The 117131-nt window shown below is 36.6% G+C and overlaps 8 protein-coding genes and 2 non-coding genes across 10 annotated transcripts; 6 read left to right on the forward strand and 4 right to left on the reverse strand.

Annotated features, from left to right (window-relative positions):
* Positions 1-4918: 4918 nt before the first annotated feature.
* Positions 4919-5994, reverse strand: LOC137744365 (peroxidase 21-like). Its single transcript, XM_068484196.1, has 2 exons — positions 5931-5994; positions 4919-5325 (listed from the first exon to the last, which is right to left on the reverse strand). Exons 1-2 carry the CDS (start codon positions 5992-5994, stop codon positions 4919-4921), a joined length of 471 nt encoding a protein of 156 aa, XP_068340297.1.
* A 17075-nt stretch (positions 5995-23069) lies between these two features.
* LOC137744070 (defensin-like protein CAL1) lies at positions 23070-23708 on the forward strand. The gene is made up of 2 exons (XM_068483932.1): positions 23070-23208; positions 23290-23708. The coding sequence occupies exons 1-2, from the start codon at positions 23145-23147 to the stop codon at positions 23493-23495; spliced, it is 270 nt and encodes an 89-aa protein (XP_068340033.1). The 5' UTR covers positions 23070-23144; the 3' UTR covers positions 23496-23708.
* Positions 23709-42480: 18772 nt separating this feature from the next.
* LOC137744366 (uncharacterized mitochondrial protein AtMg00810-like) lies at positions 42481-43644 on the reverse strand. Its single transcript, XM_068484197.1, has one exon. It carries the CDS (start codon positions 43642-43644, stop codon positions 42481-42483), a length of 1164 nt encoding a protein of 387 aa, XP_068340298.1.
* Positions 43645-49145: 5501 nt separating this feature from the next.
* Positions 49146-54313, reverse strand: LOC137745444 (MLO-like protein 3). Its single transcript, XM_068485408.1, has 14 exons — positions 54041-54313; positions 53881-53938; positions 53503-53780; positions 53305-53421; positions 53148-53208; positions 51958-52046; positions 51781-51855; positions 51559-51697; positions 51168-51208; positions 50909-51082; positions 50793-50828; positions 50549-50616; positions 50366-50426; positions 49146-50260 (listed from the first exon to the last, which is right to left on the reverse strand). Exons 1-14 carry the CDS (start codon positions 54161-54163, stop codon positions 49943-49945), a joined length of 1638 nt encoding a protein of 545 aa, XP_068341509.1. The 5' UTR covers positions 54164-54313; the 3' UTR covers positions 49146-49942.
* A 3664-nt stretch (positions 54314-57977) lies between these two features.
* Positions 57978-58457, forward strand: LOC137744367 (uncharacterized). Its single transcript, XM_068484198.1, has one exon. The coding sequence runs from the start codon at positions 57978-57980 to the stop codon at positions 58455-58457; it is 480 nt and encodes a 159-aa protein (XP_068340299.1).
* Positions 58458-67798: 9341 nt separating this feature from the next.
* Positions 67799-67870, forward strand: TRNAP-AGG (transfer RNA proline (anticodon AGG)). Its single transcript has one exon. It is a non-coding gene; the product is annotated as a tRNA-Pro (tRNA).
* A 9174-nt stretch (positions 67871-77044) lies between these two features.
* Positions 77045-79327, forward strand: LOC137744368 (uncharacterized). The gene is made up of 4 exons (XM_068484199.1): positions 77045-77227; positions 77350-78005; positions 78383-78803; positions 79289-79327. Exons 1-4 carry the CDS (start codon positions 77045-77047, stop codon positions 79325-79327), a joined length of 1299 nt encoding a protein of 432 aa, XP_068340300.1.
* A 22426-nt stretch (positions 79328-101753) lies between these two features.
* LOC137745150 (MLO-like protein 6) lies at positions 101754-106238 on the forward strand. Its single transcript, XM_068485049.1, has 14 exons — positions 101754-101974; positions 102078-102392; positions 102999-103115; positions 103206-103266; positions 103421-103509; positions 103741-103815; positions 103897-103991; positions 104358-104407; positions 104532-104572; positions 104679-104852; positions 105072-105107; positions 105188-105255; positions 105365-105425; positions 105516-106238. The coding sequence occupies exons 1-14, from the start codon at positions 101852-101854 to the stop codon at positions 105945-105947; spliced, it is 1737 nt and encodes a 578-aa protein (XP_068341150.1). The 5' UTR covers positions 101754-101851; the 3' UTR covers positions 105948-106238.
* A 937-nt stretch (positions 106239-107175) lies between these two features.
* LOC137744370 (uncharacterized) lies at positions 107176-108972 on the reverse strand. The gene has a single exon (XM_068484200.1). The coding sequence runs from the start codon at positions 108970-108972 to the stop codon at positions 107176-107178; it is 1797 nt and encodes a 598-aa protein (XP_068340301.1).
* LOC137746356 (small nucleolar RNA R71) lies at positions 108316-108420 on the forward strand. The gene has a single exon (XR_011069827.1). It is a non-coding gene; the product is annotated as a small nucleolar RNA R71 (small nucleolar RNA).
* Positions 108973-117131: the final 8159 nt, after the last annotated feature.

Below are 117131 nucleotides of genomic sequence, written 5' to 3' on the forward strand. Positions count from 1 at the left end.
ACAACTTCCTTAGCATCTTTCCAAAACAAACACATTCCTCCAGCAATTCCCCTAGGCTCAATAACATGCATACACTCCATATTAAGCCTTCATTTCAAATACCGATACCTCATACTATGGTTCTTTGTTTCAAGTAAGGCCACAACCCCAGGGGAGTGGAGCCTATTTTGCTCCAACAAATTGTCAACAGTCAAGTCTCCCCCGATCCCTTGACAGTTCTGTTATAACCAATCAAACGTCAAGTGTATATTATATAACAATTTGCACAGTTTTATTTCAAATGTAAAAACTCAACGACAAACACAATATATTAGAACATAAACACTTAATGAGATTATATATAAAAACACAAATCACTGACTTGTTTCTTGCAGATAGAGGCTTGCAGAAGCAATCTCCTAAGACAGAAATTCGTCCCTACACCAGTGCAGCAGTCCTTGGACGTCTATCTTGCAGGATACAACTATCTAATCCAAGTTCTTGCACTAGAACTCGGATTCTTGGCGAATTGGTTGTGTTGTTCTCAGCGAAATATGGAGGAATAATTATGTGAAATTGATTTCTGTTTCTGATTTTATTGCCATATATATAATGGCATAATTTGAACTTCCCCAACCGTTCATGCTTATCAGTTTTTGTTAAAAAGAAAACCGAATGCAACTGTTCATTCAATTTAAAAACTGAATGAAACTGTTCAATCAGTTTTATCCTTTCGGAAAAAACTGAATCCAAAAAATCAAAAACGTAACTTGTGTTTTTCGTCCATCCGAGCCCAAGGCTCATCTTTGACATTCAATATATACATCCAAACTCTCCAAGTCTAAGGCCCAAGGTCCATGACTTTAGCCCAATTCAATTCAAACTATAAGTGAGTAAACTCATTTATAAAGAGTTGTTGTAGATGGTGTATGGGCAATGTGGGACTGGCAGTCCCACATAACACAGGTAACACAGGTTTCCAACAAGTTCCAATATATGATTTTCATTGTGAAGGCGGAGACCCCACACAGGTAGTCTTTGCTGGGTCAATACCTGACCTATGCATTTTAAATTGCCGACACTCTACCCCATCAGTCACTTCTAACTCATCATCAGTCTGGCGACTTCATTTCACACCCCATCTCGAAACCTTAAAAGGATCGGAGTCCTGAGACAACCCCCCATCTCTATTCGAGTCACCAATAATCCCTGCTCATCGGTACCTTCATGAGAGTCTTGGTTCACCACCATCACCGAAACATTCAAGTTAATCGAGTAAGACGAATGCTGCACTTTAATACTATCCGTAATACCCTTCTCTTCTTTGGGATGATTCACCAAAGCTATCATTCCCGTTCCGGTGCAATCACACCCCCCGGATCAATGAAGCCTGCATCAAAAGCCCTTTCCCGTTCTATACGTTGATGCTCAATCTCTTCGGCTTCCCTTACATGATGTTCAGTTTATTCCATATCAACTACATTCTTGTTACGTCGCCAATTCGAGGACGAAGCATGACCCTTTAGTCTTCCATGCATAGCCTCCCACTATGACCAACCAAAGAATTTCGCCCACCCAACCAGTTCCCCCGCAGATCATGTTCTGCATCAAGCCCTTTGAAAGCAAATAAAGCCTCCGTATCATCCTCTGATGCCTCCTCCCCCAGAATATTTGACCTACAACATCTCGTCACACGTCCCATTTTACCATATATCAAACAATAATTAGGTAACCCTTCGTAACGAAAGTCAATCCACAACTCTCCATCATCTGGAAACTCAACATTCACTCCACGCATAAGCGATTCACGGACGTCAAAACAAATCTTAACGCGTAAGAAACGACCAATACAGTCCCGACCATCATCCTTATCCACCTTGAGCACTTGGCTGATCAACCCACCAATCGTTGATGCCACCGCCTCCTTCATACTTAGTGGATGAACATTATGCAGTTGAACCCACATAGAGACTAGATGAAGGGGTTCACCCCATCGACCATGATGCGCCCCATCAACCACCAACACCAAGTCATCCCGAAATAGCCAAGGTTTATCTGCTTCCAATACTCGGTACATATCTCTCTGACCAACAAACCGAGCATGAATCGAGCCCCACCTAGGGCTCTAATAGACACCCCTTCGCTCCCTCTCCACAAACTAGTAAACTGATCAATAAACCCATTATCATTGACGGCTTTGTTGGTAAACACTTCCGCCAGAACACTATAATGGAACCCCTCCCCTTTTCTCCTTCTCCATCAGAGAGAGACTCGTCCCAAACTTTTGTGTCAAAGACTGCAATTTTGTTCTTCCATACCTTGTCATTGTTGGAACCCGTACTGCTACTGATCCCAACAGCCAACTCCAACCAGTGCAAACCCTAATTCTGTCTCACCCACAAACTTCCACCACACCGAGAAAAACCTAATCGCAGTCTTAACTTCAATGCTAATTGTATGCCCTCAAGCTAGGAACCCCACCACAAAAATTGGATCGAGAAAACCAAACCCTAGCACTGTCAAAGTCAAGAAACCAAACTCTATGACTTGATGTGTTGACTAGTTTTTCTCTTTTTTATGTGGCCAATAACATTTTTAGTATTGTAATTTTCTAAATTATAAATGGATTCACCACACTTTGTACTCCTCTAATTCAAGTAAGGTAGTCACTTAGTACTACGATATAGTGATATTTCTCTTCGTTTGTAAGTGAAAGGTCTTATGTTCGATTCTCGCTAAAGGTGAATTTGAACCACATTATTATAAGTTCATTATGAGGCTAAGCCCACCATTCCCCCTTAATGTAGATAATATCGTTTGTTACAAAAAAAAATTCAAGTCAGATAACTTTTTGGTACATGTCATTGCAAAAAAAAAAAAAAAAAAGTTACAAAATCTTAGACCATCTCTAAAGAAAATGTCAAATTATAAGAGATAAATTACAATTGATGGGTGATGTGGCAATCTAAAGTCTTATGTCAAATTTTATGTTTCTCCAACCGAATTGTCAAATGTTATTTAATTATTTAAATAGAGCTTGAAATTGTTGTAATTATTAACAAAAATCTTGAAACAAAATTTTTATTGGTTGAAATGTTAGTGGAATAAGGGACCACCCATAAAATGAATTAAAAATAAATTTGATATTGATATTAAATTTGACTCTAAATCACAAATCCTTCAAATCCAGTCAGCAAAAAACTTATGTTGGAGAGACTTTTGATGTCAAATATCCACAATAACATTTCACCTAAAATTTTAACATCTACTTTGGAGATGCCCTTACACTTCTAGCCCCTATGTTAGAATAATTGTTTAGTTAATTTTGTTTTTAATGCATCACTCAGGTGACCCGCCTAATTTTGCTTGCATGGATTCATGTCAATGACCAATTGATTAACTAATATTACATGTGGTAACAAAAGGAAATTTTATTTAAAAAATAAAAATAACAACCTTAATCGTCTAGCTCTCACTAAAGATGAATAGCGACCTATCAATTTGGCGTTCCGTTAAAATTTTCTTTAGTGTGTTAATGTGTCATGCTTGTGATCCACACATCCAATAAAATAGCGATACATGGATATAATAAAAGGCAAATTTAGAATTTTTTTTTAACAAACAATATTATTTACATTAAGAAAGATGGAGTGGACTCAGCTTCACAATATGACAAATTTATAAAAATTATTAAAAAAAACTAAAAAAAATAATAAATACATAAAAGTTGAACAAAAAACAAACAAGTATCAAATTAGAAACAAAAAACGACCATGAAATTAAAAGAGAAATGCAAGCCCCCAACCTCTCCCCAAAATCCCAGCACCATTCCCTTCCCCCATCCCGGACCCTCAAGGGCAGCCCCACCTCTACAGCCACCATCCTAACCAAACACAGACCCAACCTAATCCCTCCCAAGTCCCAACTATACCCGAAGGCATCCTTGCCCACCTCAATTTGAAAATTTCATTTTAGTTTGAGAGAGAGAGAAGAGGTCGGATGCGTGGAAGGATGTACTGGTTGAGCGCTAATTGTGGCGTTTTTTTTTTAATTTTTTAAAATTTTTTTACATTTGATATTATTTACACTAAAGGGTTGAGGGAATGAGCTTAGCCTTATAATGTATTTCAGATTCGTTTTTGGCGAGAATCGAATCTAAAATTTCTCACTTACAAGTGAAGAGGAATACCACTAAAGTGTAGTACTAAGTGACTCCTCTTTTTTTCTCATTAATTATTTCCTTTTCGCTTGTGTGTTATCCACGTGATAGTATGTATTTGGTTGTATGCACCTCACATAAATGCCATGTCAGTACACTAGCGGATATTTTAAACTTAATGGCATGGGGCAATTAGTGAGACACATAATTAATATTTAGGGAATTAAGTAAGAGCTTTTGAGTTTTATGAGGTAAAGTGAGAGAAATGTTGAGTAGTTTTAGAAAGCGTTTAAGTAATGGTTCACTTTGAAAGGATTAATAGTGAAATAATTTGTAAAGGATTAATAGTGAAATAATTTGTAAATTCAAGATTGTAAAGCGTTTAAATGACAATGACTAAAATGTTACATATCCCAAACCACAAGGATGCAATGTAATTTAGTCTAGTAGGGTAAATTCGTTCATCCCTATTTATAAATCACGCAAAATCAAGATCATCATCAATGGGCCAAGTAGTCCTTCAACCGGATTAATTTAGTTTTGGATACTTTCTTTACTTTATATATAGACCAAACTTGCATGTATCAAGCCCATATATTGTTTCCACAAACTCTGTCTTATGGTTCATGTTAGCAATTTCTTTTGTAATAAAGTTTGAATTTCACAAAACGAAGAACGAAGTTGGTGATTCCATTACCATATAACAAAGACAGAAAATTTAAGGTTGATAATTTATTTTACATATGTTGAGAGACATGCAACCATGCAATAAAGTCTCGATTAACTTGCATTCACAGATTGACATGCCTTCCTCACTTCTCCTTGGTCCCCAGTAAGAGGGTTGTTCTCAGACAAAAGAAGGGCAGCCCTAGAAAGCTGCTCCCTGAAGTAGCCGTTGTCAGCGGCCATATTTTCCACAAAGGGCATTGTCGATGGGTCAGAGCCCAGTTCTTGGTCCACCGTGAGCAGACACTTGTGGCTCAGCTGGTTCTTGTAATAATAGTTGTTGAGAAGCATGGGTGTTTCACGGTCGTTCCTTGCGTAGAGGACTTCTTTTGGGTCTAGGGTCGGACTCGGGCACCGACCTGTGAGGTATTTGGCATGGTCACGGTCTAGGATTGGATCGATGGTTGGGTAGAGCCTGTGTACCAGGTTCACACAGTGGACTCGACCCCCAGAGTGAGCTCCTGCATGATTACAGAAAATAAAAATTTTCATTCTTAAATAAAGTGTGTGTTTTAATTTAAGGTTAATCTCAGCTTACTATCTTGAAATTTCTTAATTTTCATCATTTCATACATTAATTTTTTTTTTGTCCCAGTCTGGTACCAAAAGTGATAATTCTAGGACACTGTCATACATCCCCTAACTGATGACGTAGCCCTTATGTGGATAATGACTAGTGGATATTAAAAAATACAAGCCATGTTCATGATATTAAAAAAATTAAAAAATAGAAAACTGAAAAAAAGTTTAAAAAATTAAAGAAAATTATTTTCTCATAAGACCCAAAAAGAAAAAAAATTAACTCCGGAAAGAGGGCTTGCTTCGTATGAAGAGCTTGGAAGAGGAGAGTTTGGAGTTTAAGGTGGTGGCAGGGGTGGCAAGGAGGCGGATCAAACACTTGGGCTGTGATGTTTTGGGGCTGAAGGTGGAAGACAAGAAGGAAGCAGGGTGGGATTGGAGGCCATCCCTCCTACACCGTCACATGCACACACGTACACACAATGTTGCTCCTATGCCGTCACACCGTGTTGGGTTCATCCTTCCCCACCAAGGTCACATACCTCACCTCCGTTCGCCGCCTGTTTTTCAAATGGATCTGGGTCTTGGCTTGCAACTTTGTTTGCAAGCATGGCGGATCCCTTTGTTTTGCTTTCTTGCTTCTTCGAGAACTGAGAGAAGATGAGAGAGGGTTGATGGAAGAAGGGCTATTTGGCTGGGCGAGATTTAGTGCTTTAGTAAGGACTTGGACAAGGGAGTTGGGAGGGAAGAAGGGGTGTTTGGGAAGGGATAATGTGTAGGGAAGGAGGGTAAGACAAAAGAATTTTTCTTTTAATTTTTTTAAAATTTTTAATATTCACGTGGCCTACATTGACATGTTGCACCTAGTCATTATTCATATGGGGGCCACGTCATATGTTAATGGAGGTTCTAACGAAAAAACTTAACGGATGTATGAAAATGTCCCAGAATTATGACTTCAGGTACTAGACTAGGACGAAAAAAATATGATGTAGGAAATGTTTAAAACTAAGAAACTTCATGATAGTAAACTAACATTCACCCCTTCTTTCACTAGTAGGAAAACCATTTGCGTGATAGATGTTTTGGCGAAAGAAAAATTTGTCGTGCAAGTGTGTTTTGCGCAACGAAACAATAGCTTCATCAAGCAAGAATGGTGCTACTTTGTGTGAGGCACACCTTTGTCATGCAATACTATATGCACGACAAAAAAAAATACTCATCGCGCAAAGTCTGTAAGAAAACAGCGGGTAATTTTTTTTGGCCCAAAAAAAAATGCGCGACAAAGTTTTTCCTGCGGAAACCTTGCGTGACATAGGCTTCGTCTCGGAAAGTTAATTTAGTGTTTAGGTCAAAGCATTCAGTTTATGCGAATAAGCGGAATGACAAAGTTTTTCTTGTGGAATCCTTGTGTGGCACAGGCTTCGTCACACAAAGTCCATTCAGTTTTTAAGTCAGAGCATTCAGTGCATGTGAATCAGAGGAGTCAATACCGTTTTTAGTGCAGATGTTTGCGGGACAAAGGTTTCATCACGCAAAGTCCCTAACCTTCCTATAAATATGCGCTTTTGCTATCCTTATTCTTCACAATTCGTTTTGGAAACACTTTACTATTTTGCATATTATAATCAATTTACTTTTATTGTTGGTACGATAGCCGACTGTGGTGCGCATTCGTCGAAGACAATGGATGACGAATGTTCTGGAAAAGGTTTGGATTGTAAATTTTGCATTTTGTATAAAGTTTTTATTTACCTTTAGTATTATGAATATATATTTTGTTTATAGATGACAAGAAGAAAAAAGTTGTGGTACGAGTCTGACACACTTGTGATAGGACCCGCTACCGAATCACTTTTGACGAATTAATAAGGGTTGTGAAGTTAGATATGTGCGCTAGGTTTTGGTTCAACATTGGAGTACTAGTGCGTGACAAATGTGGTGTGGATTGGGAGTCTTGGAGAGCCATGACTGAGGAGCTGAAGATGCACTTGATCGATGAGTTAGCTTTATGTGTTAAGTTATTAGTTAAATAATAATTATGCTTGTGAAACTTAATATAATAGTGAGATTTTAATTTAATAATTTTCACATGACAGCCTAATGGGGACATTGACAAAAGTAACCCAAATCTGATGAAGTCTATCGACAACATCTTCAAGTCTCGTTTCCGAGAGTGTTAGTATGATAATCAACATGCGGCAGAACTACAGTGAAAACCAGAACTACTAACGGAAGAGTGGAAAGTGGGTTTTATTTTATTTTATTTTTTTAAATAATTTTATTGCTTATTTAATCATGAGATCTGATTTTTTTTTATTATGAACAGTTTAATTAAATATGTACTTAATGTTTATTTTGGAATAAAATTAATGCACTTAAATAAATATTTATATTAATTAATTATGCATGAATGGTTTAATGAAATAAGTTCTTGATTTTTTTTAAAAAAAATGTGCGATGAACTATGGTTTGTCACAAAGTGTTCTAAAAACAGCATCCTCATTTTTTGCAATAGTAGGAGAGCAGGTGAATTCGCCTTGGTGAACTTAAAACAAAAAATGCATCTCGCTGAAAATAGTTTAGTTCCATCTTAGGTTGTACCTTATACGGGCTAGTATGTCATTACCAAAGTTATAGTCAAGATTGGGTGGAGGATCAAAGATCCCCGGGTTCAAACATTGTCTTTTTCATCTTAGGTGGGTATAGAAGCTGCTGATGATGAAGAAAAACTCTCAATCCTAGTTCGAGGCTATGCTGCTTCTAAGCTCTTACTTTCTTCGGGTGCATCGAAGAATATTACTAGTGATTCTTCACTTCTTTCTTCTCTTTGTTCTCCATCTTAGTTCCTTTTTGTTTAAATTGAAAACTCCAAACAATTCCCTCTAGCCAATCTTGGTACTCTCTCTCGTTATCATCAAATATGTTTTGCTATTTTTCATTTTCCCGCTTTCTCAGCAAATCTTCTTTCCGGCTTGGAAAAAAAAAAGGGCAGAGCTCTTAAATTCGGAGTTGTATACTTCTTTTTGGAACAAACATAAAGCGAAGGAAGAAGTTGAATCTCGTAGATAGTGCCAAGAGTGGAAGCACCAAGTTTTGCACAATGATGCTTTCGTCGCGCAAAGTCTCATCGTCGCGCAAAGTCTTTTCACTTTATTGAATTTAACCAGAATGCAGGAAGGTAAAAGTTGCAAAACAATTGCAGCATCTGCCTTCCTCCTGAAATTTCCAGGAATTCTATTGATGTTGCCGTTAATCTTAGAGGTATATTTTCCTAAATAACTTATTTAATTTCCATTCATTTAAATTTTTTTGTTTGTAGTTTATAATTGTTGTGAGTTTATGTATTTGTATGCAAACATTTTTGTATGGATGTACAAAAAATGGTTTGTAATGTTCATATAGCTTAGTTTCTCGTTTGAGAATTAGTTGGATTTTATGAACGGATGCGAAAGCATGATAGCGGTCCAATTAATTATTGAATTGTCCCAAAATTTTGGACAGTTTAAGAATGCACAGTTACATGTTGTATTTTGTGGTTCACGCATTAGAGTTTGAATGTGAAAAATTTGGTAGTATATCTTTGCGTTCTTCGGGTGCATCGTAGTTTTTTTGTATATACGTCATGCACTTGAAAATTGCAGGGAGATGCTACGTAATTTTTCTCACAATCGAACTTTAATGTGTTGGAACCATAAATTACAACATGTAATTGTGCATTCTGGAATGAGATAAGACCCATATCAGAGGCATAAGGAGGCATGTCATAATTGAAGTTGTTGTAACCCTTGTAAATTTTTTATGTTTTTAGGTGATATGGATAAACAGTGGATACATAATCCTAACAGATATGCTGATGATTATTTGGATGGAATAAATCACTTCATTGATTTTGCAATTGCAAACAACCGGGGTTCAACTCAAATTCGGTGTCCTTGTGGAAAGTATAATAGCTTAATGATTGAATATTTTGAAACTGTTTGATACCATTTAGTCAAAAATGGGATAAAGGAGGCCTATACTACGTGGAATCATCATGGAGAACAAATACAACATGCTTCATCCTTACACATAACTTGAGCAGTAGAGACAGTTGAATCTGTTGTTGACCTAAATGAACAAATTATAAACATTATCAATGATGCTTTTCCGAAGCTAGTTCGAATACGAATGTGGAAGTAAAAGATGACGTCCCTCCCACCATGGACAATGAAGCATTTGAAAAACATGAAAAACTATTAAAAAGTGCCAAGCAAGAATTATATCTCGATTGCAAAGGATTTTCGGCGCTCACAACCATTGTTGAGTCGATGCATGGCAAAATAAAGTTTCGTATGTTGAACCAGTGTTTTGATTACTTGTTGCGGGTTTTCAAGAGGATACTTTGCCTGCCTAAAGATCATAAAGTACAAAGAAGGTGCTGAACGGTCTTGGATTAGGATATAAAAAAAATTCATGTGTGTAAAAATAATTGCATTTTGTTCTACAAAGAGAATAAAGTTTTAGATAAATGTCCTGCATGTAATGAGTCGCAGTTTAAAATGACCACTCATAATAGAACATAGAAGATTCCAAAAAAAATTATGCGCTATCTCCCATTAAAACTCAGGTTGCAGCGATTATATATGTTGACGCACATTGCAAGCGACATGATATGACATAAGGACAGATGAGTAGAAGACGATGTTATGAGACATTCTATAGATGGAGAGGCATGGAAAGAGTTTGATTGGCTGTACCCCAATTTTGCACGTGAGCCCTGGAACATTAGATTGAGACTTACGACAGACGAGTTTAATTCATTCGAGGTTCTAAACCAAAACCACAATATTTGGCCAATCATCATAATTCTGTATAATTTCCCACCTTGGAAGTGCATGTAAAAAGAATATATGATGATGACATAATTGATAACTGAAGATCTAGGCACGTCTATTGATGTTTGTTTACAACCGTTGGTCAATAAACTAAAAGAATTATAGGAAAATGGTGTTCCCACGTACGATAAATATATAAGAAAGATGTTCACTTTGCGAGCAACAGTGATGTGGACAATAAAAAATTTTCTTACGTATGCTATGATGTTTGGGTGGAGCACTAAGGGTTATTACGCATGCCCAGTTTGTAAAGAGAACATAAAGTCTGGTTGGCACGCGGGAAAAGTTTGTTACCTAGGAAATCATAGATGGTTGCCGTGGGACCACGAGTGGCGTCAGAACGAGACAGTTTTCTTCAACGGCACAGAGATTAGGCCAAGACCCAGAGAATGGTCTGGAGATGAAATTTTGGCTCTGGTGAATCGTTTGGATTTTGCTTCGTTGGGAAAATCAGTAAGTAGGACAAGACCAAACACATATCTGAATTGGACACACAAGATGAGGTTGTTCGAGCTCTCGTATTGGTCAAAATTAAAATTGAGGCACAACATCAATGTAATGCATGTTGAGAAAAATGTGTTTGATACACTGTTCGGAACTATACTAGACATCGAGGGAAAAACAAATGACATAATAAAAGCTCAATTCGATCTGGACAAAATGGGCATTAGGCCAGGTTTATGGATGACAAGGGATGGAGACATAGCCATAAAGAAGCTTGCATAATTTTCGGTGAAAACGGATAACAGGAAAAAGTTTTTGCAATTTCTATCATCTGTACAATTTCTAGATGGGTATACTTCAAACATCGGCTGTTGCGCAATGTGAATGGAGGCAAATTTTTAAGCGTCAAGAGTCATGATTGTCATGTGATACTTCAAAGCCTTCTCTTAGTGGGAATTCGACATCTTTCGCCCAAAAGATGTGGTGAAGGCGATTATGTTGTTGGCGAGATATTTTTCTCAATTAACTACAAGATCTTTGAGCAAGTCTAATGTTAAACAATTGTGCAACAATATTATTGAAGTGCTATGTAAGTTTGAACAAATATTTGCTCTAGCTTTCTTCATGATGCGAGATTTATACGCACACAAATTAAACCCTCTTTTTATCAATTGTAGTATAGGTGCAAGTAGGGATCGTTCTGGACCGGGGATTAGGAGGGATTGTTAATCACTTGGATTTGACTCAAAAACGTAAAAACACAATATAAAACACTAAACTAGACTCAAAGAATGCAAAACTAAACTTTAAAACACTAAAACAAACCAAAAGACTCAAACATCACCCAAAACACTCAAAACTGCCTTAAAATCACTTTCTGGGCAGTTTTGAGCACTTTGGTGAATTTGGACGAAATTGGGAAATAAAATGAATCAAAACACTTAAAAGCACAATATAAAACACTAAACTAACTCAAAGAATGTAAAACTAAACACTTAAAACATTAAAACAAACCAAAAGACTCAAACATCACCCAAAACACTCAAAACTGCCTTAAAATCACTTTCTGGGCAGTTTTGAGCACTTTGGTGAATTTGGACGAAATTATGTAATAAATTGAATCAAAACACTTAAAAGCACAATATAAAACACTAAACTAACTCAAAGAATGTAAAACTAAACACTTAAAACATTAAAACAAACCAAAAGACTCAAACATCACCCAAAACACTCAAAACTGCCTTAAAATCACTTTCTGGGCAGTTTTGAGCACTTTGGTGAATTTGGACGAAATTGGGAAATAAAATGAATCAAAACACTTAAAAGCACAAACTAAATTGATTTCTAACTAAATTGGACATTAAAGTAAAGGGGGATTTAGATTTATACGAAAATTGAAATAACAAAACAAGTTAATAAACGAAACAGATTGTAAAACGAATTTGATGGAATGGAATGAATGGATGATAGAATGGCTAAGGGGTTCATCTCCATACATGTTATACTTGCATAATAAAATGATTTCCAATTGCATTTCAATAAACCATGAAACTCAACACCCCGGGTTAACCGTGATGCACTAATTAACCTTCAAATCTTCCTAACGTTATTGAATTGGATGATGCATGCGACAATTCAAAACATTCCCCACAAGTCCTCAACATGAATGCATAGAAGAGGTACAAGCAAGAATCATTACGCTCTATGAAAATTATAAGTGTTGACGAGGCATTCGTTACTATGGATTGCATGAAACTTATGCCAAGAATTCATTTAACGCGATTGTTTATAAGCAACCTCCACTACTTATGAATATAAGTTCATAACGATTAGGTGAAACTCACTTATATTCTAGCGTCATATTCATGCATGAAAATTAAGTGTGCACTCTCAATGAACATACATAAATAAGTTATCAATCAAACAGTTAAACGAATTGAATCCATAACTTATGAAACGCAATTAGAAGTAATCAAATCAAAACGCAAGCATAAACATATATTTCAAATTACCCCCTAGCAAAGGGGGGTTTAGTTCCTTATGATACAAAACAAAGAGAATCAAAGAAACACCTAAACATTCCAACAACTCAAACTTGAATTGTATGAACGTTTAGGCACTCTTCTCTTCCATGCCTCATTCGTACAAAACATAGAGTATTGAAATTAAACATAGAAATCAAAGAAACACCTAAACATTCCAACAACTCAAACTTGAATTGTATGAACGTTTAGGCACTCTTATCTTCCTCTTCGTTGTAGCACAAGGTCTAAGGATAGTTTGATGGTGTGAATGGTTTGGGTAGTGGTGGAGGAATGGAACGATGGTGTTTGGATTTGTAGGGAAGGGCACGGCACAAGGATGGTTTTATGGTCTACATTTCTGCAATGGATGAGTGTATATGAATTGAGGTGTGTATGGAAGAGTGTATTTCTGGAATGGATGAGTGAATTGTGTTGTGAATGGAATGTGTATGAATGAGTATGAATGAATTGTGGCTACAATGCATGCTTATTTATAGGTGAAATGGGGGGAACATGACAGCTAGGAGGGAATGTGGCTGCATGTTTGAATGATTAAAGGATGCATGTGGGTTGGAATTGCATGTGCAATGAATATGTGGCTGCATGTGCAAGGGGACAATCTGAAAATGCATGTGAAAGCATGTGTTGGCTGCAATGATGAAATGGATGGGAGTGCATGTGGCTTAATTAATTAAAGGGAGTGCATGTGCAATGTTTTAAAGGATGGAATGCATGTGAATATGATGGAAATCTGATTTATTTGAAGATGCATGTGCAATGAAGTGGAATGACAGCTAGGTTATGATGATGAATGCATGTGGCTGATTTATGAATGATTATGGTTGCATGTGGGTGGAAATGCATGTGGGAATTAAAACTAGAGTGAATGATGATGAATGCATGTGGATTAAAGAGAGAGAATGTGGTGTAATGATGAAGTGGAATAAGTGCATGTGGATGTGGCTGATTTGATTTATGGAAGATGCATGTGGATTAAAGATGAGTGAATGATTATGGGTGCATGTGGATGAATGTGCATGTGCAAGGTTGATGTTGTGATAAGTGATAAGTGTATGGTTATGATAAGTGTATGATATGATAAGTGAATGATATGATAAGTGAATGATATGATAAGTGAATGATAAGATAAGTGAATGATATGATAAGTGGATGATAAGATAAGTAAATGATATGATAAGTGGATGATATGATAAGTGATAAGTGATAAGTGATAAGTGATATGATATGTAATGATATGTGGGAGTGTGGCTGAAATGAAGGAGTGGAATGTTGGAATGTTATGCACGGCTAAGGAAATTGGAAAGGTTTAAATGTCCTAAAACTAAAGGGAACAAGGTTCCAACACTTTGGTCTTCAATTAGGTCTTCAATTTCGTCCAACACTTTGGCGCCAAGCATAAGCTATCCATCCTTAGCCCAAAAGTGCTCCAAAAGTCTCCAAAATGCATCTTTTTGCTCCTCTAGCCCTTTGGACCTACAAACACACGAAAATAGCTTAAAGGACTAAAATAACTAAAGAAACATAACGTAAATGCACGAGAACAAGCCATTTAAGTCGCATGAATATGCTCCTATCACTTCACAAGCACGATTCACGTCATAATTCACTTGTCGGAAGAGGCACTTCGCACTTCTAGCCAGACTCATCAACTATCGATGGATGTATCCGATATAAAGGTATTTATTCGCCATAAATGCTTTAGTTCGTGATGTATGTACAATTTGACTAATTTTACACACTTGTTTACTGATGCAGACCACTGGGTGAATTAATAAAAAGTACGGAATAAGGCAAAGCCTGAATGATCAATTGTGGAGGCATGGGTTGCATTTGAGTCGCTTACATTTTGTGCAATGTACCTAAGATGTTGAGACTATGTTCATTCGACACAACACAATAATGACAATGTTGTGGGAAGTGAAAAACTTTCTGTTTTTGCCCAAATTGCATGACCTTTTGGCTAACTAATCAGAGGGGAGTCGTTTAACAAAATGGAGATGGAGGTAACACATTGGTTTGTACTTAACAATTGTGATGAGACAATTACCTACCTAGATGAGCATGAAGAGTTGATGAAGCGGGAACATCCTTCACATTTATATGTCAAAAAACACCGTGAATTGTTTCGTTGTTGGTTTCGTGACAATGTAAGTTGTTCATGTTTTGGGTTATTTGCATAATTATAAATGGTAAACTAACACGTCAACTTTTTATCATTAATTTAGGTGAAGAAATTGAAGGACATGAATTCGCCCGCTTACACTGAAGAATTGTACAACTTGGCTATTTGGGCCCCTAAGCGCGGAATTGTACTTCGGTTGTCATGTAAACAGCATCAAGATTTTGGGAGTTGATCACGATGACAAGCTGTGTACACAAAATAGTGGGATACATGCGAAACCCCGCCCCTAAAACTAAGTGTAATTTCACAAATTTTAAATAAAAATGAAATTACCTTTATGTCCTTAACTTTGCCCAATCCGGATCTCTTATTTTGGATTCCCTCTCTAGTTCTCGTCATCTCTTTGCCTACCACATGGTAGACCCCCTTATTTCTCATTCTCTCTTCTCCCCGATCACTCTTTCTTTCTCTCTCACTCGGATCTCTCTCACTCTCACAAAACCCTTTCTCCTTCTCCCCAATTACACTCAACCACCCACACACCCAATTTGACAAATGAATGGTGACGACGCTCTTCCTCCTTTGTCTTTGTGAAGCACGAGACACCCAAAGTCTACCCAAAACTCCTCCGGTGAGCCGTGGTGTTCGAGCTTGAAGTCCGACGAAAGTGATAAACCTTCATTCTTGTCTCTATTGTCATTTTAAAGGGTAGATTGTAGGTTATTTTGGCATGTCGGTGTCAACCGGAGCTTGGGAGGCTTCGACCTTCGTTCTCGAAGGAACCAGGTCGAAATGACCTATACCTGTGGACTCGAAACCCAAACCCATATAACCCAAGCTCGTGGGTCATACTAACTCGGGCCATTGGCCTGCTAAATCTTTAGCCCAAAACTTAAGGGCTTTGGCCCTCTGAGCTTTAAACCCAAAACCCTATAACCCTATGCCAGGCTTTCAAGCCTAGGCCTGTTGAACCCTTAAAACCCTTTGAACCCTAGGCCTTCAAGCTGAGATGACACGGGCCTTTGGCCCATTAAAACAAGGCCTCTGGGCTATAGAACCCGACCCAGTTTTGAGGCCTAGCCCACTGAACCCAAGCCTAAACCCAGAACCGGCCCAAAGCCTAAGCCCAGCCGTGTGTGGATGACACGTGGGTGACTTCCAGTGCCGGCGCATGGAGTACACGCACCACCGTTCACGGCAACGTGTGGCCGCCACCTTGCTGCAGCGCATGCGGCGCGTGCAGCAATGCATAGGGTTACCTGCGGTCCCTTTCTATGTTTTTTGACGTCCTAAATCTGTTTTTGACATCCGTTTTCCCAAATTCAGTTGTTTAGTAAGGTTTTATTCATTGGACCTTTTATATGCTTAGGTGCGTTTATTAGCGGCGTTCCCGTCATTCCTATTTCATACGGCTCTTTGACAACGGAGTATCTGTGATTAGACCCTTTCTAAAATGCATGTTTTAATAGTAGAAATACATACATGAAAAGCATGATTTAATGGTTATGTTTTACGAAACATTTTATGAGTAAATTAGATTTACACTTTATGATTATCATGCTTTACTAAGAATATTTTGGAATACCATACTTTATCTAATTTGTGTTCTTTAAGTATATATGAGGGATGACTATATATTATTTATGAAGTTTTTACACTTCTTTGTAGTATATATGATGGATGACTATATGTTATGAAGATGCTTTTGAGATATATGGATTTATGTTGGAAAGACTTTATTCAATGTTTTTGTGCCTATATAATGGTCACTGTTCTGCCTACGGGCGAAGATACTTGTTTATTGGTTTCGGGCTGGGAGATATAGTTATTGGCTTTGGGCTGGGAGATATAGTGATTGGCTTCGGGCCGGGAGATATAGTTGTTGGCTTCGGGCCTAGAAATGTAGTACCACGAGCCACTATGATACCACTACGTACACATTATACGATATATGTTTTATGAAGGTTTTATGGCATGCTAAGGTTTTCAGAAAACCTATTACACATTATGCTATTGATTTTCATAAAACTTTGGGGGTTAGTATGTTGATAACTGTTTCAGTGTTATATATATATATATATCAACTTCGTCCACTCATGTTTGTTTTGCGCCTTCTCAGGACATAGGAATAAGGCTTACGATCCGAGCTACAAGGTATTCCCCTACCAGTGATATCGTGGCATTATCTCTATTTTTCCATCATTGTAATAGCACATTCCGTTGTATTCTAAATTAGATGTATGCTCCGAACATGTCATGCACTATCACTATCTTTATCATTGTTGGCAGTTGAATATTATTATATTATTTTATGTAGTTCGAACGAAATTTATATGCATGTTTTACACGTTCTTAGCATATACATTCATCAAATGGCTTGTGTCACCCTCGGGTGTCGGCCAGCACGTGGTCATCTCGATGTCCCCTGGACATCAGGATCGGGGCATGTCAGTACATGTCCCGAGTGTGGGCGACATTGCAAACATTGATTTCTATGGAAAACTTACAAGTGTTGTGCAATTGCTTTACAAAGACTGCTGTTAAGTTATCCTGTTTAAATGTTGCAGGTTTGATACAAACCCACGTAGGGTTAAACGTGTTAAGCAAGACGATGGTTTGCAGTTAACACAAACAAATGTTGGTATAACGACAACCCCTACATTTTGGCAATGATGACCAAACAAATTTTCTATATAGATGACCCTAAAGGCGGGAGGGGATGGAAAGTAGTCCAGAAGATTGAGCACATAGGGTTGTATGATATTCCAGACCGAGATATTGCTAACAATGATGATTATGGTGACGTTGCTGGCCAACAACTGGAGACTTCAACTGAACTTGGTGCAGATACACTATGAGATATGATTATTGTACAAGAAATCGAAATACCGATCGACTCTATTATGATTGACCTCGGGGATCTATCGCGATACAGTGCACCTGATTGTGCAAACGACGATGTTGACATACCTACAGACAAGGAGGAATGGGAGTCTGAATTTGATGAAAATGACGATATTTATTCTAGTGCAGACGAGGATTAATGAAAACTTGTGATGTAAATGTAATGATATTTATTGAATGGTATTTATTTTGTGTACAAACAAAAGTTTCCTTTAAAATTTGTAAAAAATTAATTAAACAAACAAAATTATTTATTTATTTAAACAAAAAAATAAATTAAATTTACAAATATGCGTGACGACATTTTGGAAATTTTTGTCCCGTAAATATTTAAAAATTAAAAATTGGACGCGCGATGAAAATTAGAACACCCTCGTTGTGCAAACATATAAAAATTTGATTTTTTTGGCGAAAATTAGGCGTGTTTTTATTTTGGTGAAGCTCACAGACTCTATCTCTCTCATTCTTTGCGAAGCTCACTCTTCTCTCTCTCTTGCTCGATTCTCTCTGAATCTCACTCTCCTCTCTCTCTCTCTAGATTCTTTCCATCTCTTGCTCTCATCACTCACTATCTCATTCTCTGCCTCTCTCCCTCTCTTGCTCTCTCTTTTTTTCAATCTCTCTGTCACTTTCTCCTTCGCACTTGATATCTATCATTGCACTCTGACGCCACGCCATCTCACCACCGCCGCAACATTACTAAGTAAGCACCTAATATCTCTTAATTCACTCTCCCTTAATTCAATTATTTATTAGTGCAATTTTTCATTTGTTCTATTGAATTTTTTAATTAGAACAAATAGGGATTTATGGTTTCGAATTAGGAATCCTGGGTTTGGGTTTTCGAATTGAGAATATTGGGTTAGGACTTTTGAATTGGGAATCCGGAGTTTGTATTTTATTTTTCATTTTTTTTTGGCTATAAACAAAACTGGGTATCGAATTGGGAATCAAATAGGGGTTTCAAACTGGGATTAGCAACTAGGAAGGAGAGGCAGTCCCAAAGGAGAAAAGCGCACTATGGAGTTTTTGGGAAATTGGTAGATTCTGATCAAATAAGGGTTTTGAATTGGGGTTAGTTATCTGTGTAAGAATTATTAATTTCTTTCTTCATATTAAATTGCAGTTTTTGATTTGTGCAAGTACGATTTCATTGTATTTTTACAACTACCTTCTTTTTAATTTGGTTGTTGAGTAATCCAAACACACAAATTGAGAGCATTACTAATATATATAGGCCTGGCCCAGGCCTACTACGGGCAGGGCGACTGTCTGGGGTCCAAAAAAATTGGGGACACCAAAATCATTAGGGTGGTATATTTATATATGTTTTTATAAGAGTATAAATTTATAAAATTTGGTTTAGTGATAAAGAAATTTAACTAGAACTGATGGTTTTGTTGTTTAAAATGAATGAGGAGGTCTTAAGTTCAAAACACCTTGTGTGCTTATTTACATTTCAACTTTTACAAATTTCTTTTCATAACATTATAAATTTATAAAATTTAGCTAAATGATCAAGAAGTTTAATTAGAAGCAATGGTTTTTGTTGTTTAAAATTAACGACAGGTCCTAAGTTCGAAATGCTATGTGCATGTTTATTTTTTTCAATTTTTTCAAATTTTTGTTTGGTTGTTTATTTATTTACTAGCTAGTAGCTATGTGGGTTGCTATTTTTAAATATCCGTTCCAATTCAAGTCTAATCTTCAGTAAAGAGTAATGCGTATACTAAATTTTTAGACCAAATTTGCAAATAATATTACGTGTCATCAAAAGGTTTAATTTGGTGTTCATTCATTATTTATACATATCCTTAAAGACTCAAAAACATTAATATTTTTTTAGTCTTATATTGACGAGGTTAGTAAATAAGAAAAAATGACTTACGATTTATACAAAAACACTTTAAAAGTTCAAATGGAAAACAAAACTCATAATCTATCTACTTGAAAGACCGAAATTTTTTAGTTTCCTTCTCTTGATACAAAATAAATTAATTATTCCGTGTTTCTAAATTATTGAGTTTGAAGTGTTTTTCTAAATATAATTTTATTGATGTCTTATGTGTAAAAACAAATATATTTTTTTATATGAAATGACGGCACATTTTTTTTTATTTGAAACTTTGAAACTTTATTTCGTGTTAATACTTTGAAACTTGAGAGTGGGTTAGAAGTTTTAAAATGAGTTAACGGAAGAAAGAATGTTCTACAGGTTGAGTTTCTGATATTTCAGGATCTTGCTCAATTGTCAGCACCATTTGGAATCTTATACTAAACACAGATATTTTAGGTTCCGGTAGCAAAGTTTAGTAGCATTGTGTTAATCAATAGAGTTTACATTGTTTGCAGTTTAATTAACTGTCTTTGGCCGATAGATTAACTTCGTTTCCCTTAACAGAGTCATAGGTATGTCTCATACTAAAATCTAAGATCTAGAATTTAAATTTTAATGCTTAATGAGCAAACGTTTATCTATTGAATGAGCTAGTAGGAAGTCCTAAACGGTTGTACATATGGGAAGGTGTTGGAGGAAATTGTTGAAGGTAGTTCATCAATCTTACAATTTCTGCACTTTTGAGTTCATCTATGCATGTTCTTTACGGTGATCAACTTTAACAACATATATACTGCGTGGAGAAATATGATGCAAGTAAGGCCCTTTATGTCACAAACTATGAATTCCAGAATTCAGATAATTATTTCTTACATGCACTAAAAACACAGAGTCTAATTTATATGTTAACTGGTAGTCAATGCAAGAGAGCTTTCTAAGTAGTTTGGATGTTCGGAAAGCCTTTATTAAAATGTCTCATTAAAGAGGAATAGGTAGTAAAGAATAAGAAATAGGGTTTGCTTGATAACTGTTTTGTTTTTAATTAGAAAAATGAAGGGGAAAAGAAAGAGACAAAGGAAACTGAGTAGCCAGATGATAGTTGTGACTGGTGAAACAATCAGAGAAGATAATTTCAACACTATTTTTCGTTTGGGAATGAGTACTATATATGTTTGTGTGTGTGTGAGTGTGTGTGTGTACGTGGATAGATAATATTGATTTGAATTGATTTATATGCTATTTTGCTATTTGTTTCCCTACACCAACCAACCCTTTCCATTCACACATTGTCCCTCCATATATGTTATTGTCTCGAATGCTTTGCCGTAGCTGTATATTCATATAAGTTCACTAGATTTGGTGTTTTGGATCTTTTTCCCAAAAATAGATAAACTTAATTTATCTCTCTCTCTCTCTCTCTCTCTCTGTATGTATGTGCATATATATAGATATCAAGGAAAATGTTATATATTTGACTATTCTTTGTCCATTACTGATCTATTAGCGGATCAGCTACTTAGGATTCATTGCTTATGTTTTTTTTTATAAACATTTGATAGCTTTTAAATGCAAAACATAAACAAAAACATGTTGGTGTTGGTGGATTATGTATATTATGTGCCATGTAATATACTCTAATAAATTGACTAAAACTAGTGGAATGTGACTTTTTTATTTATTATTTTTGTAGATGTCAAACTTAATTTCAAACTGCTAGGCAGCTAGTAGGGTCAGTTAGACACCTTCTTTAGCAAATATTGCTGCTACCACTTCCTCACCTGATATGGGCATGACGGGTGTGTCTCTGGTCACGCTTTTCGGTCCAACTGTGTCTCCATGTCACATCCCGGCCCGAGGCGAAATCATTTCCCGGGCCTGCTCCACCACCGTAGCACGATATTGTCCGCTTTGGGCTTACCATTCCCTCACGGTTTTGTTTTTGGAAACTCATGAGCAACTTCCCAGTGGGTCACCCATCATGGGATTGCTCTCGTGCGCTACTCGCTTAACTTCAGAGTTCCAACGGAACCCGAAGCCAGTGAGCTCCCAAAAGGCCTCGTGCTAGGTAGGGATGGGAATATACATATAAGGAAATATGTCGGTCTCGTAGGCAAGGGCATGTTCACCGGGGGCTTGGGAAAGTTCTCATTCGGGACCCATCTGCCTCCTCCTCCAGGTAGAGAATAAAAGAGATCAAATCACTAACATCTGAAGTGGTGGACCTAAAGAAGCAGATTGCCGCCTAGCAGTCTCAACTTGAGGCCTAAAGCAATTTGATGAACCAAATTCGTCTCGCCTTTCAAATCTCTGGCATTCAGTTCCCCGACGTTGAACTAACTCCAACAATGACCACCCAGTCCCTCGTAGCAACAGATACGACCTCCTAGCCCCTCAACGCAGCAGCAACACCACCAACAGGCGATTATGACGTGGACGACTACATATTGTAGTTTTTTTTAATTATTGCAAATTTTAGAATATTTTTTTCCGTTGTACATACATTTTCAATAATTTTTTAATTCAATACTCTTCTTTACATTTTATGTTTTTAATTTCATTAAATTAATTTAAATTACATAAAACAATATTATCAACATTCCAAAGGAAAAAAAAAATAAATAATAGTTTCGTCGCTCGGAGGTTCACTCACAACGAACACTCATTCATTGCTCTTTGTTTCATGCAACAACCACCAATTCCATCGCGCAACATTCATTTCGTGCAATGAAGAACTTTCCTCCGTCGTGCAATGTCTGACCTCACGAGCTTTGCGCGACAGAATTTGTGCGACGTCCTCTTAGCCACCCAATTGTTTCGGTGACCGTATTTGCCTTTGCGCGACAACTGTCACTTCGTCGCCCAAGAAGTTATGCTTAGTAGTGTTTATCTGTCAACAAATTTAAGTCTTTGTAATGCCCTACGTTTGGAATACAAGTCATTATCTTTTCCTCAACGATTCTACTTTAACATTCATTTTATTAGGATTAGCCAAATTACCTAAAGCAACGTAATATTCCTCTCCACCTAATGTGCAAACCCTAATCTATATAATTTAGATTAATTTGGTACAGATAGACTAAAATTTGTGTAAAAAACAATTATATTGTTATAAGAACTATGGCCTTTTATGTGAATATATATATATACACGCCGCCTCATTTACATAAAAAAATGTGAATAATAAGTCAAATATGCTTAAAACCCAAATATTCTTTTTAAAGCAAAAGTTAAATGTGCTCGAAAACGAAACCCTAATGTGCATAGAAAAATGTATGGCGGAGAACTTAGTCAACAAAAATAGGAATTTGGTTTATGGTGACTCTTAAGTTGGAAATTTAAATTGTGTATTTTGGGTATGGAGTTACCTCACTTTATGGAGATCGATCTTCTTTAATATGGACTAAAACCCTATATAATAAGCCTTGCATGGTTATTGTTCTTTGCATCAGCGTCTGAGATCTCTCGTATCATACATAAGCACACACATAAAAACAAGTGGATCAAGCACACACTCACATACACACAGATTCAAATGGAGTGTTCAATGCGTCTTGTTTCAGCTGCCTTCATTCTTGTCCTGCTTTTGGCCGCTACCGGTAATTATACCTCTTTTTAATAATTAATTTTTTATGATGTTTCGAATAAAGCATCTTATTCAACAAAAAATTGATCTTTAGAGATGGGGCCAATGGGTATTGAGGCAAAGACTGAGTCGATCAAGGCAGTTGAGGGAAAGATCTGCGAGGTTCCGAGCACCCTGTTCAAGGGGTTGTGCGTTTCATCTAACAATTGTAAACACACCTGCAGAAAGGAGCAATTCACCAGAGGCAAATGTATTGGCGATGGCCTCACTCGTAAATGCGTGTGCACCAAAAAGTGCTAATTATTTTGTTAAAAAAAAAAATATAATATGTGTAGAGACCGTGCTTGTCTAATGCGATGGACAGATATGGTCATGTATCCACATGGTTTCTTTTGCTAATAAATTGAATGACCCTGCATGGATCATTAGTCATATGTCTAGTGTAGTATTTTCACAGCTCCTTACTTACTTTTAATTGCCTATTGTCCTGAAATGCTAATAACAATATGTTTTTTTTCCGTTTTGACAAGGCATTTTGTTGAAAAATTTCACTTAGTGTACTTGGATTCAACACATTACTTTAATTTGTGTCACAAAGATTTATTTAAGTCACATTGTCGATTTTAGATATACTTTTTTATCCGCTGCTTCTGTTGTATTAAGTTCTTTTGACTTTTAAACCAGTAGTAATATATGTAAGACAAGGTGAGGTTGACGCACAAGAAAAAAGTTAGGAAAAGGTTCAAAATTGCCAAATCAACTTTTAAGCAAAGACTTAATTGTTTATTTATTTTATTTTAGAAGAAATAGTCCTTAAAGATTAATATTTTCTTGATAACATTTTAAAAGACTCTTCCACATTTTTTTTCTTAAAACACTCTCAAAATTTTCTCTCACTTTTTTGCATAGTATACGTGGTATTACCAAGGACGGAGCCATCTTGGGCCAAAGGGGTGGATGCCCTAACTTAGTTTTTTTGTGAAAAAACTGTACATATTGCATATAATAATTTCACGTGATAGAGCATTTTCAGCTATGAAATTTCTAAAAGATTAATTGAGAAATTGTAAGAAAATTAATGGATGAATGATAATATGGTTATTTTTATAGAAAGAGATATTTGATGGTATTGATAATGAAATTATTATGCAACACCTTTTCAAAACTTGAAAATGCATCGTGAGAAGATAATGTAGTATGTTTTATGAAATATTTTATGGATATTTGCTTCTTCTTGCAGCTTTTGGTGGTCACCAGTAGTATTTCTTCTTGCTCAATCTTGTTGCTATATATATATACATATATATATAGATATATATATATATATATATATTATTACGATTATAAGCATGCATAGTAACCATATTTTGTTTGGAATAATTGTTTAAAGAGACGAGAATTGCCGAGTGTAGGACCTGCGAGTCGGAGGGTAACCGCTTCAATGGAACTTGCGTGAGTAAAAGTAATTGTGCAGTTGTTTGCCAAACCAAGGGCTTTTCCCGGTGGCTGGTGCTGGGATTTACGCCGCAGATGCTTTTGCACAGAAACTGTTAATTAGCTAATTAAGCTAGTGATAAGTTGATCACTTATCACTTAATTATTTATTAGTGGGTGCACGGACGCACGTACTTTGGTACTAGTGTGGAACTAGCTGGAATAATTCACAGTTGGGTTGCTAATTAATATCGTCTCTGTTATGTTTTTAATGTTCTTGTTCGTTTAGTATCACCATTATGAGTTACTTTGTACAATATGTCGTACTGTGTAAATTCTTTATGAGTTAATCTCAGTTTGCTATTCTGAAGGTTTTTTGTTTTCAACATTTCATACATCAATTTTTTTTTTTTTTTTTTTGTGTCCCAGTCTGGTACCTAAAGTGATAAATTCTGAGACACTGTCATATATTCATTAAGTTTTCCATTAAAATCTCTGCTAACTGATGGCATGGCGCCCACGTGAATAATGACTAGGTGCCATATGTCAATATAGGCCACGTGGATTTTTTTTAAAAAAAGAAAAACTAACAAAATTAAAAAGGGTTAATCGCAGTTTACTATTTTAAAGTTTCCTGTTTTTAACATTTGGTACATCAAGTTTTTTTCGTCCCAGTCTGGTATCTAAAGTCATAATTGTAGGACAATTTCACACATCTATTAAGTTTCAATCAAAACCTCTATTAACTGATAATGTTTTGGAGTAAAAATGTCCTTAACGTGAACAATATCATGTGTTTTGTTAAGACTCCAATTTAAAATTAGGGTTAATCTTATAGTTTACTACTATCAAGTTTCTTGGTTTTTAATATTTGGTACTTCAAGTTTTTGTCATCCTAGAGTGGTACCTAAAGTCAAAATTTTGGAACAATTTCATACGTCTGTTAAGGTTGCTCTTAAGTCAGCCGTTAACTGATGACGTGACACTCACTTGAACACTAACTAGGCACTACGTGTCAATCTAGCCCCACTTCAACATTAAAAAAATTTAAAAAAATTAAAAAATACTTTTTTGTTATCACATACAAAAATTACTCTTTTTCCTCAACATGTACCATTAATCTCCACCTTCTCTCCCTAAACCTCATCTCTCTCCTCCACTTCTCAGCCTTATTCACTTCCTCCAACAACTACCTTATCAGCTACGGCTCATCCTCCAATGCCTCCGTCTTCAACCGTGTCTTTTCGATGGACCCATACAGATCAGAGATGTGCTTCATTTTGATCGCGGACAAAACCCCATCTCTCAATTCGCCCCACCTCTACTGCACCGCCAAAACCCATCTTCTCTTCCCTCTTCTCCCTCTTCCACGCCGTCACCAAGCTCACCCTCAAAGTGACCGCATATCCATCAGTGTTGGCAACGAGGAAATGTGGGTTCGGCTGATTGGACGCTCACGACGGTGATTTGATGAGGGGGAAGGCTCAACTGCAATGATGTTTTTATGCAATTCGAGCTCGATGAACACTTGGGCTGCAGCGTTCTAGGGCTGAAGATGGAGGACAAAGAGGAAGATGGGTGGGATTGAAGAGCTTGGAAATTAAAGCTACCGTTGTTGGATTACAGAGAATGGGGAGAGATCGAGGTTGGTGAAGACGCGAAGACTGGTTGATTATGCCATGGCACACATGCCATCGAACCTTGCTAGGTTTTCCCTTCCCTCACTGAGGCCATGGACCTCACCTTCGTACGTTGTCTGCCGCCCATTTTTCAAATGGATCTGGGTCTTGGTCTATAACTTTGTTTGCAGGTATGGCAAATCCCTTTCTTTTGCTTTCTCGCTTCTTCGAGAACTGAGAGAAAACGAGAGACGGTTGATGGAAGAATGGGTGTTTGGGTGGGGGAGATTTAGCGCTCTGGTGAGGAATTGGGTGGAGGGAGTCGGGAGGGATGAATAGACATTTGGGAAGAGAGGATATGCGGGGAAAGATGGAGGGGAAGACATACGAAAGAATTTTTAATTTTTAATTTTTAATATCGACATGGCTGACATATGAAACCTAGTCATTGTCCGCGTAGGCGCCTTGTCATCAGTTAACAGATGTTTTGACGGAAAACTAAACGGATATATGAAAGTGTGCTAGACTTATGATTTTTGGTACCAGACTGGGATGAAAAAAACTTGATGTATCAAATGTTGAAAACCAAGAAACTTCAATGTAATAAACTAATATTAACCCTAAAACAAATTATTTTCTTATCAGATCCAAAAGAAAAACAATTAAATTCGGAGAGAGAGGGGAAGATAGAGAGACTGTTTGCTTCGTACAGAGAGCTTTGAAGAGGAGAGTTTGGAGTTGAAGGTGGCGGCGAGGGTGGCGAGGAGGTAGATCAAACACTTGGGCTGTGGCGTTCTGGGGTTGAAAGTGGAGAATAAGGAGGAAGCTGGGTGGAATTATACGTAATCGCTCCTACACCGTCACACGCATGCACGTTGTTGCTCCTACACTGTCGCACCTTGTTGGGTTCATCCTTCCTCCATCTAGGCCATGCACCTCACCTCTATCTGCCGTCCCCTGCCCGTTTTTCAAATGGATTTGGGTCTTGGCCTGCAACTTTGTTTGCAGGCATGGTATATCATTTGCTTTACTTTCCCGCTTCTTCGAGAACTGACAAAAGACGAGAGAGGGTTGATGGAAGAATGGTGTTTAGGTGGGGGAGATTTAGTGCTTTAGTGAGGAATTGGGTGGGGAAGTTGGGAAACAAGAATAGGTGTTTGGGAAGGGAGGATGTGCAGTGAAGAAGGAGAGTAAGACGAGATTTTATTTTATTTTTTTAATTTTTAATTTTTTAATATCACGTGGCCTATATTAACATGTGGCACCTAGTCATTATCCATGTGAGCACCATATCATCAATTAACGACGGTTCTGACGGAAAACTTAACGGATGTATGAAAGTGTCCCAGAATTATGACTTTAGGTATCGTTTGGTATGCAGACGGAACATGACAGAACGGAATGAGATGGGACGGGACGGGACAAGACGGAACGGAACGGAGCGGGAGCAAAGATGCCCTCGGATGGAAACAAGGAGGAAGAAGAAGGAGACGGAGATGTTATAATTTTGTGTTCCACGGATGTGGAACGAGTCGTTCCAGGGGGTGAGATGGAACGAAAATTCACCCAAAACTTGTCCCGTGGAACAGCTCGTTCGACATGTTTTAGGGGCACCAAATATGGAACGGAACGCCTTGTCCCACTCTGTTCCGTCCCGTCCCACTACCAAACGGTACCAGACTGGAACGAAAAAAAAACTTGATGTATGAAATGTTGAAAGCCAATAAACTTTAGGGCAGTAAATTGATATTAACCCTTTTATTTAATTAAAGTTGAGTGTTGCAATCTTTATTTACTATTTGGGCTAATCTCAGTTTATTATTCTGAAGTTTCTTGGTTTTCAACATTTCAGTTTGGTACCTAAAGTCATAATTCTGGGACACTTTCATACATCTGTTAAATTTTCCATTAGAACCTCCATTAATTGATGATGTGGTGCCCACATGGTCACTGAATGGGAACCACGTGAACATTGAAAAATTAAGAAATTTTTTTTTTTGATAGCGGATGGGTTTACTTCTAGTGTTCTTTCCAACCCAAAGCCAAAGAAATTATCAAACCTTTTCCCTCAGAGGGGCTTTTCAATTTCTTTCTTCCCGACCTTGACGAATTGAGCCTCGTCTTCAACCACTACCTCCATGTTATATCAGTCCCCAACTCCAGCCACCGATTCAACTTCCTCCTCATACCAAATACCAAAACCCTAACCCAAATTTTGGCTTAAATCCCCAAAAGGGGCCTGTTGAGTTGGGCTTCGTTCGGTCCCTACAACCAAGAAACCATCTACACCTATTTCTCATCTTAGTTCAGATCCGCCCAAGATGTTGTTTTCCAACTACAAAATTAAAAGGACATCAATGATTTGCATGTAACCCTTTAGATTATTGGCTACTACGATGGATGATGGCGACGAGGATGCATTGTAGCTCCGCGATGTGACTGGGGAAGGGAAGGGAGGAACAGAGGAAGAGAGGGTTGGTTGCCCATGTGGAGAACGAAGTGATGAATCAAGTCCAACGCCGATGCTGTGCACATCCCCAGTTCCAGTTGGTTCTTGCCCGAGGGACATAGTGAGGATGTTGAAAAGGCGGCGACGATAGGAAGGAAAATGAAGAAATGGAGTTTTGGAGAACATGGTAGCTCAGGTAGAGGGGGGAAGAGAAAGGAAATAGGGTTTTTAGTTTTATTATTTTGTAATTTTTAAAAAAATTTTAATATCCACATTTGCTCATATTGACACATGGTGATCAGTCATGTCATCTGTTAACAAAGGTTTTGACAGAAAATTTAACGGATGTATGAAAGTGTCCCAGAATTATAACTTTAGGCACCAGACTGAGACAAAAAAACCTTCATATATAACATGTTGAAAAACAAAAAAAATTTTGGTAGTAAACTTTTTACCTATTTTCTTTTGTCTGATTTCGATCAGTATTTGGTTGTTAATTTGTGCATGGACTCATTTCGTTTGGGGAATATAATGTTAGGACCTAACTTTTTAAATTTCAGTTGATGTGATTGTACCTATTTCGTTGTTTATATTAAAGTTTACATTGAACCTCATTAGCTAACAAGTAAATTAAACGATAGACATGTTATGTTATCACATCAGTTGATATTAAAACCTTGAAATAGTTTGGTGCTATTTTGATATCTAACCAAATAAATAGTGATTACCATTTAAGATTCGTTTTGTACAATTTGTGTTATGGACCTACAACATGGGGGGGGGGGGATACATATAGCTGATTTGTAATGTAATACGTGGATGGCCCACTTGAATAGTTTGTGACTATTCATCCAAATTAAAATCAGATAGGTTATCATTCATATGAACAAAGTTTGTAAAGCAAATACTGTTGCTACATTAACATTTTTCCTATCAAATGAGAACATACAAAGGAAGGAAAGAGGTGTCAAAGAAAAGAAGAGAGAGGAGAGGAAGAAGATAAAGAAGAGAGATACATAATAAAACACCAGTTAGTTAGACTAGAGAGAAGAGAGAAAATAATGAGGGTCATATTTGTACTCCTATTATTTCACGTAATAAAAGAAAGTACTACTGCTGGCCTGAGGGCGTAGGCACACTTGCTAAACCTTATAATATTGTGTCTCATTTACTTATGTTCCACTACAGACATACCGTTGATTTTACGACACGTTATCAGCACGAGAAGTTTTCATGTCGGTGCAAAGCACAACGCCATAATCCGGTGAAGCATTACCTACCTTTCACCTCTGTCAGCTGGAATCTCACAGATAAAAAAATCTTTTCATTTCATCATCATATCTTTATATGACTAATTTTCTTAAAGTAGATATACATTTGGTTATATAATTATCATTATTATTGGCAGAAAATCTGACAACTATGTAAATAGCCTCTAAACTCCAACTTGCTAACCTCAGATTGAGATACTCGCCGTACCTATAACTTGTTGACCTCGGACTGAGATACTTGGATTTGACAACTTGCTGACAACTATGTAAACAACCTCTTCTTGAAAGTTGTTCGTCTGCCCAATACCTATAACATATCAAAGTTTTAGAAAATTCCAACGGTACGATCGTCGTAAATGTCTGAAACGCCAACCCAGTTTCTAATTCCGCAAAAAAATTGGACAACCATCTTATGAGTATGGAAACTCCTTTTTCAATAGCTCAGATCAAAATAGTTTCTTCACAAAAGTTGTTCGGTATCCTCTTATCCATATCATACTAAATTTGAGCCAAATCTAGCGGTTTGATTTTCTCATAAGTTGCAGACACTACTCCTGACTCCAAAACCTATGGGAACCATTTCGATTTTTTTGAAACTCACCGGAGGAGGAACATCAATTGGGACTTATTGTTACTATTACTTCCTGGGTAACTAAAAGGACTTAAAACTATGAAATTAAAATAAAATAAAAAGGATGAAATAAAAGAAAGTGGCAGACAAAGAAAAAGAAAAAGAAGGAAAAAAAAGAAGAAAAGGGATGGATACTTAATCATTGCCTTTTTTGTTATGGCATATTTATGTGAATATTGTTGGTTTAAAGCCCTATGACAAGTTCTATTGATTTACAGTGGGTGGAATTATTACCCTTTACTTTAAGTTTTGATATTTATGTGAATGATGATGGTTCAAAGCCCTTGTCACAAGCTTTATTTATTAAAAGCAATTTATTTATCATGGCTGGAATTACCACCTATTGCTTTAATTTACTTATTATGCTATATTTTGTTATGATGAGTATAACAAGGACCCGAAGTTCCTTGATCAGATTAGACCTAAAGTTTCTTGATCCTTGTCATCTGAAAAGATTGGACCAGAAATTCCTTGATCAAAATCAAAACATGAAGTTTTTGAATCAACCGAGAGAACGACATTTCCTCAACTAATGACGGCCCTAAGTGCCTTAGTCCACAAACTATTAAATGAGGGCCAGAAGTTCCTTGATTCATGTAAATGAGGACCACAAGTTCCTTAATCCATGTACCAATTACACACGAATAATGTTTTGACTTGAAGTTCAAAATATGAATAATGTTAAGAACTTGAAGTTCTAACATTTTGTGTAGACATATGTTATATGTGGTTTGAGTTAATTATCGTATTTCTATCGTACCTGAATTTCTTCCTTTTGGGAATTGGAAAATGGTGAACTTAGCAAAACTTGATTTTGTGACCATCGACATCTTACACAAGAGATACTTTCATGAATTCATAATGCCCGAGAATTCATGTGGAAGCATATGATATTAGAAAACATCTATACTTAAATGTTCATTGAATCATGTTCATGAAACTAGAAGTTTCCGTGGGTTACCATATATAACAAGCTAAAGTAGAAGCTTTTAGACATGTATAAAATTAAATGGGAGAAATTTTTTTTATACATACACGTGAGTTACAACTACAAAAAGAAACAAATAGAGGGACCTTCACAAAGGTTGCTCATGTGAAGTCTCAGTACTTAGCAGTATCCCAGAAGGATGAAGCATTGGAGATTGGCCATGTGACGACCTAACACTTGCAAAACACCAAGAGGGGAAGGCACCAGTTGCCCTCGGAATCTAGCCACGAAGCTTTGGTAATCACTTTGAATTCGACTTTCGGATTCTAGCAGCTGGTCGAACTTTCTTTTCATGCTCGTCAAGTAAATATTTGCAAGTTTGTGCAACTCTTTATTCTCGTGCTTGAGCCCTCTAATTTCTTGTCTAAGACTTGCCACCTCAGCCATTAATGCTTTGACTTGGTGAGTTTGAGCAAGTAGGCGTTGGCTCATATTGGATACAGGACCCACACACTAAACATTGAAAGCCAAAGAGTCTTGAACATCCAATTCATCAAACCTATTTGAAAGTATTCTATTATCTCTGGGAGTGAGGAGGTTTCTAGCTACTACTATAGCCGTTGTATCATCCCTCATCACAGAGTCTCTAACTGTAAGAGGACCATTAGGAGATAAAAATGACGGGATATTATCTTGACACAGCTCGTGTGTATCTCCTCTGAGACTCGAATCTAAACAAAGGTTGGATAGACAAGCCACTTTTAAAAATGATGAAAGAAAAAGGTTGGATAGAGTGAAATGTCAGAAATACAACAAAGATAATTTTTATAGACGAGCAATCTTCAAAGTGTGCATTTTGGATACAATTGATACCTCTATAAAAGGAGAAGCAACAGAGCCACTTGTTCAAAAATCAAGACACTGCTCCCTGAATTTCAAAAGCCAAATTTTTCTGCATAAAGTTCGTCAACATTTTCTCAGACGCAATCTCAGTTTTCTAGATATCAAAGACAACTCTGTTAAAATATCTTTGGCAAAGTGAAAACGCGTAAAGTTCACTATTCTAACTACACCATTATTACCGATAAGCGTGGGTGACAAGGCCACATCCGCACCACTACTTGCTATTAGGAAATTCCTATATATGTCGATCTTCGTCCTCCATAGCAAGGCACACCTCCAAAATGCCTAACTCGTCTTCCTTGCTGAGAATGCATCTGCATCAAAATCTCTCAACATATTCAGTCTTCATTCTCTCTGAGAATACCTCTTCAACCAAGTCCCTCAAAATGCCAAACTCATTTCCTCAGCAAGAAACCCTTTTCGATCGAAAAGGTTTACACCAGTATCAAAATCTTTTACTTTTTCCTTCAAAAGTAAAAGTATCCCATATCATCAGGGTCGAGAGCAAAAATATCTCATATCATTCTTTCCCTGTCTTTTCCTTTACCCTTGTTCTTGCCTACAAGACAAGGATAAAGAAAGAAATCAGTCGAAACCTGAAATCAAACTTCCAGTCAGGAACCTTTGCCTGGTTGCTTACCTTGCATTGCTCTCAAGTAGTCATCTTCAACTGTTGTTAGAGCAGGGTTTCAAGTCACCAAAACTGCAGAATAATTGGCACGTTGTTGGCTCTTTACACTGAAGCTGCCAAGCATGGATGAGTCACCAAGAAATAATGGACCATCCAAGCGCAAAGATTGCACACCACCTCTATTGGGCAACAGACTGAAGCAGAATGATCAATGATGAGTCCATGGAAGTCCAAAGAGAGAAAATTAGTGGCTGACTGAGTCATTAGAAGACCTAAGTTCAATAATGGGAATCCTACTCATAGCCTCATCAAACTCTACCAATTTATATCATTCACATGAGGAATAAAAAAGTAATGAAAATTACTAATTGATTACAAGTTACAGAGATGCCAAACAGATTGAAGTCTCAGTCAGACTATCCATAGACTTGGCATTACTAAACTATTGCATGCCCGAAGCATAATAGTCACCACATGGATTCAAGTTCCAAAAGGGATAATCCATAGACACTACAATTTTAATATATCTCATGCCTAAAGCATAATCGATGTGTAAGTTCCAATGATTCAACTCCCCAGAAGTGGAGATTAAAAATCCAAGCTCTATAACGCTCTAGAGAAGGTTATGATCCAAATGCTCAAACAATTCATCTAATAAGAGATGACTATCCTATAAGAGACAATGTAAAGCCCCTGAAGAGGCAAGGATATCCAAAGTAATGAAATACTTATCAATACGCATGCGCATGCACATAAGAATTATAGGATCATGAATTGATGATTACCAATGTTAATTTTGGTTTTACAGTAGCTACTAAATTCATCAATGAGCTGTGTTGATATTGAGCCACGTTCTTTTGTTCGTCGACAAAAAAACAAAATTGTTGGCCAAAATGGAGAAAGGCAATCCCATTACAATTTATTAAGAACGTGAAAAAAAATTGACCTATAGTACAAACCACCAAATGATGTTAAACCCAAAAGGTTACATATGGGAATTTGTAATACAGTAAAATACACTCACATGATATGACAAAAGGTTTCCAGTTGAAACTTGAAATTGTAATACACTATTGGAAACATGATTTTTCATTGTAAAGCTTGTTCATTTCAGTGGAGAATTATATATATGCCCGAAGCATATATCCACAAGTAAATCCCTCAAGTATACATGGAAGCAAGTTGTTCTGTATAAATTCCAAAGGAGAATGTGTTATGAAGTGTAGAAAATCCCTGAATGATTCAGACTGCTTGATGGAAACCCTAGAAAGGTAAAGCATAAATTATGTACTCAATAACAATGAATGGTATAAATTGCCTTAGTGAGTAACATATTTATGATGTTGTTGCAACATACTAAATCTCTTGCAAAAGCTAATAATATTAGAATGGGACTCCTAAAGAGTCTAGAAAGAATATAAAGTGTTGAAATGAATATTGTCTCGAGCTGCAGATCGAACAATATGCCAACACAAGTCTTATCCATGATGTTTATGGTATTAAAGAACCATATGGATTGAAGATCATGAGTTTAACACTCAAGTGGTTAATAATTATTTAGACATTAAGAAAAATCATTCATCCTTGTGAGGGAAATGATGAATTGATATTTGGTCCAAGAGGACCATATCTTGTGAGGTATATGTCTTACTATATTTAGTATAATACACTAAGTCTGATGTTACATTTCCTGTGAAGCACAATACCAACATATGGTATTAGAATGAAGTAAAGTTTACCTTTTGATAACTCCAGGAAATTATAGACATTTACTTGTTCTATTCCAAAGAACTCATTAATAGCTATGGTCTTATTGGGCAAGCAAAATTTGAATACCTCTCTAGCCTGCATACAAATCGCTCTCAAAAAGGATTTGTATTTACATATGGAAATAGATCGATCCTACAACGATCAAGGAAGCAACATTCATTGCCACATCTTCATATCTCTCAGAAAATCATGAGTTTGGTTAAAACCTGTGCCATTAAAATTTGGAGCGCATGTGAACCACCTTCAGATGCAAACACTCCAACTATCATGAATGGTATTAGATTGCATCAACTTAGAATTCAGCCAGATTGAAGAATTCAAAATCAGGGGGAGATACTCATCAGGGGGATTATCCAAAACATATCAAGTTTTAAATGAGGCAACCGAAATTGACATATGACCATCCAAGGGGGAGTGTTGTAATGTAATATGTGGATGGCCCACATGAATATTTTGTTACTATTCATCCAAAGAAAAATCAGATAGGTTATCATTCATATGAAGAAAGTTTGTAAAGCAAATATTGTTGCTACAGTAACTGTTTTCCTATAAAATGAGAACATACGAAGGAAGGAAAGATGTGTAAAAGAAAAGAAGAGAGAGGAGAGGAAGAAGGAAAAAAAGAGAGATACATAATAAAATACCGGTGAGCTGGGCTACAGAGAAGAGAGAAAATAGTAATGGTTATCTTTGTACTCCTATTATTTCACGTAATGAAAGAAAGTACTACTGCTGCCCCGAGGACGTAGGCACACTTACCGAACCTCGTAAATATTGTGTCTCATTTACTTGATATTCCACTGCACATATACCGTCGATTTTACAACACTAATCTATTCTTTGGTTGATTTATGGAGGTCTAGTCTGTCTTATATAATGACATCGAAAATTAGCTGACCCATTAAGCTATTAGAATCAGATTCATAGTGAATTTTGTGTTTTTCAATTTCTTGGGTGAATTGTTATACAATTAGAAGATAAATATTCAAATACTTGATATTCTCCTTTTTTTTTTATTTAGTGAATGATATTCAAGAGTTGATGTCAAAGATAGTGGAAATTTAACCAAAATTTCCTCTGTTCCTTCAGCATGGATGCCGATGGAATGAAAGCGAGAGAGCACTAAAGTTATTGAATCATTGTGATTAGGAATAAACTCTTCCAACACACTTGCATAGATCTCCTCACTGTCCTTCCTTCCCGTCTTCGTCTCAATGCGTGGCCCTTCTAACTGCAACTAAATCTTCTTGAGTAATGAATCTCAACGAGACAAGGAGCCTAACCTCTCAAAGAAAAACTAATTAATCAAACACGAAGAAAGTCAACTGAAACGATAATTTAATTTATTAACATACCTTTTTTTATTGCAAAGATCGTAAAGAGATTTAAAGAGTGGAAATAGATGAGGAAAATTAAACGGAAAGTAATATTGAAGTTTTCTCGAACACCATGTGATAAAAAAATGCATGATTATTACTCTTTTTTGGATTTCAGATCAAAGTTTGAGGTTAAAGCTTTAAAAGTGTATCTATTTATTCTCTAATCCGATATCAAATCCAAAAGGCGGGTGACCATGAGTCTTTGATCACTTGACTCACTACAATATGTACATGACAGCCATCTCTTGCCGAAAGAGCAAAAACATCAGCACAAGAAACTGTGTGGAAGGGCATTCGTTCTCAAGGGCCTTTTTTTTGTTGTGTTCACGTACTTGAAATTTCTCATCCCGAAGCTCCTCCCCGATGCCTTCTCCGACTTTATTCCATTCACACTCTCTAACAATGGAGACGCATCACATCCCTGCATGCCACAAATTAATTAATGTTAATTAACTAATGAAAATTATGAATTTGATGTCTCTAACTTAATTAACTAATACTCAAAAGTCAAGGGCAGACAACTCATACCTGAACGATGCTATCGTGAAAGAGATTTCTTAACCAAGAAATTGATATTTCCATGTTTATAAAATGGATTACTGACCTCTTGCTTGATGATTTCTTCAGCTTTTAGCAACTATTGGAGTAATAGTGAAGTCGGAGCTCACTTTTACCTATGTCAACCAGTCAAAATACACAACATTGTCAACTTAACACACTAAGTTATGGTTCCTCGTTTTATATAAATTTCTACGTACATAAGTACGTAATAGTTAAGATAATTTTGACATTCCGGAGTACTGTACTTAATCAATAGTTCAGATTGACGAACTCTGTTTGACAAGGTATGCATAGATTGATTAAAATGACATCTGGTATAGGATAGTTTTCGGAGAGGATAGTTAAAATCCACAAATAAATGTAAAAAATATGGTGAAGCAAAGGTCTAAAGACAAACAAGTACAGGCAAAATTGGACTAGCAGAATTAAACAAAAAGGAGCCCAAATAAGAATTCAGGCCCAAACCAGAAACTAGCAAAAAAAACCGTAGATGTCTACATCCATCGCCTTTGCTACAGTGCACCAACAAGATCTGCAAGATCCCACGCCTCCAACGGACGAACGCCTCACCAATCGCATCAATTAGCCGCAAGCAACTTATCGAACACAGCCACAAAGGAAAAAACCAGTCACTAAGTGGAAGAAGCCCGTGGCAGTACACAAGCAACGCTGTCGACAAAGGCAACAACTAGAGAGAAAGTGGTGGTGTTATGAAAACCCTAGGCGGTGGGAACACCGGAGCTCTACACACTCTCTCTACGAACCGCAACAAATCGCGATAAATAGTGATTGCAGATCAAAGTAGAGATGGTCGAAGATGACGGATATTGTTGTGGTGTGAGGGACAATCCAAATTGGGGTGGGGAGCGGGGAGAAAAGGCAGCATCAGGGAAGAAAAGAGGAGACAAAGGGCAGGAGGAAGGAACTGCCAGCAACCCCAACCATAGCTAGGGTCGGTAGCTTCGGAATTTATCAAAATTGGATACACTCACAACCTTTGAGACGAGACTCCCAAATAGAGAGAAAGTTTCTCATGAGAGAAGGAAAGTATAAATTGGAGGGAATTTTTTTTTTTTTCTTTGATCGGTTCTTTGAGGGAAGCTTCTACTACATTTCTAAAAGAGTGGGTCTTCCTTTTTTTTTTCTTTTTTTTTTTTTTTTTTTTTTTCCTTTTTCTATTGTTGGCTTTTATATTGGAGTTGTGGGATGTGCTAATTATTAGGAGGATTGGATCAAAATAGAAACCCTAGAATTAATTCCTCTCTCCACCGAGCCACTTTCTTTGATGTTATCACAAATTTGCCTCACGCATGAAAGATCCACTCAAAGCAAATAATATAATATGAAATTGATATATATATATATATATATATATATTTATATATAATATCAAATAATTAAATTTTGTGAATAATACCAGCTTATTATTTTTCTACAAAGCTATAATTATATATGGACTCTGTTGACCTTAAAAACTATATTGATGCCATGAATAAAATATAAAATTATGTAATCAAATAGGATAAGGAATTTACGTGATTCATGTTTTACCTTCACGGGCGAAGAGTCAAAGGAGATTTCGCAACACAAATGTGTTGAATTACAAAGAAGCAAAAAACAAGAAAAGTATTATATATTGAGGTGTGTAATCTCAACTCTAAATAATGATTTACAAATTAAGGATTTCAATACAAAGCCATACACTGAAACGGAAAACTAAATTCAGTTACAAGGAGAAAAAAAGAAAAAAAAAAGCAATTAGGTTTTGCAAATCAATCTTGGACTCCAAAACCGGTTGTGTTGCTGTCGTGGCATGTCACATCCCAGTCTGAGCCCCCACCATATCTCGAGCTCGACTTTACCGTAGCACGATATTGTCCGTTGGGCCCCAACCACGCCCTCACAGTTTTGTTTCTGAGAACTCACACAATAACTTCCCAATGGGTCACCCATCCTGAAATTACTCTCGTGCGAACTCACTTAACTTCGGAGTTCCGATGGAACCCGAAGCCAATGAGCTCCCAAAAGACCTCGTGCTAGGTAGAGATGAGAATATACATATAAGGCTTACAGGATCCACTCTCCTAGGCGATGTGGGATGTTACATGGCAGGTGCCATGTGTTCAAGAATTAGGCACTAGCAAAGCCACATTAAGGGCTACCCTGGGTTGTAGCCAATATAGCTTTTGGTAGAAAATAAAATTTTACATGTAATTTTTATAGATTTTCGAATGTAGCTCACCATATATTTAGTCACTGATTCAAATTCTCTTGGTTTAATTATATAATACAATTTACAAACCATCTCTTTTTTTCACATTATTTTTCTCATCGCTTCGTGTACATGTACAAGTTTGAATTTGTTTGAATAATAAAAGTTCTTGGCTCACCTTGTGAAAATTTTCTTAAGCTAGCTAATACTGTAAAAAATATAGTATCAAGTTTCTTTATTTATAAAGATATAAATCTTTAAGCTAGCCCACCTGATGAAAATTTTCTAGCTCTGCCATTAGAACTAGGTTTATCAGGTTTATCCTTTTGCCTTTTAGGTAAAAGAGGGAGAAAGTTCATACCATTGTAGGAATAAGTTCTAAGTATAAAGCTTATAATAAAAATTGAAGGGATATAAAAGTATTGATGGAGATTCTTTTTTTCTTTTTTTTTTTCTTTTATTTATATAATGATATTCTACTGTGCCACATTTTGTGAGTTGAATATGAGACTTCTGACTTCAACTAAATAGAAATACAATTGTGCTATAGTATTTGTTGATACTTAAAATATTCTAATTATGCAATAAGGGTTGGCTTGGGTAATCTTAATTTTATCTTTTATACAAGCAATGGTGTGGGAAGGAGAAAATGAACGTTGGACCTTGAGTGCAAGAGTAAATGTTGAGTTTGATTTGAATTTCTTAATAACTCTAAAATGTCTAGTCCTAAACATTATTGAATGGAGATACATAGGAAGTCTATATGCAACAATGTTTCATAATAAAATCCCTTTCCAAGTTGTAAATCCGACCCCAAAATATATATTACACGGTCTGTCTTGAGTGTGATTTCTGTCGTTGTTGAATCACATGATGGTGCCCTGTGAAAGGCTAAAATGTTTCTGTAAGTCATCTCGACCCCTCAAAAAAATGAATTGTGATGGCAAAACCACCAACTAGTCATTTTTTTTTTATAAGAAAATAAATTAATGAAATACTGTGCATACGGACATAGAGAGAGAGAGAGAGAGAGAGAGAGAGAGAGAGAGAGAGAGAGAGAGAGAGAGAGAGAGAGAGAGAACAAATGAGTTAATAAGTCACAAACTGCCGTTCAAAGACTCCAAACTAATTATTAAATAGATAATGGAAGAAATGGGATCATGGCAGATCTGATCATGTAGCTTCTAAGATTCATAGACATGTATGTCAAACACTTGAAGGCGTAGAGATAATTTTGTTTATTCATTTAAATTTCTTAAATGTATATATCATTAGTCTCGTAAGATGAGAATTTCGCTGTGGAAGCGTTTACAATAAAATATATTATTGGGCCTTCGTTTAGTCTAATAAGGTGACTCATAAGGAAATAAAACTTGGGCCTTTAATTTACTATACATGAATCGTACATGCTCAGATTGTTTTTGATTTGTCAAAGGTATCAAAATTTAAGTTTTCTTTCTCGACTGCAGAGAGCATTATGCACAATACTTTGGTTGTTTTTTTATTTTTTTGGAACTTTAACGAAAAATTTCTGGTATTATTCATTTTAATGAAAAATCATATTTTTATACTAAAAAGTTAATCATAATACTATTCACTTTACCCTTTATTTTGTTCTCATCGTTAAAACTTAAAATTTCCAAACTCTTTTCATTAAATTTTTTTTTTTTTTTTTTTTGTTTTTTTTTTCATGGAAGGTCATCATGGATTTAGGCAAAATTACCGTTTTGGTTATGCTACTCTTCATTCACCACCCAAATATTTTGGATTACTTTCCTATTGGTATATTACTTAAATGAAAGTAATCCTAGATCGGCTTCAAATGAAAACATAGGAAGCATTGATTTAAGATGTGAAAGGTGAAGGGTCTATAATACAAGTGAAAGACTCGTAGTAAAGGACACTCAAATCAGTTAACAAAACTTTCAAACCAAAAGCTCTCTGCTTTCTACCCGTTTCATTCCTTTTGCCTTACCAAAAGACCACTCGAAACCAAGACCTTGGAACTTTAGGAAACCTTCCTTTAGACTCTTAAGATTATTTAGAATTTGCTTTGCTACCATCTTTCTTGCGTAGTATGAATTTACCAACCTTAAGACAATTAGTCTCCTTAGTTGTAACCCTTTACAAGGAAGCATCTTTAACCCAATCCAATTGTCCCACATCCACTCAGATAAGAGTCTAAACGATTGTTCTAAGTTCATATATGTATATGCTTTGTTTGTTTTGTGATATTCAGAAATATTAAATTAATATCAATTTCAGTTACTTACTGTCTTTACTTTCTGTAGTGAATGACTAAAATGATGCGCTTGAAATAACCAGTTATGTGTAACTCCGTCTAATTTCTTGTTTAATATCGAGAAACAGTTGAAGTCCCTAACATGTAAGGCGTTAAAAAGAAACTAACTCGAGGTAAACACTGCCACAATCCTTTGTAAAAGAAGTTTTATTACTTGTGCGCAAATATTGATTATAAATACATTATATTCTACTTAAATATAACATATCTTTCTGTTGGCAAAAGTCAGCTGTGACGCACCTGATAATCTACGAACTAAAGGACTCATTAAGCCTGTTCAAAGGACAAAGTGTGAAGCCTATACCAACTGAGAAAGAAAACTACTCGGCAAACCAACAATGTTTGTTTTCACGCGAATAGAAAGAAACGAGAAAATTGAGCTCATAAGCTGTGAATTTAAAAGTCCCCACAATAATCAGGTTGAAGATTAATATTAGTTGAAAATCATAGCACTACAGACAAACGAAGGATAAACTGTGAGTACTATTTTATTAAACGGAAACTCTACAACAAGTAGATGCGAATGCTAGCTTTATTGTGCTAACTTCCGATGCCAATCCAAATACAAAATTTCATCGGTGCCAGTGCAAGATTTCAATGCTCGTGTAAGGTTACAATGTCAGTGCCAATGCAATTGACATTGTGCCTCTTCCCAAGGTTTAGCTACTGTGTACCTATTGTTGGAAAAATCTCCATTTCATTAAGCTAAATCGAGCCTACTCGCTAAGCGATGGGCCAGTCTCCCCGGTTGGTACATTTACATTCAATCCCTATTTTTATCATTTTCCCCCTCTTTCTTTCCTTCCTCCTAGTCCGAAGGCCCCTTCAAATCACGCAAAACAAGCGCAACAGCAACAGAGGTGTGGCAACAAATGGTGGGTGTGGTGGTGAGTTTGATGCCGGTATGTCAGGCGCGGCGGTGCAGTTTGTCAAATTGTGAGCAGGCTGTGGTAGTGAGATGTAGACGGTGATAACACCCAAGAATTTTGAGAAAGAAAGAAAGAAATATTGCTAGAGAGAGAAAGAAGATAGCAGCGGAAAATGTAGAAAACACTTCTATTGAACAACCGAAGAGTAATCGTTTTTACAGTAGCTTTTATAACACTCCTCTAACTGATTTGCCTATATGGCACTCCTCTACATTATATCCTAACCAATCAACACTTAACACTTGTACATCCGTTATTATCCCCCCTCAATCGCAGCCAGGAACCCCAAGGCTGAGATTGATGCAGTGCTTAACAAACACAGGACTGTGAAGGCCCTTAGTAAGAACATCTGCAACTTGATTGTCTGTAGAGATATAGTGCACCACGATATCCTTCTTCTGCACCCGTTCACGAACAAAATGGTAATCAATATCAAGATGTTTAATCCTGGAATGGAAGACAGGGTTGGTGCTAAGAGATAAGGCTGAAATACTATCACAATGTAAATCAGGAGGAGCAGGTAAAAACTGATGGAGATCTTTCATAAGGGACCGTATCCAACACACATCAGCTGCACAATTAGCTAGAGCTTTATACTCCGCTTCTGTGGAGCTGCGAGACACAGAAGATTGTTTCTTGGACTGCCAAGAAACAGGATTTGAACCAAGGAAAACAACATAACCTGTAACTGACCTCCTGGTGTTAATATCAGAACCCCAATCAGCATCAGAGTAGGCAGAAATGTGAATATCAGGAGCTGAGCGATAAGTAAGTCCACACAGTAGAGTCCCTTGAAGATATCTGAGTATCCGTTTGACAAGGAACATGTGTGCATCAGTTGGAGCTGTCATATATTGACACACAACATTGACAGAATGAGCAATATCAGGCCTGGTGAAGGTCAAATACTGAAGTGCTCCAACAATACTGCGATAGAGACTTGGATCAGACAAATGATGCCCTGCAGATAGAAGTAACTGAGTATGAGGCTTGGAAGGTGTGGGTGCAGGCCTACAATTCTCCATCCCTGCTCTTTTGATAAGCTCTTGGGCATATTTAGTCTGACTAAGAAACATGTCTCCATTGTCTTTATACTGAATATGCAGCCCTAAGAAATATGTGAGCCTTCCCATGTCCTTTAAATCAAATATTTCACTTAGAGCAGTAATCACATCCTGAACGTTGGTAACATTCGAACCTGTAAGTATTATATCATCTACATACAGAAGTAACACAATAATATCCTTACTATCTGTCTTAACAAAAAGACTTGTGTCAGACTGTGAAACATTGAACCCCATCGAAGGTAATACTCCTGTGAACTTAGCATTCCATGCTCGCGGAGCCTGTTTAAGGTCATACAAGGATTTAACAAGTTTGCAGACATGGTTAGGCACTCTGGAATCAACAAACCCCTGCGGTTGCTGCATGTATATTTCTTCCTGCAACTCACCATGCAGAAATGCATTTTTGATGTCAAGTTGGCGAAGTTCCCATTTGTGATTGGTAGCAAGTGCAAGAATTAAACGCACTGTAGTATGTCACACCACTGGACTAAATGTCTCAGAATAATCCAGTCCATGTTCCTGAGTATAACCTTGAGCCACCAAACGTGCCTTGTATCGAGATACACTGCCATCAGGGTTTCGTTTCAATTTGTACACCCATTTGCTCCCAATAACAGTTCTGTTGGGAGGATGAGGTACAAGAACCCAAGTCCCTTGCCCTTTAAGAGCATCAAACTCATCTTGCATAGCATGCTGCCAATTAGAATTCGTAGCTGCAATTTTAAAAGTCTTTGGTTCCTCACATTCAACACTCTCAGCCAGAAACGAGAATCCATCAGAACACAGAGATCCATGACCAACTCCCAATGACTGCAACTCAGGGAAGCTAGCACAAAAAGCAGTATAATCTCTTCTCTGAATAGCCCCAGTTTGAAGTCTTGTTGTCATAGAATGTGTGTTAGTTGTATTAGTAGGGATGGAATCCCAATCACTCACAGAGATAGGAAGTGATACCTGAGGATGTGCTGGACTTAGGACAGGTGACAAAGGTTGCTGGAGATCTTGTACAGGAGATGAGCTTAAAGAGCCAGAGTCCTGTGTGCCAGATCCCTGCCCAGATTCCTGTGTTCCAGATCCCTGCCCAGATTCCTGTGTTCCAGAGGCCTGCCTTTGTAACTGAACTGGTTCTGGAGACATACTGTCAGGATCACTTGAAGCTCTAAAGGGAACCAGAATTGGAGTAGAGGTGACCAAGCTTGGAACAGAGTGACTACTCAACATCTCAGATGGTTTACATTTTGCAGGAAACACAGACTCATCATGTATAACATGCCTAGATAAAACCAACTTCTGTGTCTGCAAATTGTAACAGATAGCCCCTTTGTAACCTGAAGCATATCCTAAGAAAATACACATGACAGATCTAGGTTGAAGTTTACTGTCATTATAATGTCTCAAGTATGGAAACACAACTGAACCATATATTTTCAAATCCTTTACTGATGGATGCCTAGCATACAACCCAAAATATGGTGAATTCATTTGTAATGACTTAGAAGCCATTCTGTTTATTAAGTACACAGCATGTGCACAAGACAGATACCAAAACTCCTGTGACAACCCTGCAGCATTCATCAAAGTTATTGCTGTTTCAACTACATGTCTATGCCTCCTTTCAACCAAGCCATTTTGTTGGGGAGTGTATGGACAGGAAATTCTATGAATCATGTCTTTAGACTGCATAAATTCTTTAAACAAATGACTAACAAACTCACCACCTCCATCAGATTGGAAGGACTTTATTTGAACTCCAAATTGAACCTCAATATACTTATAAAACTTGACAAATATCAAAAACACCTCTGATTTATTATATAAGGGAAAAATCCACATGTATCTCGTACAATCATCAACAAATACAACATAGAATCTATACCCTTCTATAGACTTAACCGAGGAGGGTCCCCAAACATCAGAATGGATTCTATAAAAAGGTAAGATACATCTAGATGACTCATTATCAAAAGGTTTTCGAGTAATCTTCCCATGAATACAAGCTGTGCACATAGTATGCTTATTATCCACAGAGACTGGAATCTGAGACTTAGCTAACATAACTGCCATGACCTCATTTGTAGGGTGCCCTAACCGTTGATGCCAGAGAGAAGACTTGATCAACTGTCCAATAAAAGCCTTTGGAACTATCCACGAAGACACAGGAATCTGGAACAACTCGTGAGGGCTACTCCTTCCTTTGTACAAGATCTCCCTTGTCACCTTGTCCTGCACAAAGAAATTCATGTCATCACAGATAAACCAGCATCTGTTATCTTTACACAGCTGCTTTACAGATATTAGATTCACAGCAAGAGATGGAACATGCAGCACATTTTTCATAATAATAGAATGAGAAGGTGTTTTAATAATTGCAGAACCAGTATTCTTAACCGGCAAACCTTGACCATTGCCAATTTTAATGTTCTCTGAACCTTCAAAAGAAGACACTTGATGGAGGCTTGCAAGATCAGATGTCATGTGGTGTGAGGCTCCTGTATCCACAATCCAATTTGCAGCATTGGAATATGATGGTGAACTCTGAACATTCATTGCTTGCACTGCAGATGGAACTTGATATGGAAGATCAGATACATGTATGTTCTGTGAACCATTCATCCCTTGCATAGAAGGTGCATGCCCCTGATAGGAATAATGAGCAGCAAAATTCGGAGGCTGTGGAACAGGACCCTGTGATGGAGGGAGCATTGAGGAATGACCAGGAAATATAGGTCCAAGAGAAGCAGGAGGACCAGAAGGTTGATAGGAATAATTTCCCCTGTGATAACATTCCAGAGCACTATGGCCCTCTTTCCACAAATCTGACATTCAGTAGTGAAATGTGGTGAAGTACTCTGTACAGTTCTATAAAAACAATTCGGAGCAGTATGCCCTCTTCTCTGACAGATTTGACACTCTGGATGTAAAGTAGTCCTCGACTCAACATTTCCATTCCACCCACTGGTATTCCTGTAATTCGACCCTCTACCTTTAAAGCCTGAGCGATAAGTGTTATTACCCCTTGACTATCCTCCATTAGAAAACCGTTGCTGAGAACCAGGAAACTGTACTGAAGTTTGGTGTGACCTTGAATGATCTTGTGGATGCTGCTCCAAGGAACCAACACACCCACCACCTGAGCCATAAGAATTTTGATGAGAACCACACGCAGATTGCATCATTTGAGACTGTGGAAATAATGGCATTTGTTGTGGCAGTGGAGCAGCAGTAAGAACACCTCTAGTACTAGACGGTTCATTTGCAGATGAATTGGAACTGGATGCACCATTAGTATACAAACCAGCCATATTATGAGGCAATGAATTCATAACCACATCATTTTCCCTTTCAGCACCAATTAACAGTGCCTTAAACTCCTTCATAGTAACATTAGAGTCCCTCGCAAGTATAATCGTCCGAATAGTTGCAAACTCTCGAGGTAGCCCAGCAAGAGCAGCAATCATCACATCATTATCTGATACATATTCCCCTGCAGCCATCAATTGATCCCTGATTGTCTTGATTCGTAACAGATATTTATCCATTGAATCCCCACCTTTTTGAACAGTATGTAATTCTGTTTTCAAGTGATTAACACATGTCCTAGACACTGATGCAAACCTTTCTTCAAGATTTGTCCAAGCTTCAGCAGCAGTCTTACATCCGATAACATACTCTATCGCATCATCAGTCAACGTTGCAATCAACAGACTCAACAAAGATAAATCCGTGGTTTCCCAATCTTGAAAAGCATCTGTCAATTCTTTGGTAACCCCACTTTCTGCATTAACCACAAACTTCGACGGACAAGAAACTGAACCATCGAAATGATCAAACAGTTTGTACCCCTTTAACACAGACCTGAATTAAAATGACCATTTGGTGTAATTATGCTCACCAAGACGAATAGTGAGCATGCCTAACAATCCCTCAATTTTCACAGAGGGAGCCATACCCAATATAGTTCAAAACTCAACAATTTAACAATTCTTGAATAAATCTCAGACAAACACAACAATTTTCTTGACCTAAACCGTGACAAACTCAACTTTCTTGAATCAATGGCATTGGCCTTTAGACTCCTTCTTAGCGCAAAGTAATGGCATTGGCCTTTTCAACTACCCAGCGCTCAATCAACTAATATAACAATGGCATTGGCCTCTACAACTTCATCTTCTCAAATCAAACAACACAAACTACTAAAAGAAAAATTACCAGAATCAACCACAGGAGAACGAAAAACAACAAAGAAACACTACACAGCACCTGAAATTCCTGCTTCGCCCTGATTGCTCGCCCTGATTGCAACCCCAAATCGCAAAGAAAAATACTCCACACAAACCGATTCGCAAATCATCACACTTCCATTACTGACGACAAGCACACACCCACGCACGATCACAGGCTCTTGATACCATGATAACACCCAAGAAGTTTGAGAAAGAAAGAAAGAAATATTGCTAGAGAGAGAAAGAAGATAGCAGCGGAAAATGTAGAAAACACTTCTATTGAACAACCGAAGAGTAATCGTTTTTACAGTAGCTTTTATAACACTCCTCTAACTGATTTGCCTATGTGGCACTCCTCTACATTATATCCTAACCAATCAACACTTAACACTTGTACATCCGTTATTAGACGGTACGATGCGGAGAGTCGCGGATGCAGACTTGGGTGAGGGTGCATATGGTGGTTCGTTAGGCAGATGCTTTAGCGGATTCGATCTCTAGAACTTTTTTTTTTTTTTTTTTTTACAAACCGAAAGTGACGACTCCTTACCGAAATAAAAAAAAAGGGACAATTCGTACGGTTCAACCAAGTCAAAACAAACAATGGAAAAGACGATGATAGATGTCACACAACTCATGCACACCCAATGCGGGTTAAACCCAAATCCAAAAAAAAAGAAAAAGAAAAGTGGAAGACACAAATAAACGACAGACATATACCGAACATAAACCGATTAAATCCAGAAGGACTAAACTTGTTCTGATACCAAGTTGAAAATTAGAGTATTACAAACAAATGAAGGATAAACTATGAAAATTATTTTATTAAATGGAAAAAAAAACCCTACAACTTTGCCGAGAGGGTTACACAACTCGATCGACTACATTGTGATTAACTTGTTTCACATAATAAACTACAAGCTATATTTATAAAGAACAAAACTTAAGAAATTGTAACTCAAATGGGCTAGGTCAAACCCAAACAACAAAATAAATAACTAGTATTAGCGTCTAGAATTGGATTTGTTAGTTGATGCATGACATCATATATATATATATATAGGGCGCGTTTACTAATCCGTAATCAAATTGAGATGAATTGAATTGAGGACGAATAAAAATAAGGTGGAATTAGAATCAAATTAATTTTGAAGTTGTTTACTAAAACTGTCTGGAATCGAAGTAGGAAACATTGATCTATATAACTGCTTACTAATTCACATGAATCAGAACAAAAACTATTGTGATTACTAAAATACCCCTAGTTTAATTAATCTATTTATAAGCTAATTATTTTTAGTAAATCTTTTATTGTTTCATTTTATTTTTAGAAGAGAGAACAATTATTATTTTTAAGTAAAACTTTTATTATTTTATTTTTGGATTTTTTTAGTGGAATTCTCGTGCTTATCTACTAACCCAGAACCCACTGTCCTCATTGGCATTATCTAGAACCCACGGCTCATAGCCTCACCTCGACGGAGAGATCACTGTTCCTACCACTTCTTCTTCGATGATGTGCAGGCATTGGAGCCTGCGCCTCAGCGTGGGACTCCGCAAACTCGAGCTCCAATTTGGGTCTTTCTCGGGTCTTTCTCACCTGAACCCTCCCCTCTCCCTTGGCCTCTCTGGTACCACTTTTCTTCTCTGTCACTTCCGTTTCCTTTTGTTGCTGAATTTTCTGTTATTATCAATGGTGGCAACTGGGTTTGGATTTTCTGAAGATTTGATTTTTGCTTTGGGTGTGCTTGCCATTTTTGGGTTGATTTTGATGTGTTGAATCCTATGGAGGAGGACGTGGAGGATTTTGAGGTGGTGGAGCGAGAGGAGGCAGCGGAGGAGCAGAGAGCTGCTGGAGAGGATGGCGGAGGGCAACGAGAAGATGGAAAGGAGTACTAAAGGTGCAGGGCATTTTGGAAAGGAAATTTTGATTCTGGATGGAGCCTTCTTCCCGGAATCCAAATACTACCTTCTTCTACGCAATCCAATTCCGACAATATCAGGAATTGAATTCCTAATTTTATGTGGGATCCGCAAAACTATTCATTCCAAGTTGGTAAACGATCCGTCGTTGCACTAGTTGACAGGATTTGTTTATTAAGGCCATTCTCTCGATGCGCATCCGTATTTCTTTTTAAACTGAAACGGTAGCGGAATTTTATTTAAGTTCCTAAACTACTTTGTATAGAGATACAGTGCAAATTAAAGTTAGACGAAGTTTGATCCCTATGATTGGTTCGCATTGGATAACTCACTAGATTTGACAACATACCTTGTTGCCAATGAGTCATCCTATCCAATTCAATATTAGAAACCAAACATGGTAATGGTTTTTCAATTTACAAGCAATAGGATAAGTCTCTTCCCTATACTATGATGATTGACGTGTATTTCCCTGTAATTTTCTGTATATACTAAATATAGCTTTCTGATTCTACTCAAGCCCCATAATCCCCATTTCTTCTATAACCCCTTGAGCTTCCCTCTTGTTCTACTATCTCGTCTTGTACATTCCCTCTGTTAGACAACTGGACACTGCTTTCAGCTGGTTCATCTGGTTTGAAAACCCTTCTTATATAAGAAGGCATTTCTGAAAGGCTATTCCTCACGGAGCTCCAATCTGTGGAGAAAGATGTTCTTCCTGATTGCGGAGTTTGTTGTTCCCTTCTCCTTCTATTCCTCACCTCAGCATGCCATTGCTTTAAAATGTCTGCCATGTTGTCTTCCATAATCTTACCCTTGAACTGTGAACCCATCTGTGTTCATATATATAAACAGAAGTACTTCAGATATGAACAAATTAGGTTTTTGGATCCTTAAAGATATAGCTAAGAACAGTACTTCAGACCAATATACTTCACCTGTATGACAAGTGCATAGAGAGGAAGAGTGATGTAGCTGCAGAGGACTTGAGTAGCCACCCTGAAAAATCAAAGGAATTAATATGCAATCACTACTGCAAACAAGGCATATGTGATTATTAATTCATAAACAATTTTAAAATTATGATCTGATCAAAATGAAAATAATTTCGGTAGTCTTACGCTAAGGAAATCCTCGTAATTATGACCACAGTGTGCTCGTGGTAGCACGATGTGAACCCGAATTGGATCTAATAGCAAGGAGAGAATTAAAGCACGTATATATTAGTTTTGTCATAAATTTAAAATTTCAAATGTTGAACTTCTGTAGAGCGAGGAGCCAACTTTGCCTAATCCTCTTCTATTTATATAAAGAACGCAGAATTTCTGTAGACTATGGAGGATATATATGGGAAAGAAAACTCACTGTAACCCAAATGAAGAAGGCCAGCTCAAATGCATTCTACAAGGTCCAAAGAAAGTAAAATCAGTTCAATTAATGTTTACACAATGAAATCTTAGGAAAGTTGTGAGGGCATTTACCAAAAATAGAGTATAATGTAGCAGCACCAAGACAAATCTAGGTTTCCTGAACCAGAAGAGATCGTCGTTTACTCGCACAAGTGGTGTTCCGACGATCACACTGTTCTGGTCTTTAATTTGAAGAGCCATTTTTGCAACGATATACTGAAGTTTGGTTCCTAGAACCAGAACGACCTACAAAAAATCCAATTATTATTGTATTTGGAACACATAAGAACTTATGTACTACATACATATATACACACAGCACTGCACTTACCAAGAGTGGAACATAGGAAAGCCAGAGATATATATACCAACCTGGTAAGGGTTCAAACAAATGCCATGAGGATAACACTTCTCAATAATCTCATTCACAACACGAATAGTTCAGAATTAAGAGTCAATTACACTTTGAAAATTGACATAAACAACTAAGTGATGAATCCTCTTGGCCCCTCCTACAGTCTAACCATCAAGTTAATTTTTTTTTTTCCTTTCTTTTTTTTTTTTTTTCCTAACATAGCACTCAGTTGACCCACTTTTTGTTTGCATGGATGCTTGATTGATAACATGTGAATTAACAGATGTCATATGAGCAACAATTGAAAAAAATGCATAAGAAAACCTTAACATTCTTGACATGGAGTAGATAGATGAAGAATTGTTACCATACACGTCGAGGAGCATGAGAATTGCTACTGCAAACCACATTAAGGGGCTGATTGCAACCATGATCTTGAAATCTTCCTCCAAAGATCGCTGTATGTATTTTTGGAAATCAAAGCTTTGCCTGCTTGGCAAATGAGCCTGGAGAAAGTTGTTCATTAGCAACAAATCAATTAATTCCATCAAAACAGTTAGTAAATTGGACTTGATCTTCATTAAGTTACCGCTATGAAGCCATGTCTCATGGTGATGTAGTCAACTTTTGCCACTGAGTTATGGAATTGCCTCAAAAAACATCTCTGCGCCATATTCACAATTATCATCCAAAACCAAATAATTAGAAGTGTACTTATTCTTTGTTGTGTTGTTATACATAAGATTAAACTAGTAAAAGCACTCACCATCCACAGATGAAATGACGTTTCTGAACTAGAATTCATGTGCCTTCTTCCAAATGTTGTTTGCCTGGTAATCCTGAACCGGTTGGGATCTGCATACATGCTAACCATGTCAGCAAGGAGCAACTCAAACGTGTAACTAAAAATATAGGCCGATGAAACTATAAAATATTCAATTTGGAGAGCAATGCTAGTGACTAAACGAAAAGTAGCAGTGCTTAGCCACCGTAAACCTTAAACCCTAAAAATAAGAAAGAAAACAAAAAATAAAGCTAGGTTTCTTTTGTTACCTTCTTTTACTTGTGGTAAATCCCATAGGATTAAACAGCAAAACACAAAAGCGTAAATTGGTTTCACTGCATACGGTCTATTTTGGCTGCATAGTTCGTTGGAATATTTTCAGTCATATTCTGACTTTTTATGTTTGAAAACCTTCATGAAAGAGCAAAATTCCCTTTCAACGTCTTCGAAAGCGCACGAAGGTTAAATTAATGATTTTTTTCGGAACCAGCAAAGTCAGAGATCTACTGCCATACGGATATACACATATAATAACGCTCTAATACAAAAGAAAACGCAACAAATTTGGAAGAACTTTCCTTTTACAGGCGGCTTAGCGTAAGAAAAAGTCTAAAAAAAATAAAATAAATCAACGTGCTAAAGACCAAAAGCACTAACATATGTGAGATATTTTTAAAGGATTTAAATGTAAAAATAGCAGTCTTTGGAAGACGCCAATGTCTTAGAGTCAAGTCGGCACACTAGCAGACAAAAAGAAAAAAAAATAATACATACAAAATTCAATAAAAGCATGTTTAGAATCTATGATCAAATTCCCTTTTTCTCCTTTTTGGTCAAACTTTTCTCCTTCTAGTTATGAATAAGGTCATGGACAGTTTTTTTTATTTTTTTTTTATTTTTATTAAATAAACAATATTATCTACATTAAGAAGTAGAGATGTAAGTTTAGCCTGACATTCATCATGAATAGTTCTTTGATAAACTATAATGTGCCTTTTGAGGAATTGAACTCATCTTTCGTCGACAATTTTTTCTTATTAAACTATGCATATTTAGTGATCGCATTATATGGTCATATCTCTACGAGACATGCTATTCTCATTTCCAGTTGAAAGACTACATTATCAATCACCTTAACCGCGTTATTAGTTAATATCTTAGATGAGACTTACCATTCTCAACTTGGTACTCCATTGTTCGAGTTTCTTGCTCCCAAGCTTCCCAGCGCGTCATCTATACAAATTCAAAATTAAAGTATTTAGGATAATTCTTGCTTAATCATAATTAATCGCATTGATAAAGCTTAGAACAATCTTGAAACAAACGTACCTTGGCCCTCCCCAAAGCCATGGTAAGAACACTATACACAATATGCATAACCGCCAGCGCAAAAATAAGTAAGTGAAGCTGATGAAGAGCATCTTTCGTCATGAAAGGTAATTTTCCCTGCAAAATTTCGTCCAAATTAATAACAAAGCACCCAAATTAACCCGATTAACTACATGTTCAGAACTATTAATGCATTACCTCACCGCAAGAACCTGTAGCATCTGCATCCTCCTCTGCAAGTCGCCTATGCACTGATATTTGCCTTAGTATTTCATCATACAAACTATTTGCGCCGGTCGAAAAGTTTGTCACAATCTTATTCACAATCACAAATTTCTCGACATCTTCTTTTTTGGTTGTCTCATTTCTGCGACATGGAAGCATGATGTTTCCCACCTTTGCAGATATACAGATTTTAGATATCGAATTTTGGGTTATTGCCAGCAAAAGTGACACAAATCCCATAAGCATCAACTCTGCACAACAACAAACCAACCAACTAAACTTTAAGCCAATAAGCCAATACAATCAGAATCAAATAGTTAAAGAATAATTCATTTGGCTTGACTATTGCACCTGATTTGAGCTTCTCAACCGCGTCCATCAAGGCGGTTTTCCTGTGCCTTTTGAGAAACTGCACCAAATTAGATGTGTCCTAACGTCAGAATTCATTTTAAAAAATTTCTCGTGACATCTTAGGCTTTAGACTGTGAATTCAAAAGAAAGAAAAGCTTACGTTGACAAGGAGATGGATGGAGTGCTCGATGAAAAGGGAGGTGAAGATGAAGACGAAGCAAATGGTGGCGAGTGCCCATGTCGGAGTGTATTCCAGAGAGGCGCCTTTGGAGTCTCCTGCCATGACTGCCTTGAATATCTCTTCTTCTTCTTCTCCGTTTTGGTCTTTTATGTGATATTTGTTCTTCTTGTGTCCTATTTTCTTCAAAAAATGTGACGGGAAGAACGCAGACTTTTTGGAACGAAGTTTTGAGAATTGGAAAATGTTTTCTTTCCACACTAGGATTCATTCCCATAACATGTTATGCAAATTTCAGCTATATAATGATAAACATTGATTATTAAGAAAAAGTCTACATAATTTGGGTTAACGTCAAACGTCAAATATATGTAAATGAAGAGAGAAATTTCAAAGAATTTGATTAACTTTATACATTTGTATGCTGCAATTGTCATCATCACATTCCTTTCCCATGACCACCATTTGACAATTTGAGTTTATGACTTTATAAACAACAGTCAATTCTTACCGTAGTATTAGACAATTATTACTTTAATAAAAATTGTGACGCCCATAAAAACTTTTCAAACCCCTGATTAATGATTACACATCTATTTTCTTTTAAAACTTCTTCTATGGTAGATTTGACTTTTGAGAGGTACAAAAGTACACTTACATCTCATTTTACATAATTGGTAATATTGTCCCAACTTAACCATTTATTATTAGGTGTTAAGTTTTACCACAAGGGCCTGTGTAATATTAGGAGCGAGAACTCCCACATACAACCTGCATATGATTTTGTTATATGCTCAGTGTTAGACTTCATTCTCTAACACGTCCCCTCACGAGTGGTTTGGATCACACGTGAAACCAATTCGCACAACATGAACTAGTTAATTCATGATGCCAAAGCTAACACAACTTTTCGAGAGCTCTATCATCATTCATTCATTGAAATCAACACAACTTAATCCACCACCAACATCATTGATATTGTCCAAACTTAAACCAATATTACTAAGTGTTGGATTTTATCACAAAAAATCTCGGTGATATTTTGAGCAAAACTCCCACATATAAGCTGAATATTGTTTTGTTATATGACTGATTTAGAACTTTATTCCTTAAGATATGGGAGATGTAAATATGAGTTCTACTCTAATGTGAAAAATGCATATTTAAGGTCAAATTTATTTTTCTCTCTTTGACTAGTGGTCACCCCAGTTCTATTCCCGGAGTTTCCGTGGATGCAAATCAACGGGTCTCCTCCATTATTCAGTCAGAATCTCATGACTGGAAGTGGGACTCCATTGGCGGAATTATCCCTGAGGTGGAATGTGCAGCCATCTCCTTGACTTAGGTGGGAAATCCCAAGCGTAATGATAGGTTGATTTGGTCGGCTGATAAACGGGGTGAGTACTCCATGAAGTCCGGGCCTCCAAAGCAACTGATCTTTCAGTGTGGAAGTGCATATGGGGCATTAACGCTCCTCCCAAAATTAGATATTTCTTATGGAGAGGGTTAAGGGGTGCTCTGGCGATGCAATTGAATCTATTGAAGAGAAGATGTTCCCCCTCCCTCATCTGTCCTTTATGCAACGAACATGAGGAATCAGTTGAGCATGTTCTTCTTTTTTGCCCGTGGATTATTTGGGTTTGGTTTGGAGGATCGCTAAACTATAGGGTGGATCGAATGGTTGTGACAACTCTTGATGCCTGGATCCTCTTGGTTTCTAAGGAGTGCCCTGACAACTTGGATGACAAGAAGTTTCTCCTTACAATTGTGGCATTTAAATGCTGGAATATCTGGAAGGATCGGTGCAAGACAATTTTCAACAGAAAGCCTTTGTCCCCTATCCAGACAATTAATGCCATAGTCTGTGATGTGGAGTTGTTCTTGAAGGTCGGCTTTGGTCCATTCCCCTTCGGTCCCAGGCTTTCATCCTCAGGTGCATCGGTGCTCATGGACCCCTCCACCCCTGCATATGATAAAAATTAACTTGGATGCTAGCTAATAGGCTGGTAGTTGTAGTGGTGTTGTTGGGGTGGTGATGAAGGATTCTTTGGGCAAATGCCTAGCGTCATACGAAGAAAGGTGATAGTTGCACAAAGTGCTCATGCAGCCGAGGCAATTGCGATTTTGGAGGGATGCTTGCTTGCCCAACAGGAAAATTTGTCTCAGGTTGTTGTGAAATCTGACTACAAACATATAATTTCTTGTTTATTGGATAGTATGGACAACGCATACTGGGAGGTGTACCCCATATTGTCTCGAGCAATGGATGTTGGTGATTCATTACCCTCATGTACCTAGTCTTGGGTCCCAAGATTGGGGGAAGCGACGAACTTCGTGGCGTCCTTCCAAGCGACTATGTCTAGGTCGAAAGACCCACATCTTCATTTGTAAGAATTTTGAAAAAGGACAGGTTACCATGTCCTCCGTAGTTTTTTTGGCATCGTGGGGTAGGGTCGACGTTTGTGCCATGCTTGGCAACGTCTATTTATGCCCTGACCTCATTTCTCTTTTGCTATGTTTGTCGGTTTTTCGGCTTTCTTGGTTCCCCTGGTTATAATATTTCCAGTTTCTTTGGATAAAAAAAAATGTAAAAAAAAATATTTTTTTTTTATCTTTCCCCAAACGAGAATTAACCTTCTGCCATTAGAAAGCTTTCCAGCTAATTAGAAAATGTGTTGCATCTTCTATTGAAGATGTTCTTATAAATAAGGAAAATAAAAGGCATATTCATGGTTTTTCTTTTTATGGTACAAAAACAAGTAAAAGTCAACATGCACGTTTGAAAAGAACGAGATTATTTCAATCTCTAAGGCAAAATAACTTATCTACCTTAGTAAGTAGCATAAGTTTGTTTATCGTTTTGTGATTGGCCATGATTTATTGTAATTCTTTAGATTTAGTTTGCAAGGATCTTTTTAGGGCAAAATTCTTGGTTAGTATAAATTTGCAATACCCTTTCGTTAATGAATGAAACATCATTCTTCTTAAAACAATTACCTGGAATTGTCTTACGTTTGACAAGAGCAAATGCTAGAGGATGTTAAAAAAGTTCCCACATTAGTGCTGACAAAGATTTTGAATCTCTATGGGCCAAAAATTTCTTCTTGTGATGGCAACTTTATATTACAATGACCACATTTTTCTATTAACGATCACATCAAGTAGAAGCTAGAACCACCTTTTTCGTGTAGTCCACAAATCTTATAATTCGAATATAGCTTGTTAAGACACATCACTACAAGAAATACCTTGATTATTTGTAGGAATAATGTAGTCACAATTTGTACATTTGTTTGTTCGGTTGAAAGATGCATCATGTATAATGTGGTAACAAAAATATGATGATTCCAGTATCGTTATTTTGAGTAATATGTACATACATTGAAAACCATAACCTAGAAAAACATTTTATTTATATTTGATAAGTAGAAATATGTACATAAATAACTTCGTTGGCGCGTATTAACATACAAGGCATAGCTGTTTTCTTTTTGTTGAACCAAAAACAACTATGGCTTGGGGGGGGGGGGGGGGGGGGTGGTTGTTGTTGGGTGGGGAGCAACTGCCTCTAGTGGGCTTAAGCTCCATAGGTAACAGTTTGACATGATCAAGAGTTAAATTAAAAAGACCCGCCTCAATTGGATGTGACCGTGGTGGTGGGTGAAGATTTTATAGAGTGTTGGAAGTGGCTAAGTAAGAAATATGGTGAGGAGAAGGAGGCTACGGATTTAATGCGCTGGGTGGTTTGTGGAGGATATGGAAGTGTCGAAATACCGTGGTGTTTGACAAAGCCGAGGTTGATCCTATTGTTGCGGGCAGCTACTCTGACAGCATTGGAGTGAGATAGTGGGGGAGTGATGGGGAATTGGGGCAGCAGCTAACTCGGGGGAATACTATGAGTAGGATGTGTGTAGGCCGGATGAAACCCCCATTCGGTACCTTCAAAGTGAATTGTGATGGTGCTTGGTGTAGCAGTACAGGGGTGGGTGGGTTTGGATGGGTTGTGAGGGATTTTGCGAGGATCTTTCAAGATGATGGAGGTGTGAGGAATGTTCGATGTGTATCCAGTGTCATGGCGGAAACTAAGGCACTAAGAGCGGCGTTGGTGGCTTGTGTGGAAAGAGGATTTGGGGTGGTTCAGGTTGAAACTGATTCTAAGGTCCTGCTTGATATGATCAATGGGATCTTGCAACCGGAGGCTGTCTTGGAGGGTATTTTATGGGATGTTAATCACATTAAGCAACAATTTTATTCTGTTCAATTTCTGTATGCTCCTCGTGCCTGTAATGAGGCTTCTTATGTCATGCGTATGGGGGATAGTCATTTATGGGATGGATTAGAACCAGAGAGGTTGTTTAACACTTTGGCTACTGATGTAAACATTTCGATTCGTATTTAATATTACCTTCATTTCGACAAAAAATAAATAAATTAATTAAAAAGAAAAATATACACATTGGGGTACTTGGACAAGATTCCTGTTTTGCATTCGTTTTTATTTTTTATTTTTTTTTCCTTACAATTAAAGAAGTAATGACAGATAAGCTAGGGTTGGCACAATTCGTTTATTCTCCAAAGGAAGACCCAAGACCGTTATGTGATCACAAACACATCTAGAACTATTGGTCTTAGACTTTATTAGGATCTCGACATCTCACCTTCAAAATTGCAGTATCTTGGACTAATATATAAGCTATTGAGCAACATTATTATTATTATTATTTTAAAGTCGGTTTTGAAACGTTTTCAGTTTTAAAAATTCGTTGAAAAATTCAAATAGGCCGTCTATGTATTCTAATAATCCCTTTCATTAACATACATGATGAATGTGCAAAAAGAAAAAAAAAATGAAACAGAGAATTTCGAGAGTAAGAAAAAAAAAATTTGAACAAATGATATTATTTACAGGATTAATTACACCATCACTTCCTCAGGTTTATTATATTTTCACAAAACCCCTTACGTTTGAAACATAACACTAACATCACTTGAGGTTTTAGTTCACTTTCACATAACCCTTTTAGGACAAATTTTCTCTCATTATAATTTAAAAAATAAAAAGAAAATTAAATAAATATCATTATCTTTCTTCCTCTACTATGAACCCGGATCTTCTCCTGAATTTGACAAAAAAAGTTCAAGGTTTCCAATGACAACTTGCATTTCGTGAGGAAGATTATTGGGAATTTGGCGTTTTCAATTTTTTTATTTTTTTTATTTTTATGGGGGAGGGTGAAGCCAAGCTTGTGAGAGGCTGATTGATCGAAAAACTGAGATGAAGGAGTAGCTTCTTGTGAGTATGGCTAGGGAGAAGGTGAAACATGTTAAGAATTTCCATTACGTTGTGGTGAATGTGGGAGAGAGACCCTAAACCATGTATTGTTTTTTTAAAAAGGTTTTTTCTTTCAAGTAATTAAAAACTGACACACCCAGACCTGGAATGTCCCCTGGGACCCCGAATCAAGCCGTGTTAGCCGACACCTGGAAGGTGACGAAGCCATGAGTGTGATAATGTAATAAATGTGAATAAATTAAAATCTAAAAGTGGTTAAGTACACGAGTGCGCGGTGAGCTGGTTTAGACCCATTTCACGCGTGCTACAGAGCATAAGTATAGTACAGTAAGGTAAGATAATTATTATACCATCATAAGAAGACATCTGTACTGAAAAGTGCCACGAATCCTCGTCGATACGGAACTTTGCTATTAGAACCTAGAGGGGTACGAAAATAGAAAATGTGAGTGAGTGAAACAAAACTTTTCAAACCAATTTCAATTACCAAAGGCAGTAGCCCCTCGCCGTGACACTTGTATAATTTCTCAGAAAATAGAATACATATCTATCTCAATCCCATACACGGCATAATAAAGTCCACATGAATATCATGCCACAGATCTCAATAAACATATATATCTCATCGACATGTTAGCCAGATCACCTCACGTGACTTGTACGGCTAAATCAATATCTCATCAATCAATGCTAGCATATAAGTCGGAGTCACCTATAGTGACCTGTATGACTTATTCATATCTTATCACATATCTCATCAATCATTGCTAGCCCATATAAGTCAGAGTCATCTATAGTGACCTGTACGACTTATCCATATCTCATCACATATCTCATCAATCATTGCTAGCATGGTCTTAAATATCGACATTATCGGCGATATTTCACCGATAATATCGTTTTTTTGAGAGGGGGATATTTTCACACGTATCCACCTTATTTTCGTCAATATATCGGGATAATATCGATAATATCGGTAATATCGGGATAATATCGATAAAATAAACATAATAATTGTGTGTGTGTGTGTGTGTGTGTGTGTGTGTGTGTGTGTGTGTGTGTGTGTGTGTGTGTGTGTGTTATGATAAGTTACATAATATAATATATATATATATATATATATAATATATATATAATAGAAATCCCCCAAACGGGCCAACTTTTGAAACTTTTGACAATTTTTGACAACTTTTGACAAGATAAAAACTAGTGGTGGTTGGTTTCATACTCAAAACCGCGTGCCACTTCCAACTCTTTCATATTCGGAGTATCAGATCATCACACCTCTATTACACCTTTTTGTTTCTTCTTCTTCCCTTAGCCCTTTCAGAGCCTTTCCAGAGCCCTTTCAGAGCTTCAACACAAAGGGTTCCATATTTAAGGTAAGTTTACAAACTTATATTTATATTATTGTAATTTATACAACAACAAAAAAATTTGTGTGGACCCGTACATGTGATCTAAGAACCAAATAATACTTGCATGTTAATTTTTTGAAGTAATTAAGTAATGTTGTATAATTATTCCCTAGGATAATTTTAATATGTTTAATGTTATTTATTATTTTATTAATATTAGGTTTTATTATCAAATTGGATTATTATTCATTAAATTGGATTATTATCAAATTGGATTATTATTCATTAATATGTTTAATATTAGGATTATTTTATTATCAAATTGGATTATTATTCATTAATATTAGGTTTTATTATTCCATATTATTTTTATAATTACTTAAATTCTTACAATCATTTTCTTTACTTCGTATTTAATTCTTCTGTAGAATAACTTTATTATTTAGGTTCTCTTATATAACCGTCATCACTACTATATTTTTTGGCCAAAAAATAATTGCCTAATTTTCATGAAAAATAAATATAGGTACGTTTAAGATGTCTAGTGGAGTTACTAAACGTGATTCAGCTTGGGAACATGGAAACCCAATAAATGGAAACAAACATGGCACAATTTGCAAATATTGTGGTCGGGTAATGAAGAGTGGCGGAGTGACACGACTTAAGTACCATCTTAGTGGATTAGATCCAGGAAATAGTGCCTAACGATGCGATAATGTCTCCCCTGAAGTGAAGGCATTCATCACCACGTTATTAAAAAATAAAAAACACTAGAAGGAAAAGAAAACACATGGAATGGAAAATATTCGAGCTGGGCTACGAGGAGAAGTCATTGGCTACGTGGTTGATGATGATGATGATGATGATGATGATGATGATGACGATAAGGACGAATGTGATGATGACATAGGACCTGAAGAACGATGCAATTTCAAACAAGCATTACGTGCCTCCAAACAGTTAGCATGGGAAAGAGAACACCTTCATAAAATTCCTAATAGAGCACAAGGTTCCAGGACAAGTGGTGGTGCACAAATGAGATGGTGAGCAAGTGTTAGAGAATCACAACCAACACCACCAATAGCCCCAAGTTTATATAAGTCGTCCAAAGCACGTCAAAAGAGTGTTTGGAGTTATTTCACCGGAGGTAATGTGAAGGAGGGAATGGGGCGTCTAATTAGCAAGTTCTTTATCTATGAAAATGTCTCTGCTGAGAAGGAATCATCACATTATTTCAAAAATATGGTATTAGGATGTCAACAGGCCGGTGTTGGAGTACAACCTCCCACTCCCTATGAGGTAAGAAACAAATATTTGGAAATGGAGTATAAAGACATTGGCGAGTATGTTAACAAGTTGAGGTCAAAGTGGGAAACTAATGGTTGCACAATCATGTGTGACAGATGGACTGGCCCGACCAGATTGTCTATCATAAACTTCATGGTACACTCCAAGGGAAAGACAATTTTTTTGAAGTCCGTTGATACTTTAGACCATATAAAGAACTACAAGTATATTTACAAATTATTGAGGGATGTAATCATGGAGGTGGGAGTGCATAATGTTGTCTAAGTCGTGACCGACAACAGTTCTGCATTTGTCAAAGCTGGAAAAAAGTTAATGAAGCATCATAATGTGTTTTGGACATCATGTGCAGCACATTGTATTGATCTCATGTTTGAGGCAATGGGGAAGAAAGAGAATCTTGCTAATGTCGTAAAAAGAGCTAGAACGATCATAAATTATATTTACAATCACGGTTGGTTGTTGGCAAATATGCGTGAATTTTGCAAAGGAGAAATTATTCGTCTAGCTATCACTCGATTCGCCACCAACTATATTGCATTAGACAGCCTACTTAAGAAGAAAGCAGGGTTGAAGCAACTATTCGCTAGTGACGATTGGGCCAACCACAATTTCAGCCGCTCAAATGCAAGTCGTATGGTGGAAAGTATAGTGCTTGATCATGCTTTTTGGACTCAATCAGAACATGTGTGCCAAGTGTTTGAACCTCTTTACAAAGTTTTACGGATCATTGACACAAAAGTGTATCCTACTACAGGGGCAATATATGAGTTGATGCGTGTAGTGAAGGAAGACTTGGAAAGAAAACATGGTGCAAGGTAGGTCATAAAGATAATTGATGATCGATGGTATAAAACATTATACCACGATTTGCATGCAGCAGGTATAAATTATGTCATAATTTGCAATTCATTTCTTTAGTTGCATAAGTATTATTTCTCTTATTAGAGTATGTGTTCCTTTGAATAGCATATTATTTGAATCCTCGCTACCAATACAGACCCGGTGTTGGAGATGATGGTACCCTTATACGTGCTGTACATAATGTATACTCTAAATTAGACCCTACATCACCATCAGTCAGCGAATTTGGAAATGAGGTACACAATTACTTAAATTATAATAATTACATTGTTGGATTAAACTAACACGATTTATTGAATTCAGCTAACATGGTTTAAAGATGCAAGAAGAACTTTTGGAGAACCAACATCAGTTGCTACTCGAACAAAAATGTCTCCTAGTGAGTGTAAACATATTTCACTATCAGTTTATAATAAAATTTGTTGGAGTTATTAGGCTTATCAACATTGTTTTTCATTATAGCTAAATGGTGGATCATGTATAGGACTGATGCACCAACTGTGAGAAAGTTAGCAATCAAAGTATTATCACAAACAGCTTCCTCATCTGCTTGTGAAAGAAATTGGAGTACATTTGCACTCATACACACAAAGCAAAGAAATAGGTTGGCTCATACTAGGTTGAAAAAATTAGTTTATTGCTACTACAACATGAAGCTTCAAATTCGAGATAAGGAAGCAGAAATAGATCATGTCGACCGTGGTGACCCACTAGATGTGTTTGATATTGTTGTTGAAAATGATGATACAGAAGGTAACCAACTTTATCGATGGATTAGACTTCTTCATTTAGATGATGATGAAGACAACCCAGCTCTAAGAGTTGCTGAAGAAGCACGTAATGAAGGGATAAATGTAGAAAGAGTATTAGAGAAGGAGGTGGGATCTAGCAGCGCTGACTCTTTCGAAGAACTTTTGCACACAAGACCAAGAAACACTGGAATTCCACCTTCTTCCAATCCTACACAACCACAATATCTTGCTGATACTAATGATAGCTCTAGTACAAGATCAGGAGACTCACCTACCATCGGAGGTAGGAATGATGAAGGATATAGTGGAACTGGAGGTAGTGGTGGATATGGAAACTATGTTGGACAACCTCCTGGATTTATGAGCCCCTTCACTGGTGAGGCAAACTTCACGCATGCAACACAGGATGAGGACCATGGCAGTAGGTGGGTAGGACTAGGAATTGGTGCCATAGGGAAGGACTATACTCGTAGAGAAAAGGGCAAGGGGACTTTGTCAAGTCAAGAAGATGACTCGTTATCTATAACTTCGGACTCTGTTGGAGTGAGAAGTAGTAACTATGGTTATACTCATAGCCAACCATTTCCTTACCCTTCATATCTCATTCTTGTTGGGATGGAATCGAGCGACTCATGGAAAGAATCCGAGACTCAATCTTCAAATGATTTTGCTTATGGACAACGTCAACCAATCTCGGATCCATATGGATGGCATGCTAACAATTACATGCAAAACTATTTTGGGGATTTATCATTTGATGACTACTCTTCACAATACACTTACTCTACACATAGAGATGATGAAGATAGTGAAAATTTTAAACCTCATAGGAACTCCATGTGGTACTAAGTCACTTATGTATCTTACCATGCAATGTATAAAGTGTAAATTATTATACTAATTCATTATGTATAAATGATTATGGTGTGTTTAAACTTCTTTCATTAATTACTACATATTTTCTACACTCACAATGTTTGCCAACTCGTTATATAATCAACTTAAATCAGTTAAATCCATCATGCAATGCATTTCCTTCCAATTTTTTATGATAAACTAATAGATAATTGACTAAATAAACATCCTGCAAAGTTTCAATAAAAATTTCCAAGTTTTTCTTACAATTTCCGTGGTTTTTATTCAATTTTTATCGATATCGATAATATCCCGATATTTCCATCGAAATTTCAGTGTTTTGGGACTACCGATATTTCCGATATCAGCAATATTTTAGACCTTGATTGCTAGCACATATAAGTCAGAGTCACCTATAGTGACCTGTACGACTTATTCATATCTCATCACATATCTCATCAATCATTGCTAGCATATATAGCTCGTCAATCAATTCCTACACACAAGTCGGAACCACCTAAAATGGTCTGTATGATAGGCTAGGTGTAAATAAATACGCTCAAGTGCTACGATCACGTGAAGGCTGTGCGAAGTATCGCAAGTCACCTACGAGTCGGAATCACCTAAAGTGGTATGTACGACAGGCTGGAGGTACCTTGGATCTAAGGTAAGCGTGTGGTGCATGAGGTGAACGATCACATGAAGGCTAAGCCCTGGCCATGGGTCGGAGCACTAACACCGGGGTGCAGGTTTATGAGCTCTAACATATCTCAACACAATCGTACTCACTACCATCATTATCATCAAAGTGTACTTACCTGAATCTTACCTGAGCGTCCGCAGCGTCATTTGGCACTTCAAAGCATTCACAATAATTAGATTCAGGTAATATACATATGAATATGCCATGATACAATCTAAACCCAAACATTTCATAGTGCTTCCAAATATATATAATATAACATAGAGTGAAATGCTTAATCTGTAACGCTTCACTTCTAAACTACTTAGTTTTGGGAATAATTATCGGTGATAAGCTCAACTAGACACTAGTTTAATTAACTATCATTACTTATGTTTCCTTACTTCAATTTCTTGATTCTTCATACATTGATTTATAACCAACATTTCACCACCAAAACATAAGGTTAAATCTCACATTTTTCACCAATCTCCCTCACATTGCTCAATTCCCCAACAAGGCTATTTTCCCAATTATTTAGTCTCATTTATTATATGGCTGCATCCAACGTCTCGTTAGACTGCCTACGTACCCTAAACAGGGATCAAGCCATTCGTAGTTCACATTAATTATTTGCATGCGACATGCATAAATCAATTTAGAAACATTTGTGGAACTATCAATTATATACATATGATAAGAAGGAAAAGATCCACTCACATGAAGTCCACGCTATGATTCACTAGCACGCACATCGAAGCGTCCCGAACGATTGGCGCCTATATCAATTTTCGAATCACATCTCATAACTCTTATCAATAGAATACATAATTCGCATAAGGCACACCCTCAAGGATATTCTAAAATAGTTTAAGGTCCACAACCCTGTATAACTCGATTCGGAAGATCTGCATATCAGATTTCCAATCCGCAACTCCCAAAGATCCACAATGTGCTTCTAGAATAACATATTAAAAATTTCATTACGATCCAATGGTCGAATCTCCGCCAATTGCCCAAAACCAAGTGGCGGTTAACATTTATTTTACTAACTTACAAATCCAATTCGGGAAGATCCGTACGCTAGATTCCCGATCCATAAATTCCTATGATCTTTAAATATTACATATTATAATGTATCCAAGTTTGGTGACGATCCAACGGTCGGATCGTTGATTCACATTTTTATCAAGTAACGTGTCGTAACGAATTTAGGTTCCAATAATCAACCTACGTCATTCAAATATCAAAACTGAAATCAAGACATTCGACATAGCCTAAAAATAGCATTGGCGGCCCACTGGCCACGCACCACCACACGCGCCACCATGGGTGTCGGTCGGCCGCCCTGACTCGTCGGAAAATCCAACTATTTCCAAAAATTCTCAAACTTCACAAAAATGAAGCTCTCAGTGAGTGGAGCAACTTTCATACCTGCTATGAAGTCCAAAAGTGGACAGAAGATGGTCAATTTTGCCCACAAAGACGGTGGTGACTAAAACTTCTCGGCGTCGATTCATCGTCTACGGTGGACCAACGAGGTCAAGGTTGGTTGGAATTTTCTCCTGGGATGATGGGATACAAAGCCCAAGTGGTGGCATTGGTCATCGTTTTGCCATTTTGCCGGAAAAAAATCAAAAAGGGTGGCCGAGGCACCGTGAGAACCATCAATTTTCGTGGCCTCAAACCGCCACATACAGAGGTTAATCAAAGTGGTTCTTGGGTGGATTTTGTAGAGGGGAATGAGAGCTTCAAGATGGTGGTGGTGGCGTCAAAAAACTCCATTGGAGTTGACCGGAATCGGCCTTGGAAGATGGGTGGTCGTGGAGGTGTACGGAAGGAAAACCCACGGGAAAAGCTCCCAGCTTCCCTCCCCCCCCCCCCCCCCCCCCACCCCCCTTTTTTTTTTCTTTCTGATTTCTGATTAGGCTGCTGCCCTTTTCTTCTTTTTCATCTAATTGGTCCTTCTTAATCTTTTAACTAACTCTCAATAACCAACTTCAAACGTCCATAACTATACCGTTATAATCCAGACTCGCAAACGACTTTCGCCTATGCGTTCGCACCAACGAGTACTACAAGGATATGCTAAAAGAATAATTCATACGTCTCTCTAGATGATGGTCAATGTTAGTCAAAATCTTTGCATTTAGGGCATTTTTGTAAATTCACGCTTTTAAAAATTAATAAAAACGTAAAATTTGGAAGGGGTTGTCACAAAAACAAGGACAAATTTGTCTTTAAGAAAATATTTTAAGGTGATGTCAGCACTAAAGGGATTATGTGAAAGAAAATTAGAACCTCAAAGGAGGCTAGTGTTATATTTTAAACGTGAGGGGATTTTATAAAAACATATTAAACCTAAGTAGACATTAGTATAATTAACCCATTATATACACTAAGGGAGATCAGGTAGGCTCAGCCTCATAATGAGCTATCAATATTATGGTTTAAATTGGTCATAGTTGCTTTTGTAGTGATTTTTTTTTATTTTTTTGGGTGAACTCGTAGTGAGTTTCTTTTGCTTAACAATAACGCATTATTTCCACATTTCAGGATAGAGAGCGAAGAATATGCGTGGTATGATTCACCAAGTATAAAATTTAATTTAGTAGAACATTTCGTGAAATAGGGCATTTGGTCTAGTGGTATGATTCTCGCTTAGGGTGCGAGAGGTCCCGAGTTCAATTCTCGGAATGCCCCTCTTTTCCAGGTATTCTTTTTCACTTTTTTTGTTCTTCCGGATTGGGCCACTTATAATGAATAACCCTAGTCCACACATCTTAAGCATTCTGTTGGGCTTTTGCGATTTTGGGCTGATTTAGTTTTTGACATCTAATTGTTGATTTTCAAACTACTTAAAAAAAGTGCTATTATGTTTACCTTATTGTCTTATTATCGAACCCACTTTTTTTATGAAAGTTATAATGACAAGCTTACACGATTGAAAAATTACATAGAAGGACATAGGTAAAATGTAAAGAAAGTGTTTTTGTCTCTCTCCGGCACCGCACCACTTCTCACAACCCAACCCAACTCATAACCAAGTGAAAGACTCAAGGTTTAAGTTATTGTTTCCTTCCACCTCAGATCGCGTCTAATATTGATCTTTGATTGAGCAAAGATTATATTCAATTCTTTGAATTTAAGAAAACATTCGTGATATAGACACAAATAGTAAGAACAATAGAACAAATTAAAAATTAGGGTTTGTCTGTAGTAGGACAAGTAACAGTTTAGATACTCTTCAGATGGGTTCTGTGATTTGGTCGACAAATGACGAAAGAGACAAAGAGATGAGAGTTTAATAAACCATAAAAAGCTTATGAAAGTGGGTCTTCATAGAGCAAAAGATTATTTGTATCTGGTTTTATTTGTTTGTTTTAATTAGATACCTGAAGGCAATTTACATATCTAAAAGGATGGGAAATTGAGGAACGATCAACTTACCAATAAATTCATCAATATTGAGTTTTTAATGAAGGGAATAATGGGTGGATTCAAGGAAAAAAACAATACTGGACCGTTTAGGCTATCTTAGGAATGTTTGGTGTGGAAATAGCTTTGTTCTTTTCCTCCCTTTAGTTACAGGTGGGAAAATAGGGTGGTGGGAAATAAGACAATGGGGTGGACATAGTAGCATTAAAAAAAATGGTAATTTTAAACAGTCCAAAATGAAATGAACTTTTCTCTGACCATTTCCTTCCCTCATCAGCTCAATTTTGTTACTTGCGAACTAACTTTACAGGAAATTTGCAACCACATAGTCTTAGAGATCATTTTGCCTTGAATCACTATTGCTACTTATCAATATTGAACTGGTAAGTACCATCCAGTAAGGGTTAATGAGCATATTCTACTCAAAACTGTTTTGCTTATTAATTCTTGTGTTGTTGTTCAAGAAATTGAGCTTATGGTTTATATCTTATTTATGGATAATTAATCTGCTCAAGTTATGTTTTTTTTTTTCTTAATTCAGTCCAACTATAATCAATGTATAGTGAAGCATGAAATTGACAAGATTGTATATACTTCATCTGCTCAAAAGTAGTGTTGAAGCTATATACGTTTGCTCATATATTTCATGTTTTGGCTATGCAAACCTAATATAATTAGTTTCTATCCAAAGATAATTATGGAATTATATGTTATTGTTGCAATCATAAAACGTTCAATTAAAGTTTTATTTCTATTAAATGCCTGATGAGCAAAATTTACTAACTCTTTTGTGCAGTTTTTAGTCACAATAACCACTTCTCTATAGTTATTTGGAATAAAGTTGAGGCTCAAAATTTTTTAAATGTGTTTTGAGCTCACAAATTCTATAATTGTATATCCCAACTAATGCTTTACTAGTGGGAGTATTCAAAAGGTATTTGTTCCATGGTATAGGCATTTACAAAATTTTGACTCTTTTAATCAGTGGAGTAAAAGCTTGCCTTTTGTTTAAAAAAAAAAAAAAAAAAAAATTGAAGTGTTTGACCCTTTTATAGCCAGTGAGAGTAAAGCTAGCCTTTTGTTTGGAAAAATTGAAGTGTTAATGGCTGATAGTTTAAGAGTAAATTTTGTTTAAACTTTTGTTCATAAGTTCTAATGAGAGATCCTAATTTTGTAAACAGTATTTTGTATTTTACTTGTTCTCTTATTCTTATATTAGATTGTTTAAGTTGATAGAAATTCATGCAAGGAACCATGCTAGAGTTCATTTTGGTTAGTGGAACTGTATGCTTGGATTGAATGCGCATGTGATTATATAGCACAAATGTAGAAAGATATGCATTTCGATTTGTATAGTTCTGCATTCAGTTTGAGTAATGGTTGTCTTTTGAGAGATAGCTGCAGTAACATTGGTTCAGTGATCACCATGATTCTTGCTGTAATCAAAATGTTGTTATTGACACTCAAAGTGGGAGAATGTAAGACTGATCTTGAGTTGTCAATTATTATGAGAAAAAAAATTACTTGAAGATACTTTAGTCGACCATTTGGAACCTTAATTAAGACATACTATATATACATGCCTTGGTGGGACAACATTTTGATTTAATAATGATTTGGTATATCTCTCTATTAACTATAATAGGCGGTTTTAGAGTAACCCTAATCACTATATTAAGGATGTCCCTACTTTCCTAATACACATGTTCTACAACCCTATTATTACTGGAACACCACCGTTTGAAGACTCTCATTTGTCATCCACAACAGCCATGTCTTCCGTATTCTAAAGATAAGTTAACTACAATTGATTTATTGCAATTTAGTTTATTAAATCCGTAATCCTAATGTCTTGTTGTTGTTCTTATGATTTAAGAAATATCTTACATGATCCAGGCAGAGACCTGGTAGAAGTTGGGATTGCAAATCAGACAACAACGCTTTAGGGGGAAACCGAAGAGATTGGTCCATCTGCAGTGAACAGATTATTAGAGGAAATTATTGATTGCATCTGCAATCTAACAGGAATATTAGTAGAGAAGACCATGAGGCATAAGCATGGAGTAGAAAATGTCAATGACCACTTTGTGAGCTTCAACACAATATGTGATGCTACTCAGGTAAGTTCTTTCCCTAGTCATGGTTTTTTCTGGTTAGGTTTAGATTTTTATGAAGTTGGTGTGCCACGGAATAACTTGTAACCATGCTTTGCGTTTTATCTTCTTGTAAGATTGTGTTTATTATTCTAATACCCCACAGCAACAGCAACGTGCATACCCTTTGTGAAGCTAGTTTATAGTTTGCGTACATTTTTTGAAAATTTATGTGTTCCTTTTACAGGAGCGACAAGAGATGCAATGTACCAGCTCGTTGAGGAACAGCTAGATCTTTTGTTAATCATTGGCGGGTGGAACTCAAGTAACACCTCTCACCTACAAGAGATTGCAGAAGAACGTGGAATTCCCTCTACTGGATTGACAGAAGAGAATAGGCCCCGGAAACAGAATAGCTTATAACCTCAATGTGAGTCTCTGAAGCCATAGAACTGCAATTTAGTTTGTTTTGGTTTACAAAATTAAGTTATTGTTCTTTCGAAAACAATAACCGAAACAAAAGTGGATTATATATACAATTACTTCTTGTCTTTTCTCTATGGCTTTGTTCCTATCATAACTTCTGTTGTGTCTCTATGGCCAAGTGTACCGTACAGTCAAACCTCAGTATGGGTTTGCAATTGAACCAAGAGGAAGATTTTTTTTTTTTAACCTCGGATGAGAATTATGAAGACTCTCAAGAGTGAAGGTCCGCTAATTTAATCTATGGAAGCCTCACATTCTGCTTCCAACAGCCCGATAACATCTTTTCTTCTTTTATTTTCTCCTAATTTCTTTATTACAGTTTAATTTCTTAATGCCATTTAGTGATTAATAAACTTGTACACCACTCTTAACGAGGACTTTACGATGTTAGGTAATATAATGGATCACAAATAGTGTAAACATTAATTGTCAAAATGTTTGTCCCTGAATACGAACCCTCTATACACACATAGAATGAATACTTTGACATAACTAACCATGTCCAGAAAATTCATCCTTATATTTAGAAGAATGCAACCAATGATATATTTTGTACAAAATTACAATAAAACGAAGTATCAATTAAAACAGCTAACTAGAATAGCTTAAACCCTAATGTCGCCTTCGTTTTGTGATCCACGTTCAATAAAAATCTCGAAGCGGCAGATAGGGCAATTACGGTGACTCCGTTCGAACCATCTCCATATGCAGTTTTCATGAAACACATGCGTGCAAGGCATGGACCTCAAATCCTCTAATCCTACAACAAACTCTTCCAAACAAATAGAGCAAACCTCACTTTCACGCACTACGCGTCGTCTTTTTCTTCCTCGGCCTCTCTCTACCTCATTAACATCATCAGCATCAGCCACCACTCTAACCCTCTTTAGCGTCTTCTTGATCAGCGCATCCCTGTTTGAGTTGTTTTTCTTTAGAACAATACTCACAACGAATCCAGTGATGGTATTTTTTTATACCAACCCTCATACGCAGGACTTTAGGACCTTTCTTGGAATCCAAGTTTCTGATTTGGATACCCCTGTCTACAATCGTCTCCACTATATCACTGTGCATGTCCTCATGAATTTTAAGAAAGGACAACACCTGAGAAAGATAGGGTCTGACGTATTCGTTTCGGGTATCAAACCAGTACGCATCAATTCTTTTGCCTTCGTAACTTCTGACTTGCACTTCAGATTGGTGCACCAGGGTTAGGGTTCCGTCTTGTGAGAGATCGCGGTCGAAGAAGCTGTAGTTTCTGGAGACTTCGAAGTAGATTTCAAGTGGAACCCAAGGAGAATATTGCTCGTGATGGCCGAGGGGGTCTAGTACTTGTGTGTCAAGTGGATTAACGTGACAGTAAAAATTCTGGCTCATCTGGTGATGGACGACTTCCATATAAAAATTCTGGCTCATCTGGTGATGGACGACTTCCATATCGCAAGTCACCAGACGATCAAAAGGAAAATATAGAAGGTTAGCAGCAATAGTGAATAATAGATGCAAAAGCACGCACAGATATTTATATATTTTAAATTCTTAAGAATTTTGGAAGCTGAATCCAATTCTAAAACTGTTTCCTTTTGGTCATAGGCGTCCCAACTTTTCCTTTTTCTATTTAGTTAAGAAGAATGTTGGAAAAATTTATGTGAAACGAATGGAGAGATGAGGGAAAATCATGAATAATTGGATTTTTAATCATCAATTATTTCATGCCGATATGTTTGCATACATGTCCAAAATTATTCATCCCAATAGTTTCGATCACGACATTATCCCAACATTCTTTTTAGGGTTTCTGAACCTCCACATGTGAGTCAACAGAATCATCGCCAATCGAATCTTCAGCCATTTTCCTAATATCTTTTTCCAAGTGATTGGCTACAACAACTCTGCCTCACAGCTCCCAGCCACAAGAGGAGGAACTACATCATCAGGTTGATCCTGGAAACCAACGACGTGTAATATCAGCAAGCAAATGCATGTAAGGTACATGGAAATTGGGAGTAGTAAGGCAAAGGAGAGAAGGGAATTAGGCACCCTAACTGAACAATCAACACTGGTGAATTAGATGCAAAATGCATTCAGATGTTGGCCAAATCAAGTTTGCTTGCTTGCATTCATTTTTTTTTTTTTTAACTATATAAGCTACAGTGCTATTAATCTGAATTGTCTGCTTCTGAAAATTACCATATTTTGACCCAAAAAAATGAAAATTACCAAAGGATTTACCAAATATTTTAACATCAACATAATAATTAGTTATCGGCTCAGAGGGGTAATTTTACTAACAGTTCTATCACAATCAATTTGATTTTGTTCAGCAGGAATCGTAGAGCAAGAAGAAGAAAATGATGTCAGTCTTATGAATGAGACGTGTATAATGTGGAGTGGGCTCTAAAACTAGTTTCCATTTTTTTAAAAAGAAAATGAGATCTCTTACACACACACATATCACCCAAAAAACACAAACACATATATAATATGTGTGTTTCTAACTAGATATTTCTTTGGTACTTATATAAAAAAATATATATATATATATATATATATATATATGTATGTATATGTATATGTATACTCTCTGTTTGATAATACAAAGGACACATTGCAATGTTACTTACTTGAAAAAAAATAAAATATATATATATATATATATATATATATGTATGTATATATATATATATGTGGTATGTATATGTATATGTATACTCTCTGTTTGATAATACAAAGGACACATTGCAATGTTACTTACTTGAAAAAAAAATATATATATATATATATATATATATATGTATGTATATATATGTGGTTACTGGAATTACATGATTGGACTCTAATGAATGACAAAAAAAAAAAAAAAAAAAAAAAAAAAAAAATTGGATTTCATTGGTTTGATTCTATATAAAAAGTCTGTAGTTTTCAGTTGGAATTTACTGTAGCATGTATAGTTTAGTTCTCGAATTGGTCCTGGCTATGTTTGCTTTTAGGTTTACATATCTTAATCTGATACTCAAGTAACATATATTGTAAGTTGTTAAAAAAAAAAATTAAAGTGGAGAAATGATTTCTTGTTTAATCATCTCAACTTAGTTCTAATCTTTTTCTTTTAAAGCTTAATGCTGTTGTGATTTGACTTCGTATATCAGCTTATTCTATAAGTAAAGTCAATCTCTGTTTTATTTTATTTTTTTTAAATTTCTTACAGATCTTTACGTTCATTATTACATTTTCTACCGTGTACTAAATAATTTTCCATACTCATACGCTCTAAATAAGTACAAAGATCTTCTTAGTAGATCATTGCTCATGCAAGATGTTTATAAGTAGGTCTGGCAATTCCTCATGGTTCTACCATTTAACGGGTTGTTCGGGTATATACGTGGGTAACACGATACACAATAAAAAAAGTATTAATTTTATAATTTTATAACCCTAAAAAAAAATACTATAATAATTATATATGTTAATTTAACAATTTTATACCCCTAAAAATTATAAGAATTATATATATATATATATATATATTAAATTAAATATTAAAAATTGGTGACCATTGGATTGGTTTAAATATACATACCATTCAATTTCTTAAGTTTATATGTACAAAATAAATAAATTTAAATCTACTTAATAAACATACATATATATATATATATATATATACACACACACACCATTGAATTTGATGGAATACGAAATTACGAATTCTACGAAACTAATTTCCACGATCCAACCATCAAACTTGTTTGTATATGCTTCAAGATAGCATCAGCAAAAAATCACAAAAAACAAACATTCAGAGATCAAGTAATGGGACAAAACTTTTCGACAGTTATCAACGAAAAATCACGATTTAACGGTTATTTTAACTCCAATTTTGATGATTTTTTTACAGCTACACTCCTTGACCCAATATGAATACAATGAATGAACTTGATCTTCAATTTAAAATATTTACACTTGTGGATACCACAAAATCTTATGTTATACTTAATGAAAGTATGAATAAACTTTTACATGTTAGTGAATCTATTGTTTTGATGGGATACGCATTCTACGAAACCAGTTTCAACGATCCAACAGTCAAACATGTTTGTATATACTTCGAGATCACATATGCCAAAAATTGCAAAAAAAAAACATAAGAGATTAAGTAACGTGACAAAACTTTTCGACGGTTATCAACAAAAAATCATGATTTAACGGTTATTTTAACTTTAATTTTGATGATTTTCTACAGCTACACTCCTTGACCTTATATGAATTCGATTTTCAATTTAAAATATTTACACTAGTGGATATCACAAAATTTTATGTTATACTTAATGAAAGTATAAATAAACTCTAAGTGTTAGTGAATCTATCATTTTGATGGGCTACTCATTCTACGAAACTAATTTCAACGATCCAATCGTCAAACTTGTTTCTATATGCTTCAAGATCGCATACGTCAAAAATCGCAAAAACAAACATTCAGAGATTAAATAACGGGACAAAACTTTTCGACGGTTATCAACAAAAAATTACGATGGTTATTTTAACTTTGATTTTGATGATTTTTTACAACTAAAGTCCTTGACCCTATACGAATACAATGAATGAACTCGATCTTCAATTTGAAATATTTACACTAGTAGATACCACAAAATCTGACATTATACTTAATGAAAGTATGAATAAACTCTGAAGTGTTAGTGTATCTATTGTTTTGATGGGATACACATTCTACGAAACTGGTTTCAATGATCCAACTGTCAAACATGTTTGTATATACTTTGAGATCGCATACACCAAAAATTGCAAAAAACAAACATTCAGAGATCAAGTAACGGGACAAAACTTTTCGACAGTTATCAACGAAAAATCACGATTTAACAGTTATTTTAACTCCGAGTTTGATAATTTTTTACAGCTACACTTCTTGACCCTATATGAATACAATGAATGAACTCGATCTTTAATTTAAAATATTTACACTAGTGGATACCACAAAATCTTATGTCATGATGATTGATGAAAATTGAGGATTTTGTAAAAGGAATAACATGCAAGCTTTGAGTTCCATTGGCAAGGTTTAAACTTTTGAGAAAGGCTTCACAACCTTGAAAACAAAAACTCTTTCATTTTGCATATCCTTGCAAATTTAATATTTTGTAATAGACTAGTAGTGTATGGATGTTTGTTTATTAGACTCTTATGTTCGAGTGTAGATGTAGTACTTAAACGACAAATGTATTTTAATGTTTTGAAGTAATATTTATGTGACAATGTATGATATGTGCAAATTTAAGAAAAAATATATATTTTTCTTAACAGGTCATAACGGGTCGGGTTGGGTAAAGTGACCCAACCTGTTAAGGACCCGTTAAGATAAAGGGTGTGACACGACATGACCCGTTAAAATAATAGGTGTTATATGAAAACGACACGAACACGACAAACACGACCCGTTTGCCAGACCTATTTATAAGCTTCAATTTTTATTAGGAATATCTAAGATTTTACTCCATGACTATCTATTGAATGACAAACACTACATGATAGCTTTAGTCCAGTTTAGGCTAAAGCTTATTATTTGTACATGATATTGCTTTAGTGTACACCACGGAATCCATATGGATAATTTCTTTTGACACCGTGAGCAATGAATTTACCTATATTACACTAATTACACATTGTATCTAAGTATTGGGTTTCCATTGAGTGTGTTACTGGTGGGAATCCAAAGGTTTTATCATTTTATTAGTTATGTATAGATGGATATATATTTTAATTTTGTGTTCAGTTGTGTAGAAATAAATGACAAAAACTATTTTACTAAATAATAATGTGGTTTTTTTCATTTTCTTATGTTAAGATGGCCGGATTAGATGAACAACATGACAATGATTTTGATGGGAATGCTGGGATCATTTTTGCTATTCAAGAAGTGGCAAATGCTAAAAGGGAAACTACTCAGAATAATCATGGACCTGATCATGAAACTGAAGATAATCGAGTGATGAGGATTCAAGGAGAATTTCGCAAGACGCGACCACCGGTATTCAAGGCGAACTGAACCCTATGGCAGCCGAAGAATGGCTACGCCAAATCAAGCGGAAAATGAATAACCAATGTGTTCCAGAAAATCTAAGGGTGATTATTGCTTGTACTTACTCGGAGGGACAAGCATATCATTGGTGGGAATCAGTCTTGGTTATGCCTGACAATGAGATAACTACTTGGATTGAGTTTGAGAAAAATTTTCTTGAGAAATATTTTCCTAGTCCTAAAAAGGCAATAAAGGGCAGAGAATTTACGAATCTTATTCAACGAGACTTGACAGTGGCCGAATACCAAGCAAGGTTCGAGGAGCTAATGTGTTTTGCACCTGAGATGATTCCTAATGAGGCCAATAAAGTACAACGATTTGAGGAAGGTCTGAAACCAGCAATCAAGGAAAATGTGGATATTTTGAGGCTAACTAAATATGTTGATGTCGTTGAAAGAGCCCTTGTAGTTGAACAAAGTACTCCTGAAGGCAAGAGAGCTTGGGAGGTGAGGAATTCTAGTGGAGGACAAAGTAATAAGCGTTCCAAATTCAGTCCTCATAGATATATCAGCAACCACAAGGATCATACAAGATGGCTCAGAATGCACGACAACTTTATTATTGTAAGCAAACTGGACATTATCAAAGGGATTGTCCACAACTGCGGCCATATCCAACACCTCGAGCACCACCATTACAATATCGTGCTTCAAAACCACAGTTCAATGCTCCACTGCCTCAGTATCGTCCTCCTTATCAGCCCCAACAAAATCAGCCAAGAGGTCCAGTTAATCAACTACCACAATGTACAATAGGACCATGTGCACAAACTAGACCAAGGGCACTCGAATGATCTAGAAAGTCAGGGCAATTAGCTTAAGGCCAAGTATATGCTGTTGGACAAGTGATAGACCGAAATGACCCTGCACCAGACCAAAATGATCATGCCGTGGTGGAAGGTATATTCTTAGTTTACAACTCATGGGCTAGAATACTATTTGACTCTCGTGCTACACAATCTTTCATTTCCACATCATTTACATCCATTCTTGGATTGGAGTCTGAAATGATGTCATCTCCTTTAGTTATTGGATCTCTAATGGGAAATAGTGTGGAAGTTAATACATTGTGTAAATCTTGTTTCATAGAGATATTAAATCATAGACTTGTCTTTGATCTTATCATATTAGAGATGCTGGAGTATGATGTCATCTTAGGGATGGATTGGCTTACGCATTTCAATGCCATAATTGATTGCGGTAAGAAAAGAGTGACTATTAAGATTCCTGATGGCGAAACATTTAGTTTCCATGGAATTGGAAATAAAGTTAAGCCCAAATTTATTTTGGATATAAGAGAATGCAGTTACTTGAATTTAATAACAAGTATTGCAATGGAGGTTACAAACAACTTGCAAATGGAATTCATTGCTATAGTGAAGGACTTCAATGATGTATTTCTAGAAGAACTGTTAGAACTACCACCGGAAAGAGAAGTGGAGTTTGCCATTGAAGTATATCTTAGCACAACACCAATTTCTATTCCTCCATACCGTATGACCCCTTCAGAACTCAAAGAGCTTAAGGTATAACTACAGGAGCTACAAGAGACATGATTCATTCGTCCTAGTACATCATCATGGGGTGCACCAGATCTATTTGTGAAGAAGAAAAAAGGAACTCTTCGTATGTGTATAGATTATCGACAACTCAATAAAGTTACTGTGAAGAATAAGTACTCTTTACCAAGAATTGATGATTTATTTGATCAATTAAGGGATGCTTGTTTCTTCTTAAAGATTGATCTTCGCTCTGGCTATCACCAACTTCGAGTGAAGGCGGAAGATGTACCAAAGACAGCTTTCAGAACTTGTTATGGTCATTATGAATTTTTGGTCATGCCTTTTGAATTAACGAATGCCCTAGCAGCATTCATGGACTTAATGAATAGATTTTTTCGATCTCATCTAGATCAATTTGTGATGAAAAAAAACCTTATCGATCGGTAAGTACACAAGTATTTTGTTTAATAAATTCTTGAGCTTTTCAATTTTTGACTTTGTTGTTTTAGGATGCCCCCATCCATATAGATATCTGGCCTCATCCCTGAACGTAATAATTCGAGGCTAAGTTTAGCCCCTCCATGACTGGAGATTTATCATCTGTTACCTACACCATTATTTACAATAGACAACATTAACATAATAAGCTAAGAATGTGTGGGATTGCTAATCTTTTACTTTGGTGTTGGCTAAGCCTATGTGCACTCAACTGAAAAATTAGATCGGTAGATAAGTTCAGCCCAGTCAGGTTTGAAATTTTGCCTTCGTCCCTGGCTGTACGTACTTGACATGATACACACATACACACACATCATATACATGTACATACGGAAAGAGGGATCTAACCAGTGCGACATTTTCATCGATGATATTCTCATCTACTTTAAGTCCAAGAAGGAACATAAAGAACACTTGAAGATCATTTTGCAGCCTTTGAGGGAACACCAATTATTTGCTAAATTTACCAAATGTGAATTTTGGTTAGTTGAAGTAAAGTTTTTGGGACATGTAATTTCTAACAAAGGAATTGCAGTAAATTCTTCCAAAGTTGAAGCGGTGTTTAATTGGGATCAACCGAAAATTGTTCATGAGATACGAAGCTTTATGGGATTAGCTGGATATTATAGACGGTTCATACAAGATTTCTCTCTGATAGCTGCACCAATAACAAAATTGACAAAGAAAGGAGTTACGTTATGTGGGACAACCAATGTGAAGAATCATTTCAGGAATTAAAGACGCGGTTTACTACCTCTCCAGTTTTAATTATTCCTGAACGAGATGTAGGTTATGTGGTATACATTGATGCCTCACTACATGGATTAGGTTGTGTTTTAATGTAGTCGAATAGAGTTGTTGCCTTTGCATCTCGACAACTGAAGTCGCACGAGAGAAATTATCCAACATATGATTTGGAGCTAGCAACTATTGTTCATGCATTGAAACATGGAGACATTATCTTTATGGTGAGCAATTCGAACTTTTTTCAGATCACAAGAGTTTGAGTATTTATTCACACAGAATAAGTTGAATTTAATGCAAGGCGTTGGATGGAATACCTTGAAGATTATGACTTCAGTTTACATTATCATCCAGGAAAAGAAAATGTTGTGGCAAATGCTTTGAGCAGAAAATCAAGAGGAACTGTAGCAACTTTGCATCTTCAAAAATGGAAAATGATAGAAACTCTTTGTCAGTTTAAATTGCATGTAGACATAAAGAAGGATTGTGTTTATCTATGCAATTTGGTTACTCAACCATTTTTGGGGGAAAGATTATTGAAGCGCAAAAAGATGATTCCTTGTCGAAGTCAATCCAAGCTGAGATTGCAAGCAGAGAAGCAGATGAGATTGCATACGGTGGACTAAGATACTCAGGAAGGTTATTTGCACCTGAAATTCTTGAATTAAGGAATGAAGTTCTTCGGGAAAGCCATTGTTCTTCTTACATGATTCATCTTGGAGGTACAAAAATGTATTATGATCTTCGACGTCAATTTTGGTGGAATGGTACGAAGAAAGATGTAACAATATTTGTAGCATAGTGTCTCATTTGTCAACAAGTGAAAGTGAACATAAAAATCTATCAGCTTTACTTCAACCACTAGCCGTAACTAAGTGGAAATGGGATTATATCACAATGGACTTTATGATAGGACTACCAAAATCACAAATAAGCCGAGATGCAATATGGGCTATTGTAGACCATTTGACCAAGTCTGCACATTTCTTACCAATTAAGACAACGAATTCCATTGAAACACTTGCAAAGCTTTACATTCGAGAAATAGTAAGATTACATGGAATTCCCATTTCAATTGTGTTTGATTGGGATTCCAAGTTTACTTCTAAGTTTTGTGAAACCTTGCAACAAGCTTTAGGATCTCAACTACATTTTAGAACTACTTTTCATCCACAGACAGATGGGCAGTCCGACAGAACCATCCAAATCTTAGAAGACATGATGAGGGCATGTATTTTAGATTTTGGAAGAAGTTGGGAAGATCATTTATCACTCGCTGAATTTGCCTACAACAATAGTTACCAGTCAAGCGTTGAAATGGCACCATATGAAGCAATATATGGAAGACCATGTAGATCACCTAATTGTTGGGTAGAAATAGGTGACAAGGTGATATTAAGACCTAACCTTGTACAAGAGACTACTGAAAAGATCAAGACAGTTAAGCAATGTCTTATAATAGCTCAAAGTTGACAGAAAAACTATGCAGATCGAAGAATGAAACCAATGAAGTTCGAGGTCGGTGATTTGTGTTTTTGAAAGTATCACCTCGCAAAGGAGTCAAAAGATTTGGAGAGTCAGGAAAATTATCTCCAAGATTTATTGGACCTTTTGAAATTCTGCAACGAATTGGCGAAGTGGCATATAGATCAGCGTTGCCCCCTCAACTTTCAGGTATTCACAACGTATTTCATGTCTCTATGCTACGGAAGTATGAACCTGATCCATCTCATGTCATTGATGTTGAAGTTTATGGATGGAGTGTTTAATTTCTAGGTTTAGTTTTGAAGTATGAAGAAGAGGAAAGAAAACTTGAAATTCTCTGGAAAAGGAAAGCTTTCTGTTTTTTTTTTTTTTTTTTTTCTTAATGGAATGCGACTGCTCTATTTCTTTTCAGAGCATAAAACCAACTTTTCCCTTTTCATTCTTTTAAGCACTAAATCCAATCTTAGCCGTACATAGTAGGTCATCAATATGATGATGACACATGGCTATTACAAGGACATATGAGACCTTCAAAAGTAAATGGATCCATAACCTAAACTTGTCATATAAGACAATACAAAGACAATTAAGGAAATCTGAAAACAACTTAACTATCAACATTCCCTCTTAAGTTGTTCACTGATTTCACACTAAGGAGATCTCTGAGAAAACAAAAACGAGCTTTAGGAAGAGCCTTAGTGAAAATATCAGCAAGCTGGTCTTCACTCTTGCAGTACATGATGTCAATCACATTTTGCTGCAGTGCTTTTCTGATAAAATGGTACCTTCTATTTATGTGTTTCGATTTTTTATGGAAGACAGGATTTTTAGTCATGGCTATTGCTGATGTGTTGTCACACATAAGTGGAGTAGCTTCTGCCTGCATTTCTCCAAAATCTTCTAACACAAATCTTAGCCAAATGGCTTGAGTTGTTGCTTCAGCTACACTGACGTATTCGGCTTCTGCAGTTGAGAGAGCAACACTGTGTTGCTTCACAGAGGCCCAAGAAAACACACCACTTCCAAATGTGAATGTATATCCGGAAGTGCTCTTCATGTCATCCTCACACCCACTCCAGTCACTATCACAATATCCTATAAGTACAGCTTTCTTTCCCTTCTCAAACTCAATTTCAAAATCAATGGTCCCTTGTATATATCTTAGGACCCTTTTGGCAGTTCTAAGATGTTTCTTGGAGGGAGAGTGCATAAATCTTGCCAACAGTGATGCAGCAAACATAATGTCAGGCCTAGTGGCAGTTAAATATAGCAAGCTGCCCACAATCTGCCTGTAAACTCCTTCATCAGTGGATTCACTTCCATCATTCCTGCAAAGTTTTTCATTTGTAGCCAGTGGTGTGCTCACTGGTTTACAGTTCTGCAAGCCAAACTTGTCTAGCAGAGATAGAGCATATTTCTTTTGCCCAATGAAGATCCCTTTTTCACTTTGCAGAATCCCCATGCCAAGAAAATGGTGCAGCAGTCCCAAGTCTGTCATTTCATACATGTTCATCATATCAAACTTGAATTCTGACATCAATTCTTCATTGCTGCCAGTGTAAACTATATCATCCACATAGATTGAGATGATTATAGTTTCAGTACCATTTCTTACCTTAACATAAAGTGTAGGTTCACTGGGGCTCCTCTCAAATCCACATAAGATGAAATATGCATCAATTTCTTCGTACCAGGCCCTTGGTGCTTGTTTCAGGCCATATAATGCCTTCCTTAACTTATAAACCTTTTCTTCTGCATTCTGAATTACAAAACCTTTAGGTTGGTCTACATAGACCTCTTCATGTAGAGTTCCATTTAAGAAGGTAGATTTGACATCAAGTTGGAACAATCTCCAACCTTTCTGGGCTGCAAGAGCTATTAGTGTCCTAATAGTATCCATCCTTGCTACCAAAGCAAAGGTCTCATTGAAATCCACTCCGGGCTTTTGAGAATATCCCTTAGCAACTAGTCTTGCCTTGTGTTTTTGTATAGAACCATCAAGATTGAGTTTGATCTTATATACCCATTTAACTCCAATGACCCACTTGGATGTAGATCTGTCCACCAACTCCCAAGTTTCATTTTTTTCTATCATGGAGATCTCATTATCCATAGCTGCCTGCCATGCTTTATCTTTTGCAGCTTCTTGATAATTTTCTGGTTCTATGATACACATGTTGCACCTTGCATATATAGCAGTTAATCTTCTTAACCTAACCGGTGTAGAGGTAGAAGTTGCTGAATTTTGGACCCTTACGCTTGAATCTTGTGTTCCAATAGTGTCCTCGCTTTGTATTTGATCTGAAGCAGGTGCTGATTCCACTTGCTCAGTGATTCTATCATTGATCTCAACATTCAGTGGAACTGAAATAGGCATTTCCCTTTGTGTTTCCCAATTCCAAGCTAAGTTCTCATAAAAAATGACATTCCTAGACAATATTACTTTCTTGGAATGCAGGTCATACACTTTATACCTCTTCTCACATTTTCCATACCCAATGAAAATTCCCTTCGTTGCAGATTCCTCCAATTTGTGCCTCAGTTGACTAGGCACGTGATAGTAGCATATAGAACCAAAGACCCTCAAGTGCTTGACTCCTGGCTTCCTGCCACTAAAAGCTTCAAAAGGTGTTACTTCATGAAGTGATCTGGTAGGACATCGATTAAGAATGTAGACTGCAGTTGTTACTGCTTCACCCCAGAAATTATATGGTAAATGCTTCTCATGTATCATAGCCTTTGCCATCTCAACAATTATCCTATTCTTCCTCTCAGCCACTCCATTTTGCTGAGGGGAATAGGCAATTGTGAGTTGTCTTTCCAAACCAACATCTTCACAAAATTTCAAAAACTCAGTGGAGGTGTATTCTCCCCCTTTATCACTCCTCAACTTCTTGATTTTGAATCCACTTTGTAGTTCTACCATGGCCTTAAACTTCTTGAAGATATTGAAAACTTCAGATTTCAGATTCATCAGGTATACCCAGCACATCCTGGTGTAATCATCAATAAAGGTTAGGAAGTATTTGTTACCTCTTATGGTAGAGACTTGCATTGGTCCACATACATCAGTATGGATCAATTCTAGAGGTACAGTGGCTCTCCATGCTTTCTCTTTGTCAAATACCTCTCTGTGAGCTTTACCCATAGCACACCCTTGACAAACTTTAGATGTATCTTTTATCTCAGGTAGCCCATAAACCATTTCCTTTTGTTGTAGAGATTTTAGACTTTGGAAATTCAGATGCCCATATCTCTTATGCCAGTTCTAGGTGGTCTCTTCAACAATTGCTCTTCTAGCTACTTCATTTCCATATTCAAGTGTCATAGGGAAACACCTATTGTTGGTCATTTGCACCCTTGCCAAGAGGTTCTCAAAGGTTTTGTCATCAAAGATATCCACTAGATAATCCCCAAATACCAAGAAGTACCCATGTTCAACCATTTGGCCTACACTCAAGAGGTTTTCATCTAGTCCTGGCACTAACATGACCTCATTTATGTATCTTTTTCCGTGTATGGTGTCAATAACCAATGTTCCCTGTCTAACAGCTTGAACTAAGTCACCAGTACCCATCTTAACTTTGGCTGTCACATTTCTGTTCACTTCAATCAAGAGGGATTCATGGCCAGTCATATGATTGCTACATGCACTATCCACATACCATACACTAGAATTTTTCACCACAGAGGCTGAGTGATAAGCATAAAACATAGTTCCCTCTTCCTCTACTTCATTTGCATAATTTGCTGCAAGTACAATTTTGTTTCTGCAGTCATTTGCCAAGTGACCAAATCTGTCACATTTATGGCACTTGGGTTTTCCCTTAAACCAACAAGTCCCATAATGTAGTTTGTTGCAGTGAACACAGGAAATCTTTGTTCCTTCACCTTGATTCTCCTTCTTTGGGACATTTGCATATTTTACATCCATTTTCTTGCCTTTGTTCTTCCAATTGTTCTTGAATTTTGAGCTACCCCCATATGAGGAACTTGGTCCTTCTCTGGGATTGATACTCAAGGATGAAAAAGCCTTCTCTGAACCATAGTCAGCATGCCTTTGTAGTCTTTGTTCATGTGACTTCAAGGAACCCACAACTTCTTGCACACTAATTGTATCTGTGTCTTTGGTTTCCTCTATAAGTTCTGCAATCGAATCATAGCTCCTAGGTAGACTAATCAAAAGCTTTTGTACAATTCTTTGATCAAAAAGTTCTTCCCCGCATGACCTCATTTGATTCACAAGCTCAAACAGTTTAGATACATACCTAGATAAAGAATCATCATCCTTCATTCTAAGATGTTCAAATTCCCTCCTAAGCCCTTGCAATTTCACAGATCTTACTTTCTTATCACCAACAAATTCTGATTTTAGAATATCCCAAGCAGCTTTGGAGGTTACCTATTGAGTTATGCGAGGAAAGATATCATTTGAGACTGCATTTTGAATCAATCCTAGTGCTTTTGCATCTTTAGTGACGTTGTCTTTCAGTGCTAGTTTTTCAGCTGTTGTAAGCTCTTTCTCATCTTTCTTAGGTTCTTCATATCCTTTTTCAACTAGTCTCCAAAGATCCTACGAGATGAAGATCGTACGCAGCTTGATCATCCAGAAATCATAGTTACTTCCATTGAAAATGGGAGCTCATAGCTCACCACCTCCGGCTCCGGCCATCTGAGACTAAACCGTCAGAGATTAGGGTATTTCGTTGATTTCCCCTTTTCTGCTTCGCGATTTCACAACGCCCAGATTCAAATTCGAACCTGTGCTCTGATACCATGTTGAAGTTTATGGATGGAGTGTTTAATTTCTGGGTTTAGTTTTGAAGTATGAAGAAGAGGAAAGAAAACTTGAAACTCTCTGGAAAAGGAAAGCTTTCTGTTTTTTTTTCTTTTCTTTTTCTTAATGGAATGCGACTGCTCTGTTTCTTTTCAGAGCATAAAACCAACTTTTCCCTTTTCATTCTTTTAAGCACTAAATCCAATCTTAGCCGTACATAGTAGGTCATCAATATGATGATGATACATGGCTATTACAAGGACATATGAGACCTTCAAAAGTAAATGGATCCAGAACCTAAACTTGTCATATAAGACAATACAAAGACAATTAAGGAAATCTGAAAACAACTTAACTATCAACAATTGATTGGGAGAGCTAAGCATGGATGAACAATTGTCATATGAAGAAAGAACAATTCGTATTCTAGATCGCAAAGAACAGATATTACGAACGAAGACTATTATGTTGGTCAAAGTTCTGTGGCAACGTGGTGATGTAGAAGAAACCACATGGGAGTTGGAGACTGAGATGCATACAAAATACACAGAACTTTTCCTTCACTCCGGTAAGTTTTTAAATTTTGAGGACTAAATTTTCTTAAGGGAGTAGATTGTGAGAACTCAAATTTTTTTTTTAATTAGTTAGTACTGCAAGTGTATGATATAACTTTCTAATTTATATAGTTAGATTAATATGTAAATTGGTCCATATGTTTGAGATTCATTATATATAATAATACCATATACTTTTGACAAAAATGACAAATACAATATTTTGTTATTAATTTAGTTTTTTTATTTGTTTCTTTCTTCTGGACGATAACTCCAATAAGGAGTCCACAATCTCCTTTTTCTCAAATCTACCGTAGTTTGAAAAGGGAAAAAAAGCCCTAGCTTTTTCTCTCTTCGAATTTCAGAAGCAAGAAATAAGTTTTGTCTTTGGATCTTCAATTCCATACTTATCTAGAGTCAAATTGGAGTAGCCAACAAGTAATTCATGAGGTAAGCTTGTTTTTATTTCCTTACGACTGTACAATTGACCTTGTGATTTCCATGCCTCTTTCTCTCTTACCACCACGTAAGAATTTAAAATCAGAAGGTGTGTTATTATCATTTGCTAAGATTTTCGTCTCAATCTCGTTAACATGTGGTAGTCAAGTGAATCCTCCTCTTACTACTAGAAAGCAGGAGGTGTTCAATTTATGTGGCTTGGTGTCTTGTGTCACCTTAGTTTTAGTTCCAGGAGAACTTGTGGAGTCTATGGAAGTAGGAGGTGAAGGTCTAAGAAGCAGGTGGTGAAGAGTCTAGAGTTAGGCATCATGATTGTTAGGATAAGAGTTTTTTTTTAGCCAGTTAAAAAGAAACAAAAACCTGTATAAATAGGGAGTCAGTAGTTCTCTTGAGAATCAACAGTAATAGAAATACCAGACAAAAAGCTTTATAGTTTCAGAAAGCTAGAGAAGGAGAAAGGGTGCTAAGAGTTGAAGTAATTTTCTTTTTGTTAGACTTCTCATTCCTTTTATTTTATTCATCTTTCTATTTTAGTGGGCTTTGAAGAGGTTGGTTAATCAATAGTCAATCTCTTTTACCCAAAAACCCCATATTTTTATATTATAAAATGTTCAATTTTCTTTTTTATTTCAAAATATACTTATGTTCTGTTACTGTTTAAAATAGAGAGCTTTCATAAACTCAAAAAAAAAAAAAAAAAAAAAAAAAAAAAAAAAAAAACCAGTCTTTTATGTTGAGGTTTTAGTTATGGATTGGTAGGAAGGAAGGGATTTCAAGGTGAAATTTTGAAACATGAAACTTTTGAACTAGTCATCTAAGTCAATAAACAAACTTTGGTGTTGAAAACGAGTTCTGATTGTAATAATATATTTGGATATTATTGGTGGGTTCGTACAGATATCCAATATTAATTTTGCATAACAAATTTACACCATACAAAAATTTTTAGTTTTAAAACTATTTTACTAGAAATCTGAAGTATGTTTTGTTTGGGTTATTATTATATATACTTATTAAAGTATGTATTCTACAAAGTCTATCTATAATACGAGTTATATTTTAAAGTGAGTGCTTAAATAGTGATAGTTTATACTTTGAATAGGAACTCACGAGCTGGACCAAGATACTTGATTAGTTTGGTTGTTACGTGGACTTACATTGTAGCTTTGGAACCAAGTAGGGGGTGCTTGGGAAACCTTATAATTATTTATTCATTTATTATCTAATTAATACATATTGATTGATATTTATCTATTTGGTTGGGTTCATAAACTCATTGCCTATATGATTACTTGGATGGATTGATATACATGTTTTTCATTCATTTGTTAAACAATGAACTGGTTACCTTGAGTTGAGATTCTTGTGAAGGAGATAGGGAAATGGGCAATGAGGAAGGTTTTTGTGTAGTTGAGCCTAATTCTTGACAGATAACAGGTCTCAGGCTAGCCCCAAAGTGCACAATAATTTAAGGGTAATACGGGACTGGTGAAAGGGAATTAGGCAAGAGCACTAACAAAAGGGAAATATGGTGTTTGGGTTCAGGTTAAAGGGTCTGAAAAGAGAAACTTTGTGCATTCATACATATCATTTTTCTAATGTGTTTTAACTAAAAAATAAAATAAAATAATATACTCATGGTTATAAATATATATATATATATATATATAATTACTTTAATGTAGGGGGATTCATCATTCGAAGGGAAGTAGACTACTCAAGAACTTCACATTTCATTTATTTTCTGTCAAAATTGAATAAAGAATTCAAAAAATCTAATAAAACGAGGAATGAATCAATGAAATGTTGCTTGATCTTCTTTGGGAACTTAAGTAAGGAGTAGTTGTTGTTTTATAGAATTTTAAAGTGAGAACCCCTCTCTTTATCTTTATTTGGTGTAACTACTTGAGCCGGATGAGAGGAAACTTTTATTTGCTTACGATATTGTTCATTATCACCATCGAAGCCAAATTCATTCTCTAGCTTGAAAGTAACAAATTTTGCAATAGTTAATTTCATCAAGTACAGTATAAAAAGAGATGAACCAATTAGAATCCTTGTTCTCATGCTTTTTTTAGATCATTAGGCTTAATCATAATCAGCCTCGCCGATTTCAATGTTTTGGCCCTTTCCTTGTAAATCTAACAGAGAAAGCTGAGGCACATTCTATATTATCAATTTCGTCTTGCGACAATTGAATTCTATATTTAAATTAACGAAAATAAACTTAAATTTCAACAAAAATAAAAAATAAAATAAAAAAAATTTAAAAGGGGTAAAATTGGTAAAATAACAAAGAAAAAAGTAGGGAGAAAAGGAAAAGAAAGTGATATGGTCAAATGTGAGAGTAGTGGTCAAGCATTACCATTAGATGGTCAGTTAGACAAACGAATACGCCTTTGAAATCGACTAGTACTATTACTATGGTTAAATGAAGGGTAATGACAAAGGAAATATTTATAGGTCAGATCACGGAATAAGCATGTTGGAAATGTATAAATGAAGAGTTATTAAGAAACCGTGAGTGCAAATACAAATTTCATGCGCAAAATCTCTCACGTTAATTAGTGTTTGCATGATAATTAGTTAACAATCAAACTATTTAGACACGCAGAAATAATCTACGTAGTCTACTTTCTAACGAAAATGGTTTATATATTTGATGGTACTTGATGGTACATGCAGACAAGAGTTTGTATTTAGACACTCTGAAAAGGGTTTGTCTAAATGGAGAAATTTTTCCAAGTACCTGGAACATTAGTTGACTTGGTGTTCCCAACGAATAGGGTGTAGACAGCTGTCTATCTCATTTTTAAAAATGTGCCACGTTTGTTAACTTTGGGCAATAGAATTCCTAATTTAACCCTAACATAAGCAATCAGAAAACTCATTGCACCCCTTCCACGCCAAGCACCCACCACACCAGCAACTACCCACCTCCGTCGGCGACATGCCGTCTCTTCTCTATTTTCCTCTTTTTCTTTCTCCTATTCTCTCTCTTCCCCACTCTTATTTGGGCATGGAACCCGATGATGGTCGGTGGCACCCTCAAGTCTGCCTTCGTCGATCTCCGAATTAAGAGTTTATGAGGTTGTCAGCGTCCGTTGTGTCCTTCTCCGGTGCGGGTCTCCTGGGAATCTGGGTATTTTGTTTTTCTTATTTAAAATTTTTGTGTTTTATTTTATTTTATTGATCTAGAAAGAGTATTCTGCGAAAATTTTCACTAAATATTATATAGTACACTGATGGGTTTTAAAACAAAGAGGGTACTTGATGGTACACGATGATTAGAAAATATTCAGATGCTGCCCGAGGCTGTGTTGAAAGTTGTGTAGAAAACTATGATTATTAATAATAAAAAATGGTAGATTATATATCATAAGGTGACCAAATTAAATTAGTAATAAAAGGAGAATAGTTTCAAACCTCTCTATTATCATAAGATATTAATACTCATTGAAATTGTGGCCTTTCTTAAAAATTTAAAATTTAGGGTTTAGTAGACTTGGTGATGGGCTAAGGGCATGAGACAGCAGCTCGTCAACTTCACGATCACAATTATAAATTAATTTAGAAGGGTCGCAAAGTCAGCCATAACGCCACTTTTTGGAGGTCTTGTTCCCACTCTTGACGGCTTGCTTCCCCAAGGAAACGTTTTGTAGCTAATAATTTACTTCATTATCTCCAATTTTCTCATTTTCCAAATTTGGCCCTTTACTTACATTGTGTTTGTTGATGCATATATCTTTCCGATCGGATCTACCCAATAGAAAGAAGCCACGTGGAAGCAAGCTGATACGAGTGGCGGAGCTACTTCTTACATACATAAGTAATTTAAACAAAAAACGTGAAAGATTGGATTGTAAATTGGATAAAAAAAATTAAAGACCTTAATTTCAATCAAGTGAACTAAAAACATTGTACAAATCCAGAAATCCAAACATGAGGTAAAGAGTAAGCAAGAAAATTTTAAAATATAATTAAAGCTAATGAAAATTTGATAGAATAAGAAGGGAAGCGAAGTCTGCACCACAATAAGAGAGGAGAAGAGAAAATAAGGTCTATCCTGGAACGGAAAAGAGTTTGCATTAAGAACACACTTTAATTTAAGAGTATTAAACTAATATGCAACATAAGCATTTATTAAAATAGCAAGAAGAAAAAAAAAGGTAGGATAGGCCAGGGACCATTATGGTCTCTTAGTGGCTCCACCCATGTTTGACAAAATAGTCCAGCTGAGAAGAGGCAGTGGGGTCAGCGAGGACACATTGGCAAATGAGACCAGCATATTCCAACAAGAATGGCCTCCTGGAGCAATAAAGAGGTCGGCACCTATAAAGTGACTGACCCGGTTGAGATGGCTCAGAACACCAACACAAGGTCATTAAAAGGAAGAACTTTGAAGGTTCTCAGCTCGGTACCTTGGTTAGATGACCAACTTGATGCTTCTCGGAGAGTACTACACCGACGACTGAAGATACGAAGTGTAGAGATCAGGTCAGCTCGGAAGGCTATCATCATGACTCAGGCATTTATGAAGGTTGGTTAGAAGATTTGGGAATAGTTATTAGATCCCAGGATTCCTGAAGTCATTGATGGTTGTCAGAGACACGTGTCATAATTGTTGAGAATGAATCTCACATTGATGGGATGAGGGACCTTGCATGGGCTTACAAGTAAGTTGGGCAACTCCCCATATTGTCAACTGATTTTATGATGGAACCTCAACTTCTTTTATGGTATGAGAGCAGGTTGTCGTACATGTGAATCCCTACATGTGAATCCAAATGGGCATACGTGCTCCACGTCACCTTATTGTGTTGTCCAAATGGAGGCTTGAAAATTCGCCACAAGTGAGAGGGCATGTTGAGAATGAATCCAACATTGATGGGAGAATGGACCTTGCATGGGCTTATAAGTATGTTGAGCTACTCCCTATATTGCTAATTTATTTTATGGTGTAACCTCAACTTCCTTCAATAACCCTATAGTGCAACTGAGCTTTTACCATGGAAGAGCCTTCTGGGAAATAGGAGATTTGTTCCCCCTTAATTATTGGAAGTACTCTTGGTTTTTCACCAGAGCACCAATGGCAGCCACCACACCGGTATGACTCCAATAACCTTTCTGTTTATTCTTTGCAGATGATTCCACGTAGACAAGTTTGATTGTCTCGAACTTGGATCGAAAGACTTTACCACATGCCTTGGAGGTCCTTTTGTTGACTCTCAGTTCTGGCGACAATAGTGTTTATGATCATAGGAACAACGAGCAATGGTGTTAAGATATGAACATATTGTATCAATGGTGATGAAGAATCAAGAACTAGAGAGAGAAAGTAAAGAGATACCTAAATATTCTTTATATTAATGTTTTCTTAGTAGTAGAGTTATTACATTGAGGATATATGTATACAATCATTAACTACCAAATCCTAACTAACTCTTTAATCATTTGACCAAGTGTCGTAATCTAAGCTTACATAATCCTAAGCTTATAATATCTCTAACACCCCCCCCCCTCAATCTTATGATTGGTAGAACCTAACGTAAGGTTGAAACAATGTATTCGAAAAAAAAGTAGAACTCAAGCCCTTAGTTAAGACGTCTGTGCAAAATGTTTTCTTAGTGAAACAAATTGCACTGTGAGCTTATTCTTGGCAACCTTTTCTCGGACTAAATGCACATCAATCTTGATGTGTTTGGTCTTTTGGTGGTGAATAAGATTGAAAGAAAAAGTTATGGCAGAAAAATTGTTACAAAAAAAAAAAAAAAAAAAAAAAAAAAAAAGAAAGCACCTAGAGGCATGGAGATGGAAACATGCAGAAAAAGGAAAAAGTCAATAACTGTTGAATCTAATCAAGTTCAACAGTAGTGGTAGACATAGCTCCGTACTCAGCTTCTGTGAATGATCGAGACAAGAAATTGGATTGGATCCCAAGAAAACAACCAAACATGTTGTAGATTATCTGTAATTGGGATTTCCTGCTCAATTAGCATGACTAAATGCTTTGAGAGACAAATCCCTTTTGGAATATGTAATTCCACAATGCTGAGTACTTTTCAAATACCTATGAATCTTTTTAACTACTATGAAATGAGCAATCATTGGATTCTGCATAAATTGACAGGACTTGATGCATAGATAAGGCAATATCAGGCCTTGTAAAAGTCAAATAGTGTAAAGCAACTATAATGCTTCTCTATGCAGTGAGATTATTGTATAGAACACCATCATCCTTGGCAAGTCTATTGTAGGGAAGACAGTGAGTATCAAAATGCTTAGAATTAAATAGGGCTGGGCACGGGCCGAGCCGGGCCCAATTTTGAAGGGACCAAACCAGACCTAGGTTTAAAGGAAACAGGCCAGGCCTGGCCGGGGATTATATTTTCTAATATAGGAAACAAACATTACCCGACCCAGTTGAAACAGGCCGGTTCGGGCTGGGTCCACAGGTCCTTTTTTTTTTTTTTTTTTTGTTTGAAAAAAATAATAAAAAAATTTGCACAGATTGCAAACTGCATTGCACAAATTGCAAACTGCACAGATTTGCACAGATTGCAACTACAAAGAGTCACATACTACATTTATGCAGATTTTGCACAAATTCACTATTATTCACATCCAATCTAAATACAAAGTCCAACATCCAAGTTCATAGATTAACAATACATCCAAAATAACAATATTACATCGTCCAACATCTAAAAATCAAATCAACATACAAAATATCCGAAAAATGAATGATTTATCAGATATAGGAATAACTATTGTCCACATTCTCATTCTCCTTATGTGTATGGGATCAAGTGAATGAAATTTTCCCTGATGCTGCAATAATTAGCCAACAGAGGACATCCGGCAAAATTATAGAAAAATTGTCTCAATGCTGCCCCTTATTTCTTTTTCTTCCTCCTCAAAAGTTCCAGATCAAGTAATGTTAAAAAACTTCATCAACATTGAAATCAAAACTTTAACATTGGTATTAAGAGTATGTTGTTATACAAAAGTAAGAACACAAGAATTAAAGTGGCTCGATGTATAGCCTACAAGAAATTAACCTAATTCCAGACTCAAATACGTTGAAAGCCAAATTTCAAGCCCAATATCTCCTTCGCGCACTTTCCTTCTGTCCCTCTTCTTTCTTTCCCTTTTTTTTCTTTTCTCCTTAGTGCGACAACAATCAAAGCGGAATTTGATATACAGATGAGGGGCCGAGGGTAAAGCCAAATACTAATGCATATGCAGAACACGACTCCGTGCTCTAACAAACCAACTAAATGGTTCGAGACTACATATTGTAAAACTCAAAGTGGGGCTCGAAAGCTCCATGAAAAATGATTGTGATGCTGATGCAGACCAAGATTTTGACCACTTTTTGCATCCAACTCAACTCAAAAGGAAGAAGAAATGTATAGACTCACACTATCTACTAATCTAGTATCTAATTTCCTTGAGAAATTAGAAGCTAGAAGGCATCAAAGCTTGCCAAATTACTGCAAAATTATCAATTCAATCATCAATCTACTGCAAAATTAACTCTAGTAACCTAGTTCGAAAACCCTAAAATCCCAAATTCCAATTTAAAACCCCTAAAATCACTACACCCAAAATTCAAAATTTCAAATTAATAACAAAACCCTAATTCAAAATTATCTAAACTTTAGAGGGATGATGGCTGGTACCAGTGTCCTTGACGACAGTGATGGGGTTGCTATCGAAGAGGAGAGAATCGACGGCAAGGGTGATGGCCTGGCCCCTAGGTTCTCTGGGATGTTGTCGAGGAAGATGATGGGTGGTGTCGTTGTGTTCGCTGAGGAGAATCGACGGTTGGTGAGGGGGAGGACGATTGAAGTTGAAGGAACTGTCGAGGAGGGACTGAGACTGAGAGTTTGAGAGAGAGAGAGAGAGAGAGAGACTGAGAGTCTGAGTGAGAGTGAGAGTTGAGATGAGAGAGAGATTGAGGACTTAGGGTAAAACTAAAACTAATGGTTCATATTAGATATGGTAGCTTATTCATCAATCTGGTATGTCCCTTTTAATTACAAATGGGCTGGTCCGGGTACCCGCGGTTCCTCTACTCCAAGAACCGACCTGAACCGAAAATCACAAAGGCCCGCCCCGACCCGCCTCGTTTCTCTATTTTAAAAGTAGAAATCGGACCGTACCTGTCCCGAACAGCCATTACCCGCTCCGACCCTTGGTTCCTGTACCCGTTTACCCATCCTTAGAATCAAACATTTCTATTTTCTGTAGCAAATCATGAACTTACTTAGATTGTGACAGAACCAAACCAGTTAATGACTTAGTGATTTGAATCCCCAAAAAATAATGCAAAGTCCCCAAATCCTTAATATCAAACTCATGAGTCAAAGAATCAATCACTTGTTAAATTGTAGCTTATGCACTGCCAATGATAATAATGTCATCCAGATAACGAAGCATTACCACAATATATTTGCCAAGCTATTTAACAAACAAAGTAGAATTTGAGTATGTACTTTGACACCCAAGAGAATGGAGAAGGGCTATAAATATCTCATTCCAAGCTCGAGAAGCTTATTTTAAACCATAGAGAGACTTCTGCAATTTACAAACTAGATGAGGATGTGTTGTCTTCAAATCTTAGAGGTTGAGCCATGTAAACCTCTTCTTGCAAAATTCCATGTAAAAAAAGCATTATTAACATCTAGTTGTCTCAATGGCCAATCAAATTAACCTGCAAGTGCCAAAACCAACTTAATTGTAGTAGGCTTCACAACAAGACTAAAGGTTTCTTCATAGTCTAAACCAGGTTCTTGAATAAACCCATTTGCAACATGCCTATCTTTATGTCTAACTATGGACCCGTCTGAATTTTTCTTAATTTTAAACACCCATTTACATCCAACTAATTCTTTTGAAAGGGCAGAGAAACCAAGTTCCAAGTAACTTGAGCATGCAAGGCATCAATTTCCCCTTGCATAGTTTTAACCCAAACTGGACATTTCAATGCTAACTTATAAGAAATTGGCTTAATGGAAGACAAATAAAAAATACCAGAATCACCAAGAGCTCCTAGAAAAGCTTTTGGCTTAACTATACCGCTTTTTGCTTCTGGTTTGCATGGGATGCAAATTCACAGGTTCTATACGGAGCACAACATGAAGAAATTCTGGTGCAAACTCAATAATTGAACTAACCTCAGGTACCATATGGAAGAAGGATGAAGAACTTGCGGCTGCAATAATGGACTAAGGTGTATCTGGTGTAGATAATGTATCTGATGCAAATAATGTTTCTGGTGTCTGTTGCATTAAAGAAGTGACATATATATAGGTATGCATAGATGAAGATAAACTTGGTAATGAATAATGTGAGTGGTTTAGGCTAGGTAGAGATGATGAAGATGAAGTATGATTTGGTAGAACCATAACATTTTGTAAATTATGAACTGGTATAACTTATGGTGCAAAAGACTGAAGAACAGTTGAAATAAGTTGTTTTGGTTTTAAACCCAAGGTTGTATAAGGAAATTCAGTTTCATTAAACACTACATGTCTAGAGATAAAAAGTTTACTCTTAGACACATCATAGCACATGTAACCCTTATACTTTGATGCATATCCCGAAAATATACATTTGGTAGTTTTGACTTGGAGCTTAAAGCTATTATATGGTCTGAGTAATGGATGGCATGAGCAAGCAAATATTCTAAGATGAGTGATGACTGGAATAAAACCATACAAAAGCTCAAAAGGTGACTTATGTTGTAAACAGGCATTCTATTGATAAGATGTATTGCAGTTTGACATGCAAATGACCAAAATTAAGATGGTAGTTTTGCATTCTGCAATAAAGTCACAGTGGTCCCAACAATATGCATTGTTCCAAAAATCCCCACCTAGATGCTAAAAAGCTGGCCACCGTCCTGATTAATGCCTAGGCATTTGAAAATTAAGAAAGGGCGCCTAGACCTGCTGAGGTGCCTGTTTAGACCCCATAGGCACCCACTTAGGTTGCAACTCACTTAGACAGAAAATAGATAACTTTCATTTTGCATTTTATTTTTTACAATAAATTATTAGGGAATTGTTGTATACTTAAATGAACACACATGATATGCTTGTTCCCCATGTTTTCATTATGTTCCAATACTTCATTATATATATATATATATATATATATATTAAGTATAAACACACTTATATACACGAAATATAATAGATTTACTTAAATTTGCCTAGTCCACCTAGCTGCCTAGGTGCTAGGCTCCAGCATGCCGCCCGACTAGCACCTAACGTCTTTTAGAACCTTGACACTATGTCTATGTTTCCTCTCTGCTAAACCATTTTGTTCAAGGGTATAGGGACAAAACTTATGGTGAGAAATACTCTTAGTTTGAAAAAAAATATTCTGGAGATGCTTACTAATGTATTCACCCCCTCTCGTCACTCTGCAGGATTTTAATATTTGCAGAGAAATGGCAATTTGGTGAATTTTCCTTCCAAACAACTTTGACACATACTAGGTACACTAGCCTACGAGTTGGTAGGGTGACCTAGCCTACGATGCTAAACATTAAAGTTTATAAGGTAACCAAGTTAGGCAACAGAAGAAGCATGTTTGAATAAAGAAGCTAGATGATAGTTGGCAAGTGAAGGGATAGGGTAAAGTCCATTACTGCACAATCCAAAAACAATAGGCATAAAAAATCAGCCAGCAATTGTTATGAAGACACACTTCATGTATTAATAACAAATTTTGAGTTAGTTTGAGACATAGAGTTTGGAGTTCAATTTAATTGGATGAGCATGAGTTTGAATAACATAACTGCCAACTGTAGACACTTTCAAACTTTAGCCATTAGCTTGCTAAACTGTTTCATTGATTGGATAAGGAGAAGCTAATGACAAATTACCGAGATCAGCAGTCATGTGACTGGTAGCTCCAGAATCAGTGATGCAAACTGTGGATAAGTCTGAGAATTAACCTGCTGAGAAGATTGAGTCATGAAAATGCGTATAGCTTGCATAAAAGGTTGAGAATTTCCTAATAGCTAAGGAGAATAACCAAATATTGATGAAGAAACACCATAAGTATACCCTAATGCAGACTGAGATTCATGTCCAATATAATTTGGTCCTTTGTCATTGTAGAAACAAAACCAAATGGTGTGATTGGTTTTGCCATAAATATGACAGCCAGTTATGAGATTGGATTTGTTGAGACAATATGGTGCAGTGTGACCCTCAGCACCACACAGTTGACAAGTTTGTATAAGAATAGCAAAATGACTACCAAAGTAAGTACTTAGAGATTGACCAAGCACTCCAGGAGTCAGTATAGGCAACACATGAGTTTGAGTTGGATAAGACTGTCTAGGATTATATAATCTATGTCTAGAATTGAATCTTTCTTTCCCTTTGTTTCTATTGTTGTTATATGGCTAAAAACTAGCAGAAATAAACTGAGATTAACCATAATTGGAATGAAATGACTGAGAACTAGAACCTTTAGACATTGGATTCCCTTTAGAAGAAACCATTGCAGTTACAAAAGGAGCATGAGACATAGATTCAATTATAACTTCCTCTGCAAGCAGCTGAGTTCGAAACTCTTTAAGAGAAATGACATTCTCACAATCCCTTATAACACACATAAATGTATTATTTTCAAGTGGCAAGCCATTCAAAGCCAAAATAACAATGTATTCATCTGCAAAATACACACCAGCAGTAGAAAGATAATCTCAAGCTTCCTTAATCTTTTGCATATATTGTGTAATATAATCAAACTATTTTATGATGGTTTGCAAATTGGACTTCATTTGAAATATACTAGTTCTAGATACAACAGAAAACTGTTCTTTAAGTCTGGTCTACAAATCTTGAGAACTAGTACTGCCAATGACACAAGACATAGCAACAAGAGACAAAGTTGTAGTGATCAACTACATTAAGGCACAATCATGCAATTTCCAAACTGTAAAGTCATCTCTTTCAATAACAGAGGCAGAATTCGAAGAATTAATGCCTGATTCACAGTCACAAATGCAAGTCGAGGAGGACAGGGTGTTGAGCCATCAACAAACCCTAGAATTCATTACTCTTAAGCAATAATTGCATTTGCAAATGCCAATTCAAGTAATTCGAATCATCCAATTTCACATTAATAGAAGTAGATATATTAAATATGAGAACAACAATTGGTGATTGCAAAAGCTGTAATTGTGTAGCAGTTACCATTTTTGCAAATTTGCAATAAGAAAAGAACAAATTCTTAAAAGATGCAAAAAGTAAAACTTATCATAAACACCTTGCGAGCAAGAATTGCATATAAGAAGCAGTCGAAGAGCTAGATCAATCTTCAAGATCACAGCAAGAACCATAGAATTCGCAGAAAAAAATGACTTCGTCCAAGCTTTGCCTAAATCGAAGACCTCTGAGTATAGATCAAAAGAAAGCGAAAGCAAAAAGAGGATCGAAGAAGAATGCGTTAGCAACAATGGCGATTGATACCATGTTAAGCTATATGAACAACTTGTATCAATGGTGATGAAGAATCAAGAACTAGAGAGAGAAAGTAGAGAGAGAGAGAGAGAGAGAGAGAGAGTTGAATATTCTTTGTATTAATGTTTTCTTAGTAGTGAAGTTATTACATTGAGGATATATATATATACACACACACACAATCATTAACCAACAAATCCTAGTGAAGTTATTATAATATCTCTAACAAATGCTTGGGTTAGTTGTTGAATTTTTTAGGTCGATGGGCCGAGTAACTCACTCTAACACTAGAGATAGTGTCCCCAACTTGGTAATTACCACATGTCCAATCCGTCAGGCGTGGAGTTTTATCACAAAATACCTCGATATTAATTAAAGTAGGGTAATCATATTTAAACTCATAATTTTTTCTTTCTGGGATAGCCAATATTAGTAACCTCCGCACAATTGAGCAATGTTCTCATCATGTGAACCTAATGGTCAAGAATCGCTCATGTGTAGACGATTATCCCTAACAAAATCCGAACTACACCACTGTAGACTTGCATTAATTGCATTTTATTACTTTAAACCCTAAATTCTGAATCCAATCTAATAAGCCAACTTTCATTCCAAGATGAAGTACTAGACATAATATTCGATACGTGACGAGTTTAAGCATTAAAAAGATAAATAAATAAAACAACTTAGTCAAGAACTAGTTTGTCCGACTAACTGATATAACTTTGAATCCTAGAACACCATGTTAGTTTGTTGTGGGAAAAAAGACCAATAGTTTTGCTCATAAGCACATACATATATAGGACATCATGAAATATATTCTGTAAAGAAGAGGCATCTTAATCTGAATAATGTCTCACTGGAGTCTTTCTAAATTAAGAAATAATGGAGACTGTATTGCTACACAACTTGCCTACGCTATACGTTAAATTCCATCCTGGAATACAATATTATCTAGTCAGCATTCTGTGTCTTTTAATTATCACATGGACATAGATAGGAGTTGAAAAATATAAATTTATTACATGGAAAATATTACGATATTTGGTTTTCATCTAGAACTGGCCCCCATTAGCCATGGAGTTTGCAAGCAGATCAAAGGCCACTGTTGGAAACTGGCATATATAATGAATTTATTACATGGAAAATATTACGATGTTTGGTTTTCATCCAGAACTGGCCCCCATTCGCTTTGGAGTTTGCAAGAAGATCAAAGGCCATGGTTGGAAACCGGCATATATAAAAAGTTACAAATGGTTCTGCAAACATATTTTAATTAAGGGCGCATCAGAATACGATTATGATGTATTTATATTCACATGAAGAAAAAACTTGTGTAATGTGCAACAACGCAGCACCTTAATACAAGTAATCTACTATTTTTCTTTTTCTTTTCTGCTTTATTTTATCTCAATTATCAAGTTACGACTATGTGTTTTGAGTGAGTAATTTTTCAATATGTTCATAACAACGCTAGCTATAAGGTGTAACAATATACTCAAATTATAGTACTTCTATTTTTTTTCTTTATTAATATATTTTAAAAGTGTAACATATCAAACTATGTCGTGCAATAATATGAAAACACGTAAAAAATCACACTACGTTGCAAATGTACTCGGTCCACACAAAATTTCTCTACTAGCAACGTTAAACAGCCTTACTGTGTGCGTGGTCAAAGAATATTTTCTTGGAGTCAAATACAATATGCTTAGGAAGATATCAATATATAAGTGATTAAAACCCATCTCCACTAATCAAGTTCCAATCAATGGTCTTCTCTTTACACTATTCTTTATCCATTTTTGTTAATACGCAGTCAAAGTCTATAGTCATCCACATCTTATATCCCACGCCAACCCTGTTTTAAATTTGAAACACCACGTCTTCTCCTTTTGGCTCTCTCTTCGTGATGTCTATATATACTTATCTATAAGAGTCTATATATACTTATCTATTTGCTTACTAGCTAGCTAGCTAATTAAAAGTTCATAAATACCATTATTAATTTCTTAGTGCAATAGCATTATTTGGTAGTGAGGAAATTAGGGTTTCAATTAAAGGATGGCAGGAGGAAAAAAAGGAAGATCTTTGGAGCAAACACCAACTTGGGCAGTTGCCGTTGTTTGTTTCGTTTTGGTTGTGATTTCGATCCTCATCGAATATTTCATTCATTTAATTGGAAAGGTGAGTAATTAGGCTACATAATTTGATCATTTGGAGCTCTTTTGGGTTAATCATGAATGGGAAATGAGATTTTCTTATTAAATCTTAATTGCACTCTCTGCAGTGGTTGAAAAGGAGAAACAAAAGAGCTCTCTATGAAGCACTTGAGAAGATCAAGTCGGAGCTTATGCTATTAGGGTTCCTATCCTTGCTTCTAACAGTAGGACAAGGCCCCATTTCAAATATTTGTATATCCAAGGCTGTTGGATCAACTTGGCATCCATGCAGTAAGAAGCAAGAGGTCAAATCAGACAAGAACGAAGATAAGAGTAGTGCTTCAGATGACAACGCCCGCAGAAGGCTTCTCTCAGCCTCGGATTCCAGTGGGGGTGGCCGACGTGTTTTAGCAGCTGCTGGATATGACAAATGTGCTGCCAAGGTACATTAAATTAATTGTCCATGCTTTTGGTTTTATAAAATAAAACAAGCGGATATAATAAAAAGAAGATATTTTAGGATTTGATTTAATTAGTGATTTTATATGATCTAATTAGGTTTTTTATATGATTTGATTTGGTCTAGGTTTCCTTGTCTTATTGATAAATGATTGTTTAGATTTATTTCCTTATATTGCTCCTACGATACATCAGAAGAATAAAGTATTGAAATTGTATTTGAGAATTTTGAGATTGAAAAGAATTCTAAATTTACCCTAAACCCATTATTTTCAACTGAACTGGCATCTCTTGTTAGATTGTGTTGCTAAAGAGTTTTTCACATTTTGGATCAAAATAAAGTTTTTTATGTTATTCTGTCAAACTGTCGATTTAGAATAATATTCCTGATCGGAATGCCTGATTTGAACAAATAATTTATAGGGGGTGTAGAATGAGTAAACTAGAGTTGGAATGAAAATGTCAATATAGGACCAAGTATTCATGCATATCTTTATTTCATGCAAATTAACCATGAAGTTAGTCTATGGTAATTTTTTGTTTTTCTTTTATATCAACAAAGTATATGTTGTAATTTTTTTTTTCTGCAGAACAAAGTTCCATTTGTATCATATTATGGGATCCACCAGCTTCACATACTCATCTTTGTGCTAGCCGTCTTCCACGTGCTTTACTGCATAACAACCCTAGTTTTGGGCAGAGCAAAGGTATCTCTCTCTCTCTCTCCCCCCCCCCTTTTTTTAATTCTCTCTCTCGAAATGAATAATTTCAAATGTTTGGGATGGGATGGGACACAGATGAGAAAATGGAAAGCATGGGAACTGGAAACAAAAACAGCTGCTTACCAATTCTCACATGGTATGCTACCTCCCGCTTTCACACGTAATTTTATTTTTTGAACTTTGACCAGCAACCAGTAATCCAATTATTTCTGACCAAATTTTACTACTTGATTAGTTACTTGTATAAATTATTAATTTTTTTTATTATAATTAGTTTATTTATGCTGTAGACCCGGAAAGATTCAGATTTGCCAGAGACACATCCTTTGGGAGAAGACACTTGAGCTTTTGGAGCCGTTCTCCCATTAGTTTATGGATTGTAAGAGTTGAAAATTCCATAATCTACTTGTAAATTTGTTTGATAAATATGTGTCAAAACTAAAATTCGAGGAATACTATGACATCAACAAAAGGGGGCACTAAACGCAATTCCTAGACAGTTTTTGTCAGTTTAACGTCTCTCAGATTCTCCTTTTTAACGTTTTTGTTTGTGTGTATTTCTGAATGAAAATCTCTTAATTTGATATCCAATACTAACTTTAAATTGCAGGTTTGCTTCTTCAGACAGTTTGTAAGATCTGTGCCCAAAGTTGATTACTTGACTCTGCGACATGGGTTTATTGCTGTAAGTCTCTTACTAAATTTACAATTTTCATTATTTCTTTCTGCATGAAATTAGAGTAAGCTTTTGGTTCATGGTTTGTAGGCACATTTGGCTCCTCAAAGTCAAACTAAGTTTGACTTCCAGAAGTACATTAACAGGGCACTTGAAGAGGATTTCAAGGTTGTCGTAGGGATCAGGTGGGTCACTAGTGCTAAGCATAATTAGCCTTTCAAGCCAATCCATTAATCACCTGACTATTAGGAAGTTAGGGCTTGGGGGAATTCCGTAGGAAACACTTCTGCTCAAATCGTTAAACATTTTGCAAAGAAGCACAACATACTTTATTAAGATAAAATCAAAATATTCAACAAAACGTTATGCAGTGTTTTGTTTTTATAAGGACCGAAGAGCTTATAGCGGTTTAAAAGCATTTTTAACTCTTTAAAAGGCACTGCGAAACATAATTAGCATGCTTTATGCTACCATTATAGTATAATATGCATGACTAAATACTTCATCTTTCAAAAATATCGTCTGAGATTAACAACTTTCCACACTTGCAGCCCAACTATTTGGTTATTTGCTGTATTATTCCTCATGTCAAACACCCACGGTAAGCTTCCCTTTACTTACTAACCTGTTTTTTTTTTTTTTGTTAATCATGGTTTCACTTTTAGTTATACACCGAGATGACGTCCCTAATGATTTCCTTAATGATGTGTTTTTGTTGTTTGCAGGCTCACGTTCTTATCTGTGGCTCCCATTTGTTCCCCTAGTTGTAAGCGCCAATCCCCACCATTCAATCCTTTTCCTCAAATTCCAACGTCCCAACAACTTGGATATTATTTATACCTGATTTTGTCCTAATCGCTTTGATTGTGCAGATGATCTTAATGGTAGGGACAAAGCTGCAAGTTATAATAACAAAGATGGGGCTCCAATTATCAGAAAGAGGTGAAGTGGTTAGGGGAACCCCACTGGTTGAGCCTGGTGACCATCTCTTCTGGTTCAATAACCCCCGACTCCTGCTTTATATCATCCACTTTGTTCTCTTTCAGGTAATAATTCACTTTCTTTCCAATTGGATTTAGTGATTTATACACTTTCGTTTTAAGCCTCTGCTTCTTCCGTGAGGTAAATTATAAAATATACAATTTGGCTTGTAGAGGCAAAATGAGAGTGCGAAAATCACTACTGTACATGCATTTGTTACGTTCTTTGTCTTGTCAATTTTGCTAATACTTGTATGTTTTAACGCATTTTGTCCTCGTACGTAGAATGCTTTTGCACTTGCTTTCTTTGCATGGACTTGGGTAAGTAAAACTGTAAACCCATATTTACTTTCACGAGCCACAGTCAGGAAAAGGTGGTTTACATTTTTACCTTTTTACAGTATGAATTTGGCTTGAAGTCTTGCTTCCATGAGAAGTTGGAAGATGTCGTTTTAAGAATATCAATGGGGTAAGCTCAAATTATTTTTACATTTTTTTTTTCACTCAAATCTTGCAGATAAACTTATTTAGTGTGAGAATTTAACTTAACAAATCCCTTCATTGGTTATTTACTGCAGGGTGATCATACAAATTCTGTGCAGCTATGTAACTCTTCCTCTTTATGCATTGGTAACACAGGTAATAAAGTGGCCATGATGCAAAATTAGATGCTAAAAAAACTAAGAAATATTAAGTTTTAATTAACTGTACATTTCTGTGTACAAACAGATGGGTTCAACTATGAAGCCTGTAATCTTCAACGACAGAGTGGTGACTGCACTCAAAAAATGGCACATCGCAGCGAAGAAGCACGTAAAACACAAGAATGCAAGTCCAGCCAGTGCACCAGGCACTCCTTTGCACTCCATGTCCCCTGTTCATCTACTACGCAACTATAAATATGAACAGGACATTGACAGCATTCGGACATCACCAAGAATGTCTTATTTTGATAACGAAGGTTCAGACTCACCGTTTCATCACCAAGACAATTTGACTTGGTCTCAGCAAGGTACGAACATGGGGGGTCAGAAGAAAGAGATTAGTGCTCATGGACCTAACTCAGAGAGCAATGCTTTAGGCGCTTATGGTTCGATAATTCAACATGAGATTCAAATTCACTCGGCAGCACTCACATTTGAGAAATCAGAAAGGAGTTGAGAAATTAGGAAGTAAATGGTATACAACTTGCAACATTACAATCAAACCTAAAGCCTGATCTCATAAGCTTCCCAACGAATTACTGTACATGAAGACACTCGGTGCTAGATATCATTAGTTGTACACCTGTAACATAAATTTTGATATTCATGCAAATAAACCTTCACCTTGATCACGTTGAGGCAGTATAGATATCTACATATGTAATTACTTTCCGGGCAACACATTGATGTGCTAATATACATGCTGTGAGGAACACGTATGAATGCATGCCTCCAAATGGCGAGCATGGTAATCAGATATTTCAACCTTGTTAATCTATGTTTCGTTCAACAACTGAAATGGACTAATCATTAAATCATTTGAAAGAAGAAAACTGCTGACCTTACCTTGCAAACCAATGTCACAACCGCGCTCCCTAATACCTGCAACGCCAATAGATGGATCACTCTTCCGTCATATCTTTGCATGTATTAACAGGCGAAGTCAAATGTTGCTATTAACTGGTTTACTTGAAGATAAGAAGATCAACAATGGTCATGAGAAAATTCACCCACAACCAAAAATCTTGTGAGCAGAAGAACAGACTATTTTCTGACACGAGAGAAATTCGGTCATGTTTCTCCAGTTCAGGATTCTCCGAGTAGAACACCTGCACACTATATTGACAGAAGGCAGAAAACAAACATGAAGAAAAGCTCACTTTAAGAACTACAACTTGAATAGAAACCAAAAGCTTACACAGAGAGAAATTTTACAGAGATAAAACTTTTAGCAAAAACTGTTATTAATGGATTCATGAATCCTGAACTGAATGTTTCAATTACTCTCCATCGTTTAGCAAAACAAGTGGGTGCCTGTTGCACTTGCATATATCGCAACTCCTAAAGAGCAGAATGCATCACCAATTCTATGCACTTGCACAACACTTTCCCAGCATCAGAAATCACCAGATCACCACAGGATAGAATGTATTGTCTAAACAGCAAAATGCATCCATTCAACAACTAAGAGGAAGAAAATCCTCAACACCACCACACCATCGAAAAATTTCAGATTTTACTTAGCGGAATTCACATTTGAGAAATCAGAAAGGAGTTGAGACAGTAGAAAGTAAATCACACGTGCCTTGCACCAATACAGTAAAAACTAAGGCTTGATAAGCTTTCCAACAGGGTCACTGTACATGAAGACGCTGTTTGAAATGGTACCAGGCATCCTGATAGGTTTAATATGAGGGAATGTTCTTGATTGCATCAATTAATGGTAGATTAATCTGAACTTTAGCCAATGTCTTCATGAAATCTGTTAATTGTTGATCTTTTGCATGTGGCTTCAATCTTTCGGGATATGGCATAGGTGGAACATAAACACGTTTTGACTTTTCTGCAGTAGGCACTGCAGTATTTTTGGATCTGTCCAGTGGTTGGGCAGATTCTGCATAACTTTCAGAACCTGTTTGTGGCTGCACAGGTGCTACCCGTGAAGCTCCAGCACTGTTTTCTTTATTTTCTGCATCACGGTTGTCATAACTTTTACCACAACGCAATATTCTAACAGCATTACAATCTGCATTTCCACGTGGATTTGGGATAGTTTGGCTGGGAAATTTTCCTGGTTCTCTGCCCGAAAACTGGAGTGAAAGCTGCCCCATTTGCTGCTGTAGATCTTTCATTGTTGCTTGTATGTTCTGAATGTTTTGGTTGGTTTTTTGAATTTCTTGTTTTGTTGCATCAAAACTTGCCTTAGTATGATCTGCCAATTTTTCAATTGCGACTTCCCAAGAAGGTTTAGCTTGAGCATCAGGTTGCTGTATTTGTTGTTGAAACTGTGGTTTAACCTGTTGATCTCTATTCCACTTGAAATTTGGGTGATCTCTCCACCCGGGGTTGTAAAAATTTGAGTACGGATCATTTCTAGGCCTTTGATAATTATTGAATGCGTTAATCTGCTCTGTAACATGCTCCGGGTATGCGTCCCTGTGTGGGCAACCCATAAAATCATGTGTTGTAATGCCACAAATGGTACAGGCGGCTGTAGTAGGTTGCTGGACAGCAACCTGCTGCATAGGTGCTGCCATTCTTTGTAAAAGCATGTCAAATTTTGCATCAAAATTTTCTAACTTCTTCTCCATCTTTTCTATTTGTGCAGATACATGAGGTGAACCACTAGACATCTCAAAAACACCCCTGGTTTGAGGTATATCAATTGCCCATTGTTGAGATTCTGTCGCCATGTTCTCAAACAATTGATACGCTTGCAGTGCATTTTTGTCTGAATACGTTCCTCCACAAGAAGCATTAACAAGAGTCTTAGTAGTCAAATTCAGCCCTCTGTAAAATAAATTCATTTGAGTGTCACCATTAATGCCTGAATGTGGACATTTCCTGAGTAGATCCTTGTAACGTTCCCATGCTTCATGAATTGCTTCATTAGGTTTCTGAGCAAATGTTAAAATTTGAGTACTCATATCAAGTGTTTTTGAAGCTGGGTAGTATTTGCTTAAAAATGCAGCACTAAGTTGGTTCCACGAAGTAATGCTTCCAGATGGAAGTGTGAGTAACCATCTCCTTGCAACATCCTTCAAAGTGTACGGAAAAAGTCTGAGTTTGATAGATTCTGCTGAAAATCCTCTCACCAAAATGTTTTTGCATCCCATTAGAAATTCAGTTAGATGCATGTTAGGATCATCTGTTGATAAACCATGAAATGAAGGTAGAATCTCCAACATATGATGTCGTATCTCAAACGTAGACCCATCTTCAACTTCAGGATAGGTAATGCAGCTTGGCACCTCTGTGGCATGAGCAACCAGAGATTCCCTCAGCGGTTGTCCCGCTGTTGGTAGAACAAATGCCATAGCTTCCTCGCTGTCCAAAACCCCAGTAAACCGATTATGCAAAACTGTTCCCTGCAGTGAAGGTTCACACTGTAGATTCTGCTTTCTAAGTCTTTGTCTGGCAGTACGTTCAGGTTCTGGATCAAAATCTGCAATTTGCTGTTTGTGTGATCTGGTACAGACCATGCAAAATCTGCAGATAATAATAAAAAAAATTAAAATTAAAATTAAATTTTTTTTTAATTATATACGGGAATAATTAGTTGAGAATATGATAGACAAAAATCTATTTAAAATCAATCCCCGGCAACGGCGCCAATTTCTTGATAGGATTTTTACCACCTGCATAAAAGGGTTAAAAACACCTAAAATACTTGCAAGAGAAACAAGGTTATTGTAGTATAATTGGCTCAAGCAAGGTCGTTCTCCACAAGGATTAATTTAAAGAGATCAAAGCAAAATCAATTCTCAACTAACTAATTAAAACAAAGTTTTTCTTTTGAAAGAGGTGATTTAATGACCTAAACTAAGAAAAACGAATTTAATTAAAAAGATTACTTAAAAACCACAACTTTAAAGAAAGATACGGGGAACAATTTTTAGGATTCAAAGAGAGAAAAGTACTAGGGTTCCGCCGTCACCCTAACAATCATATGTAGCTTTTCTAAATTACTTATGAACCATACATGTATGTTTTGAAAGTTAGGTTTTCCTAGAGTATATCCTACTTGGAACCTCCAACATAGAATGTATATCTAACATGCAACCCGTCCGTGGTGTTCAGATCGAATGTGAACATGCAAGACTCATTAAGTTTTATGAAAACCTTTTTAAAAAACCATATAACCCTTAAAACGTGTCGTCCATCCTAAGAGGTTACACATATTAACCACAAGAAGCTTTAGTCAATTTTAGGGACAATCCTCCGCCAAAATTGCATCAAATAACTTTTCCAAATATCCTGATGGTCGCGAATCACTAAGACAAATAGATAGTTTAAAGCACAGTGATTAACATTCCAAAACCTGCATGCATAAATTCATAAGCAAAGTAAAAAGAGACTACATATTCTTGCTAAGGATCATGGCCTCGCCCTAGCAAAAAAGAATTAGTTACGCATATTCATACTAAAAATCATAGTCTTTATTGAAATAGAAAAAGAATGAAAACACCTTGTAGAATAAAATCTGAAAATCTCTAAACTTTGCCCAAAATCTTCTCTCCAAAAGTTGCATAAAAGAAAAGCCTCCAAACAATGAGAACGGCCAAACCCTTTTAATATCTCCCTCAAAGCTAAAACAAAAACCCTAACCCTAAAGTATTTTATTCCCACTAAGAAACTAAATAATAATAAAATAAAATAGAAAATAAATTCCTAATTAAACTAGGAAAAACTGCACAGAAACTGTTCAGCCACGTTTTAGCCTCAAATCTCCTCCAAATCCGGCCCAAGATAGCTTGTTTTAAAGATAAGAACATTCTGAACACATCTCCAGAAGGCCACAAACCCATCCGAGGTCATCTTGGGCTCCAAAAATGCAATTCAAACCCGAAACGTCACTATTCCAGCACTGCACATTGCTCCTTTATTTTATTACCAGAAAATATTCGCTTGGTAGAAAAATCTGATAGTTTGATACGATCAAGCTAAGTGACTCACGAACGTCCTCCAATTTGAATTACTCCAAAATTAGTCCATTTGACCATCTTTTGCTCCAGAGGAAGTCGAAAATCCTATATTGGAAATATAATTCAAAGTATCAAAATTCTTCCAAATTATTAACCAAAATATACTAAGAATAGGGTTAAATATATAATATAAAATATACTCATCACTTGTTAATCTATGTTTCGTTCAACAACTGAAATGAACTAATCATTAAATCATTTGAAAGAAGAAAACTGCTGACCTTACCTTGCAAACCAATGTCACAACCGCGCTCCCTAATACCTGCAACGCCAATAGATGGATCACTCTTCCGTCATATCTTTGCATGTATTAACAGGCGAAGTCAAATGTTGCTATTAACTGGTTTACTTGAAGATAAGAAGATCAACAATGGTCATGAGAAAATTCACCCACAACCAAAAATCTTGTGAGCAGAAGAACAGACTATTTTCTGACACGAGAGAAATTCGGTCATGTTTCTCCAGTTCAGGATTCTCCGAGTAGAACACCTGCACACTATATTGACAGAAGGCAGAAAACAAACATGAAGAAAAGCTCACTTTAAGAACTACAACTTGAATAGAAACCAAAAGCTTACACAGAGAGAAATTTTACAGAGGTAAAACTTTTAGCAAGAACTGTTATTAATGGATTCATGAATCCTGAACTGAATGTTTCAATTACTCTCCATCGTTTAGCAAAACAAGTGGGTGCCTGTTGCACTTGCATATATCGCAACTCCTAAACAGCAGAATGCATCACCAATTCTATGCACTTGCACAACACTTTCCCAGCATCAGAAATCACCAGATCACCACAGGATAGAATGTATTGTCTAAACAGCAAAATGCATCCATTCAACAACTAAGAGGAAGAAAATCCTCAACACCACCACACCATCGAAAAATTTCAGATTTTACTTAGCGGAATTCACATTTGAGAAATCAGAAAGGAGTTGAGACAGTAGAAAGTAAATCACACGTGCCTTGCACCAATACAGTAAAAACTAAGGCTTGATAAGCTTTCCAACAGGGTCACTGTACATGAAGACGCTGTTTGAAATGGTACCAGGCATCCTGATAGGTTTAATAATCTTAGTAAAGATTGAAACTTTTTCTATAGATTGTTTGAATCTGTGATTTTTGAGAGAGAGTCAGAAAGAGAGGAAGAGTCTGTATATTTCAAATTATGAAAAAATGAAAATTACAAAGGCTATATGCCTCTCAACTTGGTCAAAAAACTAATCCTACATTTTAGGGATGTAGTACTCTTCTCCGGCCACTAAGGGCTCTGGAGGATATCATCCATCCATCTGGACGGGGATGAGAATGCATAGTACAACTGAATAAAACAAAATTACCAGCTGTGAACTTTCTAACAATGGAAATAGAACTAGCCGTTACAATTCAAACTCAACGGCTCCTTTCTAAAATTAGCAAGTTGTTCATCACTTGAGTCTCAGCTTCCTCTCGATTTGAGCTGCAGGATTAACATCTGCAGATTGATCTTAATGCTAGTAGGCAGCTTAATTCTCAACAGCCTCTCCTAAGCTGCTTACTGGCTTCACTCCTAACTTCATCCTCAGATAATTGAATCGATCTTTGGGCAAAGCTTTAGTAAATATGTCTGCCAACTGCTCTTCACTTCTGCAATACTTCACATCAATGGATCCTTACTGCAATGCTTCTCGAATAAAATGATATTTCCTGTTTATGTGTCTGGTTCTCTGATGAAAGACTGGATTTTTGACCATTGATATTGCAGACATGTTATCACAGAACAATGGTGTTGCATCAGCTTGCAATTCACCAAAATCATCCAACACAAATCTTAGCCAGATGGCTTGAGCTGTTGCTCCAGCTGCTGAGACATATTCAACTTCTGCAGTTGACAATGCAACTGTGTTTTGCTTGACTGAGGCCCATGAAAAAACACCACTTCCAAAGCTAAATGCATATCCAGATGTGCTTCTACTGTCATCTTCACTTCCAGCCCAATCTGAGTCACAAAATCCAATCAAAACAGCCTCCTTGTCCCTTGTGAATTCAATACCATAGCTGAGAGTGCCTTGAATGTATCTGAGAACCCTTTTAGCTATTCCCATGTGTTTTTTCGTGGGACCATGCATGAATCTTGATAGCAAACTAGCAGCATACATTATATTAGGCCTGGTTGCAGTTAAATATAACAAACTGCCAACAATCTGCCTAAATAAACCTTCATCAGTCAGCTCACTTCCATCAATTTTCTTCAGTTTCTCACCAGTGGGTAGAGGAATTGTCACAGACTTACAATCCTCCAGGCCAAACTTTGCAAGTAAGGACTTTGCATACTTACTCTGATGAATAAAGACCCCTCTTTCAGTTTGTAGAACTCCCATTCCCAAGAAATGATGTAAGAGTCCTAAGTCAGTCATCTCATATTTCAGCATCATGTCTCTTTTAAACTCACTGAGCAATGTGTTGCTACCTCCAGTGTATACTATATCATCAACATATATAGAGACTATGATCATATTTCCTTCATCATCAGTTCTAGTATATAAGGTAGCCTCACTGATGCTTCTTTTGAAATTGCAGCTTGTGAGATAAGTGTCAATCTCACTGTACCAGGCTCTAGGAGCCTGCTTCAAACCATAAAGTGCCTTCTTTAACTTATAGACTTTGTGGCTTGCATTTTTGACTTCAAAACCCTCTGGTTGCTCAGTGTAAACCTCATCCTCAAGTACTCCATTCAAGAAGGCTGATTTAACATCTAATTGGAACAACTTCCAACCCTTCTGTGCTGCAAGTGCAATTAAAGTTCGAATTGTATCTAACCTTGCCACTGGAGCAAAGGTTTCATTATAGTCAATGCCAGGTTTCTGGGCATACCCTTTTTCCACAAGCCTAGCCTTGTGTTTTTGAACTGATCCATCTAGATTCAGTTTGGTTTTGAACACCCATCTGACTCCTATAACAGGCTTGTCTGCAGGTCTTTCCACAAGCTCCCAAGTTCCATTTTTCTCAATGGTTTCAATCTCAGCATTCATTGCTTTTTTCCATGCACTGTCTTTAATAGCTTCATGATAGGTTTCAGGCTCAATGATAGTCATATGACATCTTGCATAAATGTCTTCCAAGCTTCTCAGCTTTACAGGTGTATTACTTGGTGTTGAGCCTTGACTGGTACTGCCATTGTTACTTCCAGTGGCAGGTTCATCATCAGGCACTAATTGAGTGAGGTTTGGAGAGTCACAGCTTTGAGTTTCATGAATGAGCCCTTCTGGTTCAGTTATCTCTGGATTCTCATTTTCAAAACTGAGTGGCATAAAAACGGTTTCTTCTTGCTTGCTTTCCCAATTCCATGATTTGCTCTCATCAAATATGACACTTCTCGAGAGTATGATCTTCTTGGTTTGAAGATTATAAATCCTGTAACCTTTCTCACAGCTGCCATATCCCATAAATATTCCCTTGTTTGCTTTATCATCAAATTTCTGTCTCAGATGTGATGGAATGTGACTGTAACAAATACTTCCAAACACTCTCAAATGTTTTACACCTGGTTTTCTTCTTGTGAAAGCTTCAAATGGTGTTTTACCCTTCACTGAGATTGTAGGACACCTATTCTGCAAGTACACTGCAGTTCCAACTGCTTCAGCCCAAAAATCCACAGGAATGTTCTTCTCAGCCATCATTGATCTGGCCATTTCACAAATAGTTCTATTTCTTCTCTCAGCAACTCCATTTTGCTGAGGGGAGTATGCCACTGTTAATTGTCTCTCCATTCCAATGTTAGAACAGAAATTCAAGAATTCATGGGAGGTATATTCACCTCCTCTGTCACTTCTCAGCTTCTTAAGCTTGAAACCACTTTGTAGCTCAACAAAGACTTTAAATTTCTTAAACACATTGAACACATCAGATTTGTTCCTTAGAAAATACACCCAACACATTCTTGAGAAGTCATCTATGAATGTTATGAAATATCTGTTGCCACCAACAGATTCATTCTGCATTGGTCCACAAACATCAGTGTATACCAGTTCTAATGGTTGACTAGCTCTCCAAACTTTCTCTTTATCGAATGGTTCTGAATGCATCTTCCCAGAAACACAACTTTCACAAACTTCTTTCATCTCAGATAATGCAGGCAATCCAAGCACCAAATCTTCTCTCTGCATCCTTTTCAGACTGTTAAAGTTCAAGTGACCAAGCCTTTTATGCCAGATCCTTGACTCTTCTTTAATTGAAGCTTTTCTAGCTACTGCATTTATAGATTCAAAAGACAATGGAAAGCATTTGTTCCCTGTCATAACAACCTTTGCTACCACATTTTCAAGATTACTATCATCAAATATCACAGCCATGTTACCACCAAATAGAACATAATAACCGTGTTCCATCATTTGACCAACACTTAACAGATTTTCATCTAATCCTGGGACCAGCAGCACTTCATTTATGTATCTTTTCCCTCTTCTTGTCTCAACTACAAGTGTTCCTTTTCCTGTGGCTTGAACAAGATCACCTGTACCCATTTTCACTTTGCAGGTCACTGACTTATCAAGATTGATCAATAAGGACTCTTGAGAAGTCATGTGATTACTGCAAGCACTGTCCACAAACCACACAGACTTACTTGATGCAATTGAACTTGCATGACAAGCATAGAACATTGTTCCTGTGACCAGATCTTCTTCCTTTGCATAATTTGCAACTTGTTTACCATTATCACAGTCCTTAGTTAGATGACCAAATCGACTGCACCTGCCACACTTGGGTTTTCCTTTATATCTGCATATACCAAAATGATATTTGTCACACACTTGGCATAGTGGTTTCACATTCCCTTGACTGCCACTGGTTTGTTTGTTGTGTGCTGCAAACTTGTTGTTCCAGCCACCACCAGTGCCATTATTCCAGTTGCTATTCTGACCCCAGTTCTTTCCCTTCTTATACTGACCAAACTTTGGGTTTGATTTATACTGAGACCCTTTAAAATTTCCAGTGCCACTTCCATTTCCTCCAACTTTTAGACTACTGAAAGCCCTCTCAATACCTGTGTATTTGTCTCTTTCATCAAGCAAGTCTTCCCTCTTATCATAAACTTTCACTGAGGCTAGGACTTCTTCAATCCTAATAGTATCTAGATCTCTGGTTTCTTCAATAATCGACACTATGGACTTGTACCTTCTACTTAGACTCATCAACAACTTTTGAACAATCCTTTTTTCTGTTACATCTTCTCCTAGAGATTTCAAGTTGTTTACAATTTCAAAAAACCGAGCCAAGTAATCATCCAGAGATTCAGCATCATTCATTCTTAAATATTCAAAATCAGCTCTAATGGCTTGTAATTTCACAGCTCTTACCTTTTTATCTCCTCTTAATTCTCTCCTCAGAATTTCCCAGGCACCCTTTGCCGTCTTTTCATTTCGGATTCTGGGAAAAAGTTCATCAGTGATGGCTCCTTGAATGAGACTCAGAGCCTTGGCATTCTTGATCTTTACCTCCTTTGAGACAACCGGTCCTTCAACTGGAAGGTGCTCGGACTCGCTTTCTCCATCTTCCTCAGAAACATCCTCTGCGGGGGCTTGCTGTTCAGTAAGACCAGCTTCAACCACATCCCATAGATCATAGGCTATGAGAATGGTTTCCATTTTAATGGCCCAAAAGTCATAGTTTGACCCATTAAATTGTGGTGTTCGTAAATCACCACCGGAGGAGCTTGATCCGGCCATCTTCACAGGTAGCACAGCACAAATGGTTATAAAGGTACCACCTTTAATCCTTACTGAATTTGTATCTTCACAGAATCACGTCCCTTCTTCGAAATCAGACCTAGAGCTCTGATACCATGTTTGAAATGGTACCAGGCATCCTGATAGGTTTAATAATCTTAGTAAAGATTGAAACTTTTTCTACAGATTGTTTGAATCTGTGATTTTTGAGAGAGAGTCAGAAAGAGAGGAAGAGTCTGTATATTTCAAATTATGAAAAAATGAAAATTACAAAGGCTATATGCCTCTCAACTTGGTCAAAAAAACTAATCCTACATTTTAGGGATGTAGTACTCTTCTCCGACCACTAAGGGCTCTGGAGGATATCATCCATCCATCTGGACGGGGATGAGAATGCATAGTACAACTGAATAAAACAAAATTACCAGCTGTGAACTTTCTAACAATGGAAATAGAACTAGCCGTTACAATTCAAACTCAACAGCTCCTTTCTAAAATTAGCAAGTTGTTCATCACTTGAGTCTCAGCTTCCTCTCGATTTGAGCTGCAGGATTAACATCTGCAGATTGATCTTAATGCTAGTAGGCAGCTTAATTCTCAACAGACGCTCGGTGTTACTGAGCTAGATATCATCTGTTGTACAATTGTAACATAAATTTTGATATTCATGAGAATAAACCTTAACCTTTAAGCTGGTGTATATCTGGTTAATCAATTTCCAGGTTACAAGAAGTCAATCTTCTGATAATTCATGCACAAGCAAAAAACATGTTTCAATTTTTACATGTCTCCAAAGGCAAGTATTGTAATCCTATGCACTGAACAAAGTAACTAAAGCAAAAAGACAATGCATCAAGTAACAAGAAGTCACCACCAAGTTAGAATGACCCAATTTCAAATCGGGCAATTATTTTCTGCTGGGGCTGGAATGGCAAATTCCAGCCCCAAACC

This window comes from Pyrus communis, chromosome 9, assembly GCF_963583255.1.
Source record: "Pyrus communis chromosome 9, drPyrComm1.1, whole genome shotgun sequence".
Taxonomy (NCBI): domain Eukaryota; kingdom Viridiplantae; phylum Streptophyta; class Magnoliopsida; order Rosales; family Rosaceae; genus Pyrus; species Pyrus communis.

Bases quoted from the DNA above. Each gene is read 5' to 3' on its own strand.
- LOC137744365 (XM_068484196.1), bottom strand. From the start codon at position 5,994: ATGCTTGCAAACAAAGTTGCAAGCCAAGACCCAGATCCATTTGAAAAA. The intron at 5,326-5,930 runs GTGAGGTATGTG...GTAATCATGCAG, and splicing joins AAAACAGGCGGCGAACGGAG to GAGCTCACTCTGGGGGTCGA.
- LOC137744070 (XM_068483932.1), top strand. From the start codon at position 23,145: ATGGAGTGTTCAATGCGTCTTGTTTCAGCTGCCTTCATTCTTGTCCTG. The intron at 23,209-23,289 runs GTAATTATACCT...ATTGATCTTTAG, and splicing joins CCTGCTTTTGGCCGCTACCG to AGATGGGGCCAATGGGTATT.
- LOC137744366 (XM_068484197.1), bottom strand. From the start codon at position 43,644: ATGCAGCAACCGCAGGGGTTTGTTGATTCCAGAGTGCCTAACCATGTC.
- LOC137745444 (XM_068485408.1), bottom strand. From the start codon at position 54,163: ATGGCAGGAGACTCCAAAGGCGCCTCTCTGGAATACACTCCGACATGG. The intron at 52,047-53,147 runs GTAAGTCTCATC...GCATGTATGCAG, and splicing joins GGAGTACCAAGTTGAGAATG to ATCCCAACCGGTTCAGGATT. The intron at 50,829-50,908 runs GTAAATGCCCTC...TGGACCTTGTAG, and splicing joins TACATTATACTCTATTTTTG to AATGCATTTGAGCTGGCCTT.
- LOC137744367 (XM_068484198.1), top strand. From the start codon at position 57,978: ATGAAACCCCCATTCGGTACCTTCAAAGTGAATTGTGATGGTGCTTGG.
- LOC137744368 (XM_068484199.1), top strand. From the start codon at position 77,045: ATGGCCGGATTAGATGAACAACATGACAATGATTTTGATGGGAATGCT. The intron at 77,228-77,349 runs GTATTCAAGGCG...ACTTACTCGGAG, and splicing joins TTCGCAAGACGCGACCACCG to GGACAAGCATATCATTGGTG. The intron at 78,804-79,288 runs GTATAACTACAG...TTGTTGTTTTAG, and splicing joins CAGAACTCAAAGAGCTTAAG to GATGCCCCCATCCATATAGA.
- LOC137745150 (XM_068485049.1), top strand. From the start codon at position 101,852: ATGGCAGGAGGAAAAAAAGGAAGATCTTTGGAGCAAACACCAACTTGG. The intron at 102,393-102,998 runs GTACATTAAATT...TTTTTTCTGCAG, and splicing joins ATGACAAATGTGCTGCCAAG to AACAAAGTTCCATTTGTATC. The intron at 103,267-103,420 runs GTATGCTACCTC...TTTATGCTGTAG, and splicing joins TGCTTACCAATTCTCACATG to ACCCGGAAAGATTCAGATTT.
- LOC137744370 (XM_068484200.1), bottom strand. From the start codon at position 108,972: ATGGTCTGTACCAGATCACACAAACAGCAAATTGCAGATTTTGATCCA.